The sequence below is a fragment of the Furipterus horrens genome, unplaced genomic scaffold (genome assembly GCF_987537825.1).
Source record: "Furipterus horrens unplaced genomic scaffold, mFurHor1.1.pri manual_scaffold_1, whole genome shotgun sequence".
NCBI classification, from domain to species: Eukaryota; Metazoa; Chordata; class Mammalia; order Chiroptera; family Furipteridae; genus Furipterus; species Furipterus horrens.
Window position 1 is genome coordinate 169,565,531 of NW_028327171.1, and position 144,179 is coordinate 169,709,709.

At 39.5% G+C, this 144,179-nt stretch overlaps 1 long non-coding RNA gene across 1 annotated transcript; it reads left to right on the forward strand.

Annotated features, from left to right (window-relative positions):
* The first annotated feature begins 43,262 nt into the window (after positions 1-43,262).
* On the forward strand, positions 43,263-93,914 carry LOC150022261 (uncharacterized). Its single transcript, XR_016509251.1, has 3 exons — positions 43,263-43,338; positions 46,002-46,101; positions 93,686-93,914. It is a non-coding gene; the product is annotated as an uncharacterized LOC150022261 (long non-coding RNA).
* The last annotated feature ends 50,265 nt before the right edge of the window (positions 93,915-144,179 follow it).

Genomic DNA, 144,179 nt, shown 5'->3' on the forward strand with positions numbered 1-144,179 from the left:
CTTCTCATCTCTTGGAGTTGACTTAAGTGGAGTAAGGATACCTAGCTACCTGCACTCTTTGCACTTTGGAGACCTAGCTTTTAGGTCTATCTGCAGTTTGTCCTTCCTCTATGCATACTAAAAAATATTAGTGTTTTAAAAGTACATCTCACTGGAATATCCATTTACATGCAAAGTTCACTAGTAATAACCATGGCCACCACTTTTTGAGCTCTTAACTGTGTACCAAGCGCTTCACAATTATGTCGTTCAATCTTTATCACCATTTGCTAATGTAGGCACTACTTCTATTTTAGTGATGAAAAATTGGTGTGAAGAAACTGAAGATCTTATAGTTGGTTAGGGCCGAGCCTTCTGTCAAACTCAGGTTTATCTGGCTCTGAAAACCATGTGCTTAGCCACTACATAGTTCTACCACTTAATTATCTTACATGTTTCTGTCTTTGCCTATTTTTCTAGAGTAAAAGAGAAAAAAAATTTCCACGAAAGAATTAGTTTTTATTGACAACCCTTCCTATGTTAAATGTAAAGTCCCATTTGTCTCAATGCCAATCAAGTATTTAGGTTTTAAAGATAATTTTATTTATCCTATTCATATTCAAAATGTGTTTGATCTCAAAAAAAGGCAGGGTACTCAATTTGAGTTGTTTCCAGGTTCCTACCAATTTAAAACATGCCCATATTTGAATGTAAACTGGTACAGCCACTGTGGAAAATAGTATGGAGTTTCCTCAAAAAATTAAGACTAGAGTTACCATATGACTCAGAAACCCCTCTTCTGGATACCTACCTGAAAGTTTTGAGGACATTTATGTCCTTTGATAGATGATTGGATAAAGAAGATGTAGTACAAACATACAATGAAATATTACTCAGTCATAAGACAAAATACTGCTATTTGCGACAACATGAATGGAGCTTGAGAATATCATGTCAAGTAAAATAAGTCAGGTAGAAAAAGTTAAGAACCATATACTTTCACTCATATGTGGGATATAAAACTGAAAGCAACAAATGAACAAAGAAGACAAAAACTCATAGACACAGACAGCAGTATGGTAAACAGGGATGGGGTGGAGGTAGTAACGGGTAAAGGGGGTCAAGTATTTGATGACAGAAGACTTGACTTTGGGTAGTAAACACACAATGCAATACACAGATGACGTATTATAGAAATGTATACTTGAAGCCTATAGAATTTTGTTAATCGATGTTACCCCAATACATTTAATAAAACTTAAAAAAAATATGCCCACATTCAGACTTGACTTGGAGTAATAAACACAATACAATACACAGATAATGTATTGTAGAATTGTATATCAGAACATATATAATTTTATTAACCAATGTTACTCCAATAAATTCAACCCAGAAAACATGCCCACATTCAAAATGATCAGATGTTCCTTCAGTTACTTATTATTTTCATAAGATTAGTTATTCTAAAGAAGTACTTTCCAACCAATGGACTTAGTTTTTAGGAGCCACTGTAGTTACTATAAAAGGTGTGTAAGTGGATTCTGAATTTGTGTCTCCCATATATATATACTATATTATTACTTTGGAAATATATATAGATGAGATAATTAATTAAATGCAAGTGAATTTAAAATTAAATTAATCATTAATCTGGCAATAGCTTGTCGTCACTACATATGTAGCTTCCTAATTAGCAGATGCTAAAAGATCAAGAAACTTCAGTAAGAGATAGTCATACTTAAGAAGTTTGAGAACCCAGTTTCAATTAATCACTTTGAGATTCTCTAAATAATAACTAGAGGTTTTCAAATGTTTGCCTAAAGATTGATTGTCCATGATACCCACTCAAAAATCATAAATTTCTCTTATTACACAGTCTTTGCAGAATATTCCCATTTTGGGGGTTAACATTTCAGGAGATAACCAAAGAAACACAGAACTACAACTTCATAAAATCAAGGTTATATTTATGGAGAGAAAAACAGGACTTTAATTCAGTGTTGAAAGATCAATTGGCAGAATGTATTTGATATAGCTTTCTGTTTTAACCATGACTTATTGCTTTGGGAGGAAAACTGGTCACCAAGTATGTAAGTCTGAATTTCCATTTTTTGCTCTTGTCAGACTGTGTCAACATCAAAAGGAAATACTGTATCTTTCTTTACTCCTACTCCTGCGGGGATGCTGCCCAGAAAGGGTAGGGGACACAGCTTTCCTGAGCTGAAGTACAGGTAGAGCAGAAGAACCTGCTGTGGAGATCACATAGAAGTGCCCTACATGGATAAGTGAATACCAGTTATGTGAGCTGCCAACTCGGGCCACTCCCCTCCCCACCAAGCCTTCCTCTGGGCATCTGAAGCTAGAGGTTTGCATTCAGGCATGGAGGAAGAGACAGGTGCTCCCTGACATAGTGTAAATCTTCTCAGGGGTCTCTCTCTGGGGTTGTGACAGCCCAGTCTGAGCCAAGTGGTGGAGTAAATACTCCTTATCCAGGTAAGATGCAATAAAGGACCTTAAGCTTATCATGCATTAGAGACTATAAAATGTACATTTCAATCTTGCTCTGTGATATAATGACTAGACTAGAGCTTGGATTTTGTGTGTGTGTTTTACAATTCACATTTTCTCTGGACCTGAGTGGTAATTTGATTTGTATCTGGTATACATAAAATGCTGTTTGTAATGTCACTATGTCCACTTGCAGTAATACTCTTCTTTCAGGGTAACCAACCTTGTTGGGACGTGTATAAAAATAAGAGTGACTAGACTTTCAAAGAGGGGCCAGGGAACTTTCTCACAAATAATGTGGATGAACTTTGACCAGATTTATTTTTATTTCGTAGATGTCTTTTTAGTTTTCTTCTGGTTCCTTGGTTGTTGTATTCTGAAGAATGAAGTACTCAGCTATATGAGATATGGTTAAAATGTTACTATGCTCTTGAAAGAACACTTAGGTCTATTTTCTCAATTGTTGAAAAGATCAAGGAAATAATACAATTTTTTTTTGTGTGAAGTCTAAAGGTCAGGTGGACCATATTTCATTCCAATTAAGAGTTATTGGAGTAGAAATTATGGATTAGAAGATGACAATTTCATCCATCTGTATTATCTAACATTGCAATGTAGTTGAAATTGAGTTGATCTCATGGTAGGTTTTTTAGAGGCAAAATGTTTGCTAAAATTTCTATTCTGAAAGATCATATTTTTTACAACTGAATAGATTTATGGCTGTGAAAACAGTAATTTTTTATTTCTGGTCTTTATATCTTATTTTAAGATATAAGTCGAGATATTATGGCATCTGTTCTAATTTTATATTTCTTATTAAAGAGATAAATAGTATCTATTCTACAGTAAAATAGGTAGATACATTTTTTTTACATTTTTATTCAATTTGAAAAGTAAGTATACATTTCAGAACTGATTTCTGTACCAAAACATTTTTAAATGAAAAGTTGTCAATTGTAATAGTTAAACAAGGATAAAACTGCAGGTGTCTTTATATTCCAGCATATAAGCTTAGGTTGAGCATTCTTACTGTCATGTCACTGCTCTTCCCTGTAACCTTGATAGATCGCCCCTATTAATATCTCTTGGGGTGAAAAGTAATTTAATCTGTGGATCTGTATATTACTTCCTCATGAACGTCCTATCAATTGTGCCAGAGCGCTTTCATGGTATGCACTGAACTGAAACCATCAAACTTATCTCACTGAGAATTGTTAGTTAGACCAGAATCTTTGGTCTAACTCTATCATTAAATTTTGCTAAAAGGTCGTTCACTTATGCATGAAAAAAAAAAAAGCTAAGTTTGTGATATGGTTCCAAAAGAATCTCTGCTTATAGGCCTGGGAAACTCCTGGGAACTGGAGTATTCATTTGTTTTTATCTTGAGATTGACCCAATTGGAACCCATGGTTTGATACAGTGGCATGACTCTCAGCACTTCCCAAATAATCTTGGAACTCAGAGTCACAAGGTTACAGTCAACCCTCTATGTACCAACATAGTGGATAATGCTAAAATGATCCCCACCTCGCCAGTTCTATTCTTTTCTGTCTTCTAATTCATGATATAACCCTTGGCTGAAATTGTTTATAGCTTTAAGAAGATTTGGGTTTATTAAGAGGTGTGCTGAATAGGGCATTGTGAAGCATAAATATGGACAGGCAACTTAAGACAACTTGGTTAATAAAAAACTAGATAATTTAAATAATTTTCTTGTTGCCTTTTTATTAAATAGTTCTTGAGAGAAAGAGGTCTCAGACCATATTGGAAGAGCCTAAGTCTCCTTTCCACTAACTACTGTGTAATTTTGGGCCAACTGTTTAATCCCTGACCATAGTTACTATGCCTGTCAAATGGGAGTGATAGTAGGTGCTTTATCTCAGAGGATTGCAAGTTGAATATATTTTTAAACAATTTTTAGGTATTCTGTTGAGATACTATGGCCCAGAAAGTAATTGTTTTATTGGATGATATGTGTGGTGTGTATTTATGTTGTATAGGAATTATATAGGGGAGGATGAAGTAGTTTGGGTAGCTACTAAATCTTCACTATGTCTTTATTAAGTGTTCTGTTTCCATTTATGTAAGCTGTTGGTAATCATTTGTATAAATGATGTTGTAAATTACTCTGTATAACTCTGGCAAATATTTATTTTAAATACAAAATAGTTCAATTTTCTGTGATGAAAAGACTAATTAATTCAACCACAAAAATATCACTTAATCTTTAGTGAAAAATCTGGCTTGCTATAAACCAAAACATTTGGTTTTATTGCATAAGTATCCAACAGTAAATTTAGCTTTAATGTAAATGGCAAAAGTGTGGTAATAATATTAACTTCATTCTTAAGCTCTCGGTAAATTTGTTGTTTTTCATTACCAGCAGAGGGAGCCCTGAGAATTAAATCATGCCAAGATAACTTAATTCTTTTGTGTTTACACATTTAGCTCATAATAAAGAAATAAAAACTCATCACAGATTAATGGGAAGTTATCATGCTTGGATTAAGCTGTAGATGAGCATTTGATTCCAGACCACCAATTATAATGAGCTTCAATAGACTAGGAATAAATATAGCCTGTTTCCAGTCACACTATCAAAGAATCAGCTACAAACTTCTACAGTCTAACAAAGTTCAGTAATAATATCTCAATGTACAATTTACTTCACAATACATCAGAAAGGATGCACTCCTCAAAACATAATTTTATCAAATACACTGCAACAGTATTATGAATTGCTCTCATTGACTACATTACCTTCACATGAGAATTGGAAAACACACATATTCTGTAATCAGTTTTTCCTCATTTAAACATATTTCACCATCTAAGTTTTCTTTTCAGAAAAATAGACTAAAGTAACGTGAATGGAAAATAAATGATGAAGTCCCAGCATTTATGATTCAATGAAAAGCTTATTTATAGTATTTCACTGAAAAGCAAAACGTTTTCCAAACTTCAAGAAAAGTAACGTATTTATCAGAGAGCACATTTTCATTGCTTTATTTCTCTTCTTAGATATAACAGTGCAATGCAATTGTATATTTTATGCACTTATGACTAAAGGAACCTACTGAAAGTTGAAACTTCAATAACTACATTTTGAAATTACAGAGCAACTCATTTTAATAATGAAATTTTAATATTAGCACAACTGCTAAACCAATATCAAGAATCCACCTTTCTTGACATCAAGAAATTTACAAGCTCGGGCCTTTGCCTTCAAGGAGCTTATCTATTACAGTTGGAAATCTGATAGTGATTGATTCCCTTCTTCATGCTAAGGAATTTACTTTAGCAAGCATTTATTGAGCACCTATCATGGGCCAGGCACTATGCTTGGTACAGAGGTACAAATGTGAGTAAGAGAGCATTCCTGCTCATAATCAAGAGGCTGGAACTGACAAGCAAGCCAAGGACTATAGGCAAGGTGGTTCATAAAATAATGAAGACAACACTCCGCTGGGTGTTATGATTTACTGGAGGCAGGTTACATATCTAATCTTTGTAACCAAGCACAGTGTTTTGCATATAGTCAGTGCTCAATAGGTGGAGTGTATTAGTAAAGCATCTTCTTAGTAAGTATGTTTCTTTAATATTTCCTACTACTTCTCTTCCCCTGACTCCAGTCTTCTTTTCCATAGTTCTCATGCTTTCCTCTTACACAACATAGGAGTTGGGTTGCATAGTAATTGATGTTTGATTATTTACTGTTCCTTGGGCTTTTTATTTGCTACTCTCTATGCTGTGATAGCTTGGAATACATGGGATGTAAGAAAATTACCAAAACCAAAAAAACAAATATAATACCTCAACAAAGACAGCAGTGATGGGTATTCAGCTAAGTACTATATATGCATTATCTAGCTCAATCCTTAAAACAGATCTCATTGTTCCTGTATTCAGGAGACGGATCTTATGCAAAAGAAAAAAATAACTGGCTTCTGTTCACAGGCCTGGTAAAAGGTGGAGGTCATATTTGAATCCAGGACTTTCTGACAACAAACTTCCTGCTCTAATTGTCTCTTTATTTAGGTTGCTTAGTGGCAATTTGGATTAGTAGTGGAACTACTTCCTTGGAAGAGATGGTCTACTTCTTCCAAGAATATTATAAATAAATTGCTTTTAATGCCTAAAATAAGCTTTTGAAATTATTTTGTGAACCCAGTGAAATATTTAGGTTACAGAAACACAAATGAATCAACAACTAATAGTGCTTCTAAACAACATGTTTCTTTTAACACTGAAAAACTAAGAGTTCAATTTCTATAACAGGCTAAACATCTTAAAATGTATCTTTAGATGCGCAACAGACCCCCAAAGACTCCCCAGACCTGGACCACAGAGCAGTCTGTGGTGAATGCTTAGCAGCTTTGTTTTCCCAACTAGACTCATTAGCAGCGCCAGGTGGTAATAACTAGCCAACTGGTTCCTACAAGTAAGAAAACCTGCCTAAGGTCACCACGGACACTTTCCCCCATTCTCTGCTTCATCTCTGACCTGATGTGCTTTTGGAAAATAATTATGCACGGCAGTCAGTTGCCATATAATGGATAAGGATTGTTGTGTTTTGGGATTATATAGGAGCTCAGATCACATACTTACATTGTGAGAAGAATAAATTGGAAAACATGATTTTCACCAGCATAGCACAGTGAAACCTCTTCCTTGCTTTTTTTTTTCTTTCCTGTTTATTTCATCATTAAAAACCTCATAAAGGAAATTATTTACCAATTTGGGAGAATGTTAGCCTTGGTGTTTAGCATTCAGCACAATCACACAGATCCCAGAAACAAAAGCAGTCACAGGGTCTGTCCAAGTTATCTGAAATAAGGGGTGAATACCTTAAAACTGTCATTTTTTACACATTATACATTGTCACCCATCAGATAGAAATGTGTACAATGTGAAACCACTAAGTACTTAGTCAACCATTCTCTACCTAAGAGGAATCCTTAGTTAGCTAAATTTTGTTCCTGCTTCATATTTTTTTATTAAAAAGAGGAAGATAACAAGGAAAAATAAATCTGAGGATATGTTTTAAAAGGTAAGTTTCTGCTACCTTCCAAAGAAGATGTAGTCATCCAAACTCGTAGCCACTATACTAGTCCTAGCCACATGTGGCCATCGAGCACTTAAAATGTGACTAGTTCAAATTAAGATATACTAAAGTCTAAAATAAATACTAGATTTTGTAAACAATGTGAATACAAAGGAAGATAAAATATCTCAGTAATAATTTTTTATATTACAGGTTGCAGAGATCTTATTTTGGATATAATGAGTTTAATAAATTTTATTATTAAAATTAATTTCACCTGTTTTTTGTTACTCTTTAAAAATGTGGCTACTAGAACATTTAAGATGACATATATGACTTGATTTATATTTCTACTGGACAGCACTGTCTTAGGCTTTTACTCTGGGACATCATTGTTCCCTGAGAACCAACTGATTAACAGTTAGATCCTTAATCGCAGAATTAAAAGTTAATTCAACACCCCTGGAAAAGCACTTTGGAGATAAAATTAAGAAACTTCCAAGATCTTTTAAGCAGAGGTTACATTTCTAGCCCTATGACCAAGCAATTCCATTCCTAGGATATATATCCAAAAGAAATGAAAGCATATGTCCACACAGAAGCTTGTACACAAATGTTTATAGTAGCATTATTCACAATAGCCAAAAGGTAGAGACAACCCAACTGTCTATCAATTGGCAAACGGAAAAACAAATATGCTATATCCATACAATGGAATATTATCCAGCTATAAAAAGAAATGAAGTATGGATATACTCTAGAGCATTGACAAACCTTGAAAACATTATGCTAGGTGAAAGAAGCCAGTTACAAAAGACCACATATTACTTGATTCTATTCATATGAAATATCCAGAACAAGGAAATCTGTAGAAAAAGAAAATAGAGTGGTGGTTGCCTAGGGAAGGTGGGAGCCGGAGGTACAGTGGGTGGGAGAGAGGTGATAAGTAAAGCATACAGGGCTTTGGGGGAGCCATACAAATGTTCTGAAATGGACTGTGGTGATACTTGCACATGTCTGTAAATATAAGAACAACAGTTGAACTGTACACTTTAAATGGGTGAATTGTATGGTATGTGAACTATATTCAACAAAAAACTATTAAAGAAAGAATTTCATTTCTGGGAAATCAAAGGTAACAAAATTATCCTAAATAAGTTAGAAAACCCCTTTATACATAAAGTTGCACACTGCTGCATTATATATAATAGTGAAAAACTTTTTAATTGGATTTATTGCGGTGACATTGATTAATAAAATTATATAAGTTTCAGGGTACAATTCTATAATAAGTCATCTGTATATGGTATTATGTTTACTATCCAAGTCAAATTTTCTTTCATCGCTATTTATCCCCCCCACCCTCTTCTGTCCCCACCCCCACCCCCCGTGCCCTTTCCCTATGGTACTACCATCATAGTGTAGTCCATCTATGAAGATTTTTTTTCCTGCTTACTCCCTTCACCTTTTCCACCCAGGTACCCTCCCCACTCCCTTCAAACATCTATTAGTCTGTTCTCTGCATCTGTGAGTCTGTTTCTATTAAAAACCCAAATGTTCAAATACAAAAGGGGTTAAATAATTTACAGCAGTCTCATAATGGAATGCAAATATTAAAATGAGTGTAAGCAAACTCTCGTAAGAGTTTTTATTAATATGAGAAAATTCCTGTTTTATATTGTTAAGTGAGCAAAACACTGTGATACATATTATTTGCATAATACCATAACAACCAAAAATGCTTAGGAAAAAAAGGATATATTGGCCCCAAAATATTAGTAATGTTTGGGTTTGTGGTTAAATGAGAATTTTTCTCCTCATATTTTTCTTTATTTTCAATAACTAATCATTTTTAATTAAGTAATATCACTAAAAAAATCCAATAGGTCCTATTTTTAAGTCTATTTTTACACTTTGGTTGCCAAGAAAGGAGAGTAGACTAATAGATTTTTCAAAATTCAAAGACAGAAGTTAGAACAAAGGCTCAAGTTATGTTTGAAACCTTCAATAAACCAGTTACCCAAAACAGTAAATTACCCCATTAATTGAGCACCACTGCCTTTGATATATAGACATGAAGATGACTCACCAAGTTGAGGTGATATTTTAACTAAAAGGATGGCACGGAAGTGTTGACTTATTTTATTCTGTTAATTGAGACTGTCAAACCCAAATTCTGCCAATTGTTTTCTTTTTTGATAGTATTATAATTAAGTATATTGTTTTTTCAGTTTATTAAGATATGACATACAGCACCATATAGCATAATGATGTGACTTACATATATTATGAAATGATTACCACTGTAAGTTTAGTTATATCTGATTAAATTATTTTCATCTTCTCTGAAGTTTTCTTTTCTTCCTGACCCTAAAGTCTAAAAAAAAACATTTCTTGCTCCTTTCCAAAGTACACTTTTCTACATATGCTCTCTCTGTGCTGCTAATCCATCCTATGTTTACAAACAGGTTCCAATCTCCTCCCTTTCCTAAAGGAACCTTTCCTTGGCCCTACTCTGCCTCCACTCCAGGTTCTCATATCTCTCCTCCTCTCATTACCTTCCTCACTTAGCTTTTCTGGTGGTATTGCTATGACCCTAGTAAAACAGCTCTCTGCAATATTTATTATCTGCTCTCACTAACCCTGTGACCTTTCTTTGCAGCCTGTCTGCAGTACAATTTTGGCAACTAGCACCCTCTTCTCTGTTCAGACGGTTGCCTCTGCCCTCGGTGCCTTGCCGTCTACTGCCTATTAACGTTTCAAACATTTCACCCACCCTTCAGTCTCAACTGCTAACCCACTTCTTGCCAGAGATTTCTCAGATTCTCATAAGCAAAAATAACTCTCATTTGATCCTATGTGACTGGTGGGCATTGACTGCTTCTTATTCACCTATTTCTACTCAGCAGAATAGCTTTTCCACCTCCTTTTGGTGGTGTTCAGAGTTTTTTTTCGTATCAGTTGGGGATTTCTGACTTTCCATAAAGTAGAATTTTAGAGGTCAGAAAGATCTGGTCTACATTTCTTATTTACACACAATGAGCCCAAGACCCAATGGCATTGAAACTAGCCACACAGGTGGTCTTCACCAGAACCAGAACTAAAACTCAGGCCCCCTGGCTCCTGAGTCAAGTCACTTACTCACCTTTCCTTGCCTGTCTTGTGTTTCCTTTGCCTAAAAGTTTAGAACTGACTTTTTTCTATCTTTCTTACTGAAGCCCCACAAGAAACAAAAGCAATCTACTATAGACACGAATGCCCTTCCTAGTCTATGCACTCAACATATTAATTCACATTGAATGTTTCTTTTGCACTAAAAAGGGTGGCTAGCTGTCCAGATCCTCCCAGGACTGAGAAGCTTCCCAGGACACAGAACTTGCAGTACTAAAGGAGAGAGTCCAGTCAAACCAGGACTATTGGTCACCCTTGTGATAGGCATTCAGTGACAGGCATTCTGCTGAACACTAACCCACTTTATTCAAGTTACAGCCCTGTCTGTGAACAGGCATCTCATTCCTATTTTACAGATAAGGAAAACTGAGGCTCAAAGGGGTTAAATAATTTGTCCAAGGACATGTAGCTTGTAAATGGCAGGGTAAGATCAAACTTCTCATGTGTTTAACCATTAGCTCATAATCTTTCCACTACTTTCTATTGTGGAAATGTAGGTAGTTCACAGTTGTTAAAATCTACACAGGGAAAGATAACCCTGTGAAATACTCAGTTTAAAAATTGATTTATTATAGGCTACTTTCTTTGAGGTCTTGCTAATTTGCATGATTGACACATAAGGAGAAGAAAGCAGCTGCTTAAAATGCATAAATTATTTGAAAGTGATAATGAACCAGGTAAAATTTAAATTACACAGTCTCAATCCACTTAGCCGGTCTTTCCTGGAATTGAGGGGTGGAGTAGAGGAGAGACAAACACAACATTTATTTATATGGTTGGAAATAGTGAATCCAGTTAATTTTATTAAGAGAAGTTTGAATCAAACTAGTTAGAAAAAAATAAGGATATGTATTAATAGTCTGGTAGTAGCTGGATTAGTTGTTTCATAAATCAGAGAGTTTGATAAATTGGTGCTTGGTTTTCTTCCTTTCTCTAATTTCAAGACCAATTCATTGATTCATTTAAAATTTTTCTTTAGAAAAAGTAGTAGTTACAGTTAAAAACTTTTAAAAAAATTAAATGTTTAAATTTTATTCTTATAAAAAGATAATACATTCAAGTGGTTAAGAAAAAAGCATAAAAGACTATTCAGTGACAAGATCCCCTTGACCCTCAAGCCACATCACACAGTTGTTTCAATGCAACCAACCACTGATACTCATTTCCTGCATGTACTTTCAGCGCTAAGTAATCATTTGCAAGCAAATATTCCTCCTTCCACAAAAATGGTAGCATATTAAGGACATTATTCTGCATACAGATTTTCTTTGAAATACAAGACGACATCAGAGAATTTTTTTATATTAGTACATAAAGAGCTTCCTTATTCTGTTTTATGGCCACATAGTATTCCACTACATGAATATACCATATTTATTTAACTAGTTCCCTGTTAAGGGCAGTAAGTCAATTAAATGACTTTTAATTTAATTTATTGACAAGTAATACATTCACATGTTCAAAAATTATATATGTGTATATATATACATCTTACATTCATTCATGTCTTCCATCCATCCCAGCACCCCTATCCCACCACATATACACCCAGGTAAAAACACTGTTATTAGTTTTAAATATAGCTTTCTGAGTATCCTTATGCATATAAAGGTAAATACAGATATTCTTAATTTTCTTCTTATTATATATAAAAGATAGCCTACTACTATATACACTACCCTGTATTTGTTTTATGCACTCAACAAAGTATCTTGGAGAATTTTCCATATCAGTACATGGTGAGCTTCCTATGTTTGTTTTAACAATTGCATAATCATCTATTGTGTGGATATATCATATTTAATTCAACTGGTCTTCCATTAATTGATGGCCATCAAGTACTATTTTACCTACTCGAATGCCCTGTAGCTCAACATCCTGTGACTATTGTCTGGCCTAGAGAGTATTTGATAATTTAAGTTTAAGGTAAGTGCTTAACTGCTTCTTGACTTTCACTAAGAATTTTTTCACATTAAGGGTTAAATATCAGCACTGAATTTGTTGTTATTTTGCACATGGCAGAAACATCTTACCTTAAGCGCCATAAATAGTTTCTCTGAATATTATTGAAATGCTGTTGCTACCACAATGAGGAATTACAGAAAATGTTGCAGCAATTATTACATTACTCTTCCCTATTGATTGAGTTGTTGCAGATGATACCAGATGTGGGTGTGCTGAGAATGCCTGACAATATCCAAAGAATTTGTTTTAATCTTCTTTCTTTTGGGTGTGGAGAAAGTGAAGTCTCCAATGATGATTGATTTTTAAAATGTTCTCTGACCAGGATCCAAAATGCTAGTTCCCGATAATCCCTAATTAATTACTTCAAGAGCTAGAGTTTTACACCACTAAATAATACAGAGTATATACAAACCTTTTTAGATTTGTTTTAATGGAAACAACTTGTATTTCACATACAATACTATAAAATCCTTCTTATGCAAGATACATTATTAGAAGTTTTTTACTAAAAATGCTAAAGTGGCTTTGGCTATAGGATGGTTTAAATGGAAACTATACAGTGGGGAGAAAATTAATCTACTTTTCTATAGTAAAGCCATGTTTTGCCATAAAATAGGGCAGATGCTTTGCTATTTTAGAGGAGTTCTTTAATTTTAATGTAATAATAGGTTTCTGGGTTGTCAACGTTATTACTTAAGAGATAACACACAGATTTAAAATTTAATTCTAAAGAATAAGGATTTAGGTTTCAGAGATTGTATGACATTTTAGCACCTTATAGCAAGTTGATGTCATAGTTATAATGTGGGCTTACCCACATGGAATTCATACATAGCCAATATGGGTATGAATTCCAGCTCCAATGTATTGTTAGCTCCAAGCAAATCCCTGAGCCTCTGCTCTCATCCACCATGTGGGTGTTGTGTGAACTTGATGCCTGCACAATTCAAGCTCTCGAGAAGTAGCAGCTTTTATCAGCTTGGTCACTATACTAGGGCTCTTCTCCACACTTTTGATTCTAACTGTTGATTTGCCCCATCTTTAAGGCATAGTCTGTTGTCATGTTGGGTGTTAGATGACATCTTGAAAAGTGGTCATGAAATCCTGAGTTCTGGGAAGCCACCTCTCTCTAGACACCTTTGGGAATGTCCCCGGGTTCGTTCTGTTAGGGTTAGGCCAAGCACTGAGTGTGGGGAAGGCCTGCTTACCAAATGGCTATGCTGTGTCAGGGTACTGAGTCCTTCGTCCTCCAAGTCAGTCACAGGACTGTCATTGAGTGTTTCTTTGACTAGGTGAAGATCATACTGTGGAATAAAGACCATCAACTCAATAGTGTCCGTTAAAACTCCTCTTCTACATCCGGCCATATTTTTCTGGCACCCAGAAGAAATGGCGAGGAACTGATGATCAGTATATAGCAATTTATAAGAGTGCTTTTCATGTCTAATTCCTACATTCTAAAATAGATATACAGTAACCTGTCAAGCATTTTCTTATTTTTTAATATATGTAATGATAAAATGGAGAAAACTAGGGTAATGAAATCAAAGCTACATTTTGACTAGTTTGTAAATGTATTATAAAGAATTCATAAGCTATCAAAAGCATCTTTGATATATATAGAAGAATCAAAACAGTATTCAAAGAGTATGCCCTTCAGAAAGGGTCAAAGAAAGACAAGCATATGGTTTAGAAATGGAAACAACGTACAGATTCAATAAGAGTTTTAAATCATGGCTAATTTTTCAACATATAGAAAGCCTAAATAAACAACTAAAAAATAAACAATACACAAATTTATATAGGTTTGAAATTTTTCTTGCATTTTTAATCCTTCATCTTCAGATGAGGGACCACATCTTTAGCTTCTGTTTATTCTAGGCACTTGAGTAACAAGTGAGTGAATTAATAAATTAATGTATTAGAATAAAGTCAAGGTCTAAAAACTTCTGACAAATTACAACACATCCGTATTTTCAATGTGATAATAGCAAGGCACAGATCGACATCTTGAACGTCAAATATCTCATGGTTGAGTGATAAATCTAAAAATAAGACAAAATAATTCTTAAATTTTAAGGAAAAACTATAAATGTCATTCATAAATTTGATGCCTTTGTAAAAGTGCAGACTTTTGATTAAACATGGAAGAAAAAGATATGTCTCATGACCATATTACTTACAATTAGTTAATAATTTGCAGCAAGGGGCAGTGAGTTAATATGTCATTGGTAATATTCAAACAAAATGAACCCTATACTAGAATCCTAGAATATGTATCATTGAGGTCAAGCATTTATACTAATCCTTCCCCTAATTTTTTTTGCCATTTTCTTATTTTAGGAGCAAAGATAGAAACAAAAAATCCCTCGTATTTTCATGTAGTTCAATTAGCTCATTGTCTTTATTATTTGTAGATCTTATAAAGTAATATTTTATTCTGAGTGATTCTTGAAAGTGATTTGAAATTAAACATTTTCCTTGCACCTGTAAAAATGTGTAAATGATGAAACTGGCAGCATGATGATCGTTTTACAGAGAAGCATTTCCTTCATCATCTTCAAGGTCATTCAGATTTATGATCTAATCACCCATGGCTCTTTAACAGGATGCATTTGAATCTGATTAAAAAGAAAAACAAATAGCAGTATGGATTTATTAATAAAATGTGCCTGACCTTTTCACTCATCTCCCTCTTTCAACATATTGTGAGTTTAAACTCATAATAAAAGAAGGGAGTTTCTGGGGTCTTAATCTTGCATGTTTCAGCTTCAGAGTTGCTTCAGGAGTTCCTGCTGGCATATTGGTGCATGTGGATTGTGGAGGCCTATCTGTTTCCCTGCTCTTTCTCTTTGGGGTTTAATTACTTCACCTACATCCTAATTCAGGTAACTCATAAAGTGTAGCCTTTGTTGTAGGTCCAACAGCTGTCTTATGTCAGTAGCAAGTAAAATGTTCACAAAGTACCGGAATGCTGCAAGACAGTTTATAGTGCTGCAATAAAAGGTAAATTGAATTTACAAAGATGCATTTGTCACTGATTAAAAACTTACAAAGTTAATTGGAAACACTGTGGAGGTGTTACCACACAACTCGAGGTGTAATGGGTGGTTCTAATTCAGCCTGGAGGAGAGTTGTGCTTCCTATTATGGTCTCACACAGTAAGATGCGGGGCAAACACACTCCAATTGAAGTAGCAAAGCAACACAGTAAAGATCTCAAATATTTTTAATATGAGGTGAGTGTAAATTTACTCACGATCATTCTTGAAAATAGGTAGAGGAAAAAGGCTTCAGTGTTACAGAAACACTAAATGTGCAAATCACATGCTTCCTCCTAGAAACCATATTGAAGGGTTTTTATATATCCCATCTGTAACTTTTCTTATTTTCCTGATATTTACGTTGGCAGCACCACTGCACAAAGCATATCAGTTGGGAAGGGAAAAATAAGACGGAAACAGCCAGCAAGCTGAAGTTAGCAGGTCCCTCCCTTGGGATCTTGGCGAATTATCTCCACATAATTCACTTAACCTTTGCCATTTTGGGAGTTGGGAAACTGAATATATTTCTAAACTTGAGGCTTTTATTTGCTGGGTTTAGTGTCACTAGGCCGGCTCAGTTGGAGAGATGATGATTGAAAAACAGTTCTAGGAGTCTTTTCACCTCTGCTGCACATCCTGGATATAATTAAGTTGGTGGCCTGGCGTGGCCTTTAGATTTCTGTAGACAGGAGTAACCAGTTAAGCCCCCAGTGATGGGCCTGTTGTGAGCATTCTGTGTGTGCCTTGAGTTTAATACAGAAATTTTAATTTGGGCTAGGTTTATGTTAAGAGAATAAAAGGAAAAAAAAACTGAGATAACTTTTTAAAGCTAGCATTTATTGAGCGCTTACTATGGGCTTAGAGCTTTATGTATTTAACCCCATTTCATCCTCACAACAAGGTAAGCGGTATTATTATCCCCACTGCACGGATGAGGAAACTGAGATTCTAAGATGTTAGGTCATTTGGCCAAGTAAGCATTGGAACCAGGACTTGCATGTTGTACTGTCCAGTTATAGAGGGAGCACTTTCTGCTGTAGGTCTCATTCCTGCCGGATTGGTATGTCAAAGTCCTATTGCAAATATGCAGAGAAAACATATTCACTTGACTTTTAGTGGTTCCCCAGGATTGGGGGACTGGCTAACATCAGTAGTTGAATAGTAGGAACAAAAGTCAAGTTCACGTCTAAGAGTTAAAGTGATGTACTGGAAGGCATTCAGAATTTGGTATGTGAGTCCCCAAATTCTCTGATGGGCTTTCATTTACCTGGATAAGGCAACTTCTTGCAACTTCAACTCCATTATTCATAAAGTGAGGATAATACACCTCCGTACTTACGGGGGTTACTGTGAGACAACATGGGGGAAAACACTGCATAAACAGTAAGGTCCTATTTAGGTATTAATTACAATTTTTTTCTTCTTATAACATCATATTCAGGATTTTCACCAAAATCTCTTAAGTAGTTGCACTCACAAGGTGCTTGACAAAGTTACTTGAGTATACTTGGGTGGAACAATGAACATGGGTTAGAGAATACCAACCCTCAGACTCATTTGAATTTTCCCACAGACAGAGCTCAGGTAACTGTCAGGTGACTGTCATCCTGAATGATGCATGTGCATTGTCAAAGGCACCAATCACTCTGTAACCACAGAGAAACTTGGAGATTGAAGACAATTTCATTAAAAAACTGTGAAAGTTTGCAGAATTTCTTTAGAACCTCTGAAAAATCAGAAATTCATCATAAGAGGGAAGGGACCAAAGGAGAATGTCACTTATTTCATTCTGTGAGATGTAAAAACTGGTTCAGCCAGAGGCACTCAGGGAAGTGCCCCGACCAGCAGCCACTCCAGTGACCCTCTGATTCCTTCCTCTTTTCATTATTTCATTAAGCTCTTCTTTTCTGTTCTTTTCTTTTTATCTCCTTCTACAGCTTATTAAATTTTGTAAGGCCTTTGTCTTTAAAATTGTCCTCCTTTTACTGACGCTGCTCTTGAAGTAAATATAGCAGCAACACAAATCCATTATTACATTTAGACGGTGATATCAGCTGTCTGCTGTTAGCAACTCTTAGTACTCATCCCTAATGAGAGAGCAGGAGAATCTGAATGATTTCAATCTACAGATAATTTAACAAATTTAAACAACTTAAAAAAATTTTGACTCTAGTTCTTTTTCACATCAAGCTTTTTGGTGAAAGAGTCAAAATGTTATAAAATGGCTGAAATTAGATGAAAGTCACAAACTTTATCAGTTTTTAAAGTATAGATTACTATTATTCTATTTTTTAATGAATAAGGAAATCAAGGAATAACAGATTAAAGGACTTGTCTAAAATCAGTGAAAGCCAGTCAGAGAAGATTCTGGGATTTATGTATTGTAACAAATCCTTTTATAGAAGGGCTCACAGGAAGCCTCTGCCACAAAGGATAATGACTTGCAATATAAGCGAATTTATAGTCTCATCATTGAACCCAAGGAATTAGCATCAACTTCCACAAACAAAATCTAATTTATTTATGTATATGTATGTATAAATAGATATCAAAAACAATTCCATGTTTTAAAAGCATGTATTTCAAGAAATCCTTGACTTTTGGAAATATGATGAGGTAAGTAAAAAATATAAGGAGCATTATGGTTTAAAAGTTTGAACAACAAAAATACTAAAATGAATTAGAGTTAACTTTCCTTCATTTCTAAGTAAGGTATTTCTCTGACCCCAGAGAGTAACCTCTAGTTCAAGACCAAGAGCTAAGAAATTTCAAAACTTGAATGACACATGAATGACTTCGGAATAACATTTTAATTAAATTGTTATACAGCCTCTGCTGACTAAGGATTTCAAAATATTTATGGATAAATGAATCCACATATTTTATTACTGTTAAAAAATACTGGTAATACACACATATTATCCAAATTATGTCATCTAAGGCAAAGTAGCTAAGCCACTAAAAAGGTATCAACTCATATTTCTGAGGCAAGGGCTCTTCCTTATTATTGGGATCTTTAGTACTATATTTCCTTTTCATATAGTTAAAATTTTACATTAGATAGTGTGAAATCATTATTTAATTTAGAAATTAGAGTTTAGATACCAATAAAGATGATTAGCTGTATAATTTTTACAGTCACATAACTTTTCTATGCCTCAGCTTGCTCGTCTTTAAAACACATATGTGCAAGAGAGAATTGGGAAGGAGGTGAAGATACACCAGCTCAACAAAGTTTGTTTCCTAAGGAAACAAAAGCAGTGGTGCGCTGAAGCCAGAACTTGTGAGCCAGTGAATGCCATGTGGCAATTTGAAATTGGCCATGGTGGGAGTATTCATACCATGAAAATAGGTAAATGCTACAAATCAGGCCACCTCCTTTTACCAAGAGCTGTTTGTTAAATGCTTACCAGCACATCACTAGTGTTGACAGATTGTCTATGAATAAAGAATTCTATAGTCAAATAAGTTTTGGAAACACAGGCTTTACAAAGTTGAATAGTTCCTTTCTCTCTTTCTCCATCTTTTTTCTCAGAGCTCTGTCCCTTCCTTCTCCTCTCCCTTCCTTCCTCTCTCCCTTTCTCTTTCTTTTCTTCCCTCTTCATTCTCTTGCCCTGACAAGTATTGTGAATCTTAAAGACACCAAGGAAGAGATATAAAGCGCATCATATTACAAAACTTTATAAAAATGCTCTTCAGACATATCTCTTAATCCTTAAAGATTCATTTCTCATTGGAACTGATCAGTTGTTTCCCCAGCTGTCTTCTCCACTTTCTCTGAGATCTACTTTTTCATTTCTTGTTCAGGTAGCACACCATGTATTTTTTTATAAATAATAAAAAGTACAAATATATTTAGAGAATAAAATATGAAAACCAGCTGTATTATTTATTTATTTATTACCTGCAGGTCTGCTGAGCCTCTAATATGCTAATGTGCACTGTGAGCCTTTCCCCAAGCATTTATTAACATGTTGAAGTACATGTTAATATTCTTTGGAAGGAAGTTTCAGAAAAAATGGACTAATGGGTTCCTAAGAAGACTTTGAGTTGTAAAGGTGGGTATTGTTTCATAGAGGGTGAACAACATGATGCATAGAGATCTTAATTCTTGGAAAAGTTTGTGAAATAAACACAAATAATTCTGTAGATTTACTTTCAGGATTGTAAAGAGTTATATTGTTTTCGAGTATTGAAATGTCCAGATCTCTTTTGATGTTTATCTAGAGATATGATAAGCATAGAAGATTTTGTGAAATTTCAGGAAACGTTTTCCTGTTGCCTTAATCCAAAACATCCAGAAATGTAGCCTTTGTGTAGTGTCCCTTGAAGTAGAAAATTATGACAAGTCTTACTAAGAACTAAGCATATTTAAGAATATACATACAGATATATACATACAGTTACAGAGCTAGGCAGACAGATAAATAAGTAGGTGATAGTAGATATATTTTAAAAGATTCTAGAAGTAATTTGGGATCTATTAATTCTGTTCAAAGTCTGGCTTCTATAAATTCCCATCAGTGGATGAATGGATGGAAAAGGTATGGTGTATATTCACAATGGGGTATTATTCCATCAGAAGAAAGGAAGATATTCTGCCATTTGCAATAGTATGGATGGACCTTGAACACATCATGCTAAGCGAGATAAGTCAGACAGAAAGATAAGCATTGTATGATATGACTTACATGTAGAATCTAAAAATGTGAAACATGTAACAGAAAACAAAGTAAAATGGTGGTTACCAGGGAATGGGGGGTAGGTGGGGGTAAGATGGATGGTGTTTAAGAGTACAAACTTCCAATGAGTGGTAAAGAAGCCATAGAGATATAATTCACACAGCATAGTAAATATAGATAATAATATTGTACTATAATGATGTAATGTGACAAATATTTCTTGAGTGACAATCATGTTACAATATATAAATGTATAAAAATAACATATTGTACACCTGAAATTTACAAAACATAACATGGCAAATGATTTAAAAAACAAATTGCAATAGAAAAAACCTGGTCTTTACTTCTACTGATCCTGTTCACTAAATTTAAAATATTTCTATGGTGTATTTGCAAGTTGATGCCCATTGCTTCAACTAGTGTTAAGAGATGTTATAACACTCTAATTCCCTCTTAAGAAAAATTTATCCAATTAACCCTTTTAATTTATTGTCAGAGATCTTTTAAAGATAAGTTGTAGATAAACTGTAGTTATTAAAAACGGTTCATTTGCCTGTGAAATATGGTAATGTTGTGAAGTATAAAATGAGTGCCTGGTCTTGTGCCTTGCTCCTTCCTACTATGCTCACACCAGAGTTCTTGTTAGGTTAAATTAGTAAATGAATTTTTATAATTGCTATTAATATAAGATGAGATGTTAAAAGACTAAAGTAAAGCAAAAGGCCAAAGGAGATGACAACATGGATTAAAGGAATTATTGAACTCTTGTTCCAGAACACAGAGATAAATCTTAAAGCTCGCCTTTTTTAAGCTCACTCCGCATCTTATTGAAGAAAGCAATAAAAGACTCCTTCTGGTCTCAGTGTGTTAAACGCTACTGCTGAAAGGGTGTGAGACTGAAGGGATCCAGTGGTGAGTTGTAAGTGACACATGCATGGACCTGTTAACAATTAACCTTTTTCTCCAACTCAGAATTCACAAGGGACTGGGCCCACAGGAAGCTCGAGTGAGCTTTCTTCTCCTTTCAGTTAGGAGAAAATGCCTTTTACAGAAAACACTCCCTGCTGACCATATTGAAAATCATGTTGATTACAAGTTAATGTAACATCACCACCCACAGATGAGTTAAGTATTGAAAGAAGTTAGTATAACTAGAGACTGGGAAGACTTAACTCAAGTGTAAGCACTGAGTAATGTCAAAATTCAAGGCAAACTAAACAGAGAAAATAAAGATATTGCAGACAAACTCCTGTCAGAAACAAAGATAAGCTAGAGTGATTTTCAAATTAGTTCTGAATATTCCTAAGGGGCAGATTATAAATTCTTGCTCAGTTTGAGGATGAATGTACATGAAATGTCAGTGACACAGTGATGGAGAGGATATTTATTTTCTCTTTTTTTCTGAAAAAGAGATACTCTCAACTCAAGGGAAATGACTCTTCTATGAAAGTACAATTGTTTTTTTTTTTTTTATGAAAAAAAAGAATAAATGCTGAAATGATTTGAATTTGTGTAGTAGATTAAAATTATTATTTAAAAGCTCCATGCTATTTTGTGAACTACTGTGTGCCCAGTGTGTAACACATTAGGTAAACAATATATATCTGCTGAGTATGTACTGAGCAAATGAATATGTAAATGACTTTTTAAAATGTAAGTGGATAGAGAGGTCAGTGAGCAAATGAAAAAAATAAAAAAAGAACTGAAAGACAGCTAGATACCTTTATACATACGGCCAACACAAGTTCACAGATTCAATTTTCTTTTTGGCAAATTAATAATACTGGTTTTAGTAATACACTTTTTCCCATCATACTTAGATAATATTTATGATCTTATTGTAGTTTTCCCCTTTATTCCAAAACTTTATTTCTGCCTGTGATGAGAGTTAACTCTAATACCATAAGAGTTTTGGAGATATTTTTTCAGGTGGTGGACTTAACCCATCGCAGAACCGGGTTACTGTGGGGAGAAGTACTCACCCACAGGAGTCTGTAAGCACCACCCCCACCTCTCCACAATCCCCTAGATTGTCCAGTCATCTTCTATCATTTCTCCAAGTCCCACTTCCTATCCGGAACCTGTTTGTTTTTGTGCCTGACAACTGTGAGAATGTGGTTCTTAACCTTACACTATTCTCTTGAATGAACATTCTGAAGCAGGAGGGTGACCACTTAGTCTCACTTTCAGCCTCACATCCTAGAGCGCCAGCCTCGACCAAAGACCTAGCCCTTCTGTCCTTGGAGCAAAGGTCAAATATGGTTCCTGCTTCCCTCATGGGGATTTAACTAGCTCATCTCTAGGGTTTTTATGTTCAGATATAACAGACTATGAATTTTGATATTTATGGTTCTGGGATCCTACTCGTCGTCGTCGGCAGCCGTCCGTCTCGAGAGACGATGGTGTAGCTTCTTAAGAGTCTATCTGCACCGCCGAGAATGGCTGGGATCCTACTACCTTAAAAAGTAGTAGTAGCCATGGGATATAAAATGCTCATTTCAAAGTTCTGGCTTTTATTTGATTGGTCAGGTGGATGGAAGGAGCAGAAAAGCTCTAGGGTGCATCTAAGGAGGCTGCAGTGTCCAACAGCAAACATGTGTAGGTGACTGCTTCCCCAGGTTCCTGAAGAAAGGATGCATTCACATGCTGCCACTCCAGGAGGTATGTGTGTGGGGTGTGTGTGTGGGGGGCGCGTATTGGGGCTTGTCAGCTTCTCCGCCAAATCACTGAAAAGATTATGATGCCTCGTCCCCACAACCTGGTATGTATTTCAAAATTAAAATATTTCTTTACCGTGAAACTCAAAATTTATATACTTACTAAAATAAAAACTGTGTTTCCCCCCCTTTTTTCTTTTCTAAACCTTCTCTGATTATAACATTCTTGAAAATTGAAGATGATATTTTCTCACTGCTACATTTGGGTCTTCCTGTTTGAGAATGTCACGCTGATATTTAGTTTGGGTCTGAAATTTTGTCCCTTGTTTTTATCAAATGCCATCTCCATGATTCAATCAGTTAACCATGTATAAAGAACAATGAATCTAAAAAAACCATATCCAGGTGCACACTACAGGGGCACAGATTAACTCCACCAATGACTGCAGCTCTTTTTCCATTTTTGTAATTCAATGGCATTCTCATTTATTCTAGGGCTTCACTGACACTTCTATATCACTAATTCAAGAAAGCCCTCTCCGGAACAAGAGAGTAAGAGACAGAGAAGAACTACAAAAAATCAAAAAATCAAAAAATCAGAAAACAATTAATAAAATGACAATAACTGCATTCCTATCAATAATTACTTTAAGTATAAATGGATTAAAGGCTCTAATCAAAAGACAAATGGATAAAGTTATGCCTATATATAATGGAATATTACTTGGCCATAAAAAAGAATGAAATATGACCATTTGCAACAGCATGGATATACCTAGAGGGTATTATGCTAAATGAAATAAGTCAGTCAGGCTAAGACAAATACTGCATAGTTTTATTTATATGAGAAATCTAAAAAAACAAAATAAATGAAGAAACAAATGGACAGATACAGAGAACAAACTTATGGTTGCCGGGGTGGGAGTGTTAGGGGGCTTGGTGAAAAAGGTGAAGGGATTTAGAAGTACAAATTAGCAGTTACAAAATATTCACAGGGATATAAAGTACAGCCTAGGGAATAGAGTCAATAATATTATAATAATAACTATGTACGGTGCGAGGTGGGTACTAGATTTGTCTGGGGAACACTTCATAAGTTACATAAATGTCTAACCACTATGCTTTACACTTGAAACTAATACAATATTGAATGAGAACACTAATTGAAACAGAACAAAAAAATTAAAAAGAAAAGCAAAGAAAGCCCTCTCGAGGTCCACTGATTCCTGTCTTTACTGCTTCTTTAATTCGTCTGCTCATTTAACAGCAGTAACATTTTTTTTTTTTGCACCTGGTACTGCATTAAGAACTGAGGATACAACTGCCTCTGCTTTCACGCAGCCCTGCAGACAAGCAGGTTTGGAAGAGCACTTGCATCTTTCCCCTTCCATTCTATTCCTTTAGCTCCTGTTCCCAAGCCCTGGACTAATGCTATCTTGTGCTAGTCCTGATCTTTCAATCCAGTTTACAGATGGGACTGCCAGATCAATCTTCCTAAAACACAGAGATGGTCATTCATTTCTTTGCTCAAAAACGTTCAGTGGCTCCCTCTTCCCTATGGTGACATAGCCCATTGTAGTAGAAGGAACATGGGGCAAGAGTCTGCAGGCTGGGTCCTGGCGGAGCCGTGGGCTACCATGGGAATCAAGGAGGTTTCTCACCCTGGCTCTGCCTGAAACTTCCTGTCTGACTTGAGATTCTTTTCTGGATCTTTGTTTCCTTATCAACAATGGGGTAGAAAATGACAGCTTGGATTTGGCGAATTCTAAACACCCTTTCAGTTCCTACTTTATATTTAATGTTATTATTCTATTTTCAGAGCCCTATCTCTCCCTTCAGACTCAGGAATCTTTGAACTTTGGCATCCCTTCTAGCATATGTACATGAGATTTCTAAAGAAATCTAAGAAAAAATTTCCAAGGATTTCTGCTTTCTTTTCTATGGAGTTGGACAAGCTCCCTTTGTTCAACCCCCAAAAGGAGACGATTTCGCAATTCTCTGCTCTCTTCTTTCTCAGTGTGAAGTAATTGCCAGTACGGCCATTAGCAGCTGCACACGAGCGGCTCTTCCCAAAGTCAGCCCGGGTACGTCAGAAAGGGAGGATCAGGAAAACTAAGGCTGACTTTGTGTTTCATTAATCAAAATGTTCATAGCTTAAAACTGGACATAAGCACATCTTCTGGTGCTAAATGAACATCCAGATGGTTTGGAAAACAATTACTCTCTCCTAGGTTATCCTCTGGTCACTGACCTTCACAGTGGCTTTTCAGCTGCACCCAGCTCGTGAAGACTAATTCTGATTCTTTCTATTTCTAAGAGGTTTCAACCTTAGCATGCCATAGCTTCCATTCTATGGTTCAACTTTCAGCCGACAGAAAAGGCAAGTTTGATGCTTTTGGATCACTGCTATTTAAGAGTAGCCATTTCTACACATGAAGCAAATATGGTTATGAATGCATTTGGATTTATATTAGAAAAATATTATATGTTCCTAGAATAGACATATGAAATTCCATTGATTCCCTACGCCCCACCTCCAACCTTCTTCGGAGGTTCTATGACAAATCTGTTGTTGAGTTATGGTCATCACTGCTACATAAGGCACAGCAAGGAAAAATGATGGCCCATCATATATTACCATGATGTTCCCGTGCTATTCAGAGTGATGATACTGATTCTAGAGGTATATCGTATTGACTACCAGCCCGAGTCTTACCCACTGCTGCACTTCCTCTGTGACCTCCACAGTTACCGAGTCCTGCCTGCTGGCTTTATGGGGACCTTGTGCGTGCAGAGAAAAGTGATGAGAACATAATGAGGACTAGTTCTCAATATTATTATTACATTTGTAATTATATACTTAAATTTCACTTTGAGAACAGTAATTGGTAGTTTTGGTTAGAGAGAAATAACATATATTGGGTGACTGTTATGTACTTTACATAGTTTCTGATGGTTTCCTTGTGAAATTATGCTTCATAAAAGCATGTCTAAATTATTTAGAAAATCATTATTAATTTCTTAGCAGAATATACTTAAACTACAATTATCTCATTTTGGTGGCAATTATGTATATGAATAAAACAAATTGTAGGAATCTTTTATTTGCCCTGTATTTTCCTTAGTCTAGTCTTAAACACAGAAGTTAGACTATCTTTATAAAAAGATTTTATTCTAGATATGTCTTATCCCCACACATAGATATTTTTCTCCCCAAATAGGGTACTATTGTTCTTTGTTAATTGAGTTGATATTGATAAAGCACTTGGAACAGTACCTGGCACATGATAAGTGTTAAAGAGAATAAATAAATAACTGTTAAATTAATTAAAAATAAAAACCCAGTAACATTTTTGGGGAAAATTCCAGCAACTTTGGCATTATCAATAGCTCACATGTGAAAATGATTTTAGGATTTACCCCAAATAACTGAGATTTTTAAATGAGATTAATAAAAATCAATATTTATGTTTAAAAATACATTAAATTTATTTTACACAAATTATTTATGTTTATTGTGGAAAACATATACAAATGCAGATAAAAAATTTTTATTATCCAAAGATAATCATCTTAATATTTTTTAACTTTCACCAGAATTTTTTTCCTCTGCTTTTATGTACTATACATTTATAAATATTTAAAAATATAAATGTATGTGTATATGTTTAAAGATACATATTCATATCAGAGAAGGAAAACTCTGATTCCAAAAAACCTCCGCTGCCTTGCGGCATACCTCTTCTGGGGAAAGGCTAAGGGAGTAAACCCCGACAGAAAATCCGGAGCCGGAGTCCCTAAGGCGGTTTGACGTTGTAGTCAACACCGGCAACTCCTGCGGCGCACCTGAACCCAAGCTGTATCGACTCTGTCTTTCCCTTGGACCCTTCAGCTGCGAAGAGAGGGGGGGTCTGCTGCATGGGCAACAGCAGACCCTCCATATCACCCTGCCCAGGCTCTGTAGCTTCAGCTCCACTGGAGAGGACACTCCAGCATCATCGCAAGATGTCGATTCAACATGGGAGGAGACAGATGCCGTGTCACTCCTGAGTCGGACTGCACAGCCATTCTCGGCGGTGCAGATAGACACTTACGAAGCTACACCATCGTCTCTCGAGACGGACGGCTGCCGACGACGATGTTTGAAAAGACAAGTTAAGAATGGGATAACAAAGGAAGTAAGGCATTCCTTTCCTCAAGGTGTCCCCCTAGTAGTAGAATAAAGACTGCCGGGCTTCAGCGTGCTTTGTCCTTTGACCAGTGTGTAACTGGTATTGCCGGAGCCTGAGGGGAGGGTAATGCCTCCTCCAGTCCTTCCAGCTATGAAACTTCTGACTGTAAAATGACTGGCCTTTATTTAGATGGATCATTCCTCAGTCCTTTAAAATATAACTCACCTCAAGGTGAAAAATGTGTGTTTATAGAAGCTTTCAAAATAATGTCACATGAATAGCAGCTTAGCTCACTTAAATATTTCATCAGGAAAAACTGCAATGGCAATGTAATGTTAGCCACTTGACTTCTTTTGGTGTAGAATAAAAGCTTTGAGCATGTACTTGGGTTAGTTCATTATAAATCAAGAAATAATTTGGGCTTTGCAAAATTAAGAAATGCATCTTTTCATTCCATTGAAAAGTAAAAATAAGGTATATAAAGATGGAATTCACTCCATACAAAAATAGATATTTGCACTTTTTCTTTGTAAGCAATGCTGAAAAGTCCTTAGATAAGTTGTTGCAAATGAAAGCCTTACATTTCATATTTTTTAGTAAATTATTTGTAAAGGCAAAAAGTTTAAATCTTATTTTGCTAAATTAAGAGATACATTTCTAAAGAAATTTCCATAACCTATTTATTTATTTAGATTTTAATTATTTATTCTTAGAGAGAGGGGAATGAAGGGAGAAAGCTGAGAGGGAGAGAAGCATAGATGTGTCAGAGAAACATCTATTGGTCATGTACCCCAACAGGGGACCTGGCCCACAACCCAGGCATGTGCCCTGACCAGGAATCGAACCCATGACCTTTTGCTTCTCAGAATTGTAATGGGGTACAGAGCAAGGATACCCAGAAATTACCCACAGCCCATGGTTGGGGGAAAGGAGAGCAGATGATATGGCTTAAGATACTTTGCACTACAGTGACAAGTTGATGGCTAGTTAATAGTTGTGCTGCTGCTCCAGGCAAAAGGGGATGTGACTCTTCAGAGCATTCGGAAACTCTTGATGTAGCCACCAGGGCTTACAGCACCTGTGTGAGAGAGAGACAAGGAGGTAGAGGTCCTCGTGTCACTGCGAACATCTGCCCTGACTAAAGATGGCAGCGGAAAGAAGGTAAAAATGTGGGGGAATTGGCAAAAGTGGCACGACGTAGGAGGAGCTGGATATAAGGTCACGTGAGAAGCTCTGAGTCAGCATTTAAAATAAGGGTGGGCAGAGAGAGGGAAATGCCATTCCACCATGAGGGCTGAGAGAGAAAGAGATTCTGCCATGCTGCCTGTAGAGAGGAAGGAGCTTTGTCTGCTCCTCTGAGGATTCGGCCATGTGGCTTGGGCTAGTAAGAGAGAGGAGAGCCATGAGGAAGGAGCCAAGAAGTAGGGGATTTGGCCACGAGGTCTGCAAAAGGAAGCAGCAAGCGCTATGCAGTTTGTAGTCAGGATTCCGCCATGCGGCCTGCTGTAGTGAAGTAGAAGGGAATTCCGCCATGGGGTCTGTAGTGAGGAAGGCAGCCACGCGGGCTGAGGAAAGGGTGTAAGGAGAGAGCTGGTGCAGCTGTGCGGGAACTTGCTGAACCAAGTGTGGATTCATGGGAGATGCTGGGAATGCTGAAGTGTGACCAGGAATGTAGACTTTGGCTTCTCTGAATGTCTTATGGAGAAGTCACTCTCTTGGGATGTGTGCCTCCCCGGGACTCCACCATGACCCAGTGGAACACAACACATGTCTTCCTGGACTACTACATGGAGGCTGAGGGCAATGTACCCCAGGTCCTGAAGAAGAGAGCTGCAGCTAGAGGATGGTGACTCTGAAACCCATGAGCATACCTTCCAGAAGGACTGGAGAACTGTTTGTGCAGCTGGCTTAAGAACATATAAGGATATGGGAAACTTCTGGATGGGTTTTTGGCTTATAGCCTGGTGGGAAGTAAGGGAAGGGGTGGGTCTCATGGCAGAACAGAGCACCAAGCAGGAGTGCTCTCAGCACCCTCCCAAGGTTGGAATCCTATAAATAAAAATCTGTTTCCTTCAACACTGATTGGTGGGTCATGCACCAAGGTACCAGGTGCACAAGGCCTGGTTTGCGTGGTTACAGGAGGATGTCCAACCAACTGAGCCATACTGGTCAGGGCTCCATAACCTATTTTTTTGTTTTATTTATGTGCTGGCTCATTCTATAAAGAGATGACCTATAACCTTGCTTTTTTAATTGCCTTTTTCCCCCCTACATCTTAATTGATGTAGAAAATAAAAATTTCCCTGTTGGATTATTAAATATTGCTGCCAAAATATTAATAACCTCTTGACTTTAGGAGATTTTAGGTCCCGTGACTTTCCAAGTATAGGCTTCAAACTTTGATACTTAAGCTAACCAAATTATCATTCATTTATTTGAAATAGAATTACTGCTTAAAAAGTAGTTTGGTTATTGTAAGTTTTGAAGAATTGACAGTGTTCACATGACATTTAAGTTTAAAAGGGTAGAATTGTAGGAAGAAGGAGGAGACAAAAATGAGAAGGCAATAGGCTCAGTTCATACCGCCTTATGAATGATTTTCTTTACAAGGTACCCAAAGTCCCCAGCAAGGGCACAGCCAAGTCAATTCAGGATGTCCTTAATGAGCTAACAATAGCCAAAGAGAAGACTCGCTCTAGAATCCTGATCTTTTAGGTTCTGTCCTAGAGCTCTTTCTACTATACCACCATGTAGGAAATTGTAATATTTTTTCTCTGGTAGGTTCAAGTGGACTCAGATATTTATGATTCCAAAAAGGATAATAAAAGTAATTGTACTATTACCTACTCAAAATGTCTGCTAGTAACTCAATAGCAAGTGTACTTTAGCCAGAAAGCTAAACAATGAAAGTCAATGTTAAGTAACTTTAAATGTAAATGACACATAAATTGTAATTGTTAGAAAATCACAAAATGACGAACTCAGATTTCTAACTTAGAAGTCCTAAACTTCCCAAGTCGTCGTCGGCAGCCGTCCGTCTCGAGAGACGATGGCGTAGCTTCTTGAGAGTCTATCTGCACCGCCGAGAATGGCTGTACAGTCTGATTCGGGAGTGACAATCCCTGCCGCACTTGGTACAGGTGAAGGCAGATGGCTGTTGTTGCTGCTGCTGACGCTGCTTCTGCCTCGATCTTTTCTGGACCGCCTCCTCGTTGCGCGCAGCCTCCGCGCGTGACGTACCTTGCCTGACCGGGAGCCTCCAGGCTAGGCGGTCGTCTGCTTGAACTTCCCATGTGTTGAGATTGATGGAGCATTGTGTCATGTCCTTTTTGCAGATGTCTTTGAACCGCAGTTTTGGGCGCCCTGTCATCCTCTTGCCTTCTGCTAGCTCGCCGTAGAGGAGGTCTTTGGGGATATGGCCTGCATCCATTCTTTTGACATGGCCGAGCCACCTGAGGCGTCTCTCGCTAAGAACTGCATGCAAACTGCTCATATTGGCTCGCTTCAGCACCTCGGTGTTGGGGACCTTATCCTGCCAGGCGACATGCAGGACGCGTCGCAGGCACCTCATGTGGAAGCTGTTGAGTTTCCTTTCGTGCCTTGCGTAGGTGGTCCACGTCTCGCTGCCATAGAGGAGAGTGCTGAGTACGCAGGCTTGGTAGATGCGCAGTCTGGTTTTCTCAGTGAGGCTGGAATTGTTCCACGCTCGCCGGTTCAGTCTGGCCATAACTGTGGCTGCCCTGGCGATTCTCCGGTTGACCTCCAAGTTGACTGACAGAGAGCTCGAGATGGTGGACCCGAGGTAAGTGAAGTCGTTGACAACCTCCAGGGTGTATCCGTCGATGGTGATGCATGGGGGAGTCCCTGTGCCTTGAGCCATAACATTCGTCTTCGTCAGGCTGATGGCTAGTCCGAACTCCTTGCATGCGTGGGAAAGGCAAGTGACTAGCTGCTGGAGTCCCTCTTCGGAGTGTGATGTCAAAGCTGCGTCGTCGGCGAAGAGCATCTCACGGATGAGCACCTCTTTGACTTTGTTCTTGGCTCGTAGACGGGCCAGGTTGTAGAGCTTGCCATCGGATCTGGTGTGAATGAAGACACCCTCGCTGCAGTCCTTAAAGGCGTATTGGAGGAGCATGGAGAAGAAGATTCCGAACAGCGTAGGCGCGAGGACGCAGCCCTGCTTTACTCCGCTGCTGACTGGGAAGGCCTCAGAGGTTGCGCCGTTGTAGGACACCGTGCTGTGCATGTTGTCGTGAAAGGACATGACCACAGCAAGCAGATGTGGTGGACAGCCAATCTTCCGTAGCAAGCTGAAGAGTCCGCTTCGACTGACCAGATCAAACGCCTTCGTGAGGTCAATAAAGGTGAGGTAGAGTGGTTTATGCTGCTCGTGACACTTCTCCTGCAGCTGGCGTAGGGAGAAGATCATGTCCACTGTTGAGCGGCCAGCTCTGAAGCCACACTGGGACTCTGGGTAGACACGGGAAGCAAGGGTCTGCAGGCGGGCAAGAGCGACCCGGGCGAATACTTTGCCGACGACGCGGAGGAGAGAGATGCCCCGGTAGTTGTTGCAGTCGCTGCGGTCTCCTTTGTTCTTGTACATGGTGATAATGTTGGCGTCTCTCATATCCTGGGGGATGTAACCCTCCTTCCAGCAGAGACAGAGTAGATGGTGGAGCGGCTGTAGCAGGACTGGTTTCCCGCTCTTTAGGATTTCTGGAGGGATTCCGTCGCTTCCTGGTGCTTTCCCGCAAGCGAGGCGGTCGATGGCTTTGCCGAGCTCTGCCGCAGTAGGTGGGGTGTCTAGCTCCTCCATGACTGGTAGGTCTGGGATGGCGTTAAGAGCAGTGTCTGTTACGGCGTTCTTCGTTGCGTACAGCTTGAGGTAGTGTTCGGTCCACCGCCGCATTTGCTGTTCCTGGTCAGTGATGACCTCACCTGTCTTGGACTTAAGGGGGGCGATCTTGGAGGGGATTGGGCCTGTTGCCTTCTTGATACCCTCATACATTCCTCATGCGTTGCCTATATCGGCGGCTTCCTGAATGCTTCTGCACAGGTTTAGCCAATAGGTGTTGGCACAGTGGCGGGCGGTCTTCTGGACTTTGTTCCTGGCAGCCCGTAGAGCTTGAAGTGTACTGGGAGTGGGCATGACCTTGTAAGCCAGTAGGGCCTTCCTCTTAGCCTCGATCACGGGTTCCATTTCTTCCCAGTGAGCCTCGTACCAGTCAGCGTTCTTCCGCTCTTTCTTCCCGTAAGCAATAATGGCGGAGTTGTATATGGCGTCGCGGAGACGTGGCCAATTGGATTCGATAATGTCATCTGCCGCCACTCCCTCGCCGAGTGCATCTTCCATCTTGTTGATGAATTGCTGGGTCTTAACTGGGTTGCTGGCACAACTGGTGTTGATGCGTGGGCGACCCTTCATCTTGGAGTGGTGCAACCTCTTCGGCATTATGCGCACCTTGCTTACCACGAGGGCATGGTCCATGTCGCAGTCTGCACTGTGGTAGCTGCGGGTGAGGAGGGTGCTGCCAATATCCGTTCTTCTGGTGATGACGAGGTCAAGCTGGTGCCAATGACGGGAGCGGGGGTGCCTCCATGACACCTGGTGGATCTCTTTGCACTTGAAGAATGTGTTTGTCACGCACAGGCCGTGGTGACACAAAAGCTCAAGCAGTCGCTGACCATTCTCATTGATCTTTCCTCTCCCAAAGTTTCCAAGGCAGGTGGGCCAGGCCATGTGGTCGGCTCCTACACTTGCGTTGAAGTCTCCAAGGAGATAGAGAGCGTTACTTCTGGGAATCTTGGATAACGCTTCGTCCAGTGCATGGTAGAACTGTTCTTTCTCTTCGGTGGTGGCGCAGAGGGTTGGGGCATACGCGCTAAGAATGCTGACTGGGCCGAAATTTGTTGACAATCGGAGGGTAAGTAATCTCTCTGTGCCTCCTGTGGGTGGCTCTATGGAGTTAACAAGCGTGTTCTTCACAGCGAACCCAACACCGTGCTGTCTTGGTTGGTCCGGAGACTTCCCTTGCCAGTAGAAGGTGTAGTTGGTTTCTCTGATAGTTCCGTTGTCGGCCAACCGGGTCTCCTGTAGAGCCGCAATGTCGATGTTTAGTCGTGCCAGTTCCCTATCGATGACAGCAGTTTTCCTGGCACCCTTGATCCACGGAAGGTCTGCAGTAAGTCCGGGGCACATGGTCCTGATGTTCCAGCTAGCGAGGCGAAGAGCCGGAGGCTTCTTTCTTGTTGTTTGCTTGGAATTAACTGGTGCGGGTGTTTTGTGGCCCACTTTTCGAGAGGCGCCTCTCTGATCCCCACGCACCCAGTGGGGCAGGCGAGCCATGGCGAGACGGTAGCTGTCCAGTGAGGTGCGATGACCTCTCCCACCGTCAGAGGAGACCCCTGGCGCTCGTTTCCTTCGCCAATCGGATGAGCTTATAACCGGTATCTGTCTCCTCCCGTGTTGAGTCGACATCTTGCGATGACGCTGGAGTGTCCTCTCAAGTGAAACTGAAGCTACAGAGCCTGGGCAGGGTGATATGGAGGGTCTGCTGTTGCCCATGCAGCAGACCCCCCCTCTCTTCGCAGCTGAAGGGTCCAAGGGAAAGACAAAGTCAATACAGCTTGGCTTCAGGTGCGCCGCAGGAGTTGCCGGTGTTGACTACAATGTCAAACCGCCTTAGGGACTCCGGCTCCGGATTTTCTGTCGGGGTTTACTCCCTTAGCCTTTCCCCTGAAGAGGTATGCCGCAAGGCAGCGGAGGTTTTTTGGGGTCAGAGTTTTCCTTCTCTGATTTTAGAGATGTCCTTCCTCTTTCCTCCTTTACTGTCTTGAGGGCAGCATTTACAGGCTAAAATAGAAAACTGGCTGTGTAACCTTCTAAGCAGATACTACCAATACCCTGCTTGGGTATACTCACCCAACAATAAACATCTCTTAAATGTCCTCCAAGTGCCATGCCTCGAATTAGTAAATGGCAGTGCAATGGCAGCCAAACATTTGGATCAGTTTCACTAAGTAAACCACCAACACAAGTAGGTTTTTAAAACAATAGAATAGTGTCTCATTTTATTAAAAATAATAACTATTTTTAAGCAACTTACCAGCAACACTGAATAAAAACCTGGCTGTGTTTCCCACTGTTTCAACTGCTCCTCAGCTGGCTTTAACACAGCAGTATCCTGACTGGTGGCCTGAGTTAAGACTTGAAGAACAACAGTGCTGGCACTATTGAGATCCATGGAAACCAATTGGCTCAGTCCGAATAGCCCGGCTCTCCAGCTTCTACTGTCCAACACGAAGTGGCGTCGGTTGGTCCCGCGCCCCACGCTTGCAAGTCCACGCGCCGCCGCCCACTGATGCCGAAAGCGGCTTCTAGGAACGCGCCATGTTCTGAGTCGCAGCTCTAAACGATGCGGACGCTAGAATATCGCGTCACAGACATCCACAGCAATAAAAAAGATCAAAATACTGATACACAAAACAACACAAATGAATCTCAAAAAGCATTACGCTAAGTGAAAGAAGCAAAGCATAAAAGTCTACATGAAGTTCTAGAAAATGCAAAATTATAGAGACAGAAAGTAGATCACTGGTTGCCTTGGGCTATGGGGCTAGAGGAAAGGATGATACAACAAGACACAGGATAATTTTTAGGGAGATGGAAATGCTTTAATCTTGATTCAATAGTAGTTATGCTACCGAAAAGCAATTTGGGGTCCTGCTGCCTGCCGCCACCCTCTAGGCAAAATTCCAGAAGCAAAGGTTTGGTGATAAAGAAAGTCTATCCAGTCACAGCTTCAATTACTTAAGCCTATCAATTAAGGCTAAACTCTAACACCTGGGCCCTGCTATCATTTCCCCCTGTTTTAATCACCTTATTTCTATAGGGCTAGTTACAAACTAAAACAGCATAAAATACAAAAACTACACAACTTTGGAAGAATGACAGGCTTCTGCCTCATAGCCTGTTCCCTCTAGAACACCCAAAGAATAAACCAGGGACCCTCTGCCAGGCCAGCCCAATCCTTTAGAAAAATAGGAAGCCCCAGACTTTGTTCTTCCACAGAGACACGAACTTAACAATATACTGTCTAAAAACGCTTTAAGAGAACTCCAGAAACCAGTTAAAAAGTCATAATATCCCAGGAAAGTGCAAAGCCAAAACCAGCCACATTAAAATGGTTAAAAAAATTATTTCACCCATGAGAGCCCCTCCCCTAAGCCAGCACAGAAACAACCTTAAAGAAATGAAGACCTAATAATTATGAGACAAAAATAAAAACGACCATCTTAAATAAGTTCAATGAACTTCGAGAGAAAACAGACAACTAAGGAAAATCAGGAAAATGATGCATGAACAAAATGAAAATATCTTAAAAAACAGAACTTCAGGAATTGAAGAATATAATAATTCAATTAAAATATTCACTAGGAGGACTTCTGGCCAAGATGGAGGCATAGACAGACATGCGGCGTTTCCCTCCACAACTAAGAAGGAATACAATTACCTCAAAACTAGAAACAACCATAAGTTGTTTCTCGGTGGTTGGTGGGGAGCTGCTCGTAGTGCTCAGCGGCGTCATGTCTGGTCGTGGCAAACAAGGAGGCAAGGCCCGCGCTAAGGCCAAGTCCCAAACTTCCCAAGTACCTTTTGAAAATGGGATTTTCCCAGGTCTCATCTCATTGATTATATTTGATCCTAAGATGCAAAGTTCTTCAATGAACTGTCTTTCTGGGTCTGTCCTGAATAATATTCACACTATATTCAGAGAAGTCAAACAGTAACTTGTAAGTCTTCAAGTGCCTTTTCCTCCAGGTGCTTCATGTGTTTTCAGTTCTGATTTGTGGATGGAGGGCAATGTGGGTCACATTGATAGATGGTACCCAGAGAGGTAAGGGAGAACACTCATCTCCTCTTTCTTTGGTAAAAGTGTTAATTGCCGAAACCATTCATTTCCTAGGTATTTTTAAAGGATGAGTAACCCTGTACAATATTAGGCCTCTGTTTTTGGAGATTTATCTCAGGAATTGGCAAAGACCATAACCCCTCTCTGAGGCTGTCCCACCACTCTTAGCTGCCTGATTTTATTGCTGAGTTTGCCTCTTAATTTTTCCCAATTGGGGCACCTTTGCTCAAGGGAGACTTTCCTGGCTCATGCCAGTCACGCTATTATTTCTGAATAATTAAATCACAATCCACATCTCCTTTAATCGGCCAGCCTCAATGATTATAATAAAATACTTGCCGTTATTTTAAAACCAGAATGTCTCTGAGCTGCTGAGTACCAAGAAGCCACTGAGAGATGGGCGGATGGATTCACCTGATGCAAAGTCTGGCAATAAAAGAACTAAAGGGGGTGAGATAGGTGGAGATAAAGGTGAAAGCAATTTTATTACTTGGTAATCCATCATTTTAAGGAGAAAAGAGGCGCAAAGAACAATAGAACTATGCAGACACAGTGAATTTGGCTGAAGAAACAAGTGTTACTGGAAAATGGGGTTGTCAATTGACAATATCTATTTGTTGAATAAGGTGTAGGCATTAAGGTATAGGCATTAAGCCAGGGCTTAAATTATGGATGCCCTTATTCCCGTAACTTGGAGAAAAGGGAAGCAAAGAAGAGATGATTGTTTCCTCCCTTTCCTTAACCTTCACACTGTAGCTAATTACATATTCTAATAAAATGATTTCATACCATGGCAGCCTTTCTTAACACTAACATCTTGTTAAAGAAAAAGGACTCTTCCCCAATTAGCACCTTAATAGTTCCATAAATTGTAATTATCACGCAGGATGAAACAACAGGATAAAATAACACTTTGTTTATGCTTCAGACAAATATCATTTTTTCAAGTTTTTTTTCAGGTCCCTTTAAATGTAAAGCATTCCCTGTCTTCCCTTTTCCCTTTCACTTCCTCACCCCCAAGCTGGCTGCCCCTCATCCCTACTCACTCCTCCACTGTCCCCCATTCAATTAACCAGAACTTCTTTTGGTAAAACTAGGCCCTCTCTGGGGATACAGAGCACCTCTTAAGACAGCTAAGACTTTGACTCACTTTCACATAGTATTTATATAAGCAAATCAATGCCTGACTCAAGGCAAAGATGCTTTGATGTTGGTGCAGAAAAAATGCAAAGATGCAAAGATATGGTGTGGAATGGAGGTCAAGCAGGAGCAGGACTAGAAGTAAGTTCAAGAGAGGGTGCTGGAACTCCACACATGGAGACCCATCCCCTCTACACTTGCTTGTCGTAACTTCTATGTTTCTGTGAGCTTGGGATGCCAACATCCTCTCCAAGTGCTGGGAGGTCTCTAACATTAGGATATTATATTGCCCTGGGCTAAATTGCATCCTTTCCAAATTCAGGAAGCCGGGACCTGCAGCAGATCTTGCGAACTAATACATATATGATGGAGCCCTGGACAACAAAAGGCTATCATTTCTCTGGAGTCTTTATTGAGCTGTTCATCCAATTAGATAGGGCTCCTATTTCCTGAGCATTTATCGTGTGCTAAATACTGTGCCAAGCCCTTCCCTGCTTCATCTCACTTAACTGTTAAATGAAGCCTTTTGGAAATCAGACTTATGTAAGAAACTCAATATTATAGTGAAGCTGCTTTAGAGAAAAGTTGAAAATAATTTCTTTATCTCAAAATTTGTTATATTTAGTTACATTTTAAGATAGTTCCAATCTAAATACTGCTAACAATTTAACTTAACAAAATCATTAAACCAAATAACATCTTTAACAGGGATGTCTAGACAGGAACAGCTCATTCAATGCTATCTTGGGGGAAAAAACAGAGTAGAAAACATATCTATAAACAAGAATTAACTGCTATAAATTACCTTGAAAGGGGAAAATGTCAAGTTGATAAAACAAATATTGATCCTTCAATTTACAACTGGATTATTATTTAGTACCCGGTTTATTTCTTAAAGACCAAGCACATTTCTCGTTCTTTTTTCTTATTATATGTACATGATGTATAAATAGTCAAGCAGAAAAGATACGTGTACCATTTCAGTCTTTCTTGTCTAATTAAAAACTTTTTATGCATAGCAATTTTACCATTTTGCATTATCACCAGACCTCATTTCTCACGGAAGAAAAATTAATATCAGTTTGAAAGAATATTTCTTTAATCGCCAGTTCTGATTGTCAGTAGTACCATTTTGTAGATAGTTTTTAGCTGACTAACAAATCTTTTATTTTATTGGCTGTCTCATTTTGTTCTCTTTCATATTTCACATTTATGATCTATTCAGACATTCTCCTGTTTTGTTAAGTAGGAATCTGTGTGGTCTTTGATGTAAGACATAATTTATTTGACAAGGAAATATGAGTCTGTGCCCTGAATCTACATTTAACTGATGGATTGAGAAATTTAAAAATTGCAACAAGATAGACTCTCCTCCAGATTGCCATACTACTCACATTTTGCTAATCTCTTTGGCAGTGAATTTACATATCTGTGTCTATATATGAATATATATTCACACAGTTCTGCAACTGTACCCAAATGTTTTCATTAACAGAAAAGAAATCTCATTTTATTACTCATTGATGGTTTCTGTGGAAAATTTTTACAGAATTTTTTTCTGAAATTAAAATCAAGATATATATTTTATTTTATCTTTATGTAGGTAGCTATAGCTTTATAAAATGTGCCATAATATCTTCAGATCTATGTTGTTCTATTAGCATTTCAAGATTTAAATATTTCATACATTCTCCCAAGCCTGTGTCCCAGTTTTGATAATTGAAAACTTACTTGTAGCTCATTCCCTCTGTTCAAAATGCTTGTCAATTAACCCTAGCAAAATGAAAGTTAAAAAAAAAATTATGACTTTCATATTTCAATCATATTCATTTTCAATCATCTCAAAACGTAGAAATTAAGTAACACTCAGGAATCTGCAATGTTTTTTACATATCGTTTAATGTTTAAAATATTTCTTTGATGTTCAAATATAACTCCTATTTATATGCAATGGATGAAATGGTTAAAATTACTTGTGATGGGTATCTCCCTGCTTTGTTGGTAGGTGTAAACAAAATACGAAGTATGGCAAGAGCAGTTTTCACAGTACATTCCATCTCTGTGTTTTGACTGCTGTCTATAACATAGGAAGCCATACTAAGCGCGGGGGAAGAAAACAAGGGCTCTACTGTAATATCTGAAATTGACATTTCGATAAACTTAGATGGAGCTATTGCCCATCCTGAACTTATGACTCAAATGAGAGAGAAAAAAATCTAGTAATTGCTACGAATAATAGGAATGAAAAATCGGAGTGCTCCAAATGCTATAGGTGAAAAGATGAGAAAGTGCTGTCATGGTAGGTTGAAAACAACTATGGAGCCTGTTGTTTTAGCAGAGGTTGGAGTCACTATCTCCTAATTGTAGCTAAGTAGAGAGGGAAGAGGTTCATCATTCAGTTCGGACACGTTTATTAGAGCCCACAGTTACGCAGGGCATTGTAGTTTTACAAAGGTGAATCGGACCCTGATTTTTCCCACTTCAGCACTCCCCTCAACCCACCTACCCCCATCCCGGACTGCTTAATTGTTTGTTTGCAAATCCCTGTTTATTCCTCGATGTTCATTTTAACTTGTTTTACTAACCTGGTAGAGAGGAATATGTTTCACCACGAACATCACAACCCTAATATTCATCCCCTGAGAAGGGTAAAAACACGACCCTCTGCCAGAGTTGAAGGCAATCCTTCATGTTCTTGGGAAGATCTCGATGTAAACTTTTATATCATTTACCTGCCTTTTGACCCCCTAGATCTCAGATTCCCTTAGAAACTAAACTTCTCATTCTTAGAATGCCCTCTCCTTTACTTAGAAAATAGACTCTATCATATTTGAACCCCATTTAATAACCACTCAACCTACTATGAGTGAGTGTATTGTGGCACACATACATGCAGTCTCTTCCTTGCTTGCATTTTTCTTTATTTTCCTCTTTCTCATTCATCATTGAATATTAGTGAAATTAAAATTCAACGATAATTTCTTACTCTGACAATATGTGAAGTAACATGGATTTTTAGACTCTGATAGAACTAGATTTGGCTCGGCGCTACTACTTACTGTGTGGCTGTGGACAGGTTCAATTCTCTTTGAGCCTCAATTTCCCCATTTGTAAAACCCTCCTTTCAGAGTTATGTAAATAGAAGTAAAACATTTAGCATGCCCAGTAAATGCTATTTTCATAAAAGCAGTATAGAACAGAGGGTAAGGGCACAGACTCTGAAGCCAGACATCCTGGGTGCATGGTTTTAACTCCATCACTTACGTGCGTGTGACATGCTCAAGCAACTGAACCTCTTGGTGTGATAATAATACTTTACCTCTTAGGAATTTTGTGAATATTAAATGAATTAATATATGTAAAGTGCTCAGAATAGTGTCTGTCATCTGGTAGGCTTTATTTAAGTATGAAACACTATTATTTTTCTTCTTTCTCCAAGGTACGACCCTCATCTCAAGAGCATAATGATTGTTTGGAACCAAAGCTAGGCTGGGACCTTCCTTGGCTGACCTTTCAAGCAATGCTCTGATGATAACACATTAACTTTTCCTGAGAGAAGGAAAACATGGAGGGTGTATGTTCTATCTGCTATGAGCTTTGAATAAGAGAAATGGCAGCCCTTTCGAGGATGCTGAGCAGATTGGTTGGCCATAGCTCACAATCATCCTTATTCTTTGGGAATCTAAGAAACCAAGTTGAGGCTAAGGAAAGGAAACCCCGAAGTGCTCTGAGCACTAAATTCTACATCTTATCAGCACTCAGAAATGTGAGAGATTGCTAATTATTTCAGCAATAGAATAGGTAATAGTCAACTTCACTTATTTATGTAGGCTGAAATTGAGTGTGAATGAAATTCTAGTGGAAACTCGATTGAGAAAAAACATTTAAGGGAGAGGGTGGGGTTGGGTGGAGATGGGGAAAAGAAAAGAGGGAACAACTGTAGCAGCATAAACAATAAAAATAAAACCTAAAAAAATTCAAGATCAATTTTCTTTTTCTATAAATTAAAAAGAGGCCATTTAAAAATTTAACAGTTATGCCTATATTTTTGGCTTGAAGATGCAGATATGTGAATTTACCAGTCACCTTCTGGAGCTGGTGATAAATACACTACATAGACCCTTATGAACACAAATTTAAGATAAAGTTAATGTATACAGCATAGAGCTTTGAAATTCTAACTTGTTGCCCGAGAATCAGTGTGATTAAAGCAATTGATTTTTCTTTTACCATTTCATCTTTTTATCCTTGATCAGTGGCCTCTTATAATGTTTATTCATTGCTATAATCAAAGGCAATTGTCTTGACTTCATAAAACCTTTTTGCCTTTGTTTTATTTTAGACCTAGTTTTGGTTCATGATGAATTCCTGAATGGTTGATTTGCTCACACTCCTTTTTGCTAACCTTCCTTAACAGCTTCTGGATTACTCTACCTAGCAATTTGCCCCATAATAATGGCTGCTGTGAAATGTCTTTTATTTCCTTTATTTTTAACAAGGATTCTTAACACCCTCTGTAGGTGACAATATGCAATTACAGATATAAAGTGTCCCTTAGGGGATAGCCAGTCACAGATGCCACCAGAATTTTGTGCAACTGTTAAATGTAATGAAAACAAAGTCAGATTCTCTAAACATCCAGATCAAATAAAATTTTAATTAAAAGTTATGAAGGTGTTTTATTGATTAACAATCTTAGTAATTAAAGAATGTGGTTGACATTTTTTTCTAGTTGGATTTGTTCTTCCTTTGAGATCTCTAATTGTTGTATGGTTTTACATTTATTGATAACTCTGTTTGATGAATGCAGATGTCACCTTTTACAGCCGTCGTTGACAGAGTAATCATATTGTGAGAAACACCAGGCTTATGTAGTAACAGCTGTTGCCGTTATCCATGCTGACATCCATCGGGGAAATGTGTTTGCTGCTATCATGGGCACAGGATAAATGGAAGGTGCAATAAAGCACAAGCTAACATTTTGAATATCCTTACAACTCTAGGAACTTTATTGCATATTACAAGCACTTTGATCTCTGTCCAGTACTTAAGTCTTAATTATCAGACTAATTGCACAGACTATGTTCATTTTCAGTGGTAATCCTTTTGTGATTAGGTTCTGCGTTCAATAACTGACTTATCCTTTAATTAAAAGGACTATTAACCTTAAGGCAGCTGCTGTGTCTTGGGACGAACCCATACAGAGTTTATGTTTAATATTATTGTAAAAGATTTTGCTGAAAGGTGTGGTATAAAACTGTGTAGAGGGAAAGCCATGAAATATATCTTACTTTTCTGATGTGCAAAAATGCTCTCCCTGCTAAAGGTGAGGGTTTTAACAAAGCCTCCTTGTGGATTAAATTTCCTAAGGGCCTATCTAACTGTACATCTACTGTATTAACCCTTTGAACCCTCATTTACAGGAAAAGAGTGCTTACTTTAGGATAAGGCAGAGTTTTCTCTTGATTTTCAAAATTATTATATGTGGACATGATCAGAGTTCTCAGCTGCTGGTGGTCCAGAATAGAGAATTTCCTTTTTCCTTTTTTTTTTTATTGCTACAACTGAAAGCTTTTGATATTGATTTCTTTGAAAAGGTTCATGGCAGCCTGAAAATAGACATAACAGTGTCATACTTATCAAACTTCCAAGCAGTGTGTGGTCAAAGCGGGTAATACTTAGTTCACAGGTAGCTAGTGAAACGATTAAGGAGCAGATGCAGGGAGAGTGAGTACCACAGTGTGGAAAGCCTGCCAAAAAAGCCAGATGCAGCCGATGGAGTGCTCTGTTTCTTCTCTTTGGCATCTGGGTTCTGCAGTGAACATTTCTCCCCAGTGTGCCCCATGGCACAGGGTCTATTGCTGTACCAGTCACTCAGGACAAGGAAGAGAAATGGTTTCTCTGACTCCTCCCCTCTTGCTTATACTCTTGCCTCCCAGAGGAAGAAGCCCTTCATTGATTTCTCATCCCTGGTGTCTTCACATATAAAATGTGGGATGCTGGGACTAAGGAGCTGCGGGAATGTCTCCGTTCCAAGGTTCCTGGGCCAGTAGGCAACCGTAAGTACTGTTCTGTCTCATCTTCCAAATATTACTTCTTCTGTTAGTGATGTGAGGACTAGCAAGACAAGAATTTTTCTTCAATGGTACACATTTTGCAGGAATTCAGCAATAACATGACAGATTTATCAAATGAGCATTGTCACTTGCTGGGGGATTCTGTGCTAACCAAGAGGGGGAGATAACACCATCCCAAAGCTCAGAGTCTAGCTAGTGGGACATTAACTCCTTCTGCCATGTTCATTGCTGGGGGTAGTGGCAGAGCAAGGAGATAGACTACCCAAATAGATCATATTCTTCTAGGTTTAGAATTCCCTGAATATTTTGTTCTTATAATAAATAGAGAGCTAGCATGTGATGAGTGGAGCTGGTAAAACTTTATCAATGTTAGTGGGAGGGCATAGATCTTGTGGTCTAGAGCATCAGCTCAAGCTAGATAGATACCAGTGCAATCCCAGCCTCATAGGTTACCAGCTGTGTGACTGTGGACATGCAACTTCCGTTTCTGCATCTTGGTTTCTCAACTATAAAATGGGGATATGCTTGTGGTGCTGTAAAGAATAAATGAGATGGCACATGTGGAACATTTAGCAAAATACCTAATGTTTAATAAATGGTGGCTTTAGTTACCCAGATTTAAGTTTCTATGTCTTGAGAGACTGTCCAGTAGCTAAGAAATTAAGGGGCAATATATTACATAAGGTGGTTATAATGATGATAATCTCTTATAATTCTGGTCTGGAGTCATTCCTTTGATCCTTACAGAAACACTGTGAAGTAGGCTGCTTTAGTGGTGACAACACCAAAGCTTGGGGTAGGTACGTGGCCTGCTCAGGCTCACATGTTGTAAACAAGGGACCCAAAAAGCAAATGAGACTCCCCAGGCCCAGTGCTCTATGGCCAGACATTCTATGAGAGTGGAGGGAGCCCCATAATCAGGCGGCTTCAATGTTTTCAAGTTTTCCTACAGACTCAAAACTCAATCACTCCTCTCATTTTCCCTCAAAGAATTAAAACTTTTCAAAAAGAGGATTTTAAGTGCATATAGTAATTAAATATTCAATATATCAAATTCATGACAATTTTTATAATTCAAGGATTCATTTATATTAATACAAATTTAAAAACCTATCCTGCATTTCAAAATATATTTCAAAAGAGCTTAGAAAGTGGATCTGAGTTTAGTAGAAAAAAACCTAATTATGCATTTACTTTGGACAGCAAATCTGCATTAATTATATGAGGTTAGCTTATATCAATTATGGTTTATAAAAACTCAAAATACCTTGGAAGGAAACAACAAATAAAAACCATATTACAACACATGTTAAAACAGAGCTAGGATGCTGATCTCTGTATTCTATTGTTAAAGAAGCTTATGTGAAGGAGGGTTATCAAATTGTCCAGCACATTGTAAAGAATAATGGAACAGCAGAACACTGGGTAGAAGTAGACATGCTTAAGACAATATCCTAAGATAATTTATTTGCCCTAACAATTCTGAGATTGGGGATGGGAAGAAGAAGTGTATTGACATATGTATGTAGGAAAATGGCTGGTAGTTTTACGAGTGGATTCTTCAAGCTAAATATATATGTATATACTTTAATTTCTATTATCTTAAATACAGATGAAGATACTCTGTATATGTTTTTAAAATAAGTTGCAGTTGCAATTTCCACAATAAACAGCCTGTCTCAAACAGTACAGGAAAACAGACACAATTAGTCTCTTTAATTGAAAAAAGAGACTTGTCTAAAAATGACTATTGAATAAAGGGCTATATTTCATATGTTGTTGAAAGATTTCTTTGTGTCTAGAGGGAAATCTCTCTATTTTTATACTTTCTTAGTGGTCAAATTGCATGTCTTATATAAGCACTATGATTGAAGAATGTCAATTCAATGAGATATAACTGCTATCACTGAGCTCTGTACTCCATTCAGTGTTACCATAGGCTTTATCTTTCTATTTCCTGCAGAGTGATCTGCCTTAATAATAGCTCCCTCTGATTCTCAACCTTGTCAGCCACTTTAATTATTAAAAGAGTCTAATTCTGGTTATTAAAATTTAGTCCCTTTTATTTAAAAATTTTACTCTCCTATTTGATCTAAAACATTCATCTTCTGTCAGTACAGATTAGCCTTGGGACTCCAGCAGCTGGCGGGGAAGGAGAGAGGAAGGTGGGGGGGGGGGGGAGAGAGAGAGAGAGAGAGAGAGAGAGAGAGCATGCGTGTTGCACAGTTTGCGCTGTCATACACCTGTCTCGTTTTCCCATTCTTACTACTCTGGTGAAAGGGCAAAGAGGAACAAGAGAACAAAACCATTGCCTTTTAACTCCAGTGCTCAGAGTCTTTGCTGGTTATAATTGCTGTTCCCATCCAAGCACATCTCATGTCTGACCCCTTCCTTTCCATTGTTTTTTGCTCGTTCTCTGTGATGGGCTGGCCATCCAAATGCTGGCTCTCTTGTGCGAATGGTATGGGATGTTTGATGAGTTCTTCCAAAGGCTGGACAGACACTTCCACCTGAAAAGCCCCCTGTGAGGGTCTTGGCCTCTTACTTTCTCCTTCAGCTCTCATCTCAGACTGTTCACCTAGCGGATAGCCTTTGTGGTGACACCAGACAGGAGCCTTTCAAAGTTGTCTCCTCTTTCCTTTCAGCACAGTGTCTGATGTCCTTGGGAACACTGCTGGTATTCTAAGGATGACTGGCAACAACAGGATGTGTCAAGCCTGTTCTGATTTTCTCCTGTCTCAAAAGGTAGGGTCACCTACCCTTCATTGAGCTCTGGTTCTATGTAATAAAGAACGATAGTAGAGACTAAAGTCTGAGTACCCAATGTGCCTGAGCTGGAGAGTTGGTGATGGGCAAAAAATCTGCTTTTATCTTGGAAAGTTTATAGTGATAGAGCTGGAAAAATGGTTCTTTTTAAGATCATGGGTTATATTATTTTCCAGAGTAATTCAACTTACTTAAAAAATTTATTTTACATAAATACTTTAAATGTATTTTCTCCATCATATCCTTACTTAGAATTTTCACCTTTTAATTAAACCATAATTCTGTTTTTTTTTCAAAAAAACTTATAATTTTAATTATTTTTATTGATACAATGGAGGATATTTTAAAAGTCTTTATAAGAAGGAATAATATAATACATAATATATAATAAACAAATATGTAAGTATTTTATGACAGTTTATGAATCAAATTATAATTAATGATTTAAATTTGATTAAACTCCTGGCTTTGACATCATTTATATGTTGTCCTAGCCCATGATTTCTGCACTTGGTGGCACTCAGTGAAAACATGGTGATTTACCTAGCAAATCCAGTCGAATTTGCTTGATGGCAGAGATGTCCTAAATATCCATGTGGCTGTACCTTATGGGGAGAGTGTGTCTGGGTGGTGTCACTGCAATCCAGGCTGATTTTTCTAAAATTACATTTTATTGATTATGCTATTACAGTTGTCTTAATTTTTTTCTCCTTTGCTCCCCTCCACCCAGCATCCCCCACTTCCTCAGGCAATGCCCCCTCCTTTGTTCATGTCCATGGGTCATGCACGTAAGTTCTTTGGCTTCTCCATTTCTTATACTGTACTTTACATACCTGTGGCTATTCTGTAACTACCTCTTTATACTTCTTAATCCCCTCACCTCTTCACCCATTCCCCCACATCCTCGCCCATCTGGCAACAAAACACTCTCTGCATCCATGATTTGGTCTCTGTTCTTCTTGTTTGCTTAGTTTGTTTTTTAGATTCAATCGTTGATAGATATGTATTTATTGCCATTTTATGTTCATAGTATTGATCTCCATCTTTTTCTTAAATAAATAACTTTAATATTTCATATAATAATGATTTGGTAATGATGTTTTTTCTTGTCTGGGAAGCACTTTATCTGCCCTTCCATTCTAAATGATACCTTTGTTGGGTAGAGCAATCTTGGCTATAGGTCCCTGCCCTACTTTTCATGATTTTGGTATTTCTTGACAATCCCTTCTAGCCTGTAAAGTTTCTTTTGAGAAATCAGCTGACAGTCTTATGGGAACTCCCGTGTAGGTAACTAACTGCTTTTCTCGTGCTGCTTTTAAGATTCTCTCTTTATCTTTAACCTTTGCCTCTCTGGGCTTCAATTTTTATCATGTCTATCATGGAAATTGGTAAGAGGCTTTTTAAAAAAAATTTTAGAATTGTTGCAAAAGTTAGAGATAATATACATAAGTAAAGCATCTAGTATTTAGAGAGCATGCTTGCTTTATATGAACCTAACACCCTATGACACAAACTCTAGGTAACTTACTGAAAGAAAAGGTCCAGAAGCTGTCTTCTCACTGGCTCAGAACTTTGTTCTAGGTTTTGTCTCTTATGCTGTCTAAATCCTCTGTATTCTGACTCTTTTACTTCATATCGGATTCTCTCTCTCTGCCTAACTATAGACTATTCATTGGCTGTTCTCCAGAGAATATTGCTGTGTTCCTAAGCATTCTTGCTATGTTCCTAAGATCCACTTTTATAATATACACCCTCTTCTCATTAAGTCCCCACACTATTTCTATGCTCACAGTCCTTGGACAAAGGATGTCTTATTCCTGTATCAGAGCTTTGAAATATCCATCTCCAGCCTGGGCTGAGGACCCTGGGCCACCAACTGTCCAACTGTGGAAGAAAAGAGAGAGAGAAAGCAAATATCCAGGGCCATGTAGTAGCTTTCATAAATGATTGTGATTGCTATTCTTAAAAAAGTATGTAGAGACCAGAATGCCACTTTACTATTTTACAGTGGGAGCTGCCCTTCAAGTGTTTTGTGTGTGTGTGTGTGTGTGTGTGTGTGTGTGTGTGTGTGTTCATTACCCTATTAAGATATTTGAGAAACTGAATTTGTATTTAAAATGTTGCTGGGTGAGCAGAGAATTAGGAAAAGCCTTGATTACGGCCAAACCTAGCAGGAAAGAATCAGTCTCTGTAGCTTCCCTTGTTAATCCCACCATTAGCTCAAGGCTGAGAACCCATTAGGCATTTGTTTAGGGCTCAGTAGATGGCCTGTTCCTCTTTGTAAATTTAGGCCACACAGAGTGGGTATGCAACTGTTCAATAGTGCAACCCAGGTGACTGCAGCTGGAGGGATGCTTCATGGGGGGACACAGGTGTTCTAGTCAGTCAATGACTTCTGCACAGTGGGGGAGACTTTTTCTTTTGTACACAGCTTGGTAACCTGTCAAAAAGCCAGGGTGGTTCACATAATCTCCTCACCACTGGATCACAAAGGAGAGTTGATGGAGTGCTGAAAGGAAATATGGAGAGAAAAGAATCGCTTTGGGGTAAAGTGTGGCAAGCATCTTTGTCAGCAGCATATCGAGACAGGGAACCTGCTTGAGTTCCAGCCTGTGTGGGTGTGTCTAAGGCAGATTAGAAACAGCAGTACAGTAACAAGAATGATAGCAGTACTGCATTTTTGATAGCTCGCCCTTCTCTTTCTTATATTCTTAATGTTTGTGCCTTCATGTCCTTTTACAAAATATGCTTTGCTAATCCTCAACGAGGCTCAATCTGACCATGTCATTTCTACTCCTGCATCCAGATAGCTAAGGTAATCACATAGCTGTGTGAATTGATGTCATTGCAAACATATGACTTCCTACTTGAATGGGAACCTCTGAAACATAGAACAATATTTTTGATCTACCAGATCCACTCACTCTTTCTCATTCCCCACAGCATGGATGACCCCTCTCCCATAGCTCTATGGTTCTATCAGTCATATCTACTTACCTCGAGCCCCTCATGAAGAGGGATCCCTTTTCCTTTTCAAAACGAATCCCTTACTTTCTGCTCCCTTACCATTGTTTTCCTTTAAGTTGATCTATTGATGTATTCATCTATTGATTTATTGACTTATAATTTATTTGTTAAAGAAACCATCCTGGCATCTTCCTCACAGACCATAAATAAACTTAAATCTTTAATCTGATAAGCAAAACAAACGGCAAAAACTTTCCTTCACCTTGCTTCCTCCCACTTGCTTCTGCTAACTTTCTTCTGAGTTCTATCACAACTGAATTCTAGGAAGAGCAACTACCACAATCTTCTTTTTCTAGCTTTCTGGCCCTTTGCAGCAGGCTCTTGCTTTGATTGTTTCATGGAAATTAATTCTTCAAAGTTTTCAAGAACTTCTTTCTTTCTAAAATCAGTGGAATTTTTTCTTTTATTCTTATTCGACTTAAGGAAACATCTAAAACTACGACCATCCCTTGAGAAACTCTTTGGTTTTTATAGAGGGAGGAATAGAAAGGGGGCTGCTGGTGAAAATGGAATAGCATATTATTACACATTTATTTATTAATGGCAGGGGGACTGAAATGACCTTTCCAGAAAGTTGTGAACCCAGCCTAGATGATCTTTGAGGCTTCTCTAATACTACTCTCTGTTGGCCCAGTTCAGCCTCCTTGGATAACAGCTTTTCGCTAGCTGGCTCCTTAAATGCAGTGGCCCTCAAGTTTTGCTTTTTGCCCTGTACTCTCTTTACATGACCCCGAAACATCTCATTCATAGTAATGGCTTCAGCATCAACCATATGCTATCAGTTTCCAGGTCTGCATCTTCAGCTCCCATCTCTCTCCTGAACTCGAGGCCAAAATATTTAATTGATTATTACATGTTTTCACATGACAGTCCCACTGGCATCTTAAACTCAAAATGTTCTAAACTCAACCTATCTCTCTCACTTGTCTCAAAACCACCTTGATGCTGCATCTACAAGGTGGGAAACTTGGGAATAATTCTTGACTTTTCCCTCTCTCTCACCCTGACTCCTCTGCTTAGATGGAATCCTACCAGTCCCCACATTTTTTGCTATAGCTCCGTTACTACTCACTCAGTTCAGGCCTTTGTTCTTGAGTGTTTCTGACAAGATCACAGAGAAAGAGCTTTGTGCATTGTATTTATTATTTTAATTACGAACATAAATTATTAATATTACAACCTCATTAATTACATATATTGTTCTAAAGACCTAAAGTTTTTCCACAGGGCTTTTGATTAGCACAATGATTACTGGAGCATATCATAAAGAAGGCTCTTAACCAAGGAGATTTATGACCAAATTTTGATTACGTTGGATGGGAGGCCAAGGAGAACACAAGGGATGGGAATAGTGAAAAGAGCCTAAAGCCTCATGTTAGACAAAAGCTTCAGTCCTCTTTTCCTCTTAATATTTAATCAGCACAGACAACATGTGAGGAGGCTGTCAGAGGCTTAAGTTTCTGCCTTTTGAATCCCCCATACCAGATGAGCACTATAGTAGCTAAGTGACCACAATTCCAAGTCAAGGCAAGAAGAGAAATCAAGAAATCAAAATAATTTACAAACTAGGTAAGAATCTGTATGTTCCAGTGAAAGAGAAATCGAGACTTGAAACTGAGCACTGAGTGGCACAGCGATGACTCAGTTTCTGTGCTATGGCTCTAAGATTTAAACTCCGCATTGGCAGGGGTTTTCCCTGTTACTATTGGTGTTTTGTTCATTTGTACAATGAGGGAATGTTGTCCCAACAACTTAGAATCTTGCCATAATGCCAGGAGCCTTAGGCAAGATGAGCAAAGGTCAGTCAGAAAAGGAAATAGCATCTATTATTAGACAAGGACCAGCCATCTCAACGGGCAAATTGAATAAAATATTGTGGTGGTGCAGAATCTGTCCCTTTACTCATGCAAAGACATTGATTTCAAGTGCATTGAAACAGAAAGCAAAATGTAGTCACTTAGAGCTGTTTTATCCACCATTATCTCAGAATTCTTGATGAGGCTGATAAGCTTGGTGTGGGCATTAAACCAGCCTCTGTCATTTCTCTCCTGCCACCTTTCATGATTTTTACAAGTTTAGCCCAGTAATCTGGGGAGAAGCTCTCTTAATTTACCTGCTCTGTTATGTCACTGCCCAACGTGAATGCCTCTAGCTTTACTGATTTGCTCACATCCTTAAAATCAGATGACAAATACTACATTTGAGACCTGTCTTTATTTAGTATTTTGTTTGTTTATATTCTGGCAGAATATTCACATAAAGGGTTGTACAAGGTGGAAGAAACTGCTGTATTGCATTTGGAATGCATGATATTGACTGCTAGAGAATCAGTTAAATTGCAGTGTGAATAATGATTGTCACTGGCCTTCACCCTTTTGGCAAAAATTGCTTATTTGTCACCCTGGTGCATGTAAGAGACACAATTGCTTGCTGGTGATCTAACGGATCACCTGTGAGTATCATTGGCATGTCAGAGGAGAGATAATTTAATGAGCTTCAGTTCCTGCCAATTATCTGGAAACAAATCCCTCCGCAAGCTATTCTGTACATCATCAAAATGTTTAACCAAATTCTTACTTGTAGCAGGGAAGATGATTGGGTGTTGGATTAGTCAACATGCTGTCGATATTATCTTGCACGCATTTGTCCTGTCTACTTATCCAATCACCTTCATTCTTTAACACTGACAAATTGTAATATGTAGTCATCCAATCCTTTATTTTAAATTACTCTGCTCAGTATGTACACTAACTGTAAAACCAAAACATTCCCAGGTGTGGGTGGGTTGAATTGTAGACCTGGTTATTTGTGTGGCATGTGATCTTGCCAGTTGGCTGAAAGAGAAAAAAGTGACTTTATTCATGTACCTTCTGATGCCAGTGAAGACATGAATCTGGACGACTCTATGAGTGGCTTCACATAGAAAGAGGGAGTGTTTGGGATGAAAGTTCTGTGAACTAGCTTTGATGGGGCAGGGGAAGGAGATAGACAATGGGAGGACAGAGTTTAAGGATAGAGCAAGGAGAAGAGGGGAGCTGAGTCATATGTAGCATCCCTGTGAGCAAGGAAGGGACAAAGACATGTGTCACCCAGAAAGCCTCAGTACTCCCTAGCTATGGGAGCTTCTTATATCTTTGGCCCAGTCAGCTTCCCTCTACCCCCTCCCCAGATTTCTGTGAGTTTCAGAAAATGCCCTTCCCCAGGAACATCTCTTTCTAGCTCTATGTTTCTATCTCTGGTTCTTGCAGGTGGGTACATTGAGTACATTCACTGCTTCAAGACCACAGTTATGCTAACCTAGAACAGGAAGCCCTGTTTGTTGATGGTCAATCTCTTCCCAAACCAACATGCACAAAGCATTTGGTGAATCTACCTCCTATCATATACCATGCCACTGCCTCTGCTCTTCTTCTTCTCTCATCTTTCTTAAGCCTCCCCTGAGCAACACATACCTCCTCTGTTTCCAGAACAGGCCTGAAGGTTGGGAGAAGGGCAGCCCAACAGCTTCTGTCCCAAGCAATCTTAGGAGGAAATTTGCAACATAGCTGCCTCCCCCCCAAAGAGGAATTCTATGGTAGTTGCTAAGACGATAACATTTTCACCATCTTTTTACATTCTCCCATGAGGAAAATATTTCCATCCTGGCTAATTTCTTATGCAAAATTTCTGAGGCATATGTAAGAAGACATCCTGCTTTTACTCACAACATGTTTGACACCCACCACCAAGCACTTCTCCAGTTCTCTGTGGACACCAACTGGGCATCCACAATCCAATTCCATTCAATTCTGATACTACCTGGAGTTAGTGCAGAACCCAATATGTAAGGGTTCAGTGCCACAAGACTGCATGCTAGTCACAAGTCCTAGGTTGTCACCTGAACTTCTGACTATAAATCTGGGAGTTCTCATGACTCTCTTTTTAGGTTAGATAACTTGCTAGAATAGCCCACAGAACTCAGGGAAGTACTTTACTTACTATTACCCGTTTATTATGAAGGATACAATACAGTAACAGCTAAATGGAAGAGATGCACAGGGCAAGGGCTGTGGGGAGGGGCTCAGAGCTTCTGTGTCCTTTGGGCATGCCTCTCTCCCAGCACCTCTTTGTGTCCCCCAACCAAGAAGCTCTTGGAACCCCATGATTTAAGGGTTTTTCTGTAAGTTTCATTAAGTATGCATGATTGATTAATTGGTCATTGGTGATTGAACTCAACCTCCAGCCCCTCTATCCTCTTTGTATGCTAGAGGGTAGACTGAAAGTTTCAACTCTCTAGTCGTGCCTTGGTCTTCCTGGTGACTAGCCTGCAGCTCTCTGGGCCACCAGTCATCCCACCAGCATACAAAAGACTCCCTTCATAGTCAAACATTCCAAAGGTGTTAGGAGCCAGGAAACAGACACAAAAACCAAATATCTATTTCTTATTGTACCACAGAACCCTAGATTTATTTGTGGCACCTATATTTCAATCATATTTTTTTATTCCAAGGGTCTGGGTAGGATTTTTTTAAAAATTGGAGACCCTGGCTCTAGATGGGTAGCTCAGATGGTTAAAGCATCAACCCCTCTATGCCAAGGTTATGGGTTTGACCCCAGATCAGGGCACATACAAGAAGAAACAGATGAATGCATGAATAGGTAGAACAACAAACTGATGTTCTCTCTTTCTCTCTTTCTCCCTCTCTCTTTTTCTTCCTTCCTCCCTCCTTTCTCTTGCTCTCTCTCTCTCATTGAAAAAAAAAAAAAATCAATAGGAAGAAGAGGAGAGGAGATCCACACAGTTCTTAGGAAGGAGAAGATCTCCATGTGACTTAGCAGGAATTTTGCTAAAACTGGACAATGCAGGGATGAACACAAGAGCCCAAAAGCCAGGGCTTAGTTGAAGAGAATTCAGAGGAGCCCGACGAAGGCTTGGTTAAGGAGAGCCTCTGTCAGTGAAAAGGGTCACAGAAAAAAAAAATCAGATCCCAGAATGGAAGGAAATTAAATTTTTTGTGTACGTGAACCAGCTCTGTCACTGGACTTTCCTTCCGTGGTCCATCAGCGCCTCATTCCCACGCGAGGTCACCAGCTGAGCCACGAGGGCCCCACCTCGAGACGCAGGGGGCAGGGCGCTCCCACTGGTCCCGGAGAGGGTCTTGCGCAGAGCGCAGGCACCTCAGCGACAGGGCGCTGGGAGGGTTGTTGTGCTCGGGGCGAGCGCCTCTAACTTCTCAACCTGCTGCTCACCCCGCGAAGTCAGCTCCCTGCGCTGGTCCCAATACGCCGCCTTCGAGCGGCCGTGGGCAGGGCGGGGCCCATGGTGTGGCACCCCGAAGGTCCGGATTTTATTTGGGAAGAAATATCAAAGATAGGCAGAAGGAAGAATGTATGTTTGCCCAAGTTTAAGAGCTAAAACTCTTAGAAGAAAACAGGGGAAGATCTTCATGACCTTGGATTTGGTAATGGGTTCGTAAGTATGACACCAAAAGCACAGACAACAATGAAAAAAAAATAAATTGACTTCATCAAAATTTAAGAATTCTGTGTATCAAAGGACACTATCAAGAGAATAAAGAAAATATTTGCAAGTAATATATCTATCTGATAAGGGATTAATGTTCAGTATATATAAAGAACTCCTACAACCAAAAACACCCAATTCAAAAATGGGGAAAGGATGTGAATAGACATTTCTTCAAGGAAGATATACAAATGGCCAACCAGCACATGAAAAGATGCTCAACACCACTAGTTATTAGGGAAATGCAAATCAAAATCAAAATGTGAATCAAAATATTACTTCACAACCCACAGATGGACACTCTCAAAAAAAAAAAAAAAAAAAAAAAGGAAAATAGTGTTTGCAAGGAGAAATTGACTGGAACCCTAGTGCAGTGCTGGTGGAAATGAAAAATTGTGTTGCTCCTGTGGAAAATGTTTCGTGTTTCCTCAAAATTAAAAAGAATTTCCATATGACCTAGCTATTCTACTCTGAGGTATATAGTCAAAAGAAATGTGATGTGGTAGGGAAGCTGACTAAATTCCAAACTTTGGTAGCTCTCTCCTGTGTTAAGAGAAATCCTCCATATCGGTTATGTTGGTTACCTATCATCATTCCTGCTAACTTCAACTCACCACCAAGGCTCTACCTCTGAGGAAGCACAGTGGATATGAGATCATTATTACATAGTTTCTAGAGATGAGTTCAGAAGAATAGGTCTTCTCAGCCCTCTCTGACTGACTTTGAACTAGAGAGAGGGTATCCTTTGCTTTCCCCAGTCATCTTTGCAGCAATTCTTCAAGAAAGATTTATTAAACACTTGTTCTATGTAAAAAAAAAAAGAAAAGAAAAAGAAAGAAAAAAAATTAATAAATAAAAATTTAAAAGATTGGAGACCCTTTCTGGGGTATTCCTTCCTGGCTCTGCCTGGTCACCTTGGGTTTTGGGAGAGACCGTCATTGTCCTTGCACTGTTCTCCATCCCCATGTGCAGGCATGGGGTTTCCTTCATCAGAAGGTTTCTTTGGTCCACAGAGGGCCAGGGGCTACCTCACTGGTTTCTATACAGTGGTGTTAGGGACTGGGGCTTCTAACATACATCTATCCTTCTCAAAACTGAATAAGGCTTTTCTGTCACACAGTCCTAGACAGTCCTGCAGTATGTGCCTGGATCTTGCAGAAGCCATGGGATCTCATGTCTTGTGTGTGACCTGACCCTCTACTGAAGGCCAGTTAGTGGGTTTTGTCTTTCTGGCACGTTGTTTGTTCTAGAGTGTGGTCTTAACCAGGAATGAATAATTTACCAATTTCTTTCTTCCAGGTCTCTGCTTTATTAGAATCTGACCACAGCAGGCAAGAGACCTCTGCAAATCAAAACCTCTGTCTTCAGTTTCAGCTTTGCTGGTCTGATTTCTTCCCAAGGACAGCCCATAACTTTGCCTTTCTTCCTCCTTCCAAGTTAGCTTCCCTAAAAGTGAGAATTCAGTGCCCTCTGGTTACTTCAGCAGTCCGTGCTTCTCCAGTAATGGCTCCAAGTATTGCCCCTGCAGCAATTTGTTGTAAACAGGGTCTAATTCTCTAAGCCATGACTGCAGCCTTGTACTGTTGTAAAAGGCTCTTAGTATAGAATCGTTTTTCTCTTTTCCACTGTTGTGTGATCAGAAACTTGACATTCAATTTCCAGCACCCCTTATGCTACAGCAAGCTGAATCCACATAGGCCAAGTCTTTAGCTCTAGCAATAGCCACATTGGTGACTGACCATTTTTAATTCTTCTGCCAGGGTTTTTGCCAGCTTTCTGTTGTTCTGCACGGCTTCTCCACTGTGAGGCCTGTCACATGCAAGCTTTCCTTCCTCTTCAGGGGAATGTGTGTGGGAAGTGGATCAAGTCCCCGGTCCCACCTGGGCCATAATCTGTGCTGTGGGAGCTGTCCATTATTCCTCCTCTCTACTTTAAACTCTGGCTGGACAGGAACAAATTGTCCTGTCACCTGTAGCCTCTAGTATAGCATCTTGCCCAAATGCTTAGTAAATAGTCATTGAATTAAATTTGAATTAAGTCCACAGCAGTAGGATACACTGCTTAATACTTGTAATCATTACCCGCCGTTCAAGAAGGGGCACTATCAAGGGAAGCTGGACAACCTATGTACTGTACACTTGGAAAGAAGGCTGTCCAATGAGTATGCAAATTGGAAATACAGATCAGGATTAAGAGATGACACTTCTTGCTCATAGAGTACAGTATTTTGCAAATATCACCTTTCCCTTCTGTTATCTCAGGCAGTCTCCTCTACCTTCCTTAAATTATTCAGTTCACCATGATTCTTTGCAGCAAACTCATAGTTTTACAAATTACACAGGTGAAAACTATTAGAATAGGTGTTGATGGGATACAGCGTTAAATAAAATATCAACTCTGCTCTTGAGAAATCCATTATCTAGTGGCTTTTCCTTTTCCTAGCTGTGTGACCTTAGGAAAACTGTTTCCTCTCTCTGTGCCTCAGTTTCCTTGTCTATAATAGTGGTATTATAGATATATATCAGAGAAGGAAAACTCTGACTCCAAAAAACCTCCGCTGCCTTGCGGCATACCTCTTCAGGGGAAAGGCTAAGGGAGTAAACCCCGACAGAAAATCCAGAGCCGGAGTCCCTAAGGCGGTTTGACGTTGTAGTCAACACCGGCAACTCCTGCGGCGCACCTGAAGCCAAGCTGTATTGACTCCGTCTTTCCCTTGGACCCTTCAGCTGCGAAGAGAGGGGGGTCTGCTGAATGGGCAACAGCAGACCCTCCATATCACCCTGCCCAGGCTCTGTAGCTTCAGCTTCACTGGAGAGGACACTCCAGTGTCATCGCAAGATGTCGATTCAACACGGGAGGAGACAGATACCGTGTCACTCCCGAGTCAGACTGCACAGCCATTCTCGGCGGTGCAGATAGACTCTTAAGAAGCTACACCATCGTCTCTCGAGATGGACGGCTGCCGACGACGAATAGTGGTATAGCAGTAGTACCTACCTCATGGAGTTATACTGGAGGCTAAATAGATTAAAAGTACTTAAAAGTACACAGAAAGCATTTAATAAATGTTATCTATTATAATTACTCAGGCCAACACCATATTTCCTATAATCTTGCCTCTCCTCCCCCCAGCTCTGATTCTCCTTGGTTCCCTGACTCTGAATGTGATAGTGATGCAAGTTATTGACCCTATGGGTCGAGAGTTGGGTGCTGGCTGGTGTGATGCTGGAATTATGGGGCTCATGATGCAAAAACTCAGGCTGCTACTTCATTTTCTGCATTTTTAGTTCAGAGTGGGACTAGTTTAGCACCACAGGGGTTGAAAATGACAGTTTTAGGTAGGTGATATGTGTTGCACTTCCCTGAAGTGTTTCCAAATTGAGGTTTTCAAAGCCTTAAGTTGGTTATCAATGTACTTATCCTCTGAAATTATGTTTTTGGAAATATTGTTTTGGATGTTCTGCCCTAACATGCCTTCTGGAATGTTCTTTATTTGTAGTATCCCCATGCTGTAGACTTACCCTTATGGATTAAATGGCCTTTTGACAAGGTTTTCTAATAAATCACCAATTGCACTCTTGGGGAGGTTCTAAGTGCAGTCTGTTTTTTTTATTGAGGTCAGCTTCATTGTTTTAGAAGGATCAATTATATTACTGTTATTTGAAAACAAAACATAACTCAAAAACCCTTTGCTGCCAAGTATGCATAACTCCAGCACTGAAAATGTAGACAACAGCCCTAAGTGATTGGATTATGTTTTCTGATTGTACGATCAACTCTACATTGTTCCCAGCAGGAGGAGGGGCAGTATCAGGCACCCTCTCACTCTGTCCTACAGGAGCATGCCTAGGGGCGCACTCAGTCCCAAAGCTTCCGGAATGGGTGTGTTTTCCATTCCTGTCAGAGGCAGTGGTTTGTAAATATTCTGAGAAGCCCAGAATGAAAAGGTTAAACCAGTACATTTTCACTGGGTGAGGATTAATTAGGAGATGATTTGTGAGGACTATTATGTGTGTGCTAAATTTACTGACCTTTATTTCCCCCTGCATAGAATGAAGCTCTGAGCTCAGTGCTCATTATCCTTAAATGTTTTTATTTCTCTGTATCATCACCTCATTCATTTTATTTGGTAGTTTTAAAATGTACTAATTCGGAGCAGTAGGCTCCATTCATTCTTGGGAATAGAGCATTTAGTAGGCACAGCTATGCAGGCCTTAGAAAAACTGTTTATGATCCCGGGGAGGGATGGGGGGTCTCTGGCACTAAGATTGGGTTCCTGGTCCAGGCTGGCAAGGATCCCAACAGATACCCTCCCACTGTTCTGTGGGCAGCATGCATGTCTGAAGGCCCTGCTAACAAGCTTTTTAAAAACCAGGCTTAAGTACTGCCTTGCTTTTTCTTGGCTATTTAGGGATATGAGCTATTTTGTTGATTAGTCCTTTCTCATCCACTTCTGTTTTCTTTGTCAGCCTTTGGACCAATTGTTTTTTGTTGTACTGCTGTCCAAGGGCACACTGGAGAAGATTTCAAGAGAGGCCTGGGTGAATGCCTCACTTTGCTCTGTCTGAGCTTCCCGCAAAATGCAGAAGGCTCTCTTCCCTAACAGCGCCTCAGGCCACCAAGATGGCAGACCAGAGCAGAGGAGGTGGTTCAGGTGAGGACCCTGAGCCTGCGCAGGAGGGGCAAGCTGGCTAGGCAGTTCTGCTGGTGCTAGCCTCAGCCTGTAGATGGAAGAAATGAGACGGAAGAAGAAGTCTCATCTTTAGTTACCATGTACTCTAGTGCCCCAAGCTGTGGAGTGTCCAGGACAGTGAAAAGATAGGATAAGGATGGCAGAAAGCCCCAACCACAGTTTAGTCATATCCTCCTGAGATCTTATGCTTACCACTAGCTCTACTACTCACAGCCTTTCTGCTTCTTGACCTCTATCATCTAATGATCTGTAAAAGGAAGTTAGAGCTCAAAGACAGAGGAAACAGCATTCTTTTGACTACTGGATATTTTTCCTCTATTTGGTTCTCACTAGAAATTCTGGTTAAAAAATATTAGAGGACAGAAGAAGATAGAAATAAGGGCCACAATGATAATCTGGTTTAATTTGGATTTAATTAATCTCTGTCTCCCTATCTATTCTACTTTAAGCAAACTTTGATTTAAACGTGAAAATCTTGATTTTAAAATATACATGATTTTAAGATTTAAGGAATAACTTGTAAAAAATGTTCTATATCTTTTAGGATATAATCCCTTGGTGTGAAATAAATATGAATTAATTATCAAGGAAACAATTTACATACTTCTCAAGAGCATGTCTAATTGTGGGAAGTGAGCTACCTTGAGACAGTAAGGGTGGGCTGCTCTGAATCTTTGCTCAACCCTTAGCACATGGAGATGTTCAATAACTACCGAATCCACAATGAGGATATTTTGACTCTTTGGACTGCTCTGCATTGCTGAATTTTAAATTGCTACTTGCTAGCAGGGCAAAGTTGAAGGTGAGGGGCAAGTCTCAGTATCAGCCGTAGCTAGATGAGCCTTGATGGGACTGAGAAAGATGGTGTTTCCAGGGCTTTGACATTTTGTTCTCTTGTTATATAGCAGCTATAAAATAGTCACTAGCATTTCCCGTCTTCCTTGCTGATACACACAAGCAATAAGAGAAATGAGGGTCCCAGTCTCCTGCCTAATTTGGGAGCTTAACTGGAGATAGCAGCTCTGTGATACTCGGAGCAAGAGGGCTCATGTCAGCAGGTTCACCCAAGCAGAAGTGCCCTGTGGAGGTGACTGAAATGGGGAAATGTTTCATGTGAAGGCCCTTCTCCTGAAAAACCCAATGTGAGTGATTACTGATGTCCATTTCTAAAGTTATTTCTATAATGTGCATTTGCTGAAAATGGGAGAAAATGAAAGATGCTAATGTTTGAATATTCTGAAGCTCAATGTTGTACACATCAGAACATTTCACATTTAACTTAATGAGTCACCCAGGTGTACATTGACCAGTTGCTTTCTTAAACTCGGAGACTAATTTTTTTCTTATGCACTGGTCTGCTCTCTATGTGGCTTTTTAAAAAATATGTGGGATATTACAGCACTGAAAATATTACTGATGCAGATCTTATTCCCAGACCATTGAGTCTATTTAGATATGTCATGCTCATAAAAGCTCATGTTTATTGAAGAGGGTTATTAAATTTACTGTAAGATTACATAAAGACCCTTTTAGGTGAAAAATGCAGGTAGGATGGTTTGAGCAGATGCTTTATAAACCTTTTATGAGCCAAAAAAAGTTCTAAATGTAAATGTCTTATGTGGAAAGTAAAAGCAATTTGTTTTTCTCATTAGGTGCCAGACAGTCAGCTAACGTGGAGATGACAGATTTTGAGATCTATGAAATCAGAGCCAGTTTTCTTTAACAGAGGACTGCTAGCTGCTTACCTTCTCTATCAAAATGAGCATTCATTTCAAGGTTAGGTACAGACATATAAATGCCTGCCTTTTGGGGGAAGGATTCTATTTGGGCCCTAGATATATTGTTGAGAGGCTTGTAATACATTTGGCTTAAGACACAGACACACACGGTTACAAAATACAGTGTAATTAAAGATATTCATCACTATGTTCATTTGAACTTGTACAATAAGAGTATCTCATACTGTTTCTCTTCATTACTATGCAAGGCCAGAGCTTATATTTCTTGAGCTGGAATGATGCCAACTCAATAGAGAGTCATTTCAATATTTGAGCTTTACACATTATTATTAATCATGATGATGATGTACTTTTCAATATCCATGGTACTTTGCAACCATTTTTATTAGCTGTTTCTCTGACTAGCTGAATCAGGCCAAGGGAAGTTACTACTCTGTTGCAGGTGAAGAAGCAGGCGCAGAGGGATTCGTGACTTCAGGATCACACAGTGCATTATGGGTATAGTGGGTATGAGAACTCACAATCTTGTATTTTTACACTCTGACACTGAGGCTCTTCTCACAGACTCTCATTTTTGAGAATAAACTTTCATAATAAAAATTTCAGATATATTTAGGAAGCTGAAAGTTACTGTTGTGTGCTGGGCACACAATAGGTCCTCAAAAAATATTAGCTAAATAAATGTATAAATATCAATTGGAGGTTCAAAGCATAAGATTGTCAAAAATGAGCTGCTTGTGTAAAAGTAACATATTTTGAGCTAATTAATGGTAATTGGAATAGGACACCAGTTTGTGGATAAGTTGGATATATTGTGTGTTTCAGAGTTAAGTGATAAATCACTGCAGGATAATAATGAGAGCATATGTCTCCAACAGCTTTTCAGAAAAAGTGTGGTGTTCTAAAAGTAAACTAGTGGACCAAAGAGATAGTGAAGATTTATTTCCTACTTGTTGGCTGAAATAGATTTCTTTCCTTAGCCTATTAATGACAAAGCATTAAAAATGTTTATACAATAACCTCAGTTAAAATTACAAGACAAATGTACTATAATTAGAATGTCTACAACCCCCCAAAGGCTGTATCAACCTTCATATTGTTGAGGCAGACTGTTGCCTGTACGTGGGGGAGATTTAACAACTGTAATGCCGTATAGCTTGTGGCCACTAACAAGACAAGCACGTTATTCCACCAGTTAATCTGTACCCATCTGTGTCTTTGTGTTTCACTACCTCATTGCTTTTGAAATGTCTGGCTCTGGTATCTTGATAAATTCTAATTTAGGTGGTTTAAATATATTCACCCAAATTTTTACTGGAGAAGTATAAAATATCCTAACTTCTATATCTTCAAAATTATGTTGTGCAGTTATATCATCACTGTTCGAAGAAAAACCCAATCCACAGTAGGAATACTGAGCACTATGGTACATGGAACAATCTGTTCATCTCTTCCTTCTCTAATGACATGATTGGCTAGATGCTGCCCATGTCATCAAAGGACGTCTGTTTTTAGACTATCAGATCGTTCATTGTGGGGCCCACTTTTTCAACCTTTTTGGATTTTGAATAATTTAAGTGAAATAAAACAAGCCTATTTAAGTTTTTTTTGAGGGTGTTATCATAGGTAGCTACTGTGAGCCAGAATTCTAAGCTTAACACAAATTGTGTTTATATAGTGAAAATGTTTTCTAACTAGGCTTTATTGTATAGACCCAATTCTTACCCTTTGCTTTATTTGAATCACCTTTGGCAGTCAAGCAGCTCGGGGAGGGACTTGGAACAAACAACGCAGCCCTGTTAGGCCTGAAGGTATAGCAGATCCAGGGCATTTGGGATTGTCCTGTGTTTATGAGGGAAAAACTATGTTATAGCCACATGATGAATTTGGGGATTCATTTAACAAATGCTTATTGAACGCCTATTGTGTGAAAAGCACAGTGCTGAATCTGCTAAGACCTCAGAATAGAGTCTTCATAAATAGCCTTCTGTTCTCCCACTAATTAAATATGTTTATTTGAGTTTGGGATGTTCTGAATCCTGGAGGGAAATCCCATTCTGATGACGCTGGCAGTTTGGGAAGAGCCATGCTGGAATAAGGCAGCAGGGGTCACCCGTAAAACAGGCATAACAGTGCTCTATTTATCATGTTCAGTAAAGTGTTGAGCAAAAGAATGTATGTAGGCTTGTGTGACAGCAGAGTTTACTTGTCCCCGTCACCATATCACCTGCTTTGCCAACAATACATTTCCAATGACTGAGCACATTATGCACAGCAGGTGAGATTAGAATGTTTTTAGGAATCTTTAATGACTTCCTATCTTGTGAACGTTTCCTTAGGCAAATAGTAATTTCAAAACATGTGCTTCTTAGATAGTTGTCTAAGGGACAATCAGATTAAATGGGTACTGCAACTTCATCTTTGCTATTTGTTTAACCACTGTCTCTCTCTCACACCCACTACCCACTCTAAAAAAGAAAGAAACAAAATCACTTTGACACAAAAAAACAAAGAAAACAAACCAAACTCCTCAAATGGTTTGGGTAACCTACTCTTGCAAAGACCTGTGGCAATTCTCAAATTTGGAATCGCTACTAGTAAAGGTTAAGTTTTACAACTTCCCCTCCCTCCCCTTGACTATTTGCATGTTGTAAAGAACATCATAATATCAGTTACACACCTCTTGTGAAAAAGCTCTTCTAATTTTCAAAATCTATACATCCTAGGGAGGGGTCTTTGCTATTTTCATTATAGCATTATACACACTGAGTGAAGAATAGCAACAATGATGATAGCTAACATACAATAATCATGTGCAGTGTTTTAGTTACTGTTTTAAGGGCTTTTATGTTTTCATTCATTTAATACAATTAACTGTGAAGTAGGTATGATAATTAGCTCCATTTATAAGAAGAAACTGAGGTACAGAATGGCTTTGTGATTGTCCAAGATCACACAGTTAGTAAGTGGCAGAGCTGCACTATGGACTCAGGTGGTCTGGCTCCAGACCTTCTATTTTTAATTACTCAGTTATACCCTTTTTATGAAATCATTCAAGTGCTTTACTATTGCTTAAGTTTTACTAATCCAGTAGTTGATAAATGGGAAACATATCCATGCATACATATTTCTTTTGGGCTTAATCTTCCTTGCTTAAAAATTCCCATTTGAATACAAACACATGGTAAGGAATTAAGACTACACAAACAGCACTGACCATTGTGGCTCAGTTGGTTGGGCACCATCCTGCAAAGTGAAGGATCACTGGTTGGTGTCCCAATTGTGGCACATGCCTGAGTTGTGGGTTCGGTCCCTGTCCGGGCACATGCAAAAGGCAGCCAGTTGGTGTTTTTCTCTTACATCAGTGCTTCTCTCCTTCTCTTTCTCCTTCCCTTTTGCTCTCTCAAATAAATAAATAAATAAATATTTTTAAAAAACTGTACAAAAGAAGACAGTAAAAAGTAAGTTTCTCACTCACTTCTGTAACTTTCAATTTTCCAAGGCAGAGGCAAACACTATCCCCAATTGTTTGTATATCCACCTAGAGATATTCTGTGCACATACAAGCTTATTTTTCACATCACCTTTGAAAAATGGTTCAACTTTCTGCACAGACAGTTTTGAACATCAGCCTACTGAAATTGTGACTCCAAATGTATCCTGGAAAACCAAGATACACAGACATTTAGATTATCATATTCAGTTGGGTATTTTGGCCAGGACACTCAAGCTTGGGCTGTCCCCAGCTTGTGGGAAGCACAGCTATGAAGGTTATAAATGTGACATGTTTAGTCTACTGGGGGCCAGGTAGACACTATGCTTAGAGCCCTGGGCCACTTGCTGCTTGCAGCACTGCTCAGTAGTGCCAGCTTCAAAGACAGTCTGTCCCAGAAGAAGCAAACACATCATTCCAGTGGGGACACCAAACTAGTTAAGATGAGGACGTGTCTATATGTACAAATCATGTTAAAATATAGGAAGTTAAAAATCAACTGTTTTTTTAAAAATATTTTCTCTTTGATCTACGAAGCCCACTTTTAGAAAATATACAAAGACTTAGCTACGTGGATGTTCATGACAACCATTTGGGAAAAACCTAAGTAACCAACAATAGAGACCAGGTTAAATAAATTACATTAATTGAATACAAAATCACCTAGACATCAAGAAGATGACTGAGAATATTAAATGGTATAAAAAGGTGTTTACAGTTCATGGCTAAGTGAAAAGAGCAATATTTGTAGAGAAAAGTGTATACAGACAAACATCATTTATTATATAGAGAGAGTGTAATTAGAGAGATTATGGGTGAGAACCAGTGGAATGATTCAAAACAAATATTAACCCTTTTTTCTAGGTGGTAATAGGCAGTTTTAGTTGAGGCTTTTCACTGCTTATTTAAAATACAAAACATTTAACAGTGAATACTTTTTATTTGTACTACAAATAAAACAAAAATATTTATTTTTTTAAACCTTAAGAATAATTGGTTGGAACTGGAGACAATTATGCTTAGTGAAATAAGCCAGGCAATGAAAGACAAATATCATATGATATCACCTAATACAGGAAACTAATGTACAACACAAACAAATTATCAACATTGAACCAGAGGTCTGTAAACAAGGAGCAGACTAACAGTGATAAGGGGGGAGGGGGCGGGGGGAGGGAGAAAAGGTGGGTAAGAAGGGGAAGGGTCTAGTCAAGGAACATGTATAAATGACCCATGGATATGGACAACGGGGTGGGGATTGACTGTGGGAGAAGGGGTGGGCAGAGTGGGGAGAAGCAATGGGGAAAAAAGTGTGACAACTGTAATAGAAAAACTAAAAAAAACAATTAAAAAAAAGAATAATTGATTAACTCTTAAAGCAACCAGTGGCAGATCATTTAGTAACCAGTTTATTTAGACAGCTTTTTCTTGGGCACAATCTAATATTTTTAAAACCTATCCACGATCCACTAATTAAAATAACATGTGACCCCTTCACAATGTTTTTGGATTATTATCTGTCAGGCAATAATTATTTTTAATTTAAATGTGTTGAAGAGTCCCCAGACTCTTTAAATTTAGGCTCAATGATAATAATAATGGCCAACATTGACTGGACTTTCACCTGTACCAGGCGCTGGGTGAAGTGCTTTACAAGAGGGATCTCACTGAATCCCTAAGGGTCATGGATTATGATTATTTTCTCTTTACAGATGGGAAAACTGAGGCTTCAAGAGGTTAAATAATATGCCCAAGGTAGTAGAGTTGATGAAGTGGAGGAGCCAGAATTTAAGAACTTGGGCTCTTAATCAGTTTAAAGCTATGTTGCCATCTGTAAGACTGTCTCACCTCAGATTTGATGATCAGAGGATTTTAAAGCATCTTTTAAATTCCATTTTGTAGACAATGAAATTGAACCAAGAAATGGGTGATGTGTACGTGCTCAGAAAGGTAATCCATCAGGGGGCAGATACTATCTAGCATCCTCTGGGTTTTGTATCCCCATTTAGCATCAATTTACTTTTCAGGAGAACATAAACTACCTCAGTGTCCTGCATGGCACTGCGATGAAATAATGGGAACGTGATTTTTGAGCTGCTCAGTATAGGAGGAGATGGAAACCTTCCTACTTCACCTTGCTTATCACTGATTGTGCATGCAACACTTGCCCATCAAGATCATTTTCAGATGATTACTTCAGTGTGCCCAGGCCTGCAGGACATAAGTACATGGGCAGTAGTGGTAAGAGCTATAATTATTCTTAATGGGGAAATATGCAGGTAATAACCTGGATAATCATGTATCTGTAATGTACCTGTTCCAAAGCCCAATGAAGTAATTAAGCAATCTGCAAACATGCAGGCAGAAAAAGCCTGAAAGGAAAAAGAAATGGCAAGTGTTCCTTCTGAATAACTGGCAACTTTCTTAAGGCAGAGTCATAAAAAGAAAAAGACTTCTTTCTAATCTACTTATCTGTCCATTCATTCATCCGTCCATCCATCCATCCATCCATCCATCCATCCATCCATCCATCCATTTTGCTTGCCTGGTCTTATAAGCAAATATTTCTATATTTTAGAGTACTAAGTATTTGTTGGGAGCTAGTTTTTCCAAGTCATCAGTGTAAAGGCTGGTATTTGTTCTTTATGGAATTTGAGTCTGCTTTATCCTCACCATCTCACGCACAAGAGAAATAGCAGGAGAGAGTATAAAGGGTTCCTAGCAGCCCTGGCCCGATAGCTCAGTTGGTTAAAGCAGTGTCCAGATACATCAAGGTTGAAGGTTTGATCCCTGGTCAGGGCACATGCAGCAATCAACAAATGAATCAATGCATGTGTGACTGGAGCAACAGATCGATGCTTTCTCTCTCTCTCAAAGATAAAAAAACATTCTGAGTGTGAAATCTATCTCCTCTGTTAACTCCATGGTTGACCTTGGTAATCACCCTCTTTAGAGTGATGATTCCCACTTCATGGGCAGTGTTGCTGGAGGATTCAGAGGAGGAGCAAATGCTTCATCATGACAGAACTGTGCACCTATTAAGTACAGCCATTATTATCACAGCTCTTTTGTAGAGCAGGTTTCCTTTTCCTCCTTCATAAATGAAGAATCCAAGCCACAAAGATTTGTCCAAGGGCATAAAACTGGTTGAAAGCATAGAATTCAGAATTTCTGCTTGTTAACAGTGCAAGGTAATGAGTTCTATTTAAAAAAGAAAGAAAGAAAGAAAGAAAGAAAGAAAGAAAGAAAGAAAATGAAATATGGTTTGGTTGTTGATCTTGGCCATACTGTGATAAATCTGGACTTGTTTAGAACAACAATAATTAAAGATTTTCTAAAAATAGGCTCTTTCAAATGGTGGGTGTAGAGAAACTATTTGTAAACATGTAAGCCAATCAAACCAAAGGGGCACTTTTGAGCACTACTAAACCAATATATTATTAGTCTTCTGAAGGATTTATGGAGTAAAAGGCAGGGAGGAAATGGCTAGATTAGGGCTGTCCAGGGAGCAATTAGCAGCACTTACCAACTATTAAAGCACTTTGTCCTTAGAAAACAACAACTGAAATTCAGAGAGAAAGGGATTCTTTTTCCCTTTGAATAATCAGGCTCTCTAACACCAAAAGCAAAAATGTTGCTGTGAAGTTTGCAAGACGTTGTCATATGATTAATTCATAATGCAGCCTTTAAATTTCTGTATACTAGTATATTGAGTTGTGATTTTGTCACCATCACTAACAAAGCAGCTTCAGGACAAATTGGGATTTTAAAGACACCTCCCTCAAAGGGCTGACAAGAAATGTTGAGGGATGTTAGTGGTGGCCCAGTAGGTGGCAGCCTCCCCTCTGAGTTGATGCCTTGCTGTCCCCTAGCAAGAGGCCGGGTGGTGATGATGGTGGTGGGGTCGGGTTCTGGCTTTATTTATTTATTAAAATAACTCTTCCCTTTTTTTTTTTTTGATGTATACTGGGGAAAATGGCAAGTAAGGAAGATCTGGCATTAAACCTTTTTTTCTTTCCTAGTCAGAGTAAATAATTATAGGCTGGCCTTTACATACACGGTGGTGCAAAATTAGGTTTACAGTTGTTTGTATGGAAAGTAACACAATAATAAATAATAATACAAGAATAAACTCTGTGTTTCATGTAGTCACAATTGTAAACCTACTTTTGCTCCATGCTGTACATTTGAAAAAAAAAGTGCTTCTTATTTAAGGTTGCATTGTTTTGTGTGATACTGTGCTGAGCAGAAAACATATCTCTTCTGCTGGTGGATATTCTTATTATTTTACTTTCATTTTATAAAAGATCCTGGATTTCTTTGGATAAAAAGAAGATAGATAAACTATATGCATAGTCATACACTTCTTAGTATTTTTTTTTGGTGGGGGGCGATCTATTAGTGTTTCTTTCTGGATGCAGAAAAAGTCATGACTCACCCTCCCTTCCCTACCGAGCTCCTGTGAACACTAACCATGTTTTCTGGTTGCAGCCACTCCTTATGAAGACTTACATTTGCTCACCCTCTCAGTCAACCTGCAGGAGGACACCCGCTCCATTTCATTGTTACAGGATCGGGATAGGCTAGTCCATCGCTACAGCTGAGGTTGTAGGTCCAGCCTCTCCCACCAATCCACACATTTCTATATTTTTTGGATAAGGAAAAAGAAGAAAGCCAAGCAAGTTGGGGAAGGAGATGAGCTAACAGTTATGTATTCATCTCGTACTAGGCACTGTACTAGTTACAGATATTATCTCATATAACTCTTACACAAAAAGTGAGGGGGCCCTGGTCAGTGTGGCTCAGTTGGTTGGAGCACTGTTCAACAGATTGAAAGGTCACAGTTTTGTTTCCAGGTCAGGGCACATACCCAGGTTGTGGGGTGTGTAAGAGAAGGCAATGGATTGATGTTTTGCTCTTGCATTGATGTTTCTCTCTCTCTCTCTCTCCTTCCCTCCCTTCCTCTCTCTACAAAAAAATGAAAAAAATGTCCTCAGGTGATGATAAAAAAAAACAAAACAAAACAAAAAACAGTGAGGGGGTTGAGTGTGATGGGGATGGAATTAATATGGTCTCCATTACAGAGATGCAAAAATAAAAAATCAGAGAAATTAAATAATCCCTATCAAGATACCAATGGCATTTTTCATAGAATAAGCAATCCTAAAATTTATATGGAACCACAAAAGACCCCAAATAGCCAAAGTAATCTGGAAAAAGAACAAAGTTGAACATACCATGCTAACTGATATCAGACTATGCTACAAAGCTGTAGTAATCAAAATAGTATGGTACTGGCACAAAAACAAGCACATAGATCAATGTGACAGGATAAAAAGCACAAAACTAAACCCACACTTACATAGTCAATTAATCTATGACAAAGGAGGCAAGGATATATTATGGGGTAAAGACAGTCTCTTCAATAAATGGTGTTGGGAAAACTCAACTGAAACATGCAAAAACATGAAGCTAGACCACTTTATTACATCAAAATGGATTAAAGACTTAAATATAAGACTTGAAACCTATAAAACTCCTAGAAGAAACTGTTAGGCAGGACAGATAGCAAACTAAGGCAGGGAGGAGGAGGGATACATGTCCCACCCACTGACTCTGTCCTTGAAATTCTAGGTATCTTTTCCATTATCTGGGAAAGAAAGCCTTTGAAACTATGCTTTCATTCCAAGGCCTGAAAGGCCAGAAAGTGTCCATAGGGCCTAAATGAAGGAGTCCATTAACATCTTTGGGTATTTAACACCCTCACCCTGGAAAGCTAGCACCACCTTTACCTGTCAATCAATATGTAACTTATTCACCCTCCTCCATCCCACCAACTATGTAAGTCTTCAGAACAAAGGATCGTTCTTTTGCTCTTGCCACTCCTCCCCTTGTCATCCTTGCTCTTGCCCTTGTTCCCCAATTCTGGAAGGCCCGTTCTCTTCCATAAGAACACATCACCAATAAACCCTGCTTGCTTGTATGATAGAATCACTGCTTTGTAATTCTTTACTGCGTTGACAAGAAGAACTGAGTTTCTGGGAGTTTCTCTCATAACATAAACATAGGCAGTAAACACTCTGACGCTGATCTTAGCAGTATTTTTTTGGATATGTCTCCTCAGGCAAAGGCAACAAGAACAAAAATAAACAAGTGAAACTATATCAAACTAAAAATCTTTTACACAGTGAAGGAGACAACAAGATGAAAGGCAACCTACTAAATGGAAGAAAATATTTGCAAATAATATATCTGCCCAGAATATAGAAAGACCTCATACAACTGATCAAAAACAGTCCTATTAAAAAACAAACAGAGGATCTGAATAGACATTTTTCCAAAGAAGACATACAGGCAACCAACAGACACATAAAAATGCTCAACATTACTATCATCAGGGAAATGCAAATCAAAACCATAATGAGGTATAACCTCACAACTGTCAGAATTGCTATTATCAAAAAGACAACAAAGAATAAGTGTTGGCGAAGATGTGGAGAAAAAGGAATCCTTGTTCACTGCTGGTGCAGCCACTATGGAAAACAGTATGGAGGTTTCTCAAAAAATTAAAAATATGATTACTATATGACCCAGAAATATCACTTCTGGGTATCTGAAGAAATCAAAAACACTAATTTAAAAAGATATATGCACTCTTATGTCCAGTGTAGCATTAATTACAATAGCCAAGATATGGAAGCAACCTACATGTCCATCAATAGATGAATAGATAAATAAGATGTGGTAAAGTTATACAATGAAATGTTATTCAGCAATAAAAAATAAAATCTTCCCACTTGCGACAACATGGATGGACATAGAGGGTATTATGCTAAGTGAAATAAGTTGGACAGAGAAAGCCTTAAATACTATATAATTTCACTTACATTTAGAATCTAAAAACAAAACAAAACAAATGAACAAACAACCGAAACAAAGTCATAGAGTGAGTGAATAAACTGATGGTTTCCAGAGGGGAGGGCCACAGAAGGATGGGTGAAAAAGGTGAAGGGGACTAACAAGTACAAACTCCAGTTATAGAATAAGTTACTGGATGTAATCTACAGTATATGGAATATAGTCAATAATATAATAACTATGTAGGGTGAAGAATAGTTACTAGATTTATGATGGTGATCACTTTGTAAGATATATAAATGTCTAATTACTATGTTGTACACCTAAAACTAATATAATATATATTGTATGTCCATTGTAACTAAAAGGAAGATGAGATTAAATAAGTTGCTCAAGGTCACTCAGCTGGTAAGAGCCAGGATATGAAACAGAAGCTTTGCATTATGGATGTTCAAATTTATTTTTAATTCTCCCACCCCATTTTGAATATGTATTGGCATTTACCCTTGAGTTATGTAGAACAAGCACTTTGCCACCAAAATATACCTACTGTGAAATCTTTTACCTTAGTATGATTCATGCATTTCATCTTCAAGCTAAAAACCTTTAAGAACCAGAAATATGCAGTAGTGATTCTCAGCTTGAACCTAAGTCTACAGTTCAGACTTGTGTGAACTTCTCTACAGGACCTGGTGGGCTAATCTTTAAGGGTTTATTGGTTGAGAAAGAGAAGCCCAAATTTGGACAAAGACATAACTAGATATTGGAATAGGCAGTGGTCAGCAATATGTCTGTTTCTTAGGTTTCTCCAGCTCGGTCTGAGTGGTAAAAGTCAAGGACTGAAAATAAAATTGGAAAGAGTTGTTTGAAAACTCAATAAGATGTGGGAGCATAATATGAGGGCTCATGTTATACACAATGTCAGAAAAGTACAGAGGAGAAAAGTTTCTTTATTTCAGCACTATCCAAATGTACAGTGTCAGACATATGAATTTTCACTGACTCTTTGGAGTGTTGTTAGCAAATGAGAATGGGTGGTCTTATCTTGGTAAATGGGCTGCAGCCAGAGAAATAGTTCATAATAGTTACTGTGGTGGTGTGTCAGTAAAACCAAGTTATACAAAGAAGAAATAATGGCTGAATGCTTTGTGTTGGGTTTGTGATTTTGAGTCAGAGGGCTCTGGCATAGTCTCAAATTATACCATGAGGGTAATCCTTACTCGATTTACTCAAAAATCAACTCTGGTTCTCACCCATTTAATGGGTCCCTGGAGGTGAGATTCATGAGGAGGTAATGATCAGACAAGAAATCTTGCTTAATTAGGTCTGAGGTTGATAGTAACAGGATCTGTATTCCCTTTTATTTTCCCCTCCTGCCATTTAACCCATTTCTGAAGGGCAGAGTAATTAGTAGAAGAAAAAGGATAGACCTCACCCAGGCTTGAGAAGGGGACATAGGTAATGCTTTTCCAAAAATAATTTCCAGAGACAGGAGGACATGACTGCTGCTGCCTTTAAGTATTTGAAGATCTCTTTTGTGGAAGAGGCATTACACTTGCTTTGTATGTCTAAAGAAGTACAACTTGGGTTACTGAATACAAGTTACAGGGAGAAAGACTTCAGATCAGTGCAGGGGAGAACTTAAGAGACTGTGGGAGCCATACAGAGATGGAATGGGCTGCTTTGGGACACAGTGAATTCCCTGACACAGGAGATGGCCAAACAAAGATCAGAAGCCACGTGGTGGGATTATCCTAGAAAGAGGAAATAGGAATGGTTAGAGTAGGTGACCTTTAATGTTCTTTCTAACTCTGAGATTCTAAGATTATACAATCACATAGTTATTAGACTGCCTCAGTTTTATTGAATCAAGTAAAAGTAACTTTTTAATGTAAAAAACCTTTCCCTCCAACTATAAGAAGTGGTTCAATAGCTCAAACATAACAAGAAAGTTTAGGCTTCTTTAACACTTGAATTCAACATAGAAGAGCCTCATTTGCCCTATTTCATGAGTTGACAATTTCATAAGCCTGCCCAAGATTTCTGCTACCTCCCAATGTTATTGTGATCCTGCTTCTGAAAGCAACTGCATTGCCTCTGTTCTATTCCTGCATCGTCCTGGTGTGATATTAGTTGCTTTACTGATAATCCAGTCATAACAGGTATTTTGTGAATTCTGGTAGTGTAAATTGTATAACTCACAGTCTCCCTTTGTTTCCTGCCTATATTATTTTCTGTCATCCATTCCCTTCCTTACACCGAGTACCAAATTCTTCATGCAGATGAGTTCTGGGAATACCTAGGCCTTTCGAGATCTGGCCTTCTAATCTGCATTAGTCAGGATAGGTCATATAAAGCTCCCATAACAAATTAACTCTAAAATTTTAGAGGCTACCTCAACAAAAGTTTATTTTCTACTCTAGGTAGATGTCCGATGTGGGTCATTAAAGGAGCTTTACTCCATAGAGCCACGTAGGGACCTAATCTGACAGAGGCCCCACATTTTAACACACCAAGTACTACTGTATGCTTCTACCTCAAAGCAACATGTGGTGTCACTTTTCATGGCCCATTGGAGAGAAGATGCCCTACATGCCTCCATTAACTTTAAGTGACTAGGAAATAGAGGGAAACCAAAGACTAGTTAGTGAGCATTTCTGTTTCCGCCTTCTACCCAAAGTACGAATTTTCCCAACAAATATGGCTCCCTCCTCAAAATTCAAAAAGAATTCTCATACCTCTTACTAAAATAATATTTTCTCACAGAATCCTTGTGCACTATTGGTAGAAATGCAAATTGGTGTAGCCACTTTGGAAAATAGTATGAAGGTTCCATAAAAAATTAAAAATGAAACTGCATTATGTCCCAGCAATTTCAATTCTGAGTATTTAGCTGAAGAAACTCAAAACACTAATTCAAAAAGATATATGCACCCCTATGGTCATTGCAGTGTTTTTACAGTAGCCAGGATATGGAATCAACCCAAGTGCCCATCAATAGATGAGTGGAGAAAGAAGTTATGGTACATTTACACAATGCAATAGTACTTGGCCGTACAAAAGAATAAAATCTGACCATTTGTGACAACATGGATGAACCTAGATGATATTAAGCTGAATGAAATAAGTCAGACAGAGAAAGACAAATACCATATGATTTCACTTATATGTGGAATCTAAAGAACAAAATAAATGAATAAAACAGAAACAGATTCATAGATGCAGAGAACAAACTAATGGTTGCCAGAGGGGAAGGGGTGTTATAAGAGATGGGTAAAAAAGTGAAGGGATTAAGAAGTAGAAATTAGTAGTTAAGAAATAGTCATTGGAATATAAAGTTCAGCATAGGGGATATAGTCAAAAATACCATAATAACTATGTATGATGCCATATGGGTACTTGAATTATTGAGGGGATCACTTCATAAATTATTTAATTGTCTATACACATGAAACTAATATAAAATAATATTGAATGTCAACCGTAATTGAAAAATAAAATTAAAAAATAATATTTTCTCCTTGGACATACGTTCCTATTCTCAACTTAATTTTGCCACAATTTGACAATAACTTCTGAAGTAGATCTCTAAATTAGGAAGGTAAGAACTATGTTTGGCTGAGGTTATAGTTATGCTTGTTGCCCAATTTAGTGGGAACTATTTGAAAAGTTTAGAGGAAGCCACAACTATCCAAATGTAATACATTAGACTAACTTGGAGTTGCAAATTATTTTTGGCTTAGAAAGAAAGTAATTTTGGGGATATGGCCTTTACTCATCTTTTGAGCGAGGACTTCCTTAGCCCACTCTTTAATAGTATTTGTTTGCATGTCAACAGGCCCACTATTCAAAAGTGGATTATTTACCTCTAGTTAAAGATGCTGAAAGATTTTTATTACTTCTGATAAAATTGATGGTAGAAGAGATATATTCTAATCTACATTTTAATAGTTTCCCAAATTTAGTCTGTCTTTTCAGAAACTGCAATTTACTCTAAAAAGCTCAGGTTTTAGAGTTTTGCCCTGTATCAACAGTATATTTATGGTTATTGTGGACCAAAAAGTGGCTGCATACTAAACCTCACAAACTCAAGGGAGTCCTGCATGGTGGCCTTACAAACTTAGACACCTAAAGTAACCACTAGGATGGTCTAAAATGAAAACTTTCTAGCTAAAAGCAAGTGGTGGCAGTAGTCATGTCCTAGGCTGGTATCTTTCTTCACAGCATCAACCTTCACCTTTAACTGAGCCTGTCTATTGTCTTTTTGCAACCACATAACATACCTTTGGAATGTTAGGGTCATTTCCTTTTCTAGACCCCTGAGGGACCAGTCTCCCACCAGAGCAAGGACCACAAGGCCCCTCATTGCTATTGTTAATTAACTCTTAACCGTCCTATACCCACCTATATAAAAGATATATTTGAAAAGACTTACTTGTCTCTTCCTTTTTCTTTTTATCCAATCCCAGAGATTCCCCACCTCCCTGCTTTGCTTTCTCCCACCTCCCTAATCTATCACCAGTGAATTTCAAGTAACCCCACCAAAAGTCCCCTTTTGATTCTGATGTATAAAAATAAGTGGTAAAACTGCTATTTTCTGAAGCATTTTCCCAGTTTGTTGAGATTTTTGCTTCCTAGCAATTGTCATCAGTTTGGCTCAAATAAATTCATACAAGTTCTTGCATGTTTGGATGTTTCTTTTATATCGATGTTCTGGAATGACTTTGCCTCTCAGTTTTTGATAATTGCTATTTCTGGTCCATGATGCTAGTTAGAGTATCTTGTCAATGAGGCCCTTCATACCTCACTTTTAAAAAATGGCTTTCCCTCCCTTTGTTTACTGTTATGTATACTTTTAGTAAGCTTTTGTGAAAGATAAACTTGTGCATGGGCAGGGTGCCTCAGGCACTCTCTATAAAGTAGTTAATGTCAACACAACTGAGAAATACCTTAGAAACATATGCTAACTCAAAATGCAATATTCAAGACAAAAAGAAACACACAGTTTACCAAAGCAATCAACCAGATAAAATCAAACAAAGCAAGAACAATTGCCAAATTAAAAATGCAGTGAAAACATTTTTGATATTGATTTAATAATCAATGTTGACAGACTCTGACCCTGGCCTCTCTTCCAAAGAAGACGCTAAGACCCAGAGGAGAAAAGATTTATCGAAGATCACAGTGAAAATTCTAAGGGCCAAATATGGGTTTTTGTTGACTGATTATGAAAACCTGGTGTCCCCCAAAATCACAAGGGTGGGGGTGATGAAAAGGCTGAGAGACAAAAGCCCAAGCCTCCTTCTGCCATGCTTTCTCCTTCATTCCTTCATTTTAAAATGTATGGAATTCTTTCAATGTGTCAGATGTGGCCAGGTACTGGAGAAAGAACTGTGAACAAGACAGAATCTCAGTCCTTGAGAAGCTTGTTCCCTGTTTCCTAACCATGAATCAGATTTCATCACTATGCAGGACAGGCCTCTAGATAAACAGACCTTCCCGTTTATAGGTTCTATAGACCAATTTTTTCCAAATATGCTCCCTAATTTTCCCTGTAATGTTTATAATAATATTGATATCTCTGCATGATTGTACCATGTACCCTCTCTTAAAATTGAGAAAACTTCTCTTGGATAAAAATACAAGCTTCTAATTCATTTATAAATTATTCGGCACAATGTAAGACCCTGAGCAGAAGGCGCAAAGCTTGATAGTGTGGGAATAGGCAAGGGATGGAAAAGCTAAGAGCAGGAGGATGAAGGTGGCCTGAGGGCTGCCAAGGTTGGTGTGAGTAGGGAACTGCATCTGAGAAGAGAGGAGGACCTTAAAGCATAGCTGGAGGGTCGAGTGGAAAACAGAGCTCCAGTTAGATGGTTTGAAAGGTTTTTAATGAAAGGATTACTTACAGATTTGGGGATAGGGTTAAGGGAAGCAACAAAGGATGCTGAGGCTCCCAAACACCAGCAGCAGCAGCAGCAGCAGCAGGAAGCCATCAGCACCCATTATCACAGGAAGGACACAGTGTTTTAAGAGTCCACTGAAAGTCAGAGCTGCAAGAGAGGGACCCTTAGGCAGGAGCTATAATAACGGAGGGAGCATTGCACTGTCAACTAAAGTGACTCAGGAGGGAGGGAGAGAAAAATACACAGGCTCCCTCTTTTAATACACGCTGACCTCCTGCAGGAACCTCATATTAGTCAAATCCAATTGGTGGTGGTGAAATGACATCAGGTATTAGACAGGAGGAGTCAGACCGAACTTTGGTTCAACCTTGGTACCTGAGTTCTGACCAGAGGCAGATTTAACGGCGGGCGCACTGGGCGCATGCCCTGGGCCCCGACTTCTGAAAGGCCCCGCAAAACCTCAACTTTACGCTTTTTTCTAATGACACCAAGTTTGGTTTCATATGTGCAATTTTAATTATTGATTGTGATGAGACAGTTAATAAGTTTGCAAAATGAAAAGCAAGAAAAAATTTATTTAAATATTTTCACATTTGTAATTTTAATTTCAAGTAAAATTCTATGATTTTTTTTGTTCAAATTTCTGATTGTTACTCCTATTATACATATACTATCATTAATTATAATTATACTTTTACATATATTCAACTATTCAAAACTTTGTGGTTATTATTATGCTATTATTAATTATATTATACATATGTTCAAATTTTATTGGAAATAAAACATTAATCATACATTTTTTTTTTATTTATTTAAAAATATGGTTAACATGTATTTTTATTTTCCCCGTCTCTCTCTTTTTTTTTTAAGGGGCCCAATATTTTCTTCTGCACCTGAGGCCTCAACTGACCTTAATCCGTCTCTGGTTCTGACTAAGAAGGAATTCAGAGCCAAGACTCAAACTGTAAGAAAATGATTTATTTAGAAAGTCACAGAGGTAGAAGAAGTGATTTGTAGAAGAAATGGGCTCAGGAAACAAGTTACAGAGGCAAAGCAAGGGCCACTGGAGCTTAGGAGAAAGAGACAGGAAAAACACACTTGCGGGAAGAGGGTGGGGAAAAGCGCTGATGTGCTCCAGAAAGCTGCACTGGGTCCTCTGTCTTGAGGGTTTTTATCTGAAGGTCTCAGGGGGAGAATCCCAACAGGATAGTCATCAGCTTTCCAGGTGTGTCCTTTCTGGGTCATATCTCTACTGATTCGTGGTGCCAGGGCAGGTGGTCATTAATCAATGCAGCGGATCTTGATGTCAGCCAAGGAATTGCTTGTCTCGTTTTGCTGCTTTTCTGGGCCAGGAACTCAAACACAATGGAGGCCTGGATGTATTTGACGTGGGTCAGAACCTCATTGTCCTGGGGGCTTAATGCTCAAGGGCTATTCTCTGGCCCCCTTGCTCCACCTGTAAGGGGGTCTACCACATGACCAGCAACATTCCAAGGGAGGAAAAGTCAGGGGGAGGGTAAAAACCACATGACCAGCAATATAGAATGTCAGGTGATCTAAACCACATGACCAGCTATATGCTACAGGAGGAAAGATCACCAGGGGGCAAGGTCCTTTTTCCCCCCATTTTGCCTGTTGATAGGCACCTGGTACTTTTCATCCTGGTGACCCTGAAGACTTTCTGTACCTGGCCCACCGTCCTTGCTCTGCTCATGTTTGTCTAAATGTCTATCACACAAACAGAAGACAAATAGCCAGGGAACCCAACTGATGCAGTCCAGGGAAATCAGCTTCCCAAAGCAGAGAACTGGGTAGAAAAGGAGAGAGTGGATTTGGGTTGGGGCAAACAGAGAATAAACAGTACAGACACTTAGGAAGATAAAAAACAACTTCCAAACACACATAAAATACAGAATAGAATAACAACCTCTCCATCTACCTATAAGCCAGCTTTAATAATTAATACCATTTTATATTTGGGGGATGCAATATACTTTATATTCCATTATTTGAAAAACTCAAATCCCCTATATTAAATTTCTTGTGAATTGAACAACAGAGCTGTCTCTGTCTGTTGCATTGAACCTTACTGAAAACCATGTCTACCCTAGTGATCCTTCTTTCATTCAAAGGTGTTGAAAATCTAAGAGCTCTATTTCTTAGATTGCATTGCAGCTAGGATTCTGCATGTGAACTATGTTCTGCTTTTGAAATATACTTACATGCAATTGGAAGGCAGGTGGCAGCTACCTCCTTACAGTGGAGGAAACCTGCTCTGCCAGATGCATGTGTTGCAAGATGTAAGATCCTGTGCTCCACCATGGGGATGCCATCTTCTTGGGAGTAAGAAATTGGTAGCAATGGCAGCAGCAGTAGCAGAAACATCGTTGTATCATATGACAGGGTTAGGATCTTGTAACTCAGTCTAGGAGACCCCTTGATTTTTACCTTTTGAAACTTTACATGGTTTGAAACGACCCAATTCCCTGTATTAAATCTCTTACTGATTGAAAAACTTAGAGCAGTTTCTCTTTGTTATACCTATTCCTGACCCTTTGTAATAGGTCAGTCCACTTATGGGACTTAATTCAGTTCTGTCGAGTGATTTGAACTCTTGGAATTTACTCGAGTAGAGATGAAAGTTTGCTGCAACGCAAGAAGCATTGTTTGGGTAGTAGTGTTATTGTTGACATTTAAAAGAAAAAGGTGATGGGAGAATTCATTTCCAAATGATTACACAGCATTGTTTAATACAATGCTTAGAAATGGTATGTTCTGGAGGTAATAATGGGTCAGGAAGTCTCAGGCTCAATGAATGTGGTCTGGAGGCATATCAGATTGGGTGAGCAGTAGTGAGAATTGGTAAGTTTGAGAGCTTCTATGTAGCATCACAGGACATGTTGCCTTGCCTGTCTAAATCAATGATGAAAATCATGTGATGAAGTGTTTCCATTGCATTGCTAAGGGTGTATATTTGCCAAGGCTTCTTTGACTGAGGCACTAACTAGGACCTTAAATTCACCCAAAGTAAAGTGGCGCATGTGCTGGCTGGCCTTAAAGGTAGTCTTTATAATTATCACATGATAATTTGAAGCAGAATCAGCATTCCCTTAAATTCAACATAAAGAATCTATTCACACTAAAGTATTATTGAACAATGAAGATTTTACCGAAGGTCTCATAGGAGAGACAGAGATATGATTTACATTGCTAGAGTAGTTCACTTAAAAAAAAAATCCCTTTAGAATTATCTCTTTTCCTAAGTCTTTCATTTGGCTACTAGTCATGAAAGTGACTTCTCTCTCATTTACTCTATGCAAACCATATTTTTGGGAAGTTATCATAGATATTGGTAGACACTCTTAGAAGTGAACAGAGAGGGGTTGAGGCAGTTTATGACAGCAGTAGGTTCCTGGTATCAGATTAGGTTGAGCCTCCATCCTCTCCTCTGACATTTTAAATATACTATGATATTTACAATACCAAGACCTTTGTGTGTTTTTCTCTCCAGTTGTGAACTGTGATAATAACATTTTATTCTTCCTCCCTATCTCCATTTTTGTTAGATTATCAGGAAAAAATTTCCTCTTTCCTGACAATTAGAAAGTAGAAAACTGCCATTTCCTTTAACTGTTTCAGTGGTTTTCATAGGTGAGAAATTATATTTAGGCTTCGGCTCCAATAGTCCTGGAGACTCAGGGTTCAACCTGTCAACTGCCACAGGCAATAATCTCCTCACATAATTGTCACATAAATGCCTAAATAATATAGAAGAAAAGCGTCTGCTAAAAATTTAATTACATAAGCAATATAGTATTGGGGAGCTTTACCATTTATAAGTACCTACATGCATTTGCTCACCTAATTCACTCCACACAGCTTAAGGTTTAAGTATTATCAGCTGCATTTAACCGTTGAGTCAGACTGAGAGAGGCTAATTCATTTGCCTGGGCCATAGAGCTAATACATAGTGAAACTTAGAGAATCAATCACAGGTCTGAGTTGAGAGAGAGAGAGAGAGAGAGAGAGAGTGTGTGTGTGTGTGTGCGCTGGTGGGGGGCAGGGATGAGACAGAGCAATTACAGCCTCTCAGAAAAGTCAATGGGGTCATTCCAACAGAAGGGAAAATGTTACCCTTACCCTGTGGTTGAGATTATGATGAAAAGACAGAAGATGGAGTAGTGGAAAAAGAAGACTATGAAATGTGTAGAGAAAGTAATTCATTTTAAAGAAATAATCACTTTAGTATAATCTTTAATTATTACCAAATCATTGTTTCTACATTGAAGAAAATTAGAAAATATAGATAAAAATGCAAGGATTACCCCTATTTATACCTTAGTCCATATACTTTTAGGCCAATATATATATGTATGCATGTGTGTATATGTCTGCATTTTTACAGATTGAGATCATACTGTACATATTGTTTTGTAGCCAGTTTCTCTTATGTAACCATTTCCATATTTCTTTAACAATAAATGTGCTTGTTGGCTCCCTTATAAAGTGTGTGTATGATAACTCTCACCTCTGTCTGGCCCTGACTGCAAATTTGCTTTCCTCCCTGTAATGTTGAAATCTGTCTAAGTTATTTTCATTACATCATCTTATTTTTCATCTATTCTAAGTGTAAAAATAAAAGGCAGTTGGATTTAAATAAAGATTTAGATTCAGACTAGATATCACAAATTCTTCATTTGGAATCCAAACTGTGTGTGCACACATGCATGTGCATGTACTACATGTTAATGAGCTAGAGATACATGACAAAGATGTGATCTAGTGCTAGGATTCTGCCTTTCTTTATATAGTTTCTGAAAACACAGTTCCGTTGAGTGATAATTAATATGGGAAATGAAAATTCAGGGCTCCCCAAAATCTGACATGATTTTTGGATCATTATCAAAAAATGATTCATGTGCCCTGACCAGTGTGGCTCAATTGGTTGGGCACAGTCCTGCAAAGTGAAATGTCACTGGTTTAATTCCCTGTCAGGGCACATGCCTGGGTTGCAGGTTTGGTCTCTTGTCAGGGTGCATACAAGAGGCAAATGATTGATGTTTCTCTCTCTCACTGATGTTTCTTCCCATTCTCCCTCCCTTCCCCTTTCTCTAAGAATAAATAAATAAAATCTTTAAAAAAGTGATTCGTGTATTTCAAGGTTATTTCAGTGTTCAAGGTAGGAGTAATTATTCCAGTATTACAGGTATTTAAACAACATCCCATTACTTTCTTACATCAGCTCCTGAAATGTTGACATATTTCTTGTTGTGTGGGACAAGTTTCTCTCTGGAAGTTGAAGTAATCATAGAGTCATTATTTGGTCTTGCTGGTATTCTATTTTATCCTTCATCTTTGGAGCACTGTTTTTCTTCCTCACACTTAGCACTTGCTTTGTTAGGCTTTATTAATTTAATTTATTTTTCTAAAATTTTGTGGGTCAGTGGGAAAAAATGCAATGGAAATTTCTTTTCATATTTAAAATCCTAGCATATATTTCAGCTGGGGATCACCATAACTACTGAATGGTGTGCTGAGGAACAGTAATTGACAGGTGATGCTCTCTATTATGTTTTCAAATATTTGACCATTAATGTTCTATTGAACTGTGAATGAAGCCTTCCTGTTTTAGTGCATTCCACTTCTTTATAAATTAACCATGGTAATAACAAAGGGTATAAGAGGGGATAATAAAACCTATGGAAAGGGGAGTTTTCTAAAGCATAAACTGAGATGTTATATGTAAAGTGTTTAATGTGTGCCTGGTCAGAGAAGGCAATAAATGTTATAAGTAAAAAAATGTAAGAGACTGAGCAGCATGTGCAAGGCTGTCTGGTCCATGAAGTGGAAGATCAGGGACCTGACCTTGGGTCCTGAGGCTGTAAGGTTAGTGCTCGTTAGCGTACTATGCATATCTCTCAGCTATCAGTTCTTTCCGTCTATCACTACAATAAGGGCTTGGTAATGATGGTAAGTGTTGAAATATATTCTTGAGGGAGATCATGAAACTGCCATCTTCAATGTTGTAAAACTTATGTTTTTGGATCTGGAATTATTCAGGGCAGTCTTTCATATTGTGGCACAGTAGGCAAGAGGGGCTGTGGATCATGAGATTTCTGTTCCTTTCAAATCGTACAATCTATGAAAAGGACACAAAACTCAACACTGTGAGAAACCCATCTCCTCATTAGGGGCTGAATAGGTATATTTACTTCTCTCCCCCTAAAAAACACACATAGAATTAGCTGAAAAGCAACCTCCAATGAAAAAGAAACAAGAGATTTTGATGGTCATTTCTTTTTGACAAAATTCATAGAGGACTGAGAAACCACAAAAATAAGAGGAACAAATAGAGGATTCTAATCTAGACTAATGTGTGTTTTTTAGTATTTACTTCTGTCATTACATTAATCATGTCTTACGCTTCATGCTAAAGTTATATTTTTAAAAAACCCTAATGATAACATTGATACATTGTCCTTTGTTGTGAGTATAAAGACTTAATTTGATGAATAGAAGTTAAGAAAATGTTTAATCTTCCATTACAGTATAATGATTGAGATTCATCCATCTGTTCCACAATAATAATAATTTATCATGAATGATCATGCTTATAAATTATTGAGGCATATAACAGAAATAGAGTTCTTCCTCCTAATTCAAAAATGTTGACTTTACACTCTTTTGACTGACCTATGGTTTTATCTCTAAAGTTATTCATTATACCCTAAATTTCCTCCACCTATATTTTGCAATATTTTCATTCATTCTTCTTGGAGGAATTAGAAAATAGAAGAGGGAAGAGACTTGGTAACATCTCAAGCACTACAGTTTTTTCATTTTTGTCTATTTAGTAGCCTGATAGTGATGTATCTATTTTTTTTATTTCCCATTTAGTATCCTCGGAAGTTTGTTCAAGAAAATTTGAACTTTGGTTTTTCTGTCTAGCTAGCCTTGATCTGAATTAGAGGTACATTGGCTGGAGTTTTGGCTGACTACAGAGAAGGTGGGAGTACATAGTTGGGGTAAGCCAGGGAAATAAATTAAAATTTCTTCAGTTACCTTAAAAAAGGACCCAGGACAGTGAGAGAGTAGACAATCCTACAGAACTATTTTGGCAACTCCAGTGTCTTTACTAAGAAGGATTTCTTTCCTTGAGCCTAGGCAGTGTCCAAGAGATGGAAACACATGAGAGATATTAATGATTGAGACGGAGGAACAAACAGTACCTTATTGAATTCACTAATGAAATCAGATGGAGAGGTATCTGGACATCCATGGGGAGAGAGGAAATACCTGAGAGGGATGAGATCTATTGGTAGAGGAGAGATTCTGCCTGGCTTTGATGATTTAACTTGGAAATAACTTTTATTTCTCTGGACAAGTGGACTTGAGGGCAGAAAGAATTTACTAGAAAAACATTTTCTTCCTGAAATACAATCTACTCCAGGATTGGAAGATGAAAGATGTTAATGGTCAAAAAGGATTCTATATGGCAACATCATGTGAGGAAAAGGCCAACTGACCTACCAGCAACATTGAAAGGGCTCTAAAAGAGAGCATATGTATAAATATGTATAAAAAGTTCAGGTAACTAAAAAAAAGTACCCATGCGCCTATCATGGTAATAATTGTGGTATGTGCTTTGGAACTATTTTTAAATTGTAGGTTTTTACAGATGCAGTTGAAATCTTTTTTTCTTTGTCCTGGATTTGGCTCCCCTCTTCAAAGATACCATACTTGTGAAATTAGTGTGTATCCTTCCCTTCTGTATTTTTAGTCTTTTACTGGATATGCATGTATCTGTATAGAGTCTTAACTTTCACATCTGTACACATATCCTTCAGCAACTTGCTTTTTTGCACTTACCATTGTTCCCACGATTTACTTGTGTTGATTTATACAGCTTAGTTTATTTAACTGTTGTCTAGTATTGTATCATAATTTATTTGTGTGTTTATTGATGAATTAGATTGTTTCTGATATTTGGCTGTTAAAACCAATTTGAGATGAGTGCCTTTCTGTGTATCTCTTTGGGAATTTATGTGAGATCCCTTCCTAAGACATATCTGTCAGAAATGGAATGTGTGAATCATAATGTATGAACATATTTGAGTTTTCTAGATATTGCAAAATGGTTCTCCAGAACATTTTGGGCTGCCTTTTACTCTTACCAGCAGTGTATTTCCATTTCATCATATCCTATGCTTTTAAACTTTTTTGTCAACTGATGTAGTTCTTCTTTAATATCAGAAGAAGACTGAATGGCCTCTCGAGGTCCTTTTGAGGTCTAAGAATCTATTTTATTTCCAACAAACAGAATTATGTCTCACTGTGACACTTCTTGATGAAATTGCTGTTTCATTAATGCTTGATTTAAATTGTAGACTAGTATTGGGCCCATCTCAGTCTTTTGGATGTTGATATTCCTGATAATTCAGATATTGCAATAATAAGAAAGCATTATGGCAGGTCTTTAAGGTGAGAGACACTCAAGGGATTTACAGCACAGCAGGAATCTGTAACCACTCCCATGTGGGCCAAGAAATAATGTTTGCCATCTAATTTGTACCAGACAGAATGTGCCTTTTGTGAGGCCCCTGGACTCACTGTGCTCAGGGAGTTTAGGGAAGTTAAGAAGCCAGACCCACTCTTTCTTCCTTTCTGAGAAGATAATGAGCTCTAGGAGCCTTCCCTTCCAGTCCTGATTTTAATCACTTCACCCATCTCTCTTTGCCAAAGAAGGGAATTCAAAGGCCCCATAGACTTCGAACAAACCCCTAACCTGCCACATGAATGCAATCATTTCTGGATTCCCTCCTCCCAGGATAGATAGAAGTGCTCTAAGCATGACATCCTGAAGAAAGAGGAGTCTCTTATGAGCTATAGTTAAGCTGGGAACAGAACTTGAACTTGAGAAAACAGACCTGGGGCTAAACCAACTCATTAATTTTATCAAACAGCTCGCCAAACTGTTGAAAAGCAACCAGAAACAATCTGGTTTGACTAAATTCATCTATTTAGCATCTAGTAGTATATGTTTATTGTAATTGAAGGCTGCAGTTATATGAAAAATAGAAGTAGATAACACACAAGTTAGGTCAGAATAAGCAGAAGAGCTCCCACCAGAGGTTGAGTTGGGAACCCCCATACTCTGTGACTCTTCAGGTGGTCTAGTGGGAGCAGCCTGCCCACAAGAGCTTTCCTCCCTCATCCTTCTTTGGTGAACTAGAGAGCTGAAATAAAAGTTGCTAAATGAACAAAGTTATGTTACTGGAGAAACTTTCACAGGTGGATGAACTATCTTATGGCAGTTCCTTGAAAAGAGAAACTTCACTCTTTAACACCTTTCTGGATTAGCTCAACCGAGAGCCAGGAAGTTTGTTCAGTGTCAGGACAGGGCTTTGGAGTTTAGAAGGCTTCCTGATTTGCAACATGGAGACAAGGTGACCAGCGGGACAGAGAAGCTGGAAGGTGGTGGCTCATGGAGAGGTATTCTAGGTCTTTAAGTTTCTCATAAGCTTGGAGAACTTGCTTCCTCTCTCCATCTCAAACTCTGTAATTACTTTAAAACTTATGTTTATTTAAATAATAGCCAATAGTTAACTAGCATGTTGCATATGCCAGGAAATTTATATATATGAGCTCTTTTAATTACCTCTCACAATAACTATATTCTGCTGATGGGGAAACTGAGGTATAGAGTGGTTGAAAACTAGATTAAGATTCACACAACTAGTAAGCAGCAGAGTTGGGATTTGAAACTGGGAGCTCAAGACCATTGTTAACCACTATAGTATACCACCCCTTGTTTAAAGATTGTTTACTGCCTCTTTCTAGCTTTTATACAAATAAAAAACAGGCAGCTGTGCATTTCAACTCGAGTGACTATTTCTATATGATCCTAGTCTCTTCTAACCATTTTAATAAACCAACTCTTCCAACAGAAAAATTAGTTTAAAAAAAAAAAAAGTTGTCATATCCTGTTTAGCTTAACAGACAAAATACAATTTTAGCAATGCTCTTTTGATATAAGTATAAAAATGTTGAAAGCGTAAATAAACTATCAGGCCAACCAAATAGTAATTATTTTGACATTAAACAAGATATCATCTGTTTCTCAAGTAAATAATCTCTTACAGCATCTAAAAGACAACAAGACCACAAAGCATCCAGGGCACTAATGTCTGCACTCCATGGGGATAAGAGCAGCAAATGTTGGTGGATCAAAGAGGGCCCCATGCAATGAGTAATGTAACACTCATCTCAAATTAAACAATCATTGCCATGATGTGATGCAGAGTTGTCTACCCCATTATTCCTGGGAGAGAGAGAATCAGGGAGGAGGAAGGCAGAGATGTCTGCGGCAGAGGCAGAGAAGTAGAAATGGGTAAGGATCCATCCATTACACCCCATCCCAGTATAATGACATTTGGATGTTTGTGTCTAAAGCAGAGGTTTAAAATGTCGGGGAAATTAAGAATGTGATGAAAATATTGGGGCATCTAGAGAGAAAGATGCATAACTGTAAATGCAAACATTTTCACATAATTTCAGGGGACCCATGGATTTGTTGAGGCCCATCCATGTATTCCAAGCCATAGATTCCAGGAAAACAACCCCATTTTTAGAAATTGTTCAATCAATTCATGGTGTTGAATAAGCACCTAATGAGTACTTGGTATTATGTAGATGAAAATTAAAATTAAAATATTTATAAATTTATGGTTGATTTTCAAGACAACCCCCCAAACTCATAGATATTGATTAAATATCAATCTGAAGTACAGGCCTAACTCAGAGAGAGGTATTGCAGGTTTAGTTCCAGATCCCAACAATAAAGCAAGAATCACAATAAAGTGAATTATAATCTTTTTGTTGGTGGAATTTTACAAATTTGCCTTCAGTTTGTAAAGCAACTTGTTTAGTATTCACTATGGGCAGTGACTTTAAATACAGTGTCTGTGGTTCTCAGACTTCATCAGGCATCAGAATCACTTTGGAGCTTTTTAAAAATTCCTGGGTCTGGAGAGAAGATGGCGGAGGAGTGAGGGGAGGCTGCGCTTGCTTGCTCCTGAGACCTGTCTGTAGTTTAGCCTAATTGTGAACAGAACATCTCAGTTAACATCTGGATACTGGCAGGAGTTGAGCCTTGGGGCAGGGGATCAGAGAAGACTTTCTGGGAGCGACCTGTTTGGTGAGGATAGTGGAGGAGAAAGGGACGAAACAGGACTTCTGACTGGCTTGGCTCCCCAAGCTGCGGCTGGGAGTACACAAAGATTTTTTAGTTACCCTAAGTTTCCCCAGAGAGGAGTCGGGAGGAGAGTGAGGCTCTGCCCACTGGCAGAGCCAAGAATGGGCCAGGTGGCACCTGGGTCTGAGAGGCAAGAAACAGCGTATTATTTTGTGTGTATGAATGTGTTTTTCCTTTTTATTTTTCTCTTTCGTTTTTTGCTGAGAGGGGAAGAGAGGATAGGGGTAGGATGAGATTCTTGAGGACTATGCAGGCGCAGAAGCGCACTTGCCCACTCCCCAACCCTCCCCCTGGGTTGTGCGAGCGCGCACACGGAAGTGCCCCAGTCCACCCGCCCAGGCATGAAATAAACTTGCTGGCCAGCAAGCACAGGTGCCCTTGGCTCTGCCCCAACAGATGCGAAACTAAACTGCTTGCCGCTGCGCCCAGGCGCCTGCAGGCCCGCCCCAACAGGCACACAGCAAACCCGCCTGCTGGCGTGCAGAGGCCTCCCTGTCCATTGGAACAGTGAGAAACCAGTCTGCCTCGGACCCGCCCGCCCTGGGTCAACCCACCCCTGGCCTGCGTGAGGGAGTGCACTTGCCCCTGGCTGAAGCCAAGGAGGATGAAGTGAACTAGAGGCACTTTGTAATAAGTTTTGGGTGCTGGCTCTTCAGAAAGAGCTGGGAGAGCAGTGGACTAGGTCCCAGTACAGAATCAGCCCCAGTGCTGCAGGACAAATCACTTAAGCAGACTGTTCCCCTCCAAGTGCTGTCAACTTGAGGCAGCAGCTCAACAACTGTATACAAGAAGGTCACACCACAAAGGCAGAAAATAAAAGCAGATCAATCTAAGAAGCAGAAACAAGATGAGTGCCCAAAATGGGGAGGTGGAATAACACACCAAAAAACAGAAACAACACCCCACCGAAAGGAAAGGAGGAATTCCCAGAAGGAGGAATAGATGAAATAGAAGCAAGCAAACTATCAGACATGGAATTCAAAACAATAGTAAGTAATGAGGAAAAGCTCAATGAACTCAACAAATTCAAAGAAAACTACAACAAACTCCAGGGGAACTACAAAGAACTCCAGGGAAGCTACAAGGAACTTACTGAGAATTACACCAACATAAAAAAGGACGTAGAAATTATCAATAAGAACCAGGAGGAAATAAAGAACACAATTTCTGAATGGAAGAACACAATAAAATCAATCAAAAGCAGGCTAAATGGAGCAGAGGATCAGATCAGTGAGTTAGAGGACAATGTAGAGAAAAATTCCCAAACAATACAACAAAATGAAAAAAGACTGAAAAAGAATGAAGAGGGTTTAAGAGAACTTCAGGACAACATGAAATAAAACAATATCCATATCATAGGGATAAAAGAAGGAGAAGAAGAGGAGCATGGGATAGAAAACCTGATTGAAAAATTAATGACAGAAAATTTTCCTAACCTGATGAGAGAAAAAGTCATGCAAGTCCGGGAAGCACAGATGGTCCCAATGAAGAGGAACCAAAAAAGGCCCACTCCAAGGCACATCATAATTAAAATGGCAACATTCAAAGATAAAGAGAGAATCCTAAAGGCAACAAGAGAAAAACAACAAATAACATACAGGGGAGCTCCGATAAGATGATCAACTGATTTCTCAACAGAAACACTACAAACCAGAAGGGAATGGCAAAAAATATTTCAAACAATGAAAAACAAAGGCCTACAACCAAGACTACTCTACCCAGCAAGGCTCTCATTCAAAATGGAAGGTGAAATAAGGAGTTTCCCAGACAAAGGAAGACTAAAAGAATACATTTCTACCAAATCAGCACTGCAAGAGATGCTAAAAGGAATGCTGTAAAAAAAAAAGAAGAAGAAAAGAGAGGGAGAGGAGCACAGGTACAAAAGGAAATGAATAAATACCTGTCAGTAATTACCTTAAATGTAAATGAATTAAATGCTCCAATCAAAAGACATAGGGTAGCACAATGGATATGAAAACATGACCCACATATATGCTGTCTAGAAGAGACACACCTCAAAACAAAAGATTTACACAGACTGAAAGTGAAGGGATGGTAAAAAGTATTCCAAGAAAATGGACATGAAAAAAAAGCTGGGGTAGCAATACTTATGTCAGACAAAACAGATTTCACAGCAAAGGCCATAAAAAGAGACAAAGAAGGACATTTTATAATCCTTAAGGGAACAATCCATCAAGAAGATATAACCATGATAAACATATATGCACCCAACATAGATGCCCCCAAATATATAAGGAAAATCTTGGAAAACTACAAGAATGATATCAACAGCAACACACTCATAGTAGGGGACTTTAACACCCCATTCTCAACAATGGACAGATCTTTGAAGCAAAGAAACACCAAGGATATTGAGGCATTGAACAACACTCTAGATCAAATGGACTTAATTGATATATATAGAACTTTTCACCCCAAAGAAGCAAAATATACATTTTTTTCAAATGCATATAGGGCATTTTCAAAGACAGACCATATGGTAGAACACAAAACAAGCCTCAACAAATTCAAGAAAATTGAAATTATATCAAGCATCTTCTTAGATCACAATGCCTTGAAATTAGAAATGAACCTCAAGGAAAAAACTCAAAGACATTCAAAATCATGGAGAATGAATAACATGATATTAAGTAACGAATGGGTTAACAATGACATCAAGCAAGAAATCAAGAAGTTTCTGGAAACAAATGATAATGAGCACACAACAGCCCAAAACCTATAAGACACAGCAAAAGCAGTCCTGAGAGGAAAGTTCATAGCAATACAGGCATACCTAAAAAGGATAGAAGAATCTCAAATAGAAAATCTAACCCTACAGCTACAAGAACTAGAACAACAACAACAAACAAAGCCCAGAGTGAGTAGAAGGAAGGAAATCATCAAGATCAGAGCAGAATTAAATGACGTAGAGACTAAACAAACAATTCAAAAGATCAACAATAGTAGGAGCTGGTTCTTTGAAAAGATAAACAAAATTGCCAAACCTTTACCCAGGCTCATCAAGGAAAAAAAAAAGGACCCAAATAAACAAAATCAGAAATGAAAGAGGAGAAATCACAACTGATATCACAGAAATACAAAGGATTGTAAGAAATTACTACAAACAACTATATGGCAAGAAATTTAACAACCTAGATGAAATGGACAAATTTCTAGAAACATATAATCTTCCAAAACTGAACCAAGAAGAAGCAGAAAGCCTGAACTGACCGATAACAAAGAGTGAAATTGAAACAGTAATAAAAAATCTCCTGGCACACAAAAGCCCTGGACTGGATGGCTTTGCATGTGAATTTTACAAACATTTAGGGAAGAACTAATGCCTACCCTTCTCAAACTATTCTAAAAAACCCAAGAAGATGAAAGACTCCCTAGCTCTTTCTATGAAGCTACTATTACCCTAATTCCAAAACCAGGTCAAAACACAACAAAGAAAGAAAACTACCGGCCAATATCACTGATGAATATAGATGCTAAAATCCTCAACAAAATATTGGCAAACCAGATCCAGCAACACATTAAAAAGATCATACACCGACTGGATGTGGGGGAAGGGAGGAGCAGGGTACAGGGAAGCAAGAGGGGGAAAAAGAAAAAAAAAAAAAAAAGATCATACACAATGATCAAGTGGGATTCATCCCAGGGATGCAAGGATGGTTTAATATTCACAAATCAATAAATGTAGTACACCACATAAACAAAATGAAAGACAAAAACCACATGATCATATCAATAGATGCTGAAAAGGCATTTGATAAAAAACAACACCCACTTGTGATGAAAACACTCAGCAAACTGGGAATAGAGGGAGCATACCTCAACATAATAAAGGTCATATACAAGAAACCTGAAGCCAACATCATACTTGATGGATAAAAACTGAAAGAATTCCCCCTGAGATCAGGAACAAGATAAAGATGTCCATTCTCTCCACTCCTATTCAACACAGTATTGGAAGTTCTAGCCACAGCAATCAGACTAGAAAGAGAAATAAAAGGCATACAAATTGGAAAAGAGATAAAAGGCCTGGTACCTTGGTTGGATGTGCAACCTTTCCAGGAAAGGAATGAAGGTTGTTTTCCTGAAAGATGGCTAGAAGGGACCTTAAGGAACAATGGAAAACCAGAAGGACTTGGAAAAGACAGGTGTTTACAGGCAAGGCTGAATGCCAGGTATGTAGTTCTGCTTCTGTGCCCTGAAGAGCAGACTGAAGGTCACCCTAAGTGTTCCTTGCATAAGTTCCAGCAAAACAGAACTAAAGATCATAAGTGATCATTTTCTGCTCTTGTTGTGTTTGTGCAAATGAACAGGATAAATTAAAAATGGACTTAATGCAGTCCCTTTAATGACAAGGAGGGTAATCTTAGGGAGAAAAATCATGATTCAAGGAAAATCACAATGCTCAGTTGTAGACTATAAAGTAGTGCAGCTAACCGTCTTTAAAGTTTATCTTCATTTAAAGTTCATTTTGATTTGAAAATTAAACTATGTCTGTGGTATTATCAAAGATGTTTAATTTACAGGCAAGAAGAATGTCAAATGCCTTGCAACCAGATTCTTTCCAATAAGACAGTCCTACAGATTTAGAGACTTGTATGTGGGTTATGCTACATAAATTAACATGTGTTTTCTGTTTTCAAAGGGCATAAGCCTATGATCTCATTAGCTGAATGACTGTCTGTATGTATAGGCCTCACTTAATCCTGTCTGCATAGCTGCCTCCTGAGACTCAATGGTTCAGCTGAACTAAGTGGCTGGGTTGGTAAAGAATGGGATGGTCTGTGGGCTTCATTTTAAAACTGGTTTCTCTTTTCTGTCCTAGTGGCTTGGACAGAAAGAGCCCAGAGGTCTGAGAAGGGGGAAACCTAAACTATTTCCCTCAGCCCAAACTAAGTATAATGGGCAAAAGGGTTTGGGACAGGTGAGATGTACCTGGCACATGTTTCTCCAAAGAAGCCCTTCTTTTCCCTAATGTGGGACATTGAAAAATTAATACCTGCCTTTTTTCATATAGTGGTTATGGATTGAATGATATCTTTTAACACTGGTGCCAAATCTGTTGCCTCCAGAATGCAGCAAGGATGCCAGCCTGTTGAATCAAGCATGCCGTTGTCCAGGGACAGCCAACCGACCTGGAGTCTGCATGATCCTTCCCCGTGTGGGAAGGCCACCCTCCCCTCCACACCCCCACTCTTATTAGGGATTTCTGGACCCAAGGGTAGGTAGGATGACGACCATGTCCAGTTTGAAGCAGCTGGAGGAGCTCGAGACCTTCGCCCATTGTCCTTTGTAAGAGTATAAAGGGTCTTAAGTCTGAGAGAGAGGGATTGTTATTTTTTATTGTTAAAATAATTAATTAATTATTTAAAAAAGAAGAAGAAGAAGAAGAAGAAGAAGAAGAAGAAGAAGAAGAAGAAGAAGAAGAAGAAGAAGAATATATGAAAGGGCGAGGCAGGAGAGGTTGTATGTATGACCCATGGCCATGGACTTGGGGAGGGGGGATTGTTGGGGGGAGGGGTGGTGCTGGGCGGAGGGGAGCAAAGGGGAAAAAAATGAAACTATTGTAACAATATAATCAATAAAATATATTTACAAAAACAAAACAAAAAAGAAAGAAACAAACAAACAAAAAACTAAAAATGGAACTGCCTTTTGAACCAGCAATTCCACTGCTAGGATTATACCCGAAGAATCCTCAAACCCCAATTCAAAAGAACCTATGCACCCCTATGCTCATAGCAGCACTATTTAGAATAGCCAAGTGCTGGAAACAACCTAAATGCCCATCTGTAGATGAGTGTATTAAAAAACTGTGGTACATTTACACAATGGAATACTATGCAGCAGAAAGAAAGAAGGAACTCTTGCCATTTGTGACAACATGGATAGAAGGAGAGAGAATTATCCTTAGCGAAATAAGCCAAGCAATGCAAGAAAAATACCATATGATATTACCTGATACAGGAGACTAATGAACAACACAAATGAACAAAATTGAACAAGGAACAGAATAACAGTTATCAGGGGGAGGAGGGAGGGAGAGAAGTGGGGTAAGTAGGGGAAGGGTTTAGTAAAGGAACTAGTATCAATGACCCATGGACATGGACAACAGGGTGAGGATTGACTGTGGGAGAAGGGGCGGTCTAAGTGGGGGGGGTAGCAATGAGGGAAAAAGTGGGGCAATTGTAACAGAAAAACAATAAGAATAAAATAAAATAAAATAAATTCCTCGGTCTGGCCTCTATAGTTTATTAGGTCTGGAAGGAACCTGAATTTGCATTTCTAACAATTTCTAGCTGACACAATGATTCTGCTGTTGTGTGCTACATCCTATGATGGAGAGTCTATTATACCCAGTTTACAAATGTGGAGGCCAGAACCCAGAGACATGAAATAACTTGTTCAAAGTCACACAGCTGTTAAGAGGGGGAGCCAGGACAGAAATGCAGATACTCTGGTTTTGAAGCAGGAATTGCCAAACTTTCTTAAAGGCTACCTATTAAATACTTTAGGCTTGCAGACCTTATGCAGTCTCTGTTGCAATTACTCAACTCTGCCATTGTAGCACAAATGCAGGCATAAACAATACTAACATGAATGGGCATAGCTGTGTTCCAATAAAACTTCATTTACAAAAACAGTTCTCTGGCGCATGGGCTACAGCTTGCTGACCACTACTCTGTGTTTTTTAAGCCTTAAATGTGAAATGGCAAACGCAAAGAATTGTTACACACACACACACACACACACGAATGCATGTTAAGTACTAGCACTGCGCCTGACATATAATGAATCAAAACCTGTTTGCCCTCATTATAATTACTGAGAATTCCCAATGTCACAGGTAAGTGCTTCACTTCTGAAACCTTCAAGCCTAGAAATCTATGGGATGGTACCCTTGACCCTCACAGCAGAGGGCCCAGCACTCACAGGGCTTCTAAATTCTGCTGCCTGGTTCCCAGGGGGAGGACACCCTTGGACTGATGGGTGCATGAAGACTGCATGCAGCTGGTGCACAAGTAATGGAGAATGACATGGATTCACAGGGCCAACAACTCTGGGGTCTGGAGCCGGGATTGGGTTGGAGAAGAACAGGATTGGGATGATTAACGAAAGGCAGTGAATCAGTACCTTGAAAGAAATGATTGATGTATAAATTATATGTCTCTTCTGTAACAGAATCCTCCAATTCTGTACCCAATTCATTTGAAGCACACAGAGAGTATGTCCATTTTGTCACTTAAAAGTGCTACTCTGAAGGGCCCCACTCTAAGGAGAGAGCCGAGGAAGCTTCATCTCACTTCCAATCTATCATTTGATTAATAAAAGTCCAAAGCTCCATAAGATACAGCAATAGGACAGAAATATGAATACCTTGGATATCATATTCAATCATGATAATCATTCATAAGTACTTAAGATATTGTTCCCTTATGTTTGATTTCCTCATCTACATAATGGGGATACCAGTACCTCTCACGTGGGGTTGTCCTGAGTATTTAAGTGTAAAACACTGAAAACAGTGTCTGACACAAAGTAAGTGCTAAACATTATGTTTGTTATTGTAATTATTTTATACCATCCTCCTAAAAATCCTGTACAGATGTAGGGAGAGCATGTTGTTATTATCTCTGTTTTCCAGGTGAGGAACCCGTGGCACAGCAAAGTCTGATTTTCTCTTTTTCCCCATGACAAAGCTCCGCACTCCTGGTTCAGGTCTCTTTTCATCGGCCTGTTACAGAAACAGGGGAGTCCAAAAATCCCCAGAGTTTGCTGCTGGGGGATGGGGAGAAGGAAGCAGCTTTTCAGAATGCCTCCACATGCCTGAGGCCAGTGGCTAGTGTCTTTTTTATGCAAAATGGCTTTAATGCATCCAAAGCCTCAGGTAGATGGGAGGAGTCTTGAACCGGGGACGGTATGGAAAGCACACAGAGCCTACGTAAGGGTCTGTGAATGGTCAGAACGGTTTGCAACGCCCACTGCGTCAGATGACGCAGTCAGGGATATATAAGCAGCTGTGGACATTTTAGCTCTCTCTTTCACGCTCACGCGCTCGGTCTGGGGCTCTCGCTCTCTCGCTCTCTTGTGTGCTCCCTCCACGTGGCTTGGTAAAGAGGCCTTCTCCATGTGACTCGGAGAAGGGGTCTCCAGGCTGCTTTAAGAGGCTCTTGCCATGCGGTTTTGAGGAGAGGAGATCCATGCGATTTGCAGGAAGAAGGCAGTTTGCAAGGAGGCTGAGAATCCAGGCGGTCCTGCATTGAGAGCTGGAGGGCACCACAGCACAGAAAGGACCTCCCCAATCAGAATTGAGTGGTTGGCAGCTGCTGGTAAAGCTGAACTGTGTTTGGAAAGTAGGGAAGCGGTTTCTCTAACTTTTCTAAAACTAGCCTGGTTTGGAAGTGGGGGAGGCAAGGATATGTGTTTGTGGGTATTTTAAAGAGCATAAGACTTAACAACAGAAATCTGCAAATAACTAAATCTATATAACTGTTAAATAAACAATTCTTTTTCTTTTCACCAAACTCTGGTATTGAGAGTTATAATTTTGGCGGCGGGCAATCGGGCCCCTAACTAAAGAGCCCGTGGGTTTGTTTTCAACTGGAGCAGCCCAGGGGTTCTGTAACAATTTGGCGACCCAGATGGGACATTAATAATTGCCCGTGGCAGGTCGACCCCCTTGGGAGACACCTTCTGAGGGCGCCGACTGCCTAAGCACGCCAGTGTGGTGAAAAGAAAATAGAACTGAAAAGGGATTAGAGAAGTAAGATTGTTTGCTAAAACTCATTTCTGAAATAATGGCATCGTGGATACTAGATTTGTTTGTCCGGTTAGGAGAATTCCTGGAAGTAATAGAATTATGGATACCGGAGTGGTATATATGTTTTCTAGTCCTTGGGATTGTTTTGGTTATAGCCATTAGCATGTATGTCTGGGTTAATAAGAGCAGTTCTGGGCAAGTCCCTGATGGCAGCCCGCTGGGAAGAATTTTGGAAAATTGGGATATGTACTGTCGTTTTCCTATGACTAAGAAAATATTAATTTATTACTGTAACACTGTTTGGCCTGAGTATGTTCTGGGTGGTAAGAAAAGGTGGCCTGTGAATGGTACCCTGAATTATCATGTCATTAAGCAATTGAAAAGGTACTGCCTGCAATCAGGAAATTGGGAAGATGTTTATTATCTAAATGCATTTGCAGAGTTGCATAATAAGACCTTAGCAGAAATGGAGGCCCAATTAATGGTGCAGAGGAAAAAAGAGGTCTCAAAGCCTTTTCCTGAGAGTCAAACGCCGGAAGAAAGGGAGAATGAGGAAGTAGCCCTCTTTAATTCTCTAAATCCGGGAGACAAAGGCCCTAATTTGGCGCCAAGCCAGGCACAGGTGGGGGCGGTTCAGGAGGCCGGAGCTTCCCGGGCAGTGGCTCCACCCCCTCTGCAGGTGGCCCAGGCTTCCGGGGTGGCGGTTCCTGTGGCACAGCGCCCTCTGCAGGTGGCCGCAGCTCCTGCAACGCCAGTGGCGGCAGCACAGCGCCCTCTGCAGGTGGAGGCTGCTTCCACCATACCACCTCCAGAGATGGAAGTGGCTTCCATGGTGCCCGCCCTTTTGCAAACTCAAGGGACTTCTCTCGCGCCACCCTTTTTGGAGCCAGCCTCTGAAGTGACTGCAAAGTCAATGACTCCACCCTTACAGGAGGAGGAGAGGGTCTCCCCCGCCAGAACCCGCCAAGGAACTCAGTATAGTCAGGGGGCCTCCCAATTCGGAGCAAGCCAATTCCCTCTACGGCAGTACCCAATAGGTGGAATAAATCAGCAAGGCCAGCCCTCTGGCTACTATTGGGCCCATACTCCGTTTTCCACTTCAGATTTGCTAAATTGGAAAAATTCTAACCCCTCATATAGGGAAGATCCTCAGAAAATGACAGAGCTTGTTTCCTCCATTTTTGCCACTCATAACCCGAACTGGGCAGATGTACAGGCTCTCCTAAATATTCTGCTAACTGGGGATGAGAAGCGACTGGTTACAAGTAAGGCTAATGAAGAGGCTCAGCGTCTCCATGGAGAGGATCCCCATGGGACCCCCGACCCAACTGTGGCAATTCCTTGGACAGAGCCTAACTGGGACCCAAATGGTGGAGGCCTAGTTCCTTTGAAACACTACAGGAAGTGTATATTGGAAGGACTTAGAAAAGGGGTACCCAAGCCAAAAAGCCTGAATATGGTACAGACTATTCAGCAAAAACCAGATGAGGATCCTTCTGAGTTCTTAGAGAGGATCTATCAAGCCTATAGAAAGTACACTGATGTTGATCCACAGGCACAAGAGAACATAAGAATGGTGAACATGACATTTATTGGGCAGAGTGCCCCAGATATTAGACGGAAACTCCAGCGTATAGATGGGGTATTAGGAATGAGCCCCTCTCAGTTAGTGGACATCGCATTTAAAGTTTACCATGCAAGGGGAGTAGAAAAGAGAAGACAGGACCTGATGTTCTTTAAAACAGGCTGGAGAGGCCAAAGGAAGAAACAGGACCCTAAAGAGAGGAGGAAAGAGCCATTGGGCAAGGACCAGTGTGCCTATTGCAGAAAGAAGGGTCATTGGAAAAATGAGTGTCCAAATCGTAAGAAGGGAAGTAGAAATGAAAACCCTTGCACCCATTCGGACCTGGGGACAGAGTCTTACTGAAGAACTGAAAGACGCAAGGTCCCGAACAGCAGCTGGCTGAACAATGGACTGGTCCCTATGATGTTTTGCTAACAACACATTCTTCGCTGAAGCTGGTAGGAATCAAGTCCTGGATACACCACACACGGGTAAAACGAGCACCGCCTGAGGAGGACACAGACCCTGCTGCTGTGACTGACACCAAAAGGGAAAGTTGGACCTGCACTCCGGAAGAAGATTTGAAATTACTCTTTCGAAAAAAGGACAGTGAACTGAAACACAGATTAAAAGTGTTTCTTTTGCTTTAGGCATGTGCTTGCAAATCTAGAGAATTTTAGCTGCCAAATACTGAGTTTGGGTAGAGTCCTTTACAGTGTGGAAAAGAATTGGAAATGGGTTATGGTTAAATCTGAATGGGTAAATATATGGAAAGTTTGTGAATGTTGCAGAAGGTCTGTGGAAAGTCATAAAATATGTAGAAAGGTTGTGAAAGTTTTAAACCTGGGAAAAGGGAAACCTCAACTACTTGTGGTCTAATTGTATGGTTACTGTACCTCTGTATTGGCATTTAGCCTTGGGACCTATGAAAGGTCATTTGGAATTCCCTGTGTTGGGATTGGCTTTAGCCATTGGTGACCTAGGAAAGGTCGTCTGGAATTCCCTGGATTGGCATTAGCCATTGGGGACCTATGTAAGGTCTAGAATTCTCTGAGACCTCGGAAGGTCTGGAATTCTCTGGTTTGGCATTAGCCATTGGAGACCTATGTAAGGTCTAGAATTCTTGGGGACCTAAGGAAGGTCTGGAATTCTCTGTATTGGTACTGGCCATGTAATCGGAAAGGAAAATTGAGGTTTCCCAGAGGAAGTTAAAACTTCACATGTAGAAAAGTGAACAAAAGAAAGTATAAGGCATGGAAATGCAATTTTAGGGAATATTAGAAGGACAAGGATTTTCCTTCACACTGTATATTTTTCTCCTTACCTGATCCCTCCAGAATTTGGCAATTTAAAGGAGTAATTACATTAGGTTTCTTTGCATAAAACTAAAAAGACCAGTTGTTAATAAAGGTATTGTTAACCAAGACTTTGACTGGAATGACATGCCTGAAGGAGGCATGCTTAGGCTCTGGTTGTTACCAGAAAGCCCTGAAGAACTGAACTTGACTTTTGAAGCTAAGGAAAGCCCAGAAGGAAAAAGGCCTGACACCTTGGTTGGTTGTGCGGTTCATGGCAGTCTTTCCAGGGAAGGAACGAAGGTTGCTTTCCTGAAGGATGGATAAAAGGAACCTCAAGGCACAATGGAAAACCCAAAGGTTTTGGGAAAACAGGTGTTTGCAGGCAAGGCTGAATGGCAGGTATGTGGCTCAGCTTCTGTGCCCTAATGGGCAAACTAAAAGTCAACATGAAGGTTCCTTGTGTAAGTTCCAGCATAGTAGACTTAAAGATCATATGTGATCAACCACTGCTCTTGTTGTTTTTATGCAAATGAACAGGCTAAATTATAAATGGACTTAATGTAGTCCCTTTACTGACAAGGAGGGTGATCTTAAGGAGAAAAATTGTGACTCAAGGAAAATCACAATGCTCAGTGCAGCTGTCTATAAAGTTTGTTTTTCATTTGAAAGTTAAACCAGGTCTGTGACATTATAAAGGATGTTTAATTTACAGGCAAGAAGAATGTCAAGTGCCTTGCAACTGGATGTCTTCCCAATAGGACAGTCTCTCAGATTAAGAGACTGGTTTGTGAATCGTGTTGTGTGATTTAACATGCATGTTCTTTCTGTTTTCATAGGGCATAAGCCTATGATCTCTACCTGAGCGATTATCTGTACATATAGGCCTCACTTAAGAAGCCCATCTGCATTGCCACCTCCTGAGACTCAACGGTTTGGCTGAACTAAGTGGTTGAGTTGGTGAAGTATGGGGTGGTCTGCAGGCTTCACTTTAAAACTGGTTTCTTTTCTGTCCTAATGGCTTGGACAGAAAGGGCCCAGAGGTCTGAGAGGGGGGAAATCCAAAATTTATACCCCTCAGCCCAAGCTAAGTGAAGTGGGCAAAAAGGCTTTGGACAGGTGTGACATGCCCTGCACACCTTCCTCCAAAGAAGCCATTTCTTTTTTTCTAATGTGGGACATTGAAAAATTAACTCCTGCCTTTTGTATATAGTGGTTGTAGGTTGAATTGTGTTTTTTTTAACCCTGTTGCCAAATCTGTTGCCCTCAGAATATGACAAGAATGCCAGCTTGTCCAGCAGTACCAGCCCTTGGAAACCAAGCATGCTGCTACCCAGGAATAGCCAACTGACCTGGACTCTGCAAGATTCTTCCCCATGTGGGAAGGGCACCCTCCCCTACATCCCCACTCTTATTAGGGATTTCTAGACCCAAGGGTAGGTAGGACAACGACCACGTCCAGCAGGAAGCAGTTAGAGGAGCATGAGACCTTCGCCCATTGTCCTTTATAAGATTATAAAGGGTCTAAGTCTGAGAGGGGGGAAACTGTTACAGAAACAGGGGAGTCCAAAAATCCCCAGAGTTTGCTGCTGGGGGATGGGGAGAAGGAAGCAGCTTTTCAGAATGCCTCCACATGCCTGAGGCCAGTGGCTAGTGTCTTTTTTATGCAAAATGGCTTTAATGCATCCAAAGCCTCAGGTAGATGGGAGGAGTCTTGAACCGGGGACGGTATGGAAAGCACACAGAGCCTACGTAAGGGTCTGTGAATGGTCAGAACGGTTTGCAACGCCCACTGCGTCAGATGATGCAGTCAGGGATATATAAGCAGCTGTGGACATTTTAGCTCTCTCTTTCACGCTCACGCGCTCGGTCTGGGGCTCTCGCTCTCTCGCTCTCTTGTGTGCTCCCTCCACGTGGCTTGGTAAAGAGGCCTTCTCCATGTGACTCGGAGAAGGGGTCTCCAGGCTGCTTTAAGAGGCTCTTGCCATGCGGTTTTGAGGAGAGGAGATCCATGCGATTTGCAGGAAGAAGGCAGTTTGCAAGGAGGCTGAGAATCCAGGCGGTCCTGCATTGAGAGCTGGAGGGCACCACAGCACAGAAAGGACCTCCCCAATCAGAATTGAGTGGTTGGCAGCTGCTGGTAAAGCTGAACTGTGTTTGGAAAGTAGGGAAGCGGTTTCTCTAACTTTTCTAAAACTAGCCTGGTTTGGAAGTGGGGGAGGCAAGGATATGTGTTTGTGGGTATTTTAAAGAGCATAAGACTTAACAACAGAAATCTGCAAATAACTAAATCTATATAACTGTTAAATAAACAATTCTTTTTCTTTTCACCAAACTCTGGTATTGAGAGTTATAATTTTGGCGGCGGGCAATCGGGCCCCTAACTAAAGAGCCCGTGGGTTTGTTTTCAACTGGAGCAGCCCAGGGGTTCTGTAACAGGCCCAGAATGAAAATAATATTTTCCGTTAAATCTCAAAGTCTTTTGGGAAACTCCTAGTAAGGTCTTCTGGGATCACTTTCCTAACCAATGATCTTCTTTCTTTAAGTGGGAACCTTCTTGTAAAATCCAGCTCCCCCAATTTACTGTGGATTTGTGAAGAATCACCAGACTGTTGGGACAGATGTAATAAAACAGGGCTTTCAGGTGTGCTTACAAACATCCCTCACTCAAACTTGGGTAAGTGAATTAAACTTAGCAGAAGAAACCTTCAATTTTCTTCAGGTCCCTTGGGGGAACAGAAAGCAGGGGTGACAGTTCACAGGAGAAGAGGAGAGCTTGTGTGATGCTTGCCATTGGGCCGGAGTCCTGCCGCCAAATGTTAATGTTAATGCAGTATACCTGCTTGGCCCTTTCCAACTACAAGCACTTTCACAGATATCATCTCATCTTCGTGATACACCTGTGAAACTGACGATGCACAGATGAGGAGACTGCGGCTCCAAGAGGTTAAGAGTCTAGGATTGTTCAGTGGGCAAGCGGCAGAGAGGACTCAAAGCCAGCCTCTTACGCTTGCAGTTCACCAGCAGGAGTGGCTGGTCTGAAAAGGAGATGTGATATGAACAACCCCTTCTCCTGAAGCCAGAAAGCCACAGGGCCCAGACAAGGGGTACAGGGAGGGCAGGAGGCCAACTGTCCTTAATGGGGCCTGTTTTGCACTTGGGAGGTGCTAAGACTGCCATAAGTCCAGTCTGCCCCCAGAAGCTTTACCCGAATCAGACCACTGGGCCTGGCTCCCCTTTCTTTTTCTTTAAAGAATGGGGGAAAACCCCAAATCATGGTTAGATTCAAAATATCGGATGGGGCAAAATAGCTCCCTCTGGTGGCTACTTATAGTAGTGACAAGCAGCAGTAAAACCAGAGCCAACAAGGATTTATGGCAGCAAGATCCATGACAGGGAGATCATTTAAGATAAAAAGCAGTGTTCTTCCGGATGCCATTCTTCCTGGGTATGGGAGTCATATCCGTCACCTGTCATCTCTCTCTCTATAGATGGACTTGTATCTCTCTCTTTCTCACACACATACATGCACACACACACAAACGTGTATGTACCTATATTTATTTCACTCTTTATCTCTGCCAGAGACTTTATAGTCATTATTTCATTTAATTTTTATTATAGTGGGCTTTTTAAACCAATTTTAAAGTTGGGAGAAACTGGGGCTCAGAGATGTTAGGTAAGTTTATCGAAGTTACACAGCTTGTTAGTGGTAGAGCCTGGATTCAAACTTAAGCCTGACTGCTAATCCCAAGCTCTTTCCCACTGTGCTCTACTGCCCATCATAGGAGGTTTTGTTATTAATATTTGCCAACACTGTTGTTGACCTTGACATGCCATTGACTAGCACAGTGGTTATGCATCAGGGTCACAAAGATACTTTGAAAATACAAATTTTAGTCACCTACTTCAAAAACACCAAACCAAAATCTCTTAGGGTGAGGCCCATGAAGCTCTAGTTTAGAACATTATTACCAGGCAACTCTGATGCTGACAGCTCAGATCATGTCTGGGAACTAGCATCTGTAAGCCACCGCTCTGGTGCTTTCAATTTTTCTAGTATTGCCTGATCTATAAATTCATTTGCTTCTAAGAAAGAGCACACATAAGTAAAGAGACAGGCCCGGGAAGTTTGCTGGCTGAGCTCTGAGGTTCAGCTCTGCCAACAGGACCAGGAGGGAACAGACCAGCTGGGAACTTTCTCCGGACAAGTGTGCAGATTGAGTTGAGGTGGCTGTATTGACAGTGTCAATCAAAAATTGAGGAGAAGAAAAGAAAGACTGGAGGCTTAGGCCATAAAAGAGGCTGCTTCTCCAAGGAAATACAGAACAGAGAGAAAGCAGCTGAAACTGAACCTGTGGGTTAAAACATCAATAATGAGAAAGTCAGGTTTATTAGCTAGTATGTCAGTAGCTGCCGTAGCAATTAGAATATATTTATATATATGGGCTAAAACAAAACAGAAGCTTATTTCTCACCCAGAGAACAAACCAAGGCAAATGTTTCAGGTTGGTGGGACTAAGCCTCCTTCCACCTAGTGTCTCAGTTACCCTGGGGCCTCACTGCACCCAATCAGTGGAAGCCTCAGTCTTCTAGCCATAGCCCAGAAGATCTCACATATGTGCCCACCCCTAACTGAAGGAGAAATAGGAACAGGACAGCTATATTCAGTCAGTCTTTGCCACATCGTGTGAGAGTTCCCTCCAAAGCCTATGGTTAGAAGGGAATACAGTTGATGGCAGGTAGAGGGAAAACAGAACGATCCTGAACAAGTTAGATCAATGCCTCTAATTTAAACCTAGGCTAAACTACTCAAATAATATGATACATTTCAAGAAAATTCTGCTGGAACTCAAGAGGCAGAGGATGGCAGAGAAAAGGAAGCGGAAAATGGCTGGTGCAGGGCTTTGCAACCAGAGGCCAGATAACTGTGTCCTAGTGTTCAAAAGCTACATGGAGAACCCAGCTAAGATTATTCATTAATTTAGCCAATATTCGAATTTCCTTACTTTGTGCCTTGTGTCAGGTTACAGTAACAATAAGGTTTAAACATAAAGAAATTTATTGGCTTACAAAACTTATGCGTGGTTATAGGGTGATGTTTAGGCAAGAGCTGATCTAAAAACACGTTATTGATGTAAGATTTCAGTTTTTCTCTCTCTGCTCTTCCTTTTCATTTGATAAATAAGTACATTTGTAAAAAAAAGATTCAACCATTTATTTCACACAAAAGAGAACACTTAATGCCTTTGGTGGAAGAATAAAACCTCAAAATAAAGAGTAATTCTTTAAATTGAATACATCTAACTTTATAAAAAGTCGTTACATTGTTTTGATATTTCCCCTAATTTTGCCTTGAATTAGTAGCATTGTCATCATGGATGAGCACCTGTCCGTGGCCTGCACACAACACCATTGCCCCTCACCAACTGTGAGATATTCTAGTGCTTTCAGTGAGCTCAGGAGGCTCTTGGTAGAAACTTATGTCTTCCTTTCATCTTACCAGGAAAAGGCAGATTTATTTGGACCTTCCCACACATTTCCAGAAACCACTCCCACCTCCTATCTCTGTACCTACAATTTTATGATGCAGCCTCTCTGTCTTTTCTCCAATGTCCAAACCAAATAATTTAGTTTGTTCTATTATGAGAAGTAAAATAGTCAATTATTAGAGTTTTTTACACCCCAAACACCTGGACTATATTCTACTTTGTTGAACTAAAACAAATGTTAACATTTATATTTAGGTTGGAAAAATTAATTGTATAAGTACAGACAGACTTATGGATACGTAGCTTCACATAGATTTATATAGAAAAAGTCCAGGGATTTTGGTTGATGACATCTCACATGGGTCAAGGTATAAAGATGCTCCTAAGTCAGTCTTAGCTAGTAGGTGGAGCCTGGGTCACTGTGGCTAATCATTTCACTGTTGTCTTCACTACTGGAGGGTCCTGTTCAGTCTGGGAAATCATTTGAACAGGACTACTCACCAATATCATTGTTTCCTGAAAATAATAGTGATGATGGGAAAGGTCTTTGCACCCAGTTATAAAAGAATTGCTGAAGAAACAGAAGCTTTTTATCTTGGAGAAGAAAAGATTAAGATGAATCCAAAAACAGAGGGCTCTGGAACTGAGCATCATCACTTAGTGTTACAGTAGTCTGAATCATTCTTGGGGAAAAACCAGACAATTGGGAGAAAGTAATAGACAGTTAGACCCAGACTTAAGCCCTAACACACAGAAGAATTTTTGAACATTTGCAGTTCTAAAAATGAGTGGGCTCTTAAGGGACAGAGGAGAGCTTTCCATTAAGAATAGGGTAGAAAGAACCCTTGCTTTGAGAGGGAGGTTGCCTGCTAGCTCTCACATTTTCTGAAAGCATACTAGATTTTGGAGTGGAGAAGCAGCTCTGTACAGGAACAGAATAAGCCCTTCCAACAGATGGGGAGTGAAACACTGAATAAAATATAAACATGAGGCATAAAAACAATGCATCTTCATTATTTTCAGGCCATTGATGGCAAGTTTGACAGCCTTAGTTTTTGCTGTTCTGTCCCCTAACATGCCCTGCCTTCAATTAGTTCATGTTTAAATTCCATTCAGCATTTGTTCTAACTCCTGGCCAGAGGGCTTCTCTTTTTTCTTTGAATTCCTATGGCAAATTGTGTGTAACTTTTTATCTTTTAAAAAGTTATTTTAAGGCTTCTAATATAAAGTAGTATATACTTATTATGGGGTGATGATACTGCATCCAGATAGTTGGGTTGAAATACTGACTCCACTACTATATAATCATGTGATAATGGAAATTTTATTATTTATATTACTATGAAAGTGGTCATGCACATATGTACTTTCACAATGCAATATACAGATCATGTATCATAGAAATGTATACTTGAAACCTATATGATCCTTTTAACCAATGTTACCCCAATAAATTTAATAATAACAAAAATAAACATTAAGTATAGGGATTATCAATAAGGCTGAATTAAAGTTTTCAGAAAAGGGTGTGTGTTAGTGTTTGTGTGTACGCACACACGTGTCTGTACTTGGAGGGATTTGTGGGGAATAAAGCAGCCATCTTTATATATATACTGCAGCTATAGATTCCTAATACTCTTAAGAAGCTCTGATAAAACTGCTAGAAACCTTGAAGGGTCCTAGCTGGCACAATCTAGGAATGGGGGTGGGAATGAAACTGAAATTTATTGATAGTTGTTATTTAATGTAGGCTACACTTCTATAACAAATAGATCCCAGCATGCAATGATTATAATGAAATAAAAGATTTTTCTTGTTCTCACATAGTCTAGAGTGGCTAGTCCTGCATTCTGGGGTAGCTTAGGTGGGGAGAGAGGTCAGTGATTCTGCTCCAAGGAGTTATTAAGGGACCCAGGCTGCCATATTCAGTGCATGGCTTCAGAGTCAGTTGGACATTGTTCCAACCCATGAGCTGATTGCAGTGGCAGGGGAATGGGATATTGATGAACTCAACCCAGGCCCATCCTCACTAGGGGTGGGGAAAGCTTTTGGGGCATGCCGAATAAATCTGAACAATTCTTACTATAGGATCCTTACTCCTACCTGAGCTTCCTTTCACAGAAAAGCTTATAAACTTAGATATCTGTACCTTAATGTAAATTAACACATGGAGATAGTCTCTCAAGAGTTCTGAACTTAAAATCTTAGTTCTACTTGTGGGATAATGGGCTTTATTTATAATCAGAAAGTTCAAGGACTGGATCCAGCAAGTGGACTGATGGGGGCTGCCAGGAAAGTCACAGGTGCAGATGGGGAGTTGCAAACAGTGGGACCTGGGTTTGAATTCTGACTTAGGAACTTCCTAGCTTTGTGACATTGGGCAAGGTGCTTAAATTCTCTGGTCCTCAGTTTCCTTGTGTGTAAAATGGTGAGCATGTCAGCTTCCTTGTAAAGTTTTATTGAGGAGTGACATAAAATGTACGAAGTGCCCAATGAATGCAGATTCCTTTTCCTGAAATCACATGTCAGATGTGGCCACCATTGCTCCTACATAAGAAGTTGCTTCTAATTATCAAGAATATGTATTGTATTTATACATCTTTACTGAAAACCCCAACTCTGATCTACTCTCTTAAGTTTAAACAACTGATAATAATACTGTAAATGGTCTTGCCATGATAGAAGTGATCCTTGAAATATTCTTCTAGAATATGGATAATTTGGATAATGTAGTTGAATTGGGACTATTTTATCTTTTCTTTTTTTTTAAAAAACCATATCCCTGTTTTTTCTTCATTTTTCTTCTTTAGCTAATAAAGGATCAAAATTAATTAAATCTTTTGATATATCATGATAGCTCTTAGAGTAAGTGTTTGGACAAGGACACTGAAATTTTCCACATAACTGTAGCTCTATAACCTGAACACTGATTTAATGCCATGCCTTTAGCCTCTGGGAGATTAATTACTGCACCAAACGCTACTAGACTGACTGAACTTCTTAACCTGAAGGGTGGGAATGAGTCCGCTATTTTATGGGGATTGTCTAAAAGTAGCTGAATAGGACTCGGCCTATACATGAGGCCTTGGGGGGTGTTCACACCCTGGGCAGTCTCCTCCCTCAGACTCTGGTGGGTCCATGGGTCTGGACAAACCATACTTAGAAAGGGGGTAATGGTGTTGCCTCTGCTTCTCAGCCTCCAGGATAATGGTGAGCGCTGAGGCGGTGAGTGTGCTGTGAGGAAGGCAATGTGTTTCTATACCACGCTTTCCTCCATTTTCTCATTTAGGACCTAGGGTATGTTAGTGTACTTTGAAGAAGGAGACATGGGCTTATAAACAACTGGAAACATGCCTTTTAATGTCATATAAGGTGAATGCTATTTTAACTCACACCAAAGTGCTCCTGTGGGCTTATGAAGCAGCACTTTGGGGTTCTGCCCTCTCAGCAGTGGCGAGCCATTTCAAGAGGACATGTGGACTTCCTCATTTGATAGATGGTGAAACAAAATTGACAAATGTTGGGTAATTTTTAAAGTCTTTAGATCTGCTCCTACCAGCTGTGTGCACTACATCTGGCTTACGCATGCTGCATTCTTGTACCATGCATTTCATTTCTGTTGACAAACATTGACTGTTTTCAGAACCTCATGCATAGAAAAAGCTGATGCTCACTCTGCTCCATATATGTTTTCTGTTTTCATGGCTAACTGACCCCAAATAAAGATGTAAAATGAGCTTGGAAAGGCCATGCATATCACATTACACCAACAATGGTAAGACCTTGACAATCACAAAAATTTCTAACCCCATTTAATGATCCATTTACATCAATAATATCCAACACTATCAAATTTCATGACAGCAGAAGAAGGTGGATGTTCCATGAAGATGGTTGGGATAGATGTGACTAATCAAATATTTCAGAGGCTATTACAGTAGGTCAGACCTTAGTTCTGAATGACTATGTTTCTGCAAATGACTATTTATTGGCATGAAGGTGGCTTCTTCGAACATGTTTTGAGCCTTGCAACCAGAGGTAGATTTACTGTAAAGCCAGCAAAACTTAGCAATGTGGTCACATGGTTGTAGTTTTGAAAATTTAGCATAAATATATAAACGAATAGAATAATGTGACCTGTTTCCAATCTAACTTTCTTCCCATTGCACCTATCACCCCTTCCTTTGGGTGGTGTTGAAATGCCTGGGATTTAGGGTCCTGGCATGGGGAAGTTGCATTGAGGAAGTATTTATTTTGGGTTTAGAGGGATATACTTATGTGGATTGCAGTCACTTCTGTGTATAGTTATTTTTAGCCATTCTGATAAAGGAAAGACTTCTAGGAATACTTCTGCTGCCCATTGGGCTGATACAGCTGACTTTGTAAGATGAATGAGCTGGGCCAGAAGTATAATCATGATGTGAATTTATTTTAGGTAGTACCAAGCACAAATAGTAGGTTCTTGGTAAAGGAGATACATGATTAGAAAAGTCTTTCTATTTTATTTTTTAAAATCAGATGTGCTCTGGCTGGGTAGCTCAGTTGGTTAGAGTGTTATCCTGATATGCCAAGCTTGCAGGTTCAATCCTTGGTCAGGGTAAATACAAGACTCAACCAATGAATGCATAAATAAGTGGAACAACAAACTGATCTCTTTCTCTTTCTCTCTCCCCCCTCTATCCTCTCTCTCTTTAAAAAAAATCAATAAATAAAAAGTTTAAAAAATCAGATGTGAAAATTTTGAAGGGATGGTTTGGCTTCCATTAAAACCTAGGTAACATGGAAGTTTTTCCTGTCAGGAATAGTCTCAGTAATGTATTACATGATTATAAATGCACCATATATTCCATTTTTTGATGAGAATTCAAAATTTATTTTAATTCCTGAGGGTAGGGAAGAATCTGTAGCAGTATCATCACCAGTGTATACATTTGTAGGTGAGATTGCAGAATTTATGCATTCTAAAATATTGCACTGTACCTTGAAAACAGTGATGTACTAAAATCTGGTGGTTCCTGATGAAAAGGCACACAAACTTATCACTGATTCATTAAACAGCCAGAAAAATAAGAAATCACACTATTCAAGTCAATGTGTGTTGTATAAAAGTAATTTGATTTACACTTTTATTATACCTCAATGCAATGTAGTAGCAACTTAAAAATATATTTTAATAGCTCTTATGTATGCCTTAAGATTGGTAAAGGATAGAGAGAAACAAGATGGCGGAAGAGTAAGTGGAAGCTACACTAACTTCCTCCCAGAACTAGTCTGGATTTACAACTTAATTTTGGAGAAATCATCTGGAATAACCAACCGAACACCAGCTGGAGAGAAGTCTTATAACCACGGAGAGACAAAAAAGGCCGCTACATCACAACGTGACCGGTAGGGAGTGCGGAGACGCAGAAGGGCTGGCTGGGCTCACACGGGTGGCAGCTGAAGGGACTGAGAAACAGCTCAGCAGCCGGGGATTCCCCCTGAGAAGGGCAGGGTCTAAACCCCCAGCTGAACTTCCCAGCCTACAGCAACAGAGTGGAAAGTATAATAGTATCCAGCTGAGAAAAGTGAAAAGCCACAGGGTTTCTTGCTAGCCGGAGAGAAACAGCTGGAGAAAAAGAGCTCTTAAGCGGATCACATACAAAAATATTTTGGCCCCCACTTACCCTGGGCTCAAGCGGAGGAAAGGCAGAGAGGACTGGGGATGCTTGGGGAGAGTTTGGTGTGGTGGCTTTGAGGGGAGAGTTGGGGAAGCGGCCGGCTGGGTCCCAGTGCTGACTCATCCCCACACTGCAGGCAGACCATTCCCGGCCAAGTGGCGTCAGCCTGAGGGGAAGCAAAGGCCCTGCCTACAGGAATTAAGCTGCCACACCCATGGTCCTTAAGCCTGACAGCTAATCACAGATTGAATAGATTAACAACTAAAGAAGACAGACAAAGGCAGTAGATCCCTGGAAGTCTCCAACAGGCTGCCTAGGCCCAGACTGGTACAGGATCTGATGTCACCAGGGGCAGATCCAGGAAGTGCAGATCATTCTAAGAAGCACCAACAAACAATAGGAGTCACAAAAATGGGGAGACAGAGAAACAACCCCCCATCGAAAGGAAAGGTAGAGTCCCCAGAAAGAGTGCTAAATGAAATAGAGGGGAGCCAACTATCAGATATGGAATTGAAAGCACGGATTATGGAGAAGCTCAATGAGCTCAGCGGAAACTACAAAGAACTCCAGAAAAACTACAGTGAACTCCAGAAGAACTATAAGGAACTTACTGAGAATTATACCAGCATCAAAAAGGACATGGAAGCTATCAATAAGAGCCAGGAGGAAATGAAGAATACGATCTCTGAATTGAAGAACACAGTAGAAGGAATTAAAAACAGGCTAGAGGAAGCAGAAAATTGGATCAGCGAGCTGAAGGACAATGTAGACAAAAACTCAGACAGTGCAACAAAATGAAAAAAGGCTGAACAAGACTGAAGAGGCTCTAAGACAGCTGCATGACAACATGAAACGTAATAATATCCGTATCATAGGAATTCCAGAAGGAGAAGAAGAAGAGCAAGGGATAGAAAGCCTCTTTGAAAAACTAATGACAGAAAACTTCCCTAACATGAAGAGAGAAAGAATCATGCAAGTCCAGGAAGCACAGAGGGTCCCAATGAAGATGAACCCCAACAGGCCCACTTCAAGACACATCATAATTAAAATGGCAACATTCAAAGACAAAGAGAGAATCCTAAAAGCAGCAAGAGAGAAACAACTAATAACATACAAGGGAGCTCCAATAAGGCTATCATCATATTTCTCAGCAGAAACACTACAAGCCAGAAGGGAATGGCAAAATATATTCCAAGTAATGAAAAACAAAGGCCTACAACCAAGAATACTCTACCCAGCAAGGCTCTCATTCAAAATGGAAGGTGAAATAAGGAGTTTCCAAGACAAAAGAAGGTTAAAAGAATACATCTCCACCAAACCAGTATTGCAAGAGATGGTAAAGGGTCTGCTTTAAGAAGATGAAGAAATAGAGAGAGACAGAGAGGAACACGAGTACAAAGGGGGAAAATGACAATGAATAAGTACTGAAAGAAAGAAGGAACTTCTACCATTTGCAACAACATGACTGGAACTAGAGAGAATTATACTTAGCGAAATAAGCCAGGCAACAAAAGAAAATTACCTTATGCTATCACCTGTTACAGGAAACTAATGAACAACACAAACAAATGAGCAAAACTGAACCAGAGGTATGTAAACGAGGAATAAACTAACAGTAACAAAGGGGGAGATGGGAGGGAGAGAAGTGGTAAGAAGGGGAAGGGTCTAATCAAAGAGCATGTATAAATGACCCATGGACATGGACAACTGGGTGGGGACTGAATGTGGGAGAAAGGAGGGACAGGGTGCAGAGAAGCAAGATGGGGACAAAGGTGAGACAACTGTAATGGAAAAACAAACAAACAGAAAAATTTTTAGTGGGGGGAAAAATAAAAATATAAAGAATAGAAATGCAAGTTCAGTGAATATTAGAAGGACAAGGTTTTTCCTTCACACTGTATATATTTTCTCCCTATCTGATCCCTCCAGAATTTGGCATTCTAAAGAAGTAAGTAATGACCTAAGTTTCTTTGCATAAAACTAATAAGACCAGTTGTTAATAATGATTTATTTGACTAAGACTTTGACTGGAATGTCATGCCTAAAGGAGACATGCTTGGGCTCTGGTTGTTACCAAAAAGCCCTGAGCAACTGGGACTGACTTTCAAAGGTAATAAAAGTCCACGAGATAAAAGGCCTGGTACCTTGGATGGATGAGCGGTCCATAGCAATCTTTCCAGGGAAGGAGCGAAGGTTGTTTTCCTGAAAGATGGCTAGAAGGGACCTTAAGGCACAATGGAAAACCAGGAGGACCTGGAAAAGACAGGTGTTTACAGGCAAGGCTGAATGCCAGGTATGTGGATCTGCTTCTGTGCCCTGAGGGGCAGACTGAAGGTCACCCTAAATGTTCCTTGCATAAGTTCCAGCAAAACAGAACTAAAGATCATAAGTGATCATTTGCTGCTCTTGTTGTGTTTATGCAAATGAACAGGATAAATTAAAAATGAACTTAATGCAGTCCCTTTAATGACAAGGAGGGTAATCTTAGGGAGAAAAATCAAGATTCAAGGAAGATCACAATGCCCAGTGGTAAACTATAAAGTAGTGCAGCTAACCGTCTTTAAAGTTTCTTTTCATTTAAAATTTGTTTTCATTTGAAAGTTAAACTATGTCTGTGGCATTATCAAAGATGTTTAATTTACAGGCAAGAAGAATATCAAATGCCTTGCAACTGGATGTCTTTCCGATAAGACAGTCCTACAGATCTATAAACTTGTGTGTGGGTTATGTTACATAAATTAACATGTGTTTTCTGTTTTCAAAGGGCATAAGCCTACGATCTCATTACCTGAGTGATTGTCTGTACGTATAGGCCTCACTTAATCCTGTCTGCATTGCTGCCTCCTGAGACTCACTGGTTTGGCTGAACTAAGTGGCTGGGTTGGTGAAGAACGGGGTGGTCTGTGGGCTTCACTTTAAAACTGGTTTCTCTTTTCTATCCTAATGGCTTGGACAGAAAGAGCCCAGAAGCCTGAGAGGGGGGAAACCTAAAATATTTCCCTCAGTCCAAACTAAGTATAATGGGCAAAAGGGTTTTGGACAGGTGAGATGTACCTGGCATACCTTCCTCCAAAGAAGCCCTTCTTTTCCCTAATGTGGGACATTGAAAAATTAATACCTGTCTTTTGTCATCTAGTGGTTACGGATTGAATGATGTCCTTTAACCCTGTTGCCCCAGAATACAACAAGGATGCCAGCCTGTTAAACCAAGCATGCCGTTGTCCAGAGACAGCCAACCAACCTGGAGTCTGCACGATCCTTCCCCTTGTAGGAAGGCCACCCTCCCCTCCACATCCCCACTCTTATTAGGGATTTCTTGACCCAAGGGTAGGTAGGACAATGACCATGTCCAGCTTGAAGCAGCTAGAGGAGCTCGAGACCTTTGTCCATTGTCTCTTATAAGATTGTAAAGGGTCTTAAGTCTGAGAGGGAGGGATTGTTATTTTTTATTGTTAAAATATTTAACTAATTAATTAATTATTTTTTTAAAAAAAGAAGAAGAATATATGAAAGGGTGAGCCATGGGCATGGACTTAGGGAGGGGATTGTCAGGGAAGGGGGGTGCTGGGCGGAGGGGAGCAAAGGGGAAACAATTGGAACTATTGTAACAATATAATCAATAAAATATACTTAAAAAAATGATTGGTAAAGGATAAATTTTCAGAATATACAGCTAAAAATATACAAGAAAGAGGTATATCATAAAGTTAATTATAAAATTATATGAATTTTCTGGATTTTATGACATCTGTAGTAGTTTATAAAAATTTTTAATTTTTTGAGATTTAATTTTTTTACTCCAAAAATTTTTAAATTTAAATATTTAATTTGTGTAAGTAACTTTGTTTTTCTTTTTTAAAGAAGGCCCCTAAAATTGTATAAGCTTCAGGCTCCACAAAACCAGGATTTGCCTGTTTGCCATGTGGGAAGAAATATAATAGTCACAGTTACATGTGGCTTACAGTTTCCTATAGCTGAAATCTTTGGTTAAATATTTTAAATACGTTTGACATTCTAAAGAATTGAAACTGAAGAATAGTAGAAAAGTTATTCTTATACCTCCACATCCCTAACACCTTAAAAAATCAAATCCAGAATCCACTTGTTAAGTTTCTAGATTCATCTTCCCCTAACACTGCCTTTAGGGAGAGTACTCTTTCTTCACATCCCTGAAGCCAGGAACAGTGACATTCATTTTGCTCTCTCATGGCCATTTCTAGACAATTACCCTCCCACCTTGCAAAAATTCCTCCTTTTTTGAGGTTTGTACTGCCTACCATTTCCTCACTGTGAATAGCATTACTGAGCTCTCCACTCATTCCCTCTTAGCCATCAGACTCTTTGCCCTACCCAATGTAAACCTAGAATATTTCAACATCCATATAACATATTCAACAACCTAGCTGTACTAGTCAATGTAGCAGTTGTAATATATTGTTATAAATTTATTCTTTCACAGCTCTGGAGGCCAGAAGTCTGAAATCAGTATTACTGGGCTAAAATCAAGGTGTCGACAGAGCCACACATCCTCTAGAGGCTTTAGGGGAGACTCTGTTTCTTTCTTCTGCCTCCTCTTGTGGCTGCCAGCATCCCTTCACTTGTGGCCACATCACTCTAATCTCTGCCTTCTACTCTTCTGAATATGCAAAAATCTCTTTGCCTCCCTCTTAGAATGATACATGTGATAGCATATAGAGCTCACCATATAATCCAGGATAACCTCCTCATCTCAAGATCCTTAACTTAATCACATCTTCATAAACAACCTGCCCCCTCTTGCAAACCCACTGCCCTTTTGCCACATAAGGTGATATTCACAGGTTCCAGGGATTAGGGTGTGGATATCTCCTTGGGGGGCTATTTTTAAGTCTATCATACTAGCATTACAATTCCTGGGTGTTGTCATCGTTGTGTCCCTCTGCCTCTGTCCCAGTTCAGCTTCCCATATCCTGAACAACATACTCTGAGGACCATCATAACCAACTCAGAACCGCTCCGAATTAGAAGGCCAGCTATTGTCTTCTCCATTTCTTTTTAAAACCCTATTTCTCCCCACATCTGCACTTTGACCTCATAGAGACTTTTGGTTGCTCAAATCCTGACTTTTCTTTCAGCCTTTCAATCCCTTTCTGTTAGTTTTCATAACAAAAGTCATAACCTCTTTCCAATTTTCTAGATCTAAGCAAATTTTGAGGTCTGGAACATACGGGCTAAAGTGAAAGTTCAGTTCCCTGGTGAAAGGATCCTGCAACACCACAGCAGGTGTACACAATAACAACCCTCCTAGTCCTTTCTTAAAGGGATCTACTGCCATTCACCTGGGTAACTGAGCACTGAGCACCCAAACATTGCAAGAATCATTGGACACAGGATTCTAGTTGACATTAACACCTGGAGATCCTAAGCATCATCATGGGTTCCTGTTAGAGTGGCAGAATATTGGGGCCAAGTAATAAATGAATGTAGTCCTTGCCACAGTGGGTTAGTTAGGCTGGCTCACAGTAAGTAAACTAGGTCTGTATATCCATTTGGTGGTCATTTTACTGGTCCCTGAATGTATAATTGAAAAATACATACTTTATACCACCCCTGTATGGGATCTTTGGCTAACTGAGTCTCCAACATGGTACCATTTGGTGAATAGTTGACTACATTGGATCCCTTTCACACTGAAAAGCATAGTGATTCATTCAGACAGGACTAGATAGATGTTCTGGGAATAGATTTGCCCTTCCTGTTCACAGGACCTCATTTGGCAGCACCATTTGAGAACTTACAATAAGTTTGATCCATTGGTATGGGATCTTACATACTATGACATTGTACTAGAGCACCCAGTTTCCAGAAAGGAGGTCTGATGGAGAATCCAGTGACCTGACAGAGCGCTGGAGTGGACTGCGGAAGGCACAGCTGAAGAAAGTGCAAGCTTGAAGGTGCTACTTTAGAAGGTGGGTGCCACCCTCCAGAACACAGTATATACCTGGAATAAAAGAGCTTTATATGTGGCTGAATCCTCAATAGAAAAAATACCCTCATCTGGGAATGAGAGGATGGCAGCAGACCCCACTTACCATCATTTTCAATGACCTACCTGGGGGATTTGTGCACCTCATATCTACAAATACGGACTCTACAGGGTTAGAGATTACAGTTCCCAAAGGGGATATAGAAAGAGTCCCATTGAGCTATAAACTACAGTTACTACTTGCGTTCTTGGGCTTTATATGTCCGGGAATAATTAAACAAGAAGAGAGTTGCCATTCTAGCAGGAGTCATTGACCCTAACCAGTAGGTGGTGGCAAGCAGCAGCTACACAATAGGACAGGGAGTGATATGTTGGCCACCAGGCAATCCATTTGAATGCCTCTTGGTATTTCCTTTATCAGTTTTGATAGTAAGTGGACAAGTACAGTCACCTTGGTCTGAGAAGGCCATAGTGTCCATTGCTCAGATGCCTCAAGAATGACATTTTAGGTGACATTACTGGGTAACCCACTGAGACCAGCAGAGGTGGTATCTGAAGGTGGGGTGATTCTACAATAGGTAGTGAAGGAGAGAAATGAGGAGGACCACTGTGGCCCCAAGACTAGCTGCAAGAATGGAGCTGCAGCTCATCCTTCTAAATCTCCCTTCAGATTTTTCTCTGAAGAGGGGTCCACTAGCATCTTAAAAATTATTCTTTCCTTTAATTATATCGGGATGATAAATGTATTCTTAATTAGTTATCTGCAATAACTTGATATATTAAGTTTTATGTACTATCATTGCCGCTACTCCTGTAAAGCAGGAAAGAGGAAGGACATCTCTAAAATCAGAGAAGGAAAACTCTGACTCCAAAAAACCTCCGCTGCCTTGCGGCATACCTCTTCAGGGGAAAGGCTAAGGGAGTAAACCCCGACAGAAAATCCGGAGCCGGAGTCCCTAAGGCGGTTTGACATTGTAGTCAACACCGGCAACTCCTGCGGCGCACCTGAAGCCAAGCTGTATTGACTTCGTCTTTCCCTTGGACCCTTCAGCTGCGAAGAGAGGGGGGGTCTGCTGCATGGGCAACAGCAGACCCTCCATATCACCCTGCCCAGGCTCTGTAGCTTCAGTTTCACTGGAGAGGACACTCCAGCGTCATCGCAAGATGTCGACTCAACACGGGAGGAGACAGATACCGGTTATAAGCTCATCCGATTGGCGAAGGAAACGAGCGTCAGGGGTCTCCTCTGACGGTGGGAGAGGTCATCGCACCTCACTGGACAGCTACCGCCCGCCTCAAGCTGGGCAGCCCCAGCCAATTAGGTGCCGTCTCGCCATGGCTCGCCTGCCCCACTGGGTGCGTGGGGATCAGAGAGGCGCCTCTCGAAAAGTGGGCCACAAAACACCCGCACCAGTTAATTCCAAGCAAACAACAAGAAAGAAGCCTCCAGCTCTTCGTCTCGCTAGCTGGAACATCAGGACCATGTGCCCCGGACTTACTGCAGACCTTCCGTGGATCAATGGTGCCAGGAAAACCGCTGTCATCGATAGGGAACTGGCACGACTAAACATCGACATTGCGGCTCTACAGGAGACCCGGTTGGCCGACAACGGAACTATCAGAGAAACCAACTACACCTTCTACTGGCAAGGGAAGTCTCCAGACCAACCAAGACAGCACGGTGTTGGGTTCGCTGTGAAGAACACGCTTGTTAACTCCATAGAGCCACCCACAGGAGGCACAGAGAGATTACTTACCCTCCGATTGTCAACAACTTTCGGCCCAGTCAGCATTCTTAGCGCGTACGCCCCAACCCTCTGCGCCACCATCGAAGAGAAAGAACAGTTCTACCATGCACTGGACGAAGCGTTATCCAAGATCCCCAGAAGTAACACTCTCTATCTCCTTGGAGACTTCAACACAAGAGTAGGAGCCGATCACATGGCCTGGCCCACCTGCCTTGGAAACTTTGGGAGAGGAAAGATCAATGAGAATGGTCAGCGACTGCTTGAGCTTTCGTGTCACCATGGCCTGTGTGTGACAAACACATTCTTCAAGTGCAAAGAGATCCACCAGGTGTCATGGAGGCACCCCCGCTCCCGCCATTGGCACCAGCTTGACCTCGTCATCACCAGAAGAACGGATATTGGCAGCACCCTTCTCACCCGCAGCTACCACAGTGCAGACTGCGACACGGACCATGCCCTCGTGGTAAGCAAGGTGCGCATAATGCCGAAGAGGTTGCACCACTCCAAGATGAAGGGTCGCCCACGCATCAACACCAGTTGTGCCAGCAACCCAGTTAAGACCCAGCAATTCATCAACAAGATGGAAGATGCACTCGGCGAGGGAGTGGCGGCAGATGACATTATCGAATCCAATTGGCCACGTCTCCGCGACGCCATATACAACTCCGCCATTATTGCTTACGGGAAGAAAGAGCGGAAGAACGCTGACTGGTACGAGGCTCACTGGGAAGAAATGGAACCCGTGATCGAGGCTAAGAGGAAGGCCCTACTGGCTTACAAGGTCACGCCCACTCCCAGTACACTTCAAGCTCTACGGGCTGCCAGGAACAAAGTCCAGAAGACCGCCCGCCACTGTGCCAACACCTATTGGCTAAACCTGTGCAGAAGCATTTAGGAAGCTGCCGATATAGGCAACGCACGAGGAATGTATGAGGGTATCAAGAAGGCAACAGGCCCAATCCCCTCCAAGATCGCCCCCCTTAAGTCCAAGACAGGTGAGGTCATCACTGACCAGGAACAGCAAATGCGGCGGTGGACCAAGCACTACCTCGAGCTGTACGCAACAAAGAACACCGTAACAGACACTGCTCTTAACGCCATCCCAGACCTACCAGTCATGGAGGAGCTAGACACCCCACCTACTGCGGCAGAGCTCAGCAAAGCCATCGACCGCCTCGCTTGCGGGAAAGCACCAGGAAGCGACGGAATCCCTCCAGAAATCCTAAAGAGCGGGAAACCAGTCCTGCTACAGCCGCTCCACCATCTACTCTGTCGCTGCTGGAAGGAGGGTTACATCCCCCAGGATATGAGAGATGCCAACATTATCACCATGTACGAGAACAAAGGAGACCGCAGCGACTGCAACAACTACCGGGGCATCTCTCTCCTCCGCGTCGTCGGCAAAGTATTCGCCCGGGTCGCTCTTGCCCGCCTGCAGACCCTTGCTTCCCGCGTCTACCCAGAGTCCCAGTGTGGCTTCAGAGCTGGCCGATCAACAGTGGACATGATCTTCTCCCTACGCCAGCTGCAGGAGAAGTGTCACGAGCAGCATAAACCACTCTACCTCGCCTTTATCGACCTCACGAAGGCGTTTGATCTGGTCAGTCGAAGCGGTCTCTTCAGCTTGCTACGGAAGATTGGCTGTCCACCACATCTGCTTGCTGTGGTCATGTCCTTTCACGACAACATGCACAGCACGGTGTCCTACAACGGCGCAACCTCTGAGGCCTTCCCAGTCAGCAGCGGAGTAAAGCAGGGCTGCGTCCTCGCGCCTACGCTGTTTGGAATCTTCTTCTCCATGCTCCTCCAATACGCCTTTAAGGACTGCAGCGAGGGTGTCTTCATTCACACCAGATCCGATGGCAAGCTCTACAACCTGGCCCGTCTATGAGCCAAGAACAAAGTCAAAGAGGTGCTCATCCGTGAGATGCTCTTCGCTGACGATGCAGCTTTGACATCACACTCCGAAGAGGGACTCCAGCAGCTAGTCACTTGCCTTTCCCACGCATGCAAGGAGTTCGGACTAGCCATCAGCCTGACGAAGACGAACGTTATGGCTCAAGGCACGGGGACTCCCCCATGCATCACCATCGACGGATACACCCTGGAGGTTGTCAACGACTTCACTTACCTCGGGTCCACCATCTCGAGCTCTCTGTCAGTCAACTTGGAGGTCAACCGGAGAATCGCCAGGGCAGCCACAGTTATGGCCAGACTGAACCGGCGAGCGTGGAACAATTCCAGCCTCACTGAGAAAACCAGACTGCGCATCTACCAAGCCTGCGTACTCAGCACTCTCCTCTATGGCAGCGAGACGTGGACCACCTACGCAAGGCATGAAAGGAAACTCAACAGCTTCCACATGAGGTGCCTGCGACGCGTCCTGCATGTCGCCTGGCAGGATAAGGTCCCCAACACCGAGGTGCTGAAGCGAGCCAATATGAGCAGTTTGCATGCAGTTCTTAGCGAGAGACGCCTCAGGTGGCTCGGCCATGTCAAAAGAATGGATGCAGGCCGTATCCCCAAAGACCTCCTCTACGGCGAGCTAGCAGAAGGCAAGAGGATGAGAGGGCGCCCAAAACTGCGGTTCAAAGACATCTGCAAAAAGGACATGACACAATGCTCCATCAATCTCAACACATGGGAAGTTCAAGCAGACGACCGCCTAGCCTGGAGGCTCGCGGTCAGGCAAGGTACGTCACGTGCAGAGGCTGCGCGCAACGAGGAGGCGGTCCAGAAAAGATTGAGGCGGAAGCAGCGTCAACAGCAGCAACAACGGCCATCTGCCTTCACCTGTAACAAGTGTGGCAGGGATTGTCACTCCCGAGTCGGACTGCACAGCCATTCTCGGCGGTGCAGATAGACTCTCAAGAAGCTACGCCATCGTCTCTCGAGACGGACGGCTGCCGACGATGACGACTATCATTGCCATCCATTAGATTCCTTTTGAAATGGGAAATATCTGCAACAGGCAGCAAGCAGAGAGTGGTAAGGGGGCGGCAAGTTTGCTTTCTGTTCCCCAGAGGGATTTGTTTCTGGGCATCAGCTCTTATAAACGTATCTGTTGCCTACTTTGTCAAGGGGGAGAGTAGTAGGGAGATGGAAGAGCATCAACATTGGCCTCCCTTCTCCCGTTTTTGGAAGATGCCCTACCTTGTTTGGTTTTGTGAGCTCAGGATTTGTTGAGGTGAGGAGCTGGGAGCCTGTACTGATGTGACTGTCCCCAAGGTTTCTTCACAAAGCCAAGGCTTCCATTGAAAGTATACCTATGGATGTTTTACTAAGTTAGGAAGAAAAATTGGCTACATCTATGGGATATCATCTATCACAAATATTGGGCTGGAAGCCAGAGGATTCTAGTGGACTAGCCAATTCCCACGAGTCGGAGCAAGCATCAGGCATTATCCTTCAGGAATCAGCCCAGGGTGGGCCTCAGTGACTGTCCAGTGACAGCATCAGGTGAGAGGTCCTTCAACAGCTGAGGAAAAGAGATGGAGATGGTGTTAAGTACTGTATTTAAACAGGGCTGATAACAGCTGAATAATTAATTTATTGCACTAACTATATCTGAAATTAGCAGGATTAATTTTTTCACCATTAGCAGAACTAGAGACTGAAATCAAGATTATTCAGGTATGAAATTAAGAATTACCCCCACTTCCCAGTTATACCAATTTATATCCATTTGTAATGCTTGTTTATTAAATGTAACCTGCAAAATTCAGATATGTACCCCATAGTCCCACTAACCAAAGATAATAACATTCGTCGTCGGCAGCCGTCTGTCTCGAGAGACGATGGTGTAGCTTCTTAAGTGTCTATCTGCACCGCCGAGAATGGTTGTGCAGTCCGACTCGGGAGTGACACGGTATCTGTCTCCTCCCGTGTTGAATCGACATCTTACGATGACGCTGGAGTGTCCTCTCCAGTGAAGCTGAAGCTACAGAGCCTGGGCAGGGTGATATGGAGGGTCTGCTGTTGCCCATGCAGCAGACCCCCCCTCTCTTCGCAGCTGAAGGGTCCAAGGGAAAGACGGAGTCGATACAGCTTGGCTTCAGGTGCGCCGCAGGAGTTGCCGGTGTTGACTACAACGTCAAACCGCCTTAGGGACTCCGGCTCCGGATTTTCTGTCGGGGTTTACTCCCTTAGCCTTTCCCCTGAAGAGGTATGCCGCAAGGCAGCGGAGGTTTTTTGGAGTCAGAGTTTTCCTTCTCTGATGTGCCCCGACTGGAAGATCGAACCAGCGACACTTAGCTCGCAGGCCGACGCTCAATCCACTGAGCCAAACCAGCCAGGGCTATAATAACATTAATAGTATCATTAAAATATAATATATTTTCACAAATAATCTTGACAAAGAAAATGTTGGAAGCCTCATGCTTCCTGATTTCAAAACCTATTGCAAAATTATAGTAATTAAATTGGTATGGTACTCATAGAAAGACATACATATAGACCAATGGAATAGAATAGAGAGCCCATAAATTGACTCTCACATATATAGACCAATAATTTGCAAATGATTGTGTGCCAAAACTTACACCATGAGGAAAGAATAGGAAAACTGAGCAAACATATGCAAAAGAATAAATCTGGACCCTTTACATTAACCAATATACAAAAAGTGAACTCAAAATGGATTAAAGCCCAAATATAATATAATACTTGAAATTTTTATCAAATTCCCAGGAGAAACATAGAGGAAAGGCTTCATGACATTGGTCTTGGCAATGGTTTCTTGGATATGACATCAAAACCACAGAAAATAAAAACAAAACTAGACAAATGAGACTACAGTAAACTTAAAAACTTCTGCACAGCAAATGAAACAATCGACAGACTGAATAGGCAACCAATGGAATGGGAGAAAATATTTGCAAACCTGATATAGGATTAATATCAAATATAGAAAGAACTCCAACAACAACAATTAGAGAAAATAAATCAATTTAAAAATGAGCAGAGGACTTAAACAGACATTTCTCCTGAGAGGATGCACAAGTGGGCAAGAAACATATGAAAAGATGCTTAATATCACTGATCATCCCAATGAGCTATCACCTCATGCCCATTGGAATAGTCATTATCAAAAATGGAAAATAAGTCTTTTTGAGAATGTGGAGAAATTGGAATCCTTATACATTGCAGGTGGGAATACAAAATGGTACAGTCTTTATAGAAAACAGTATGGAGGTTCCTCTAAAATTAAAAATAGAATTACCATATGATCCAAATAGTCCTACTTCTGGATATAAAAAGTCTGTCAGGAAGAAGTCCAGCCATTGTTAATATAACAAGAATGGTTTGTGTGACATTGATGTAACCTGGCAGCCAAGGAGAGTGGACTGGAATGTACATTCATGAACAATGGCATGACTTCACTCTGCTAGTCACTGTAGACACCATTGAGCAAGCATGTGTACTGTGTGGCTGTCGCATTCAAAATAACTAAGCAAGTAAGACAATGAATTTGCATCAGATTTTGCATTAAGTTTGAATGTTCCTCCATGGACTCTATTTGGATGATTCAGAAGGCCACATCTATGGGCAACTGTGACTGGCAGCTCCATCATGATAACATGCCTGCTCCTGCATCACATCTCGTGCAGAGTTTTTTTGATGAAACATCAAATCACCCAGGTGACTCAGCTCCCCTGTAGCCCAGATTTGGCATCCTGCAATTTCTGGCTTTTCCAAAACTAAAGTTACCTTTGAAAGGGAAGAGATTTCAGACTGTCAATGGGATTCAGGAAAATATGATGGGGCAGCTGATGGTGACTGGGAGAACTGTGTGAGGTCCAAAGGTGCCTACTTTGAAGGGGACTGAGGCATCATTGTTCTATGTACAATGTTTCTTGTATCTTGTATCTTCTTTAATAAGTGCCTATTTTTCATAGGTCATGGCTGGATATCTTCTGGACAGACCTCATAGACCCCCCAAAATTAAAAACAGGATTTCAAAGAGATATTTGTACAATCATGTTCATTGCATATTCACAATAACCAAAAGGTGGAAGCAATCTAAATGTCCACTGACAGATAAATGGATAAGGAAAATGTGGAATATATATATAATGGATATGATTTAGCCTCAAAAAAGAAAGAATCCTGTCAAATGCTATGACATGGACAAACTTTGAGGATATTATGCTAAGTGAAGTAAGCCAGTCACAGAAAAACGAATATTACATGATTTCACTTACATGAGGTATCGAAAGTAGTCAGACTCTTAGAAACAGAAAGTAGAATGGTTTTTGCCAGGGACTAGGGGGAGGGGAAAATAATAAAAGGTCAGTTGTTCAATGAGTATAGAGTTTCAATTCACAAGATGAAAAAGTTCTAGAGATCTGTTGTATAACAATGTGTAGTTAACACAATTGTACTGAATATACACTTAAACATGATTAAGTTAGTAAATTTTGTTTTTTACCTTAATTAAAAAGTATTGTGTTTTCTTTTAGCCTTTTTCTTACACATATAGTCTTTCTTTTAATAACAAGTCAATTATATTTACAGTAGTCCCTCTCTATATTGGGGTTCACCTATCCCGGGATTTAAAAAAATATTTAATTATTTATCGCGGATTTTTCACTATATCGTGGGATTTTGTGGTACTGTATACATATGTTGTTAAAGTTACATAGGTTTTAAGAGTGTAGAATATGTTTAAGAACATAAGTAGTGTTTATAAAAGTGTGGAAAAGGTTAATAAGGGAGTGGGAAAGGTTAATAAGGGACTGGGAATGGTTTATAAGTGTGAGGGAAGGGTTTATAAAGCCTTAAAATATATATAAATACTAAAATTAAAGTAAGGTTCCTACTTCATGGATTTTCACCTATCGCGAGGGGGTCTAGAATGTAAGACCCGCGATAAGTGAGGGAATACTGTACTTGGACTTGTGGCTGTTTGCAAATCATGCCCGAGGAAGAGAAGTATTTTTGACTGTATATTTGTTATTCCTAGAAATGAAATTCTCATGATCTTCATTAAATTGTGTGGTGGCTAGACCCCCAAAAGCAAATGATCCATTTAAGGACTACTAAATAATAGCCTGCAACTTTCCTCCTCCCTCCCTTCATCCCTCCTTCCCTTTCTTCCTTCTGTCCTTCCTTATTGAATTTATTGGGGTGACATTGGTTAATATAACCATATAGGTTTCAGGTGGACAATTCTATAACACATCATCTGTATATTGTATTGTGTCAAGTCTCTTTCCATCACCATTTATATTCCCTACACCCTCTTCTACCTCCCTCTACCCCCTCCTCTCTGGTAATCACCATGGGACATCTCTCTAAATAACAATAATGACAACTCATACACTTTTAGTAATAGCCAATATTTATTAAGCACTTACTAGTGCCAACAGTTGTTCCAAGAATGCGATGTATATTATCTTATTTAATCCCCACAACAACTTTAGGAAGTAGACCCTTGTTATTCTAACTTTACTCCTGATAAGATTGAGGCTCAGAGAAGTTACCTAACTTGCCCAAGGAGGCATAGTTTTTAACTTGTTAAGCCTAGATTCACATCTAGTTTTAAAATACATGATCTAGAAAAAAGTATTATTAAATGCTTGGCTCCATAACTTAATGGGAATAATCAAAAAAGAAAATGTTTAAGAGGACATGGAGTGTTGCTAACTTTATTGATGGATTTGAGAGCCCTGGGCTTTTGCCTTTTCCCAAGATATTTAGCTTAGAAAGTGACAATCATTTCATTCTCCTCACATAGACCTCATTTATAGTTTGGGGAAATAGCTCTGGACGTTAGGAGATTTGTGTGTAAATGACGGTTTCATCCATATGGTAAGCCATCAATAAAGTAGCTCTTCATCCCTAACTTAACAAAGTATCAAACACAAGCTTAGGAACCAATTCCCATGACTGTCTGGTTATTTCTGTTTTGCAGGGGAGTGGCGGGAGGGATGTGCTCAGGAAGCAGAGCCTCGTATTTGGCACTGATGGCAGAACAAAGGCTGAGGATCTATGGATACATGTCTTGGTGAGAGAATTAATAAACAAACAAAAATACTCCTTGGCAATGCTCTATATCCAGCATTATTAGATCTTCCTCTGGTTGCCACTCAACTTTGGGAGGGACCCTGGAGGGAGCAAATCCATGGAAAAGGAGACAGGTGAAAGGAACACCCAGGGAGAAAAGGAAAGCCATTGTTTCTGGACTTGGCCACTTCCACTCAGGGGCACGTGTGCTGCTGGATCTGGATGAGTAGGGCTTTTAGAGTGCATAATAAATGGACTGTGAATCTTTATTCCTTTCCTGCAATAACATGAGTTGCCTCAGTAGGTCTTAAAACAGCTCAGTTTAGTCTGGCATCTCAATCTTGGCACTGTGTGATGCTGTGGGAGAAAGTCTCCTTTTCTAGTCCAAATTCTAACCTTTTCATGAAAGAAAAATTGCATAAATTTCCAGCCCCTCCCATAAGACTGAAATGCCCCAGCCAAGAAGGTTAATCATTTTCTAAAAGGAACTTGAATTAGAGAGTAAAAATATTTCATATTGTACCCATTCTAAACCATTTCTGGAAAATATTAGGGATGGGAGCTAAGTCCAAAGGACCAGAGCTTTTATGCCCTTTTGCTGTGTAGTAATGGTGAAGTCTGCAGGATGAACAAGAAGAAATGGATTTATCCCCTCCCCTTGTTTTTGCCACATGAGAAATGCTGCCCTCAGTTGTTTTTATAACGGTGCTTCTTTCTGACTTAGCCTTACTTTGTGTCAATAAGAATGGTTTGTTAATATTATTAACATCTTTGCATTTAAGACATTTCATTTCAAAATGACTGGGTATACCAACAGTTATGGAACTCAAATCATTAAAATCATGCAAATGCTTAAAGTGTATAGGCCTGGGAGATTATAGTTTCATTAGAGAAAAGGCTATAAAGTTAGACCTAGGTAATTACCTTTCCCATTAATGCTAGAAATTTCTGTGCTCCACTGAGAAGTGATCGTGGTGCATCGTGCCTTCTGTGCTTTTACATTCAAACTGCGGGGGCCTTTATTTCATCAGCATAAACTGCAAGGAAACAGCGGCAGCTTTCCAGGTGTATTTTGCAAATTGGGGTTTAAATGTGGAACACATCAAATTAAAATTCAATATTAATTATTTTGTCTTGCTAGGAGTCTGAGTGGCTTAAAGCAGCAAGGGTAATTGTCTAATTCATTGTGTGTGTCTACAGTGAACTTAATCATTATGTCAGCTTCCTAATAAAAGGTTATTATAGAAACAAAGATCCCAATTTTACATATGGTGGGCAAGGGAGGATTCGAAGAGCTGGTCTCTAAGGTAGACTTGAAGATCTTGACAAATGATGCCCATGCTGTGATCAGATACTTAACAAGAAATCTCGTTATTAACTAGGCCTGTACAGATAATTAGCACTTGAGCTTCAAATTTTAAATCTGGCTTGAAATGTATAATTTATCAAAAGCCTTAGCTTGCTGTCAAAGTTCGATAATAAGGTAGTGTTATTGATGAATTGAGATTAAGAGCAGATTGAAGAGAAAATTAGGCCACTGGTTAGCCTGAAAGGTCTGATTTCAATATTTACAGTACTAATTTGGTATTATTTTGGTAAATGGATGTGGTCCCCCAATGCTGCATGGTATAAAAGAGTAAACTATGCATCATTATTCTAACAGAAAAAAGTATTGTTTACTGTGTACTGGATTTTGCAGCACTAGCAGTCTAGTTAATAGGCTGCTTTATAAGATGAGTGTACCTGTTTTTTATTGCATGCATTTATTATAACCCATTCAGCACCTAGGGCTTTTAGTGAAAATTAGAAAATGTAGCTTCTTTACATTAAAAATGATATTACATTAGACTAATTGCTGCAGAGACTGTCTTCCTGATTTAAACTCACTTTCGTTTAGCTCTTCCCATTGTCTTCCAAACATTCTTGCTTCTGGAATTTAGATAACTACCATTTTATATATTCAAGCTACATAAAATGAGCAATCTTTTCTTAATGATCTCTGCTAGCACTCCATTGCAAGCCATCTTGGGGGCAGGGGAAGGAATGAGATGTACAATAAACCATCTATCTGTAGTGTCTCTTGACTTTGAAGCATATTTTGAGTACACTTATGCGACCCTTAGCAAGTTAAATCTTTTTGATGCATGTAGTAAAATGTTGTTTGAGGCAATAGCTGATTTCCAAAATTATATTAGGTATAACACAAGGCTGTGGCAAATTGTCTCCCCATTTTTCCTTGCCTGAGCTCACAAATGGGATTGGAAAGTGTTGGAGTGTTTTATTGTATATCATATCAGGTATAAATAGACAGTGCAGTGTACCATAATATAACTATATGTAGCTCATAGCAATATCTGCCTGTGAAATAATAAAGCACAGGACTGTTGGTTTCCAGAAAACTGCTCTAAAATCCCTTGTAACATGTTATTGGCAGCAGCCCCTCTTCGCCAGTCTCCAGCTGTCCAGTGAGGTGTGCCAAGTCACAGCAGGACCTGAGGACTGTTTGCATTGAATGGTGGCACAGAGCTTTATGGTGATTTTCCTTGTATATTGTGCACTTGCAGACAAGCAGGCTTTCTGAGACTCAGCAGGAGCATTCCAGTGTTTATGCTGAGGTGGTTAGCTAGTTGGCAAATTGCTATTATTCAGAAATGTGTGGCAGAGGAAAATGTATTGCATTACATTTTCTATCAATATCCTCTTAGTGCTGACCAATAACAGGCCTCTGTTCAAGCTGGCCCTTCTTTCTGACTTTTATCTTAGGCATAAATTTAGTGGATGTATTCTCTTGGTACTGGGAAGAATTTTTGCCCCATCCAAGCTGCATCTCTCCAATCTACCCCCACCTCAACTCAGCAATGCCTCCTCACTCCAGTCCCCTCTACCACTGCTCCTGAAATAACATTAGTTTAGCATTCTGCTTTTAAAGGAAAAAGATTTGGTGTTTCAGCTGTTCCAATATATGTTGACTACTGACTAATGGATATTTATTTTGCTATTTTGCTTTCTATAAACAAAACTCAAACAAAAGGAATTGGATTTTGCTAATAGCAATGAGCAACATTGGCATTTTTTGACAGTAGTAAGCCTAATAATGCCCCCCTCCCCCACGGAGATAGAACGTACAGCTTTCCAAAGCAGTTTTACATTTATCATGCCCCTTGATTCTCATGTATGACACTGGCAGAGTAGGGATTATAATGCCTGTTAACCACATGAGGAAAAACAAAACAAGGAAAGAGGTTGTAGAATTAACTTATGGCAGAACTGGGACCATTTTGTTCTTTGAACTTTCTGACTTCTGTCCTCTATTCTTTTCTTTGAATAAAGAAGCCCTATTCTTCAATATTAATATTTCTTTATATAATTTGAATTCGCAGAAATACTGCCCATACGCGGTATTCATCCTCCATCTCTCAGTGGTCCAGAGCCAGTAGAGTGAACAAAAATGTGTTCCTACTAGTCTGCTCTTTGTGGGGTCCTTATCTAGTTCCAAGCATGCATTCTAGAATTGTTCCTTGTGGGGCACTGCCCAACAGTTCCCTACAGTAGCACAGAATTTAGCCTCGTGTAGTCTGCATTTAAAAATCAATCAGTTATTAATTCCAGATAGTTCAGACAGTGCATAAATTTTAAGAAAGTCACTGTGGTTTTTTTTTAACTCCTTCCGAAAAGGTGGTGACAGAGGCAGCAGTGCTGGGATTAGAACTCAGGGCTTTTCCTCCTCCGATGTCTACGCCCCTAGGCCCTGCAGCTTTCTGACCTTCCCTACCTGCACCCCAGGCATACACTGAAAACTTGATACCAGGAAAGCATTTGTTTCAGTGCTGGTTCTATCAGGCCGCGTTCACTTAGGAACTTTGTTGGGAAATAGAGATGAATGTGTTTTCTAAAAAGGAGAGATTTTTGCTCAAACATAGCCCCTCTCAGGCTTCAGTCTGCAGGACTACATCTGAACTTATAAATAAAAACTCACGAGCAGTTTAGTAGCTTTTGCTCGTAGCAGATAAGGTTCAGAACTCATCATGAATAAATTATACTAGCATGTATGATTTGGTACACATGGCAAATAAATAAGTGATCAATGAACACAGTGTGTGAATAGGGGCTTGTATTTCATGTTGAACTCACAGACATCAGATTTTATACTCCATACCTACACTCTCTCTTACAATAGGAGCTTCATCTAAAGGCAAGGAAATGCTTGTGTTATGAAGAAGAGGCGGTCCCTGTGTGTGTGAGTGTGAGTGTGAGTGTGAGTTTGTATTGAAGAGGGAAATGAAGGAGAGGAAAAAGGCAAGAGAAATAGCAATTTAGTTTGAAAGGAAAAATCATGAAGAAAATGTTAACAAAACCAATAACAAAGGTGAACCAAGAACTGTGTCTGTAAGATTATTTGAAGGCCTTTCCTCCCCCATTAGCCACATTTTTGCTTAATAAGATATATTATGTTAATATGGCAGTTTAGGGATATGGATATTTCAAGTCTAAGCACAAAGGCATTTTTCATGTGGTGGGTGATGAGCTTTACTTTTTTTGAACAGAATGGATAGAAGTTTTTAATACTTTTAAAGCTAATACTTGAAATAAACAGCTATCATATTTATGTTGCCATTATTCTTTAAAATTTTTATTTTAAAAGATTGATGTGAGAAATAAGAGGAAAAACACCAGACAACATATACAAATTAACATTCTCAGACAATCCCCCATCCCTAATGAACGAAGATTTATGGTGCATTTGGCATCGTGCAGCACCTTTTACATTATAGTTATAATAGAAACACTAGCTGTTTCATCTTCTAAGCTGTCAAATGAATTTCAATATACACATTGAGGAATATATCTAGATGTTTGAGAGGTAATCATTTTTTCATTATAAATTAATTTTTCTTTATGATTGAAATAAACATTTTATTTTTAACATTTGGGGGTCCTAAACTAGTACCTTTTAATTTAAATTAAGCAAGATACCATTTAAGAGCCCTGGAAAAGCCTAGTTATTTATTAAACTCTATCACAGAAGTATTTAAAACCAATACAATATTGTTTTTAAAGTTGGATATATGAAGTGTATAATTTACTACCCAACTCTCAGAGAGATTGGAACTTTGCAGATGCTTTGTCATATTTGATCAATACTTATATAACAGCAACGCTGCATTTACCCCTGTTGTCTATTATCTACGGAAAATGAATTGCCCTAAAATTGCAGGTCACATATTGTTTTTCTTGTCATTTGTACTGCCTTCTTATTCAGTGATGTCTTCATACAAACACAAAGTACAATTAACACACACACATTTGCTTTCACAAACTGATTATAATCAGTATGTGAAAATTGTCAGTGGTGTCTCTTTGGGCTCTACTGGAACCCAAAGGAGCTGAGCAAAAGCCGACCCAGTTTCTGTTCCTTGGGGTGCTAAGCTATAAGTTCACTGCCTTAGTCTCACCAATAGGGGTCTCCAGTGTACCACAGAACTATTTACAACCACTCCATTATGATTATTTACAGTATGCTGTACATGAAGACAGAAGCAAAGGGGCAGAACAGATTTATACGCGCCTGGGCTGATACTGAATTTATTCAAGTAGTAAAAGGATGATGTCAGAAGTTAGAAATGACGAGGAGAAGCAAAAACGTCTAGGTTTGGGGTGAGAACACCTTTAACCTAGAGGTATGAACACAATCTGTTCCTCAAACAGAGGAAAGAATATCCAGGCAGTTACACTGGTGTTTCAAATATTTAAATGTGTCTTTGCTTAGTTGGAACATCCAAAACAATGAGTAAATTTCTCTGTTTTCACTTGACTCTTTTGGAAATGAACTGATACTGTTTAAATATCAACCATGAAACTGGTTCATAATAATGTTTTTTATAGTTATTTATATTTTAGTGAGATTGTAGGTATTTAAACGTGTCTTTCCTCCTCTTTATTATAGGTAATTATAGTAAGGAAATCCAGAAAGGGTGATTATAATTTATCATAATTGAATATAAAGTTTAGGTCATGTTTAGAAATAACAATACAGGTTCATAATGTATAAAGCAAGTCATACATTTTTTTAATGCATCTTGGAATTTCTTTATTAGTTTTTAAAACTCTTCACTAAAAATTTTAAGACATTTTTGGAGTTTTCAGGTTAGATCTATTTGTGTAGAAGGCAATGGATATTCAAAATGCCTTTCTTGTCATTCGTTTATTCATCCAGCAAACAGTTGCTTTGTGAAGTCACTCAGTGCCTAAAGAACAGTATCTTTCTTTAGGGAGTGCAGTCTAGTAAATAATAAATGTAAAAGAAATTCTAATAGAAAACAGGCTAAGGAAGGAGCTAGCATTGAGACAAAAGTAACAATTCCAAAAAAGGGGGTTGAGTGTGGTAAAAAATGAGTTGGCTTTTGAGATGCGTTGTGAATCAGGTTTAGGATTGTGATGGGTAGTGCTGGGGAGAACATTTCATGTGCAAAGACTTGATGGCAATTCATGGAAGGGCAAGTTGTATACAGAAATGGAGTAAACTTAATAAGATGTGTTGGCTTGTTTGTCTAGAGAAGGGAGGATAGGTGGAGCTATGAGGATTAAGACAGCCTTGGTGAAGGTAAATTGAATTCAGAGTTCAAGTTTGTAATAGAATACAAGTAAACCCAGGTAAAAACAGAATATTAATTTCCAGAAGCTTAGGGGGAATGTCAAAAATGACCCCGTTGAAACAAAGCACATGGCTGTGTCAAGGCTGATTCAACACAACCCCATGTGACCAGTGCCATTATGGTCTATTTCATTTTTCCACATTCAGAGGTGTGGCCAGTTTGCTCCCTTCAGGTTTGGAAACAGAATGTGGACTGTAATCCATTTGTCACCCTAACAGTTAGGTGTTAGTTTCTCCAATCTTCCCCAGATTAATATATTATCTATAAAATGAGAGGTTATATTAGCTTATAGCAGAGATTTCTACCAGCTCTTAAGGATCTTGTGGATCAAAATAAGACTGAAGACACAGGCATATTCCATGTGATAGAGGAGTTCGAAAGTGCTATATATTTTAAAGGAAATACCACTAAGGACACAAGAAACTCTATGTCATTGTTAATGTAATAAAGATAAAAGCTATGGGAGAACAACTTGATTAAATGAAGACCAAAGAGTCCAAATTCAGAAAACAATATTGCAATATTTGAAAATGAGACTAAGATATTAGAGGTGAATATTACAGACAATTCTAAAGTCCATGGGTTCAACTGATTAAATGCAGCAAAACTGCACTTGGGCAAAACACTGATTTCAAATACAGTAGTCCCTTTCTGTATTGCGATTCACTTATTTTGGCCTCACTGTATCACAGGATTTTTAAAAATATTATATTTAATTATTTATCACGGATTTTTCACTATATCACGGGATTTTGTGGTACTGTATACGTATGTTGTTAAAGTTATGTAGGTTTAAGAGTGTAGAATATGTTTAAGAACATAAGTAGTGTTTATAAAAGTGAGGAAAGGGTTAATAAGGGAGTGGGAACAGTTTATAAGTGTGTGGGAAGGGTTTATAAAGCCTTAATATATATATAAATACTAAAATAAATGTAAGGTTTCTACTTCGTGGATTTTCACCTATTTGGGGGTGTGTCTAGAACATAATACCTGCAATAAGTGAGGGGATACTGTACAACTTCTTTCAATGAGTCAAAATTAAGTTGTTCACAAAGGGAAACTAATAAGGATGGAGTAACTAATTCTAACTTGGGGAAACATGGGAGGCTTCCCAGAAGAGATACATGGGCCCTACCACTAACAATGAATTGTGATTTTATAAGTGGATATAAGGGTACTACTCTGAGTTAGGGTACCAGTGTGATCAGAAGATAATCAGAACCACGGAGATTGACAAGTTATAGTCAGAAGAAGAGGAAACTTTAGAACTGTAGATAACAAAGGAGATTTTACTAACAGAGTATTGGCTAAGCAAATTGTCTCTCTTAGGTGCCAGCCTTCAATCTATAACATTTCTGAAAGTCTTGGGGACATAGAAGACAGAATGGCACCAAGATAATCAGAGTAAATTACAAGCAAAATTTGAAATCTAATGACCATTTAGGTTGTAAAAATGGCTATAATAATTGGGATAACACTCACTAGGAATATAGCTCATGCAAAATATGTGGGAAAAGGAACATCAAATGAAATTTAGAAAGTGATTCACTATGGATTAGGCAGAAAATGATCTTGGGTTAGAAAGTTAAGTATGAATCAGTAATATAGTTATAACACTAGTTCTGAGGGCCATGGTTTGCAGCCTTCTAAAAGGTGAGAAACTTTTGAAAGAGATTCTTTTGCTACACCAGTCCCAAATTCTTTAGTTTAGTTAAAAGATAGACATCGCATTTAACCAATTTTCATTCTTTAGTAAACACTGTTATGGATAAATATGAATATAAAGCCAAGTTAAAAGTTTGAAATTTAATTAGTTTAATCCAACATTGATGGTAAATACCACAGATGCTCTTATAAAGCTCAACACAGTGTTTAGTTTGGGATGGGGGTAGGGTTGGGGAATGTTGTAAAACAAGAAAGAACAAGATACTATGTTTTAGGTTACCTACCCTCTCATGTAAAAAAGAAATATATAAATAAATGAAAGTATGAAAAATAATTAAAGTCACAGAAAATAGGTCATCTGGAAGAATATTATACTCTGGATAATATAGTGGAGAACAGAGAACTGAAGGGTGTCTCAATAAAATTCTATAGGAAGGTTTTGATAAAAGTAAATGATCAGTTTTAGAGCTTTACCTGAGTCTCAAGTTACACAATTACAGACACTGAAGTTAGTTGAAAGAATGCTGCTTTTGCTAAAAGAAATGATTGTTTTGGTATAGGAATTGACCAAAGATAATGTCTAAATGTCAGATTGTCTAACTAAATTTTGGCTCTTCGACTTAGTAGCTGTGAACTTAACTTCTCTGGGCCTCTATGATTTTATCAGTAAAATGGACATAAAAAATAGCTTCCATCTCAAAAGATATTGTGAGGATTAAATGTTTTAGCACAACAAAAGGACTTAGAACAATTCTGGAACAAAGTTAATGTTCAGCTCTTACTATTATTACTTGAGGATAATTGGTGCCCAGTGAATATCTATTGATTGATTATCATAGGGAGTGAAGCCATATTTTTACCTAAATATTTTGCAAAATAAAGGTAATCACTTTTTGGCATGAGCCTTGCCTGAATTACATATTGCCCTGGTAAATAGTCTTTCTTTCTTAAAGACTTTATTTTCTTAAAACATGCACAAAACACTTCTGATGTAAAAAGGCAAAATTAAATAACAAAATACAGTTGATAACTCAGTGTGAAAATAGGTTCTGATATTTTCTGGGGGAGCTTTATGTTTCTGATTGCTAAAAGAGCAGACAATGTGCTAAAGCTCAGGACATTTTGAAACTGGAGCCAAGCTCCACAGCCTGTGACAATGCACAGTGGTTGATGAGTTAGTTCTGGAGGCTTCTGAATTTTAATGATGCTGGAGATGATATTGTGTGTCCTTCAGCTTGTTAGAGTGACACCAGCCCTCCATAAATCATAATACCTGTGTATTGTAAAATCAATAGCAAAGTGCTATCTCAGCGCTAACCCTTAATACGTTTTTTCAGTGCTCTAACAGCTTAAACTTTGCCGTAATGCCATTGGACTTGTAGGTTAGGATCAGAGCATGCTTAATTTGTTTTGTAATAGAGACTTTTCACTAATGAAGGACCGATTAGTTAAGCTTTGGTTGCCACTCTGGTGATCAGTTGGCAGAACAGCCTCTGCAATTAAACTCGTGCATCTCTGTCCTGAAGCAAAAAAGCAGGCTTAAACAGTCAATAAATGTTAATCCAGTCACAACCTGTCTCTGCCTTTGAAGGCTGCCCATGAGGGTTTTTTTCCCACATCAAATTTTTTTCATCTTGTTTTAAATGTGGTGGTCCCCATGGAGTCGAGATGTGGCGTACATGACCTCCCACGGTTCTGTAATAAGATCTGGCATGCTAACAACATTGTCTACAGATCTGTCATCTATAGGTCTGTCTGTCCCTCCCCCTCCCTCATCTCCTTGTCTCTTTATTCAAGGTTGAAGAATAAATGAGCAATTGAAGCACATGAGACCTCCAGAAGAAATTGGGTAAATATGTATGCAAAAAGGAGGGTGTGCACTTGTGTTGCTAAGATATGTATTATAGGTCTCTCTCTCCCCCCCACTTTGACTACATACATATGGTTGAGATAGTATATAGAAAAGCTTTTTTCCTATTTGTTTTTACTGCAGTGAATGTGGGTTGTAATAGTCACTGATGAATGCTAGGAAGTGAGAGCTCAGGGCAAAGCCAGCAAGCAAAGTGGAACTTCAAAATAATAATTTCCATGGTAGGAGAAATGGGGAGAGGAAAAAAAGGAAGAAGAGAAAACACTAGAAAAAAATTTAAAAATTTTTCTGAAAACTATAATACTCCCCATGTTATCAGTGTTCTCAATCAAAAATTCACATATTTTTCCATTTTTTTTTCTTATCCTTTCTCATAAGAGAGAAGATTGAAGACTGATAGCCAGAGAGGAAAGTGGCTAATACAGACCGTGGCCCACAGACTTGTGGGTGAATGAGAGTGGTCTGAAAATGTGAATGTCTTCTGTTGGATCCAGGACCATGTGCTTTGGGAGTTCAGTGACACTTGTTTGTTTTTTTCCTCTTAGTAGGAGCTTGTATTCCACAGTGCTTGCATGCGATCCATTTTACTTTATGTAATGTAGCCTGTGTTTCTGATTGGAAGATTCAAAGTTGTGGGGAAAGGAGATGCAAAGGGGGCTGAATGGGTGAGAACACTGAAAGCTAGTTTTCTAGGAGTCACTGTAATGGGGCAGCAGTACTAAATTCTGATACAAGGAGAAAAATGCGATTCAAAATAGGGAGATTTAGAGCGCAGCTTGCCCTTAACCTGTGTTTTAGAGAAATTGTAATTTGGTTGATACTTGATTTAAGCACACTAGTAATTTATGAAAAAAATTATTATTTAAAATAAGGTAAATCATTACTCAATAGTGTATTAACTTAATCTAATTATTCTTTTAAATCTTTTTGAAGCTGGAGATTTCTTTTTCATGGGTCTTTTTCCTGGAATGCAAACACTTGGATAAGATCTGATAGCTATGGAGCAGGCAGGGATTAATCATGTCCCTATAAACTCATTTCGTTTATAAGAATCCCCAGTGATTTCTCTGTGACTCATCTGTTTTTCAAGGAGAAGAGTTTCAAAGCAATGCTATTGAATATATAGAAATATACTAACCCTGCCTTAATATATAAAGGCAGACCCTTTCAATTATTCAACTACTCAGTCAACAAATATTTATTGAGTGTCTACTCTGTACTCCTTACCAAGCCAGGTACAGAAGAAACAATGAAAAAGGAGACGAGCATGGTCTCTGCCCTTGGTCCTGTGCTCACTGTTGGGAAATCTAACATATGCAAAGAAATATATTTAAACTAAAAAACAAACACAAATATATTGATTATGAGTACTGAAGGTAAAAGATAATTAGCATCATTCAAGTAATTTATGGCTATAATGAACACTGGGCCAGGGGCTGCGAGCCTGAAGTCATTCAGCTCAACGTGTGTTTTTGAGCTCCCATTCTGTAAAAAGCACTGTGTGAAATACTGTGGGTCATTGTCAAGAACTTTAAAGATAGTCAGCTCTCAAACTTTATAATTTTATTTATCTCCCTCAAGAAACAGTGATTCCCCCTCAAAAGAGACATAATATGTACATTTAGACTTCATTTCCTCTTTGTACACTACAGAAATACACGATTTAAAAAATCCTGCTGTGTGTGATTCCTTTTACTAAGTACAGAACTTTTAAAAAATCCTCATCCAAGAACATGCGTATTAATTTTAGAGAGGTGGGGGAAGGAGAGAGAGAGGGAGAAAAACATTGATGTGAGAGAGAAACATCAATCAATTGCGACACCCTGACCGAGGAAGGAACCTGCAGGTTGGAACTCAGGCATGTGCCCCAACTGGGAATCAAACCTGGCCAGGGCAGGAGAGGATCTTTTTAATGGGGATAAATTACTAAATTTTCTGTCCTGTAAGTCTGAATTTTGGTAAACTGGATTTCTTAAATGGGGCTGGATGAATAGACATGCACACACACGAATAGAGCCCCTTAGTGAGTCTTAGTTACCAAAGAGGCAAGAAATGTGATTGACCCCACCAGGGAATTTTTAGGCAGTACTGACTCTGCAGGCAGTGGTCAATAAGGGACACTTTCTCCCAAACTTTGCATATTCCCCACACTACAGCCATAGCCAAGGACAGTCATTCTGAGTTAGCAGCAGGGAGTAAGCAGAAATGGAGAGAAAGAAATCAATATAATCATCAGTGTTGTTTAACATTTCTTTGTTAAGCTTTGCAGCCTGACAAATATTTTACAACTCTTTTGTTCCCTAGTCTGGTTAACCAAGAAACAAATCCGGAAGGAAAAGAGTTCTGTTCTCAAGCTTCTGGGGCAGAACTCGCTGTTCTCTTTAACCAATTAAAGGCCATTAAAAGCATGTGGTTTTTCCCTCAAGGCTCGAATTTAAATAGACAGAAGCAAGGAAATTGTAGTGGAGGTGCCCGTTACTTCTTTCATTTATGTGTAGATGGCACAAATATCATATCATCCCTGTGGCAGGGATCGTAGCTGGATAGAACAAATGGTGTATGAAATAGAAAAGAAGTTCAGTAGTAAGGTTGAGTCTCCTCGGCCTCTTGCTCCTTCCTCACAGCCTCTTACCACCCAGGGCAGCACTGAATGGGGCCAAGAGCCAGTCATCTGGTAGGTTAGTGGCTCCCCAGTCCTCTCCCAGCCACTCTTCTCCCTATGTATAATATAAATGGACAGAAGGAGGTCTCATGGGACATTGGTCTCTAAAGAAACAAATACAGCTTGTTTAATAGATAGGCATAGCTCAGTCATAGATTGCAAAGAAGCATAAAATTAATCTTTCTTAAGGCAGAGCCCCTGAAGTTAAACAGATAGTGCAGGTGCAGTGTACCTCAGTAAACTGAGACCCAGTTTCTGCTCTCTATAAAAGGACTTCCATGGCTTTTTGGATGGACCTCTTCTGAAGAGGATGCAGACTCCTGCATTTAATTCTCAGCTGCATAATTCTGTCATTTCCAGTTTCGTTGGAAAGGGCCCTTTGCATTTCCCTGGTAGAACTTTTCTGATTATTTATCCTGTTGGGTTGCCTTCAGAGTTGGTCACACTGGAAATCTAATGCTTTCAAAATTAAGCTCCATTCTCACCATTTTCTTTAAAGATGAGCAGGTTCTGTTAACAACAAACAAGGCTAATTTGAGAGTTACTGCAGGTAGAAACTGAGGAAATTACCGAGCAAAAGTTCCACAGTACAATTATTTGAAGGGAAAGAAAGTCAATTGCATAGTAAATTACAGCATGCAGAATACAGTTTTTGATGTCTGACACACTGCATTTGAATATCTGTACTGCCATTTAACTTTGTGCCTCTGGGTAGACTTGCTTAACCTCCTGGAGTCTTATTTTCATGGGATTGCTATGAATTTTTACTGAAAAAAAATGCATATATAAAGCATCTAAAACAGTGGCAGGCATGGGTCACTGCTCTAGACATTATTGATTTCCCCATCCTTTTACTTTCTTTTTGTTTTTTGGCTAAATTCAAATACATGTGCTGTCTTAACCTTTTAAGATAAGGTGTCTACAAAGAAGAAAAAAAGCTTTAATTATCAAGGATAAAATAAATAAAACTAAAGCTAAGGAGATAATGTTTAATTTTATTTGTGCATAGGGTGTGTTATTGTTAAGTATGTGGAGTTTGTGCATTCCCCATTTCCTCTTGCCAAGATGTAGAAAATAAAATTGTTATTTGTAAGCACTAATAGATCATGTAAAACACTGATATCATTGCAAAGCTTTGCTCTCAGTAAGGCCAGCTAATGGGTAGGATTTTACTCCACAATAAGATGATGGTTAACATGAGCTAATCATGAAAAAACATTAATGTCCCTATGATTGTAGGCATTGTACACTATTTTCAAATCAATTTGAGCTGGACTAAATCATAGACCCACATTGTGAAACAAAACTAGTGTGTGGCAAGCAATAGTTTCTCCTCGGCACCAATAATTCAAATATTTTCATTAAAGTACACACTACCTTTTACTTGATGCCTGGAAAGTGTATTTATTTTTTCCTTTTTTATTTTTAAACAAAGCAAGGAGCTGAAAACATCAGACATAATGAAAGCAGCATATTTTTATTGCCCTGTTCTTACAAGAACTGATTTTTTAATGAAATTTGGTTTAAAACAAAAAATCTTATTCCTGTGTTGAACCTTTTTGCGTGGCGCATTCCAGCCTGGGGCTATCTTTTATTGGCCAAGTTATAAACCCCAGAAAAGGGGATTTTATAGTGGAAATGCTGACAGAACCCGCATAGTGCTACTGGGTGCCTCTCTAATTAGTCTGAGATCCTGAAAGCTGAATTCCATAACATGTAGCCTGTACTGTAGCGAGATTACAGTGTGGGCCAAACCCCCAGGCTTAACTGGGCATTTCATGTGCAATCAGGGCTTCATATAGACTATGGCGGAGCCTTTTACAGTTGTAAAATGCTAGTACTTTTAAGCAAGAGAAATCTTTATTGGTCCTCTTACTTATTTAAATGTTAAATAGGGCTGTTTGGATATTTTTTTGATAATCTAGGAGTCCCTGGCCTGCATTCCCCACTCTGTAGACAATGAGCTTCCACCTGGGCCTGGACAGTTGGATTTCTAGGGATTTGTTTTAGCACTTATTTAAACGCCTTGCATAAAGCCGACTTTTATTTGTGCTCAAGTGTTTGTTGCTAAGGTTGGACAGAGAAACATCCTACCAGCGCACTAAACTGAGTAAACAACAGGACACATATAGGTTTCCCAGCTGGCTGCCTGCCCTCTCTCCCCTGCCCCCATCCCAACTTGCCTCATCTAGGCCCGCTGCTCGCCTGGAATGATTATAGGTGCTCATACATGCTGGGTACAGGTCTGATAGGACCTATTTCGCTTGCAGCTGCCGAGCCCAGTCAAAAGATCCCTCGGCTATGGTGCCTGGGCCTGGACTCAAGCTGGGCAAACTCTTCCCCCAGGGCCTTTCCTAAGAAAAAAGCGAGAGTCCCAGATTCAGTTCATAAGGGAGCATATGTTAGACAGGCCATGGTTTGTGAAATAGCCCTCCCCCTTCCTCCACTGTGACCTTGATTCCCCTCTTATTTTTCTTTCATCTTTTGGTTGGTTGGGTTTCTCCTGCATGGTTTTCAGCTTCCTGAGGTGTTCTGCCAAATTCAGGGGCCACACACTGAAAGAGGTTCCTAAGGCTATCAGTGCTTGTCTAAGAGGTGAATATCCCCAAAATAAAGAAACCAGGGTAACAAAATGTCAGAATGATTAGAAGTTCCCACAACAATATCTTTGACTGCAGCCCTAGTGCCTTTTGGTTGCAGGCTGTGCAGGCATAGAGTTGGTCATGCTGAGAACCGTTAGAACATTTTAATGAAATTGTGACAACCAGACTGCTTTTCTCCTGGAACTTGCCATCTCTGGGCACTATATTTCTGTATCAGAAATTACTCCCTAGAAATACACAGGGCATATAGTATAGACAGAAGTTATCTCCTTAAAATAATACTAGCGATAGCAAACACGCTTTCTTTTGTTCTTTTCTGTTTTGGAGAAGTGCATGGTGATGTGGTTAGTGTGTATACACTCAACTAACATGAGTTCCAATATGAAAACTGAACTATGCAGTAATTATAAACACATAATTAAAAATAAGTTAGGTACTACTTATGTACTTTTCTAGATTGGACATTTCATAGGAGAAAAATCTTACCAAGAAAAGTCTTCAATTTGGTCAGCAAAAAATGAAGTTGGCTCTTTTCTCTTCGTTTTCCCACCTTTTTTCTCTGAGAGAGATTAGTATGACCCAATGATTAGTCTTATTAAGATTTCAATAAATATATTTTGGAAAACTACTTATCTTGGATTTCTCCAGGTCTGTTTTGATTACAAATATTTTGCTAATGTTAGAGTATGGATTAGACTATGCTTTGGGGTTTGGAAAAATACATGATTACTCTGCCCACAATACAACAAGGTGTCCAAAAAGTAGACGATCACCTCTTGAGTGGTGTATGTGAATGCTGGAGTGTTGGTGTGAAAGGCAGAGAGAGAGGGAGAGAAAGGGAGAGAGAAGGAGAGCATGAGAGGGAGGGAGGGAGGGAGAGAGAGAGAGAGAGAGAGAGAGAGAGAGAGAGAGAGAGAGAGAGAGAGAAAGAAAGAGAATAAATTAGCTTTCAAAGTTATTTATGCAATTGTATTTGCCTGATTGAAAGGTATCATTTTAATGAAGACCTTGACAAATTAAATGACACAGGATTTGTCTACTCTCTAGGATTTTGCTGACTAGACTTGCAACGAAGTACTGAGACTCCAGGAAAGGCACATCAGTGGACTCATTCTCTGAGTAAACTGCAGGCAGAAACAGCTGACTCACACAGAGGGCAGACAGAACTTGACAAGCTGATCCTAAAGTTTGGAAGATGAAGAATGAACATTTGAAGAGGCTTAGAAGAGCGAATTCATTCTAGAAGATATCAAAACTTCTTATAAAGGTACAGTAATTAAGACAGTGGGGTATTGGTTAAAAGGCAGACAAGTAGACCAATGAAAGAGAACAGAAAGCTCAGTAATAGACAAATGGGCATTTAGCAGTTGGCAGAGATGGCATGAGATTTCAGTGGCATCACAATTTTTAAAATGTTTGAACAAAGGACGTAAGGGCAAAAATGTAGATTTATTTTATACCATGTAAAAATTACATTTCAGATGTGTGAAAAATTAGACTTTTAAGATTAAATACAGAAAATATATAAAAAGGGATAGAGAAAGATTTTTTAAATAAAAAAAATACAAGCTAGTATGGAAGAGATTGACAAATTATACTAAATTAAATGTAAACAGAAATA